This window comes from Maylandia zebra, linkage group LG16, assembly GCF_041146795.1.
Source record: "Maylandia zebra isolate NMK-2024a linkage group LG16, Mzebra_GT3a, whole genome shotgun sequence".
In the NCBI taxonomy this organism is placed as follows: Eukaryota; Metazoa; Chordata; class Actinopteri; order Cichliformes; family Cichlidae; genus Maylandia; species Maylandia zebra.
Window position 1 is genome coordinate 11,350,723 of NC_135182.1, and position 131,220 is coordinate 11,481,942.

The following is a 131,220-nucleotide window of genomic DNA, read 5'->3' on the forward strand; positions in this document are numbered from 1 at the left end:
ATTAAAATCCACCTGAAGCTGCCGGAGGACACCGTAAAGAACATCGACTTCGATAGAGTACATCGCTTGGGGGGCGCGCGGTCGCGGACCGGGAGACCACGGCCTATTGTGGCCAAATTCAGCCAATTCAAACAAAAGGAACAGGTGAAGAGTCGCGGCAGAGAGCTGAAAGGAACGGACTTCAGCGTGAACGACCAGTTCCCCAAAGAGATCCTGGAACGACGCAAGGTCCTGTTCCCAGTTCGACGTAGCTTTATCCAGAAAGGCTCCCGTGCTGTCATCGCTGTGGACCGGCTCTACGTGGACGGACAGCTGTACCGCGACCCCGGCACCACACCGTGGTTATACTGACTGCACTCCAGATAAGAACCCGCTACACTCTTTTCTTATTCATTCACACTTTCTCCTTTAACATGAGTTTAAGCTAGTAATATCAGTAGGATGTCATAGCAGATATAATACCGTCACCCTCCGTCATTGCTTTAATTGGAATGTTTCCGTTTCGTTTCCTTTTTTTTGTTGTCGCTCACAGTTCATGTGGTTTCTTTCTTTCTCTTGTCTTTCACTGCTGTGGTCACCTACTTCCCCACTCACCTACAAACAACACCCTCTATTTCTCCATATTTTCACAACACGATCACGCAAACACATCAGCTCAACGGCAGCACATTCACAACAGCCTCACAGCACGCACAGACTTGCAGGACACATAAGCAAGCCACGCTTGTTCATATTAGTGAATATTCACACACATAGTCAGACTTATGGAGTCTCTCACCACACTTCTTTTTCTCTTTCTATTTACAAACAAGGGATGTTTCCATATTCTCGCCACCTGTCTAAACGAAACACCCAGCATACATCATTAGACATACACGCACAATTAAGGGCATGCTGAGGTTTGTCACATGGAATGTAAATGGAGCTGGCACCAGAGGAAAGAGGTTAAAAATATTTAACCAGCTTAAAAAACTACAGGCAGATGTTGTTTTATTACAAGAAACTCACAAACCTGTCACAGGTTTAAACGAACTTAAAACACCTGAGTTTCCTAACGTGTTTGCAGCCGGTTATAATTCTAGACAACGGGGAGTAGCAATTTTAATACATAAAAATGTTAATTTTACAGTACTCGATACAGTTATAGATCCAGAGGGTAGATTTCTAATTATTAAACTATCAATATTGAACAAAAAACTATGTATTGTTAGTATATATGGTCCAAATGTTGATGAACCCTCATTCTTCCACGGTTTTTTTAGTGCACTCTCTGAACACCTTGATTGCACACTCATTCTTGGCGGTGACCTCAACCTTGGACTAAATGAAGAAATGGATAGGCTCAACACAACAGGAACTCAGCGTAATTGGCAGTCCACAAATATAATCAAACAGTATATGAACGACTTTGGTCTTTGCGATGCATGGCGCTCTCTTCACCCCACCAGTAAGGAATATACTTTTTTCTCGCATGTTCATCACTCTTACTCTCGTCTGGATTATTTTTTGGTCAGCAGCTCACTGCTGTGTGACATTTCAGACACTGAGATTCATCCTATAGCTGTCAGCGATCATGCTCCTGTATCTTTAACACTAATGCACAAGAATAATACTACGCCAAGTAAAAACTGGAGATTTAATATATCACTACTTAAAGATGAAGACTTTATTAAATACTTTAAAAAGGAATGGACCTCATATTTAGACTTTAATGACACTCCCGGAATATCTGCTTCTGTTCTATGGGAAGCAGGGAAAGCTGTGATGAGAGGTAAAATAATTTCTTTCTCATCACACAAAAAGAAAGAAGAAAACAAAAATATTCAGGAATTAGAAAAAAACATCAAATCACTAGAAGAAGCCTACGCGTGCGACCAAGATCAGGAAACATTGAACAAAATATGCAAAACAAAACTAGAATTAAATGAAATTATTAATAAAAAAACACAATTCCTTATACAAAGACTTCGCTTGCAGAATTTTGAACACAGTAACAAATCAGGTCGATTTCTAGCTAACCAGCTAAAAATAAATAAAGAAAAAACAACTATATGTGCTGCTAAAGATTTATCGGGGAACACAATATATGATCCTGGAAGAATAAACAACATTTTTAGGGATTTCTATGAAACTTTATACTCACCACAAATAAACCCATCTAAAAATGAAATTGATCTGTTTCTTGACAACGTAACTCTTCCAAAATTACTAGACAGTCAAGCAATGGAATTGGATTCGCCACTGACGCCAAGTGAACTCCAGGAAGCCCTGATAAGTATGCCCAATAATAAGGCTCCAGGTCCAGACGGCTTCCCTGCAGAATTCTACAAAGAATTCTGGACAATTTTGGCACCAGTATTCCACAGCATGTTGCAGGAAATCGAGGAAAAGGGCAGACTACCACCAAATATGAATTCTGCCAACATTAGTCTCCTGCTAAAACCAGGCAAAGACCCTTTATTTCCCTCAAGCTATCGTCCAATTTCTCTTTTAAATGTAGACCTTAAAATAATCTGCAAAGCTCTCTCAAAGAGATTAGAGAAAATGACCCCCCTCTTAATTCATCCTGACCAAACTGGTTTCATAAAAGGTCGGCACTCCTCAACAAACACTCGTAGATTACTTAATTTAATAGACTACTCATACGATAAAAACATCGAAGCCATAATATTATCTCTAGATGCAGAAAAAGCATTTGACAGAGTTAATTGGAAATTTTTATTCGCAACTTTACACAAATTTGGTTTTGGAAACTCTTTCATAAACTGGATAAGAATATTATACAATTCCCCAACGGCTCGTATCAGAACAAATGACCAGACATCCTCCAGCTTCTGTCTCCTGAGGGGCACCAGACAGGGATGCCCACTCTCCCCCTCACTTTTTGCAATTTTTATCGAACCTCTAGCAGCAGCATTTAGACAGGCTACAACAATTAAGGGCATAAAATGTAAGAACATAGAACATAAAATCAGTCTCTATGCGGATGATGTGTTGCTTTTTCTGCAAAACACACAAACCAACCTCTCTGAGGTAATTACTTTAATAAACTGGTTTTCAAGAGTTTCAGATTATTCAATTAACTGGCCAAAATCTACAGTTCTCCCCATTAACTGCTCCTTCCATAATTCTTCCTCTGCCCCACTGCAATCCGGAAATATTAAATATTTAGGTATTAATGTCTCTCCTAAGCTTTCAGACTTAACTAAACTAAACCACATCCCACTTCTAAAGAAAGTAGAAGGCGATCTGACTAGATGGAAATCTTTACCCATATCACTCATGGGAAGGGTCGCCACTATAAAAATGATGATCTTGCCAAAAATAAATTACTTATTTTTGATGATCCCTAACAAACCATCACAAGATTGGTTCAGATCTCTGGATTCATATATTTCCAAATTCCTTTGGAAAGATAAACCCCCGCGTATTAGCTTAAAAACGCTACAAAGAACCAAGGATAGAGGAGGATTAGATCTGCCTAATTTTCACCAATACTTCTTAGCCAACAGGCTTCAGTTCATCTCAGAATGGTTAAAACATACCTTCTTAGTTGAGCCCTGGCTAGATGTTGAACAGGCACTATGCAAGGATCTAGAGATTTCAGACCTACCATTTATTAGCTCAAACATCAAAAGACATGAATGCTTTAAAAGTATCAACATCAGCTTTTCTCTAACAGCATGGTGGGAGTTTCTAAAAATAACGGAGTCTTCATTAATCCCATGCAAACGTACACCTATCTGGAATAACCCTGACATATTACAAAACAATAATATGATTAATTTCCCAGAATGGAGTTGTAAAGGAATTAAATACTTAGAACATATATTAGAGGGAACAGAATTTATTCCATTTGACAGACTAGTTGAACAATATGGGATCAACAAGACAAGGTTTTTAGAATATCAACAAATTAAATCCATAGTAAAAAAGAAATTTAACCTCAGTCAAGTTGAATTACAAACACCACTAAGTGCGGCACATTTTCTTACTCTTAAATCCCCCAAATTATTATCTAAAATATACAGAACACTTTCTAAATTAGATGAATCAATATCCCTTCCTACTGCAAAGTGGGAAGCAGATTTATCAGTCAACCTAGACCAAAACTTCTGGTCTCAGATTTGCTTAAAAACTTTTAAATTAATTAAAAATCCCAGTCTGCAATTAATACAATACAAAATACTTCATAGAGTGCACTATACAGGTCATCGGATGTTTAAGATGGGCTTTACATCTTCCAACAACTGCTCACACTGTCAAGGCAATACACCAGACAATTACATCCACGCTCTTTGGTTCTGTCCACCAGTGCAAAAGTTTTGGCGCGAGATATGTGAAGACTTATCAAAATGTCTGAAATGTAACATTCCAACTTCCCCCTTAGTGTGTTTGTTGGGCAGCTTAGATAATGTCACTTCAGAAAAGAATATAGCCCATATGATCTTCACTGCCCTATGCATAGCCAAGAAAACAGTCCTCATGAACTGGAAAAATAAAAATAATCTTAATTCTAACCAATATAGAAATTATCTATTAGATTACATTAGTCTTGACACAGCCTCTGCCACCACATCAGATCAATTGCTCTGGGCCCCTTTTATCAGCTCCATCACCTAGTGGGGGTGGGGGGTCATAGTTTGGTCCCGCCTTCACTGTTGTGATTGGTGAGGGGGTAGGGACAGGCTTAGGGCGTCGGGGGGTTCCCCGGAGGCATCTTCCTTGGGGGGCTCAACCCGGGGTAGCGGTCACGTCCGGTTGAGGGCTCTGTTGGCTCTCAGGTGACTGTTTCCTCGCGGCTGCGTGCAGCGGGGCTAGGGGAGGGTCTGTGCTGACGGACGTGGGTTACTGACCTGGCAACCTGGCTGCCCCTGGGTGGGTCCGGGATGGGCGTGAGGTTCTGGGGGTGCTCCGTCTCTGGGCGGGGGCCCGGGCCGGGCCTCGGGGGCTCGGGTCCTGGTTGGTGTGTTGCCGGGGTTGTGGGCGGGTGGGTGCATGGGGGCCCGGCCCTGGAGCAGGGTGCCGCCGGTGCATCGAGCCGCCTGGGGGGCTCTTCAACTGGTGGGGGGGATGGTCACATCTGGCAGGAGCTTTCTTCTCTCAGGAACTCTCTGCAGGAGGGGGAAATACAGGAGAGGTGGAGGAAGATCTCAGCCTGGGCGTTTACCGTCTTATGTAGTCTGGAAGATGTGTGGTTGGTGGGGTGGGTGCAGTTTTCTCTGTGGTGGGGTTGGGTGGACTGTCCAGGGCTCTGTGGAGCCGGGGGGCGCTACTGCACTGGGCCCCGGTCTGATGGGCCTGGGCCCCCCTTCCCTGGCGGGTCGCGGAGGGTGGGAGTGCCTACTGGGGTCAGCGGGGGAGCTGGCCCCAGGGAGGGGTTACCTGCCCCTCCCTTCCTTCCCTCCCCATCTCCAGCTGCCTCCCTCTTCCCGCTCCTCCACAACCACCCACACATGCAGGGCCTTGGAGTGGGGGTATGTCACCAGGGTGCAGAGGAGGCTACCCCCCCCCCCTGTCCCCTTCTGGCTGCCTCTGCCTCAATTTTATCCCACAACTTAGACATTCACATTATTCACACTCTCATTACACATACATATAGGATCTTGGGGGTGGGCACAATCACGGAGTCCAAATCACCATCAGGGTGTATACCTCACCCCTGACGTCGTTGCCCACCTCTCAATTTTAAATACACTTAGTCATTGAGGGCTAGCAGGAGGGACCATGCGCTTACCTGCTGCTCCTTGGCAGGTAGCTCCATGCCCTCCTGGGTTTTAATTGCACCTTAGAACACATATGCATCAACACTACAATGAGCGGGTGGAGGGAGGTTTGGAGTCTTCTCCCACCCCCATTCTCTGCGGCCTGCTGGAGCGGGGGGGCTAGTAGGAGGAGTTGGCCGTCCGACTGCGGTCTGGGGTGTGGGGCCTCCCTGCTGCTGCGGAGTCGGGGTGGTCTGCCTCTCCCCACCGCAGGGAAAAGGGTAACACCACCTGGGTCTGGGTGCAATTCCCCCCTCCAGGGGCAAGGGTACCTAGACCCGGTTTGTAGAGTACGCTTGGGGAGTGTGATTGTGTGTACAGCGTCTCTTTATGTCTGTCTCCACGTTGGTTGAGTGTGGAGTGAGTGCATATGAGAGCATGAGGGTGGGAATGGATGTTTGTGTCTGTGTGTGCCTGTATGTCTGTGTCTATATGTCAGGTTGGGTATCAGACGTCACCTCTCTGGGGACACCTCAGGCCCTCCAAGGTTTGGAGGCCTATCTCCACCCACCACCACTTCCCCTGCCGGTGGCGGACTCCCTCAGGTGTCGGTGTGTTGGTGGTTCTTTGTGTCTGGGGGTGGGCGTCCGGGTACACACCGGCTCACTCCTTGGCGGCCGCTTGTTGGGGCCTGGGGCCTGGGGCTCGCTCGGGCCCCTTTGGAGGTGGGGTGCCCCCGGCCTCTCGGCCTAGGGCTCGGTCACTCAGGCGCAGCTGGGGGCCGGCGGAGCTCACGGGCGCGTCACTGCAACCCCCCCTGGCTTCTGCTCCGCGGCTGCTGAGTGAGCCCTCATCTGGGACTCTCCTCAGCTCTTACTGGAACAGTGGCGCGGCTGCCCCTCTGTTGGTCTTCCATGGTCTCTTGTGTTCTGGGGGCCTCTGGATGTCTGGAGTTTTGATCTCCTCCATACCCGCTTCACACCCTGGAGGACGGGGCTGTGGCCCCCCCACACTCCCTAGCAGATCATTACATGGAGAAACCTTTGGAATGCAAGCATGCTGATCCACACAGGTATGCACACATGGGTATTCACAGACGCGGACTAAAGCTTTCTTGGCTGCTGCCTCAAAGCACACTGTGCGCTGTCTATCTTGCGTGCTGCACAATATCGTTTATTACTTAGTAAATACTGATATCTATGACTAGCTAGTTTATTGTGATGGTGCTTTGTTTTCTCTATTATTATGTTGCTCTTTGTTGTTTGCTGTCTCCTCTGTTTGTTTGTTTGTTTGTTTGTTTGTTTTTTCTCCATACAGGTGACCCAGGAGTTTTTTTTTTTTTGTCTCTCTTCCCCCCCCTTCTCACCGTCTCTTCTCCCCTTGGGTTTTCTTTCTTTCTCTCCCCCTCTCTCTCTCATTCATTCCCCCTGTCCTATTTATTAAAAAAAAAAAAAAAAGAGAAAAAAAAAAAAAAAAAAAAAAAAAAAAAAAGGATTTATGTAAATAGTAAAATTAGCATTTGTTGACACTCCCTTATTTTGGTTGAATGTTCCACTATCCAGTATTGTTTGTATTGTTGTATTACACATTTAATTCACTCTGTTCACCTAATTATGGAAGACTTTTATGTTCTTTCCAACAGAAACCACACCATCACTCACCACACGGCATATAGCATTTTACAGTCTGTTAAATCCCCTCACTCACATTATGGATGTGTGCTTCGGATTCTTGCTAAATAAATGAGTGAACGACAGATACCTGAGTGGCAGTGGATTTTGTGGATATGCCATCTGTTCTTATCGGACAACCCTGTTGAGATTGTGGATTCTTAGAGTCAGCACCTTATCATCTACATCAGTCATAGTCAGGAGGTCAAGTCCATCCCACTTACAGTGACCTCCTCCATTACAGTTTATGTCATGTGTAAGTGTCATCTGACTGACACTAACTTGGTCATAAAAACATCTGATGATGCTAATCTATGTTAAATTTTTTAGCTTAAAATTTGGTTTTATGCATCATTAATAGTTTAAGTTTCTTTTATTCTTATTTTCTTATTTTTAATCACTAAATGAATTCTGAAACTATCTGTCCAGTATTTAGCTACAAGCTACAAGTGCTTAAAAATTGCTTGAGGATACGGTTGAAGTGACTCAGACCTACACCCTATAATGAAGTTGTAAATACTGTGACATGTTGTATATTTATTAATAAAAAATTTGTTGCCATCATATACATGTATTGGGGTTTGTTTGTTTTTTCGTTTTAAAGGTGATGTGTCTAATATAAACAATCCCAGAAATTATTCAGTTTTTAACAATGACTCTGTTTGCATCAGGAACAATACAGACAGTGAGTCATTATTTACTGTGTTTGGATAATTGGTCATTGTGGTTTTACTCCTGAAGTTAAAAACAAGACACTTTAAAAAAATCAGACATTTATTTAGATTGTTGTACTGTGAAAGTTAATTCTAACATGTTGCATATTAAGAAAATACTGATTGTGCCATCTGTTTCCACTTGTATTATTATTTTTATTTATTATTTGGTGCAAGAAAAGACAATGGTTGCCATAAGCTCAATTCATAAATAAAGAGCCAAAAGGTTCTAAAAGGCTAAATCTAAATACAGAGTATTTAGATTTAGCCTTTTTACAGAGTAAAATACAATTATCAATTTGAGAAATATTTATATTATTTAAGAAGGCAATCAAATCAGATACTACAAGAATCGAACACTGCAAAATTATGCAAACATAATGTTAAAAACAGACACATAAACCATGCTAAAACTGAATATATCTATAATCCTCCAAATAAATGATCATGATGATGACAATTAATAGTGCAAATTCTACAAAATGTTTTTCAGTTTCTGAGTTGCTGATTTTAACTTATGTCCAGAAAAAAATGTGCAATAAACATCTACATTCCATTAGCATGCACTGTGAGTTCTTTCTACTTTACAAAACCTTAATCAATTATTTTTATGTTACTCTGATTGAAGGTCTCTGGTTTAATGCATCTAAATGGGCACGACAACCTTAGAGCTGAGAATAGAGGCTTTGTGTTACTCGTCAAAAGGTTTTGATTGATTGATTGATTGAATCTTTATTTTGAACATGTTGAAAAAGTATAAAAAAATAGAATTAAAAGAGACAAATGAACAAAGCAAACAAAAGGAAAATGAGCAACCACAACTCCAAATAACGTCCATGTTCAAAAAGGAGCAGGAAGAAGCATAAGCTTATTTAATCTCACCCCTTTTCCACTATCTAGTATCAATAGACTACAGAAATACCTCCTTGTAATTACATTATATGTTATGTGTAATTTTTTTTTTTTTTTTTTTTTTAATATATACACATATATGTTTCTATCTATCCATACCTACGTATATACACACATACGCACATATACACATTTTCAATAACCCTATTAACACCTGAAGGATACACAACCTACAATTTTATATATATTTAATATATATATATATATATATATATATATACATATATACATATATATATATATATATACATATATATATACACACATACATACACACACATACACATATATATATATACATATATATACATATACATATATACATATACACATATATATATATATACACATGCATACATACATACATATACATACATATACACATACATATATACCCATACCAACAAACCCGTGCATGCGCACACACATGAAAATATTAGACAAGAACACCCTATCAAATCTCTACCTTTTCCCTGTACCCTGTAAAAACCATATCCTTAAACCGCTTTTTAAACTGCGCCATGCTTGGACATTGCTTCATATCTTTACTTAGTCTGTTCCACAGCTTCACTCCACACACAGAGATGCAAAAACTTTTTAATGTTGTACGGATACGAGGATGTTTTAAATTTAATTCCCCCCTCAAATTGTATCCCCGTTCCCTTTTAGAAAACATTTTTAGAATATTGTCAGGAAGCAGGTTATTTATTGCTTTATATATAATTTGTGCTGTGAGAAAATGAACCAGATCTGTGAATTTTAGAATTTTTGATTTTAAGAATAGTGGATTTGTATGATCTCTGTAACCAGTTTTATGGATTATCCTTATGGCCCTTTTTTGTAATATAAAGATTGATGATAGCGAACATTTGTAAGTATTGCCCCAAACCTCTGCACAGTAATTCAAATACGGTGCAATCAGGGAACAATAGAGAATGTGGAGTGATTTGTGGTCCAGAATGTGTTTTACTTTACTCAAGATTGAGACACTTCTTGAAATTTTGTTATGTATATGATTTATATGAGACTTCCAGTTTAATTTATCATCTATAATCACACCAAGAAACTTATGTTCAAGTACTCTTTCAATTTCCACACCATCTACATGAATCTGCACTTGTGCATTTCTAAGGGAATTCCCAAATAAGATAATTTTAGTTTTACTTAGATTTAGCGATAGTTTGTTCCTGTTAAACCATTTTTTAATTTTGCACATTTCTGAAGTAATTGTATCCAGCAGCTCCTTTAGATTCCCCCCAGAACAAAAAATATTTGTGTCATCTGCAAATAATACTAATTTTAATATATCAGATGCCTTACAAATATCATTTATATCAATAATAAATAATTTTGGACCCAGTACAGAGCCTTGTGGAACACCACAAGCAATGTCCAAGCATGATGAGGAATGGACACCCAGCTTCACAAATTGTTTCCGGTCACTTAAATAATTTTTCACCCATTGCAGTACAACCCCCCTAATCCCATACCGTTCCAGTTTATTAATTAATATGTCATGATTGATTGTGTCGAATGCTTTCTTGAGATCCAGAAATACTCCAGCTGCATACTGTTTCTGATCTATAGCATTCGTAATCTCCTCAATTGATTCGATTAATGCCAGAGATGTTGATCTTTTTGATCTGAATCCATATTGACTGTCAGAGAGTAATTTATATTTATCTAAGAATTTGTCTAATCGTTTATTAAACAGGTTTTCTAGGATTTTGGAGAATTGTGGTAGTAAAGAAACAGGCCTGTAATTTGTGAAGTGGCGTCTATCCCCAGTTTTATACAGCGGCACAACTTTAGCTATTTTCATTTTGTTTGGCACTTTTCCCGTCTGAAATGATAAGTTGCAAATATATGTTAGAGGTCCTACAATTCCTTCAATCACCTTCTTGACGATTTTCATGTCAATATCATTACAATCAGTGGATGTTTTATATTTACACATGTGTACAATGTCAATTATTTCTTTTTCCTCCACTGATGTGAGGAACATTGAGTTAGGGTTCCTATCAATCAGGTTTTCACTACATTCTACTGATGGCAGTGACTCAGGAATTTGTTCTGCCAGTTTTGGTCCAATATTTACAAAATAATGATTAAAGCTGTTGACCTTATCAGCAGTGTTTTCCATAAGATTGCCATTATCGATAAAGTATTGTGGATAACTTTGTTGTCCAGAATTATTTTTAATGATACCGTTTAAAACATCCCATATTCCTTTCATATTATGTTTATTGTTGTTCAATATTTTACTATAATACTCCTTTCTACATACACGTATAATATTGGTCAACTTATTTTTGTATTTTTTATATTTATTTTCAGCTTCTTTTGTTCTTTGTTTTAGGTAGTCCCTATAGAGTGTATTTTTCTTTTTACATGCATTTTGTAAACCCTTAGTGAGCCATGGTCTATCTGAATATTTGTGCTTTCTGTTGTATTTTATTGTTGGACAGTTTTTATCGTACAACTCCATGAATATTCTTAAAAATATGCCATATGCAATATCAATATCAGCTTCTTTGTACACCTTGTCCCAGTCCTGATTTAATAGATCGTTCTTAAATGCAGTCATCGTTTCTTCCGTCCTTACACGTCTGTATCTCAGTTGTTCTTCATGCTGATTTTTCTTATAATTAGTGTCATAAACTGCAAAAACTGGTAGGTGATCACTGATGTCATTAATTAATATTCCGCTCACAATGTTGTTTTCCATATTGTTAGTGAAAATATTGTCAAGTAAGGTAGCACAATGTGGTGTAATTCTGCTAGGCCTGGTTATTTTAGGATGTAAACTCAAACTGTACATAGTGTTTAGGAATTCGTCGGTCATTTTATGCTTTTTTGGATTCAACAGGTCAATATTAAAATCACCACAGATAAACATAACTTTTTGATTTGTTTTAGAGAATATTTCCTCTATGAAGTCATTAAATACTTGAATACTAGAGCCAGGTGTTCTATATATACAGCTAATTATTACATTTTTTTCTTTTTCCTTATAAATTTCAATTGTTATACATTCTAGTAAATTATCAATTACAGTTGTCTTACTTTCTACCACCTTGTAGTTTAGGTTTTTATCCACATACACAGCTACTCCCCCTCCACTCTTGTTCCTTCTATTTACAAAATTCACTTCATATCCCTCCAGTCCAAAGTCCATTCCTTTCTCCGCATTGATCCATGTTTCAGAAATGGCAATAATTCCAAATGGATTTGTCAACTCATTTAGATATTCCTTTATATTGTTGAAGTTGGCATACAGACTTCTGCTATTAAAATGGATTATTGATAATTTATTTTCCGTGTTGATGGTATGCTTAAACTGTTCATCAGTGAAGTAGCAGCAGTTACAGCTGATGTTGTAGAAGAAATTATTTTCCAGGTCTATATCCTTTTCTAAGTCTAGAACATTATGGTCTGTGTATCGAAATGTTCTCAGTTCCAGATTATCATAAAGAGAATTCCAATGAGTCATGTTGATATTGTTGCCGGATGCAGATGAAGTTCTTTTGGACTGTGCCATGTGTTGTGTTGTGTGTCACGTCACATGTGTATTCATACCTCCAGAGTAAGTTGACCTCAGTATTTGTCCAGCTCTTCCATATTTCTGATGACCAACACTTTGGCTTGTTCCGGTGTTCCATTGAGTTTAATGAATACTTTGCAGTTGGTGGTCCATGTATTTTGAATTTTTCCCTGTTTCTTCAAGTAACGTGCTTTCCTGGCAATGTCCGCATTTCTTTTTATCAGATGTTCGTTCATGAAGACATCGGATCCTTTCAGTTTCCTTCCTTGTTTTAACAGTGCTGTTTTCTGTTTTCTGATTGCAAATCTCACAATGATGGCTGGTTTGTTACTGTCATTTTTTCGGGGTAGAGGGTGGCAAGCCTCAATGTTGTTATAATCCACTTCCACACCTTTGGACCGTAGAAAGGTAACCACTTGATGCTCCGTGGAGTTGACATCTTCCTCTCCTGACATCTTCCTTATGTTACTCTGATTGAAGGTCTCTGGTTTAATGCATCTAAATGGGCACGACAACCTTAGAGCTGAGAATAGAGGCTTTGTGTTACTCGTCAAAAGATACTACAAGAATCGAACACTGCAAAATTATGCAAACATAATGTTAAAAACAGACACATAAACCATGCTAAAACTGAATATATCTATAATCCTCCAAATAAATGATCATGATGATGACAATTAATAGTGCAAATTCTACAAAATGTTTTTCAGTTTCTGAGTTGCTGATTTTAACTTATGTCCAGAAAAAAATGTGCAATAAACATCTACATTCCATTAGCATGCACTGTGAGTTCTTTCTACTTTACAAAACCTTAATCAATTATTTTTATGTTACTCTGATTGAAGGTCTCTGGTTTAATGCATCTAAATGGGCACGACAACCTTAGAGCTGAGAATAGAGGCTTTGTGTTACTCGTCAAAAGGTTTTGATTGATTGATTGATTGAATCTTTATTTTGAACATGTTGAAAAAGTATAAAAAAATAGAATTAAAAGAGACAAATGAACAAAGCAAACAAAAGGAAAACGAGCAACCACAACTCCAAATAACGTCCATGTTGTTATAAGTGAGGGATAAAACAGCTTCAGTTTTTACAGAATGAAGGCAAAATTGTACACGGCTTCTTTAGTTATGGTAAGGGTATAACAAACATTAAGCCATAGGTAAAAAAATCTCTCCTTTATTTTGGAGAAAGCCAAAACGGACTTTTTGGGGGTAAAGTTTGTGGTGTTTTCTTTGTGCCCTTGACTAAGACTGGGAGAATAATTTAATAAAAAGAAACATCACACATTGTACAGTTAGAGTTAGTGTTAAGGTGGGGTCATCACCTACCCAAAGGTCAAACGATCAAAAACATCAAACAAACACTCTGTAATTAACACTAATCTCACAGTTACATGATATCATACTTGCATTTGTCTAACACAGTCAATATTTTGTTGATGTATTCTTCCTCCTCTTTATCCGTTTGAGGATTTATAACCAAAATACAATATAAACAATTTCTGATGGAGTACGATGTAGTTGTATGTAAATGTATCAGCAACTAATTTAAAATGTCTTGTTGCTACAGTCAATTTATTTTTCATATTCTACAGTGGAAACAAGCATGTTCACCGTGAAAAACAATTCAAACACCCAGTTTTGACAGTTTATGTGTGACACGGGTCATAAACACAATTCTTAACAATTACATGGGCCAACCTATTCACATTTCACAAGCACGGTTGAAAATGCATTCTGTAAAAAGAGAAAAGGCCTTTCTAAAGACTGCTGGTGCCCAGTGTCTATAAAAAAAATGGACCTAACCTTTGCTTTCTGTGGGCCTCACTAGCAAGTTGCTGAGTAATGGGTTCTCTGGTGTAGGGGAGGGGTTTCTTTACGTTTGGTCAGGTATAAAAGAAAAGGGTTAAACCAGGTAGAGAACAGGACAGAACAGGAGTAACTACTCACTTGCAGGCAACATGAGCAACACTGGCATGAACATGAGGGGCAAGGTACAGATTTCTTTCTTTTTTAATCAACAGTGATTACTGCTTCCAAATAACTGCTGCTTTTTAAAGAAGGATTTTATTTTGCTGTTTTTCAGATCATCTTCTACGAGGACAGGAACTTCCAGGGTCGCTCCTATGAGTGCATGAGCGACTGCTCTGACATGACCTCCTACCTGAGCAGGTGTCACTCCTGCAGGGTGGAGAGCGGCTGCTTCATGGTCTATGACCGCCCCAACTACATGGGAAACCAGTATTTCATGAGGAGGGGCGAGTACGCTGACTACATGAGCATGATGGGCATGTCAGACTGCATCAGGTCTTGCCGTATGATCCACATGGTAGGAAAGCTGTGCTGTGGATATCATTTTCCTCCAGATAGGCTTGAATTATATATTCAAATTCTTTGTTGTGAACTGTTTCCCCTACAGTACAGAGGCCAGTTCAGGATGAGGATCTATGAGAGGGAGAACTTCGGTGGTCAGATGTACGAGCTGATGGACGACTGCGACAGCATCATGGATCGCTACCGCATGTCCGACTGCATGTCCTGCAACGTGATGGATGGCCACTGGCTGATGTACGAGCAGCCCCACTACAGAGGCAGGATGATGTACATGAGGCCCGGAGAGTACAGGAGCTTCAGGGAGATGGGAATGAGCGGGATGAGGTTCATGAGCATGAGGCGCATCATGGACTCCTGTTACTAAATGTTCACTGTCCAATGCCACTAAATAAAATAATTTTACAGTACTTTGACCTTTGTCGAGATTATTAATTAACTCATCATGAAAAAAATGATACATTGTTGTGATACATATATATACTGAAAATATTTGAAGTTTTATAATTTTATCTGCAACAAACACAATAGCAAGCAAATATTGATTCTAAATTGTATTCAGCTGATGATACCTGATAATATAAAGTGTGATCTTGAATAGAATACCAATTAGCATTTTCAAAAACTGAAAGATAAAATCAAAATAAGGGAATTTTCAAACAATTGTCAAAGTAACATGTTTTCTGTTTATGTCATGTGTAAGTGTCATCTGACTGACACTAACTTGGTCATAAAAACATCTGATGATGCTAATCTATGTTAAATTTTTTAGCTTAAAATTTGGTTTTATGCATCATTAATAGTTTAAGTTTCTTTTATTCTTATTTTCTTATTTTTAATCACTAAATGAATTCTGAAACTATCTGTCCAGTATTTAGCTACAAGCTACAAGTGCTTAAAAATTGCTTGAGGATATGGTTGAAGTGACTCAGACCTACACCCTATAATGAAGTTGTAAATACTGTGACATGTTGTATATTTATTAATAAAAAATTTGTTGCCATCATATACATGTATTGGGGTTTGTTTGTTTTTTCGTTTTAAAGGTGATGTGTCTAATATAAACAATCCCAGAAATTATTCAGTTTTTAACAATGACTCTGTTTGCATCAGGAACAATACAGACAGTGAGTCATTATTTACTGTGTTTGGATAATTGGTCATTGTGGTTTTACTCCTGAAGTTAAAAACAAGACACTTAAAAAAAATCAGACATTTATTTAGATTGTTGTACTGTGAAAGTTAATTCTAACATGTTGCATATTAAGAAAATACTGATTGTGCCATCTGTTTCCACTTGTATTATTATTTTTATTTATTATTTGGTGCAAGAAAAGACAATGGTTGCCATAAGCTCAATTCATAAATAAAGAGCCAAAAGGTTCTAAAAGGCTAAATCTAAATACAGAGTATTTAGATTTAGCCTTTTTACAGAGTAAAATACAATTATCAATTTGAGAAATATTTATATTATTTAAGAAGGCAATCAAATCAGATACTACAAGAATCGAACACTGCAAAATTATGCAAACATAATGTTAAAAACAGACACATAAACCATGCTAAAACTGAATATATCTATAATCCTCCAAATAAATGATCATGATGATGACAATTAATAGTGCAAATTCTACAAAATGTTTTTCAGTTTCTGAGTTGCTGATTTTAACTTATGTCCAGAAAAAAATGTGCAATAAACATCTACATTCCATTAGCATGCACTGTGAGTTCTTTCTACTTTACAAAACCTTAATCAATTATTTTTATGTTACTCTGGTTTAATGCATCTAAATGGGCACGACAACCTTAGAGCTGAGAATAGAGGCTTTGTGTTACTCGTCAAAAGGTCAAATTTCTAAAGTCTTCGCTTGCCCAATCATGTGATTATATGACACAGTACCGCATGCTGGTACAGCTCTCTATACCATGTTGCTGGGTCAGGGGTTTAAACAATGGGGGCCCACTGACTCTGTAGGGTTTGGTCAGGTATAAAAGCAAGGGTTAAACCAAAGAGGACAGCAGTGCAGCAGTAGCAGTAGCAACAGCAGCAGCTCATCATTAAGTATGTCCACCACTGACATGAGCATGGGCAAGGTGAGCTTATGAACGTCATGAACGTCATATGCACTGATGTTGTAGAGCATACAGAATATAGATCGTATTATTTCGGTGAACTCTAAATGAACTAATGCACTCCTTTTTTCCAGATCATCTTCTACGAGGACAGGAACTTCCAGGGTCGCTCCTATGAGTGCATGAGCGATTGCGCCGACATGTCCTCCTACCTGAGCAGGTGTCACTCCTGCAGGGTGGAGAGTGGCTGCTTCATGGTCTATGACCGCCCCAACTACATGGGAAACCAGTATTTCATGAGGAGGGGCGAGTACGCTGACTACATGAGCATGATGGGCATGAGCGGTGGTATCAGGTCTTGCCGTATGATCCCCATGGTAGGTAGAATGCAGCATGAAATCCTGTTTCTAGTACAAGTGCAAACTCCATAACACATTATTTTTCCATTCTCTCTAACAGTACAGAGGCCAGTTCAGGATGAGGATCTATGAGAGGGAGAACTTTGGTGGTCAGATGTACGAGCTGATGGACGACTGCGACAGCATCATGGACCGCTACCGCATGTCCGACTGCATGTCCTGCAACGTGATGGATGGCCACTGGCTGATGTACGAGCAAGCCCACTACAGAGGCAGGATGATGTACCTGAGGCCCGGAGAGTACAGGAGCTTCAGGGAGATGGGAATGAGCGGGATGAGGTTCATGAGCATGAGGCGCATCATGGACATGTGCTAAACAAATTCACAAAAAATAAAAGATAAAGACAAAATCTTACATCAGTGACTTTTTGTGTTGTTCTTTATTATCTCCTCTAATATAGTGAATAAACGATCATTAAAGGGGTTTGAAAGGGGAAAAACACAATGAAATGGTTACATTATTCTCTAGAGACACACACCATCACCATCAACTTAATAAAATAATAAATACACCACATGAACTTGGGGGAAAAATTTAATTCTCTATAAATAATCGAAAAGTGTGCCACAGTTTTATAAACTAATCCCAGTATTATACACAGCACACATTAAATATTGTTGTTCTATTAAACCACGTCAAAGTCTAGTTTTGATTAAAAACCTCTTTATTGCAGATCAGTAAGTTATTAAGCAGTGTTAACTTAAAACCCCAAACAAAGTAAATATAATATTTAATTTAATCGTTTTTTCCACTTAAACTTTCACTGAAATGTTATATTATAGTATGCCACATAATACCTTCAGATTACGCCTGAAATGAATGTTAAATACAAACCAAAGAAAAGCACCACCTTGTTATAAGTAAGCATGTGTGTATGTGTCTAACATCAACCAATTATTTGCTACAGTATAGATAAAAAAAAAAAAAAACATGAACCTTTATAAATTAGCTTAAGCACCATTGCATTACCATTTACATACATTCAGGGTGTAGTATCAGTTTAACAACAGCATTTGTGGTACTAGCACAAATAACTACATTTAAATACGGCTCTACTACTTTTTGAGTATATCACCACAAAATAAAAACACTAAATCATTTTCAAGGTAATCACAAAGAAACTCTTTTGATCTAGAATAATAGAGCCTGTCAGAGGATGCATAACAACCCTTTGCCATCAGCATTCACAGAGGGACTAACATTGGATGCTGCTGACTCATGGTTTCCATACAATGGTGACATCAACTGTCTGGATGTCACGTTAGCTATAAAAAAGGCTTAAATCTGGGATAGGATTGCTATAGCGTCATTCAGTCTATCAGCCACGATGCACGGCAAGGTACGTGTATTAGAGAAAATAGATCAAAATTTTTATCTTTCTGACCTAAAACAAAAGCTATGATTTTAAAATGTTTACTGAATTCTGCCTCGTCTGTTGGATCCAGATCATCTTCTACGAGGACAAGAACTTCCAGGGTCGCTCCTATGAGACCAGCAGCGACTGTGCTGATATGTCCTCTCACCTGAGCAGGTGTCACTCCTGCAGGGTGGAGAGCGGCTGCTTCATGGTCTACGACCGCCCAAACTTCATCGGAAACCAGTATTTCATGAGGAGGGGCGAGTACTCAGACTACCAACGTATGATAGGTTTCAGCGATTGCATCAGATCCTGTCGTATGATCCCCATGGTACAGTACCGAGATTGCTAAACTTTCATATATAAACTAATACGGCCTAATAATAATAATAACATATGTGTCATATGTGATATGGCTTTTGCAAAATGTCCATCAACATAGTTCACAGAATGAATAGTATATCAAAACCTTCGTCTCTTACATACGCTGGTCTGGGTTCCTTAAATTGGTAATAAGGCTTAGCTGGTTTGGGGCCTCTGTCATTAACTCTCTCACACTGTGGAACAGTTCGTCCATTGAAATCAAAATAGCAACTTAAATATTTTCTTGAAGCACTATTTTAAAACTTTTAGGAAATTTTTTTATGTCTCTCTTTTCAATTTCTTTCTTTGAAGCACTTTGTAACTTGGTTTAAAGAATACTCTATAAATAAGGTTTATTGCTAAGATTATTATATAAAATAATTCATCCTTACATTGTAATATTAACAGCACAAAGGGTCCTACAGAGTAAGGATATATGAGAGGGAGAACTTCGGAGGTCAGATGTATGAGCTCATGGACGACTGCGACAACTTCCAAGACCGCTACCGCATGTCCGACTGCCAGTCCTGCAACGTGATGGATGGCCACTGGCTGATGTACGAGCAGCCCCACTACAGAGGCAGGATGATGTACCTGAGGCCCGGAGAGTACAGGAGCTTCAGGGACATGGGATATGACGGAATGAGATTCAGCTCCATCAGACGCATCAATGAATCCTGTTAACAACAAATACATTTTAATCTCGTAAAGAAATAAAAGAATTTTCATGCACCAGATGGCATACACAATTTGTAATAGTGGTAATCAATTAATGTGATTTAACTATCCTTTTACATTGTGTTATGTGATTCCAAAATTGAAATAAACAGTAGAAAATAAGATTTGGTAAAGTCTTGCTCCCCATCATTATTTTCTCCTAGGCATTATTCAAATATACATACATCTTCCAGGTTTTCCAGGCGACCTCGTCTCTTCTGAAGATTATTGTAAATATGGTTGGAGTTATTGATGATTTTTAAAAAGTGATTAAGAATATTTTCAAGTATCTTTGAACATTTTCAGTTAGACTCATATAGTTATTTAATTATGCCTGATTTGTTTTGTAGCATATAATGTAGTGACTGATCAGTTCTTAAAGGCACAGTCCATGAAGCGTTCATTCTACCTTAACATAACGGACTCCATCAACATGTGCTAACACAGATTTGTGGCATGTGAAAAAAATGTCCTTCTCTTTCCTTGTACTGCACTTTTAATATAATGGCAATATTCAAGTCTGTACACATATTCATTTGATAGCATCAGTTGACTCAGAAGTTAGTTATTTGTTTTGACGTGACCATCAAAAAGGAAACTTGGTCTTTGTGACTCCGATTAAAAGCCAAAGGTTGTTGCACGAAAGTATTTTTCACATCAAAAAATGAAAGATGTTTTTCTTGCGACTTGCGACATCAGATTTCTTCCAATAAATATTCACAGTAAGAGCACTGTTTCGGTCATTCTTGTCACTTTCAGAAGAAAATACAATCTAGTTCTGATCCAGTTATATGGCCATGTATCAACATTGGCCTTATAACAAACCTTGTTTTTCACATCATATCCGAGAGCGAACACTTATATCTGACCCATCTGTATCAGACTGCCTGAAAAAGGCAAACAATGCTTGTTGTTGTCTAAAAATTATTATTATAAGTCAGAAATAATCTCATAAGAAAACAGCAGCTGGAAATGTGTTAAACTGTAAAGAAAACTAAAATATGTAGAATTTAAAGCTAGGAAACCTTAAAAGAAGAAAGCAATAGTTACTCTACCTCACCGAGGATCTTACTATCTTACTTTGATTTTTAGAGATTTTGATTTATTGTTTTAATGGCTTAAGTCAAAGAGTATAACTCCAGATCGTAACAACCTACATCTATACCCAGTGTATTGTTTTTATGTGAGAAATTACAGTAATATAGAAAAAGTCTTTTTTTTCTCATACAAACATATGAAGGAAAGTCATGGGAGGACTGCATGGACATCCACTGTTAATTTGTCAATGACAATTTCATTAACAAATAAAACATTTCATCAGCTATAAAACATTAACATTTCCACTTTGAGGTCACCCACTGGTTTTGGAACACATTTTAAGACGTTAGTGCTAATGTTTTGGCCAATGTTTGTTTGTTTGTTTGTTTGTTTGTTTGTTTGCTTGCTTGCTTGCTTGCTTGCTTGCTTGCTTGGGGAGCCAAAAGTGACCAGGTTTGGATGACAGAGTGGAATCCTAAGCCAGGTAGAAATGTGGAAAAGCCTGGTTAGCATGCTGTACAAATAATTCAATTTCAGTTCAGTTCAATTTTATTTATATAGCTCCAAGTCACAGCAGCAGTTATCTGCTACTCAGTGCTAACAGCCTAATAAAGCACTATAACTTCCCTCATCAAAATGCCCACATTTAATGGAAGTGAGACCATACTGTACATCACATGAAAACATTTGCCAAGTAATTCCATTAAAAAAGCTCCAGAAGACACCAACAAAACAAATGCAGTTGAGAGGTCCAGTTCAGACAACAGCCATTGTCTACAGCTAATAGTGTCAAGAGACATGTCAATCACACAGCCATGCATATAACTCCAGTATTCAAGTTAATGGGTTAAAAAAGAAGAAATCACCTGCAGTACACTTGTTATGAAAGGGCTTGAATATCATCTACAAATTATGTAAGGATTAGCTTCATGAATAAATCACCATGATATCCATGAAATTCATTGGCAACATCTCATTCATTACATTAAACTAAATGAGGGCCAAAAAATACTTTATGGAGACATATTTAGACTAACATATCAGTAGATTATCTGTCCCTTATAGGTTTTATAGGTTTACTCAGTTTTAATGAATTGATTCAATCCTCTATTGAGTCCAATTAAATTTTAACAGATTTTAAAGATTTGGTTTTTGGCTAATTTTGGCAAAAAGAACAAAAAAACAGAATGTTCTTTCACCTGTGAAACATTAGAGATGAAAACTTTAATGAGGCCTTCAAAGAATGCTATGTTTGTGGAAAACACGCTCTCTCTGTTATTCAGCTGCAAAGACAATACACAGCGGGGCCTCTTCTCACAAATGCAACCCCTGCAAATCACGATCCGTTGAAGGTCCCTTTGAATTGAAACGTACACGGGGGGCCTCTGCTCCATGTTGCTCTGTCAGGAATTTGAACAATGGGGTCATGTATCTTTCGGCGTGAGGTCAGGTATAAAAGCAACTCGTGGGATGTCGTGAAAACTGTGCAGTCCTTCTGAGCCTAAAGAGTCCTAACTGAAACCATGACCATGGGAAAGGTGTGTGCAGCTTTGGCTATTTCATTGTTCGGATTTTTTGCATTTGATTGGATGCTGAACAAATGTGGATGCGATGCAAAAAGTACGATATCAAATAGTCCTTGTTTTTTCTCTTTTTTTCAATTTCAGATCATCTTCTATGAGGACAGGAACTTCCAGGGTCGTTCCTATGAGACCAGCAGCGACTGTGCTGACATGTCCTCCTACCTGAGCAGGTGCCACTCCTGCAGGGTGGAGAGCGGCTGCTTCATGGTCTATGACCGTACCAACTACATGGGAAATCAGTTCTTTGTCAGGAGGGGAGAGTACTCTGACTACCAGCGTATGGGCATGAGTGATTGCATTAGGTCCTGCCGCATGATCCCCATGGTACTGTAAATTGAAAACTCCTTCTAATATTTGACATATGGTGTAAGATGCTGAACCTGGCGAAAGCATATTAACGAGATCTCTTTGATTCATTGTTATTCATTTCAATTTACAGCACAGAGGCCAGTTCAGGATGAGGATCTATGAGAGGGAGAACTTCGGAGGTCAGATGTACGAACTGATGGACGACTGCGAGAACATGATGGATCGCTACCGCATGTCCGACTGCCAGTCGTGCAACGTGATGGATGGCCACTGGCTGATGTACGAGCAGCCCCACTACAGAGGCAGGATGATGTACCTGAGGCCCGGAGAGTACAGGAGCTTCAGGGACATGGGAATGAGCGGGATGAGGTTCAATAGCATGAGGCGCATCATGGATTCCTGTTATTAGAGCACCAGTGTATAAAAGCATGATTTTAAATAAAAATCTAATAATTCTCTTTTAATTGAATTTGTCACTGAGTGATCGGAAACTTGCACAACAAACCAAAATAAGACACGCAAACATAGGCTACATTTTTGTATAAATTAGCAACAGCTAACTTTTAAGTGCTATGCTGTGTATTCAGTTTAACAGCAAACCTTTAGGGTCACTATGCTGCACACCACCAGATGACAGCATATCACCATTTTTATTTATATCTGTAAATGTAACCACAGTAAATGGTTACATTTAGGCAAATTATAAATACATTAAATACACCGCAATATTAGAAATGCAGAATATGTGAATGCAGTCCTTCTGTTCTGCAACATTTGCCTTTTTATTCATGCAACGACCTGTAAAAAGGCACAACAATTTAAATTACACATAATTTATTAATTGTGCCAATGTAATTTTGAATATGAGGAAATGTATGCATAAAAAGCGGCATACAGAATAAATGGCAACTAATTCTTTAATATTTTTCAATAGCATATGCTGTTTCCCTTCTAGTTAGAATAATTACAATTTAATTAAATTAAAGCTGGCAGGTTATAACACATAGTCACATATATAGGACATGCTATTCATAAAATGCATTTACGGGTTCAGCAGAGTTGAGTATATGAGTTTTTAATATGTCATCGTGATGTGCAGTATATCATCAAAAGGTTGTGTGTAGTTGTGCAACGTGTGACCTTCAGGCAGCTTCATGGAAATGCACTGTATGGGCTCAGGAACTCTTCCAGAAATCATTGTCTCTGAGCACAGTTTGCTGTGCCATCCGCAAATATAGGTTAATGAAACATATCATCAGGAAAAACACTGAAAGCTGATTAAAATGGACTGAAGCAAATTGAAAATTTCCTCTGTTAGAGGTCAGATAAATCAAAATTTGAAATTATTTTTGCATTACAAAAAGATCTTCGTTTGATGTTACTGTCATGTTCCCTTTGTCCTCTCCAGTTGGCTCACTACTTTCTATCTATCTCTCTCTTATAAGCACTCTACCTCTCCTCTGTCTATGTGTGTGTGTGTGTGTGCGTCTGTGTGTGTGTGTGTGTGTGTCTCACTCAGTCTCACAGTTGCTCCTGATGTCGTTGTTGTGACAACTTTTTAAGGCAGTGGTGGCTGACCTTCAGTCCTCGCTGGTTTGTTTTACGGCTTCTGTACATGTTGCTACTTTCCTCCAAGGAAGAATCTCACTCATTGTTTCCCTGTGAACTTGTGATCCTCCCAGAGAAACCTGTGTTGGTGATCTGTAGAGAGAATCTGTGGGAAAGTGTGGCTCTGTGGAAAACCTTGCCTGAGGGGACTGGGACCATCGCTACTGTTGATCTTCTGTGTTACGCATTATTCACTGTAAATAAATGCACTGAACTTGATATTGAGTCCTGTGTTTGAGTCGACCTAGATCTGTGATATTCCTTGTTTGTTTGTTTGTTTGTTTTCATTTTACCAAATTAAACAATTAAAGAAAAGCTATTGAATTTACTTTTTTATTAGATCATTTTTATTTTTTTATTTTAATAAAATAAAACGTAAATATTAATATAGTTTATTTTGCTAAATTAGGCTAATTAGGCAAATAATTATTTTGGTGTTTTTCAATAGGAAAAAAACGGGGGGGAAATCGAAAATCGAAAAAAATTTGTTTATTCTCAATAGACCTCTATATATTTCTATCTATATATTTCTTCTCCTCCTCCTCCTTTGTGTGTGTGTGTTCAATGAAAAATGGGTAAATTAGGTGTATTTTTCTTTGGTGCTACAAACAAGAGTGTAGATATTTTGATTAGTTGTTTAGTTGTTCAGTTTTTAATTAAATATAATATTTATAATCCAAAAAAGTACATTTTTGGAAAAATATTGACAATGCATGATGAAGTGAAATATTAAGTGACGTTCTGGCCTAATACATCAGTTTTAACAACATTACTGTATCTGAGCTTCGTAGGCCAGTTATTGCAGATTTGAATGCTTATGCTGTTGTTGTATTTACAGTCTTATTTGTCCTAGTTGTTATAGTCTTTAGTTCCAGAATAAAAGTTCGTATGCTAACTGAGGATGGCTAAACGCAAAAGCCTAGGGTTGTTCTATAGACTTAGCCTCATCATTTACTGAATGGAAGCTGTCTTGACTTTGCTATGAAACTGCTGATCGTTCTTATTATTTTTTGAGTTGAACCTGATAATTATGTATATATTTAGTTATTGAGTAACACGTAATTTGGGGTATAGTTAGGGAATGCTTTCTTGCAGTTAGGTACATAGATGTAGCTACATAAAAATGTAGCAAGATAAAGAAAGTGCATGTGACAAATGTGGTTATGAAGTACACATTGCTTTTATTTACTGAAGTCAAATACAGAAGTCTAGCACATATCAGTGATACGCCTCATGCTCATGAACCTCATCCCGCTCATGCCCATGTCCCTGAAGCTCCTGTACTCTCCGGGCCTCAGGTACATCATCCTGCCTCTGTAGTGGGGCTGCTCGTACATCAGCCAGTGGCCATCCATCACGTTGCAGGACATGCAGTCGGACATGCGGTAGCGGTCCATGATGCTGTCGCAGTCGTCCATCAGCTCGTACATCTGACCACCGAAGTTCTCCCTCTCATAGATCCTCATCCTGAACTGGCCTCTGTGCTGTAATTAAATGTAGAGAAAATGTAAGTATGATTACTAAGGCGCATTTTAAAAGTTAATAATGAATCAAAATTATAGTAGCAAAAGTGAAGCACGTCTTACAAAGGGGATCATTCTGCAGGATCTGATGGAATCAAACATCATTCCCATGCTCATCATGCGCTGCATGTCATGGTACTCGCCCCTCCTAAGGAAGAACTGCATGCCCATGTAGTTGGGACGCTCATAGACCATGAAGCAGCCGCTCTCCACCCTGCAGGACTGGCACCTGCTCAGGTAGGAGGACATGTCAGAGCAGTCGCTCGTGCACTCATAGGAGCGACCCTGGAAGTTCCTGTCCTCGTAGAAGACGATCTGAAAAAACAAAATGATAAATCAGTAAATCGATTAAAGAAGATTATTTTTGCTTCCTTTTACAGTAAAAATCATCCCATTACCTTGCCCATGATGGTGGTTAAGGTTGTTCCCAGTGGATGGTTCAACTTGCTCTGCCAACTCCATGATTCCAGGGCCTTTTTATACAAAATCCCAGGGGCCATGATGTGTTGTTATTCAAATGTGCAAAGCTGATGAATTAGCAGTATTACTTTTGCTGAACGGGGCCTATAAATGACTAACAATGGTTCTCCATCCATACATTTCTGGCAGCAGTCATCCGTATTGTCTATTATAAGCATATGCTTTGTGTGTGTTCCATTTTGAGTCAGAAGGCTCTTCACATACAGTTAGTAATCAGGGATGGAAAGAACATGACATCAGGCTACATCTGTGGTAAACTTCTGACAAACTGTGGAAAGATTCCGTTAATACAAAGAAATAAATATACTAACTGCCGGCTTTCAGGACTCTCGATAATAAGAAATATGTTCCGTAACTTAAAAGACTGAGCTTCATTTAAAGGACAATCTGCATGCTTTATTAAGTTCTTACGGATGTTATTATACTATAAGATTAAAGTGTGATAAATAATCATGAGATGAAAGGCCATACACAAGCTACAGTAAGATACACAGCCTTTAAACAAACACAGACACAGCTATCAACATTCTAATCTCATAAAATATAGTAACTAATTATTCAGTATTCTTACTTTTGATGAGTTACTAAAAAAGTTTAAAAAGTAGGTTAGCAGTAGATGGATTTATGCAATATTAAAAGTTCAGACAGTTTATGTACATATACCTATGGAGAATACTTTAATTTGCATTCACACAGCTTAATTCTAAAGAAATTAAAATTAAAAATGTGTCACTCCTCTAATTCCATCATGCAACATCTGGTTGTTCCTTTTTTGCAATACTTTAACAGCAGCTGGCTGGAGAAAAAACATTAGTAATATGGTGATATTGCACTAATTCATTTCAGTTGCATTAATTTACTTTTTCATTTGCAGGCATTTGTTTAAACGTTTTTGCAAATTTGGATCAGAAACACTCATTTCTATCACTGATCTGCCTCTTCTTCTTGCACTGTAACTAAAATTATATAAAGACACTCAGTTCCCTTATTTTGAAAAGTTGAGTTTATTAGGAAGTCCTGAAAAAAGACTCTGTTGTTATGATTGGGTTCTAGGCTATATAATAACTATACAGTTGTTCAAGTGAGACGTATATATTAGACGGTTCTTCCAAATTCAATTCAACTAGTTTGTCGTAAGTAGAAATACTGATGAGCCATCGTGAACATCGTGAGCTGGGATTTTGAAGAAGGATTGCTCCATGTGGTCTACAACTTTGATAAGAAAAATCTAAAAGAAAATCACATCTGGAAACATATATCTCCTGACTGACATTAGGGCTTTGTTTAACTTTGACCTAAAGAGTGGAATTTGGGCGATTTCAAAAGAAATTACAATATTAAGTTAATAATATTAATATAAAAATTCAAACATAAGAAAAGAAGTTATTTTATTAAGTTTATAAATACTTATGATTACCAACATAATAAGGGATTCAGCAATGTCGATAAGAAATAATGGTACAAATACCTAGTATTAGTATGTAGAATATGACAGATAGTCATGAAATTAATGTATCATTGTGTTATACACAGATTCTTTCTTTTATTCCAGAAAGTACAACAAGTGAGTCCAAACAATAATGCTGTAGATGATTTTGTTGTTGCCTACTTGATGTATAGTTTATTTGTTTAAGATCAGCTGGACTGGCCAGGGTGTTTTTTTTAATTACATCTAATTTAATAAACAAAAGTAGGTATTGTTCTTCACAGTACCTACAGAGTAAGTACAGGATCTGCAGACCAAACAGTCAACATGTTACCAGTCTTTTGATGGGTCCCGTTATGTACCCGCAACAAAGCAATCACAGTTTCAAAGCTGAACAACTCAATCAAAACAAATTCACAAGACGAGTTAAAAATTCAACATCTTTAATAAACAAAGTGCTTTATATTTACAGCAAGGTTTCAGTTGATGGCTAAAATTCGGTGACTCTCCTGAAGGAGCCGACAATGGCGCAGGTGGCGCACCAATCGCGGTACCTCCTGTACTCCCCGGGTCTTAGGAAGTACTGTCTGCCTCGGTAGTTGGGGTACTCGTAGAAGATCCAGTAGCCATTCATAACATTACTGGAGTAGACATGGCGGTGATGGAAACGGTCAGACACACAGGGACAGTCATCCATGAACTCCATCATGTGACCACTGAAGTCAGGCTTCTCATAGATACGCAATCTGTAGGAACCTCGATACTGTAGGGCCAGAAGAGAATCAGCAACATGTTCAAACCTTTGCCATATTTCAGTGAAACCATTATGTCTAGGTGTATTTTTCAGCGTTATGTCTGTCTTACCACTGGAATCATCCTACAGGAGCGGATACAGCTGCTGAAGCCCATCCACCTCTGGTAGTCAGGATACTCTCCCCTCCTCATGAAATACTGGTGGCCCATGAAGTTAGGGCGCTCATAGATCATAAAGCAGCCACTCTCTACCCTGATGGAGTTGCAGCGGCTGAAGTACAAGTGAAGGTCTGTGCAGTCATTACTGCACTCATAGGAGCGACCCTGGAAGTTCTTGTCCTCGTAAAAGATAATCTAATGAAAAATAAAAGAGTCGTAGCTTCAACTGCTCAGTTAAGACTTTCCAGCAAAAAAAAAAAGTGTAAAAGACCACCAACAAATTTAACTAACATTCAATGTGAGCAGAGAGAGACAAAACCAGTACTTACCTTGCCCATGGTCTCCGTTGGAGAGATTCCCCATGTTTTCAGGGCTTTTTATACTACCTTGCGACAAACAAATGCATTGTTATTCAAATTATCTCATAGTTATAATTGAAGGCTACTAGCACATGTTTACCTTTTTGTTAGAGCCCAACATTGGGTGAGAAATATGGATCTGTATTTGAAAAAAAGGATAAATTAACTGGTTTGGTTTTGACATGCATGGACAAAGGAAAAGACTAGTATGGTATCCACACATCCAGTGGACAATAGCTGCAGAACAATATGGAACAGGGCTTTGGCATTAAATATGTTGTGTAACAGAGCAGGAAGCCATTTACTCTCCCTCTACCTGAGCAACCCTACCATATGCAAATAAACAAGCATGTGTATACTGTGCTGCCAGTCTTCATGTGACATAGAAGATAACAGAAGTTTTGTATATACTTTTACAGTTTACTGTATGTTAAGCAATGTAAAATTCACTATTTTTAAATGATTTAGGACTTTCACGATTACTTACTCACAGTAATTTGACTTTCTGAAGACTCCCCCTACAGGAGAAATGGACCTGGACACATAACTCCTATTATTTTTATTTCTTGGTATTACCACCAGCCACTAGTCAAATATAATTAATTACTTATAACATTTTGTTATGCTGAAAACTGTGCAATAGTAAATTTCACCTTGATTTGAGCCTTTTTTTCCTCTCCCTCTCTCTTCAAATGTAAGACTTATGTGAAAATGTTACGGTTTCTGTATTTAATATCACTTAGCAGTGTAGTTTATCAATCACTAAAAAAGTTAAAGTTTATATTATACTTATTTTCCAGATAAATTTTGTTTAACTTTTACGTTTTTTGTTGTTTGTTTAAAATCTTTAAGACAATCTTTAGCATAATGAATGTTTTTGGTCCTTGTGAGCTGTTTCAAAGCAACTGTCAATCATAACAGTGTAATGTGTCTGACATTATATTTAAACTGTTTAAAAAACATGTGCTTATGTTACCATCTTTGCCAGATCAATCTCATTCTTACATTGTTTATTCCATATTTTGTCATTTGTTGTCAGAGGTGTCCAGGATCAGTTTCCTCTCCTACACCGTGCAGCGTAGTGTTTAACACTAATCGTATGGATAAATTCTCCCACCGCAGACCAGCTAATCCTATCGAGCCAACCAACTGGGAGAGGTATTGTTTGCCATGGTATGCCTAAGCATAGAGGAGATTAAACTATAGTGCCCAGTTACCCAGAAGCTGGTAGATAAATTGTTTCACCACTGGCCCCAAAGAGTACTTATTTTCCATTCTGTAACATTTGATTGCAAGAAAAAACTCATCTGCCATCTTAAGGGTCCTTTGCAAAATATTAATGAAGTTTTGTAGTGATACATGGAAATAAAAGATGCTTGTTTTATTAAGCAGTTAAAGTTTATTGGGAATACAGACAATTCAAGTCACTGAAAGATGCATTTAAATGAAGCTTGACTTCAGTTGAAGTCAGTGATTCTTCTGATGGAGCCGATCCTTGGGCTGATGCCTCCCCAGTCACTGTACCTCCGATACTCTCCAGGCCTCAGGTAGTACACTCTGCCCTTGTAGTTAGGTTGGTCGTACAGTAGCCAGTGGCCGTCCATCACATTGCAGGAGTTGAAATCAGACATGCTGAGTTGGTCTTGGACATTTGGACAGTCATCGACCAGCTCATGCATCTGCCCGGTCATGTCAGCACGCTCGTAAAGCCTCATCCTGTAGGAACCCTGGTGCTAGCAAAGAAATTAAAAAAAAACTCTTATAATCTCCCCAATCAGGTCCTTCTTTACATGCATTTAATTACTTAAAACATTTTTGAAAAGCAAGAGTTGACCGGGTAACCTATAAGGATTTAAAAACTAGTCCCTTAATATAATATTTTTGTCTATTAACATCTTGCAAAAGAGCTTTCAGTAAACTCTATCAATTTATAGTTTCTGAATATCTGCCCATTTAGCAGTAACCCAATATGGGTTTCTGGTAACCTGATGGATATTATGGGGTTATAACAGAGTCTTAAAGCAAGTCATTATGACCTACCTGTGGGATCATACGGCAAGATCTGACACAGTCATTAATGCCAATCATACGCTGGTTATCAGAGTACTCTCCTCTCCTCAGATAGTACTGATTGCCCATGTAGTTGGGCCTCTCATACACCATGAAGCAGCCACTCTCCACCCTGATGGAGTTGCATCTGTTGAAGTAGGTGTGAAGATCGGCACAGTCGCTGCTGCACTCATGAGAGCGCCCTTGGAAGTTTCTGTCTTCGTAAAAAATGATCTGCAAAAGCAACAGGCACACACAGACACTTTTTTACAGAGTGCTGTTAGAAGCCACAAAAACAGGAGTTTTGTAAAACCACAACATTTAGTTTCTTTACCTTTCCCATGGTTGTGTTGGCATCAGACTCTATTACCAGTGCTGTCCCTGAGCCAAGCTACTGTGCTTTATAAAAAAGAAAGAAAGAAAGGACTGCTGTGTGATTGCACAGCATAAAGTATTGTCATTTAAATATATCCCCACAGTGATGATGGATCACAAGTGGGGGTGGGCAGATAGGAAAATCTGTTTATGTATAGATGACTCTTGGTGTGTGTCGTTATTGTTCTTTCCTCCATGTTCATCACAATTTCTTCCTGAAAATGCTGTTGTACAATAGGATGATAGTCACATAGTCCTGCACAACATCAGCAGAATAATACTGATATTTAATAGAGCCAGCACATAATTTGCACAAGCTGCCAGCTGTTTGCTTGTTGGGGTTTTTTTTTTTATGTGAGTCAACATTTCTAAAGTATCAAACATGTTGGCTATGACTTCATATGAAGGACTTACAAAAATGTCTTACTCAGATCAGGTTACCACCATGGACTAATCTGTTTGTTTGAAACGTTACAGTACTAACAAATCATGCTTTGATAAATGAGGTCCTCCTCACAACTGAATGGACTATGACGACTCCATTTTGCAATTGCTTTATTACAATGGTGAGTCCAATGGTGAGCCCAAGCTTTACATAAGGGAATGTTCTGATGCAGGACAGTAGTATTTTGATTAAGTGACAAAAACTGTTTTCTGTTTCTTTCTTTAGTGTTGCAAGCATAATTATCTGAGTATGAAGGCTCTCTAAAATGTTCATGTAGCTCTGGCAACTACCAAAAGTGGTCAATAGTCCATGATGCGTTTGATGGATCCGACTCTGGCACTCCTGCCACCCCACTCACTGAACCTCTTATACTCTCCAGGCCTTATCAGGTACATCTTGCCCCGGTAGTTTGGGTGCTCGTAGAAGAGCCAGTTGCCATTTTTCACGTTGCAGGAGAAGATGTCATTAACGTGGAAGCGATCCATGACACTGGGACAGTCATCCACAAGGTCCATCACCTGACCCCCAAACTCGATCCGCTCATACAGGCGCATGTTGAACATCCCAGGCTCCTAGTTTTGAATCAAAGATGGTCATCATTTACTCAGCTGCACCTTCAGGAACTACCTCTACAAAAAAAAAGTTGTTATATTTGTAATGACTCTCGAATGTAATTATGGAATCTTCTATTTTGCTACAAGGAAATAATACTGAATGAGTTTGGGAAACTGATTTTTTGAACGACAATGAAATAATATGTTTTTAGCTTGCTAGCTAACCTAGCTAAACATGCTAATGTACCTACTTTGGTCAAAATGAAAGACACAGTTCCACTTCCTCAGATTGCACAAAAAGTGAAGGCAAAAAATACTTAAAGTGGACTTTAAAACATGTGTTAATGGCTCATTTACAACTAGAGTCTGCAAAACCTGTGAGTGGAAATCCAGTACCTGGGCCAGCCCATCTTCAAGACTCTAAAAACTGTGGTACAGATTGACTGGATGGATATTTTCATTATAAAGTGTTTTGATAGGCATTAGATTTGTGTCAGCATTTATTCACCTTTATAGAGCAGACTAATTCTGTAGTTATTTAAATAAAGTTATAATTAGCAAAACGTCATGTATTCATATCTGATTTGACCATTTTCATGGTAAAAGTTACCCTCTTTTTACATTTTCTTCAAAGAAAATCCAAAGTAAAATTAAATTCAAATACTTATTTAGCCTTTCTTTAAGGTGAAAGAACAGTGAAATCATGCTAACATTTAAAATATATTACACCAAAGGCAAAATTAGTCCTACAACAGTTGTTTTTGGAAGATCAATAGCAACAATTAAGATGCACCCTCTTGTATAAAGATCCATTTGATTTATATAACAGCTTGGAATAAGTAAATTAGACATAATATGCTATTACTTAGAAAATATTAAAAACAGAACGGCAGCTAAGATTATAAATGAGTCTATAATGGAGACTGTTTTTAAACCTGTAGGTTAAAAAGTGTTTGCAAAATCTTGAAATACATTTTAAAAACAAAGGTTTAAAAATTGTTTCAATAAAAGTTAGGTCTGGTTAGTTTACATTCTCACAATCTATCAAGAGGCAGTGTGAACTCTAGCGAATGTATAAGGCTGGGTTTGGCCAACTAACAGTAGCTCACCGTAGGGATGTGACGACAGGAGCTGACAGACTCGTTGACACCCATCCAGTGATGGAAGTCCGGATACTCTCCTCTCTTCAGGTAGTACTGGTTACCAGAGTAATTGGGTTTTTCATAGATCATGAAGCAACCACTCTCCACCTTGATTGAGTTGCAGCGGCTGAGTCGGCTTAACAAGTCCTCACAGTCATTACAGCACTCAAAATGGTGCCCAGAGAAGTTGTTGTCCTCATAGAAGATAATCTAAACATACAAATCATATATTTTTCAGTGTTTGCACTGCAAATATGTTCATTGGAAACAAATATTATCATATTTGCTTGAGTATTACAAGCATTTTCATGGTTTTAATGGACATCTCGGTACAAGTTGTGAACACTCAGGAAGCCTATTAGCATTTCGTACCCCACCTGCTTGTTTGCCCAAAACTGTCATTTTTACCTTCCCCATGTTGGCTGCTTCTCCTGCCCTGTGCCTAGTCTCTGTATGATCCATCCAGCTCTTTGAAGACTCAAACCTGTTACATATATAGTGAATGTGAAATGCAGACTCTGCACGTGTCATTCATATTGTAATGCCAGGAATCTTTGGCATTTGTGCCGTTGTGTTATCCTGAAGAGATGTTTGGGGATTATGTATGTACAGGTGAGCGCTGACTGGTCCAATGTCAACTCTGAATGGGTGCTGTTTGTTGTTGCACTGCTAAAATTTACCTCAGACTGAGGGTTTATGCTCCACCCACGTTCACCAAGATATCTTCTAAATGTTTACATTCATAAAAACCTCCAGTTGTTTTGTTTGGAGCTACTTGATTAGAATATTTTTTCCCATGGTAGAAATGAGTCTGTCTGTGTTTTTGTCAACAGAATGATAGTTTGTGTTTTATGTAATTTTTATTCTACCACTGCCATCTGGTGGTGAGCTTTATTTCTGACCAAAATAGAAACAATGTTTACATTTTTACTGACAACCTTTCAAAATGCTTGTGTTAATTTGTAGGATATTTGCTCATGTCTAAACAAACACAAAGGTCCAATAGATAACACTTGAGCCTGGGTGAGAAAAGTGTTAGTGCTTGAATGATTTTATTCAATCCTCTTATGAGAGTTAGGATGTCAGGCCACAAGCCCAGCACATTCTCCTGGGGAAAGATGCCCTCTAGATGCAGAGAGCAAAAACAAAACGGAGTACACTTGAGCACTGATGCCATTTTATTCAGTGTGTAAAACAAGGCAAAGAGTAGACATTTCACAAGAACTGTCCTTCCGTCTTTATAAATCCATGAGACGTCGGATGGACCCAACCCTGGAGCTAATGGCGTTCCAGTTGCTGAAGCTCCTATAATGGCCAGGTGAGAGGTAGTAGTGGCGCCCCCTGTAGTGGTGTTGCTCATACATCAGCCAGTGGCCATCTATCACATTGCAGGAGTTGAAGTTGGAGAGGCGGAAACGGTCCATGAGATTAGGACAGTCATCCGTCAGTTCCATCATTCCACCTTCCATGTCGAAATGCTCATACAGCCTCATCCTGAAGCTGCCACTGTGCTGCAGAGGTCAGGAAAGTCAAACGGTCACATTAGGTTTGTTTTTTGTGAAATCTGTTCATGTGCATAGCTGTGAGTTAGATGATGCACCACATACCTAATAAAATATCTGCAATAAGCTGCTTAGCCTAGCTTAGCATAGATACTGGCACTAAAAGAAGAGAGTAAACACTGATGCCTGTTTCTAGGCCATTTCTACTCTACACTACTGGTAGGCATGGTACGTGTTAATTAATGTTAACATACCAGTACCACCATACTTTTTAAAAATGAAATATTAATATCAAGTATTATGTATTACAAGTATCACAAGTATCTGATAATGTAAACCAGTGCAATTAACAGACTGATTTTCACTCTAATACATCTTAACAATTTACCCAGCTTGCCACTGTCCATAAAACGGGAGAAAAAAGACAGTAACAAGCTAGCGTGTGGCTACTATGGTTGTTGAAAAGGATATTACATCATGGTCCTCTACCCAGAAAACAAAAGTTCTCTGGTGGGATAGGATAGTTTATATTTTTTAAACCAAAAACACCTCTGAACACAGATTGCTGTAGCAAAATTAGCCCATTTATTGGCTGATGCTACATGCTAAAAGTCAAGTATACAGTCTGCTGCTTGGCAGTTATGTTGGAGGACAAGCAAGCAAAATTTAAAACATTAGAATTAACAGAAGAGCACAAAAGCAGCACTTTATCAGCTTTGGAGCAGTCAGCAGTGACCTCTTTAGTTTAAGAGTAATTTCAGAGTAGTTACTTTTTTAATCGAAAAAGAAAATCATTGAATAGTTTGTGTATGTTTTTCTGTGCGCTGAATCTATTATTGTAAGAGGTTAAGATGCAGTATGACACAGTGATGGTATTTTACTGAGGTTCTTACCGAGGGGATCATGCGACAAGATTTGACACAGTCATTCATGCCGGTCATGCCCATGTAGTCAGAGTACTCTCCCCTCCTCATGAAGTATTGGTTTCCCGCGTAGCCCGGACGGTCATAGATCATAAACATGCCACTTTCCACTCTAATGGAGCGGCAGTGGTCAAACATAGAGTGCAAGTTGGCACAGTCGCTCATGCACTCATAGTAACGGCCTCCAAAGTTCTTGTCCTCATAGAAGATGATCTGACCGAGGGACAGAAAAAGGCATGTAAGCTCATTTTTGATCTACAGATATCCGTCATGTAAAACGACATACAAACCTTTCCCATAATGCCTGCTGTTGTTGGTCAAACTTCTTCCTGCGTTTTTAAATCCTAAAATTAGCTTCCATCTTTATATACAATACCCTTTTAGGAGCAGTTGGTGTTATTTAAATGAGGCGTGGTGTCAGCAGAAATATTACAAGAGTCTTCCCACTCCTGTTTGTCATGTCCTGTGTTCAGGTTAACAGATGCCATACAGCTTCCAGCAAGAGCTACAACATGTGCAGGCGCTGGAACAGTCACAGGTCTTTCAATCTTCATGTGTTTGCTTTAAATGGGCTGGATTCAGAGTATGAAGGGTGAGTAAATGCCTATAAAACGTTTCTTTTTGCTGGTGTGTGTTGATATTGATTTATAATTTTCTGTAGGAGTGAGACTGACTACTAGAAAAACTAAAAACCGTACTTCCAACAAACATTACACCAAAAATTAGCCCTTTTTTTAATCAGGAGAATTCAGAAAGTAAATAATTACCTTATTACAAAGAGTTAGAGACACTCGTGCCAGTGAGTGTGTTCTAAAACTCTCTGCTGCAATTTCACTAAATTTTATGCAGTAAAAATTAAGCAGAACAATGCCATGTTCATTTTAATTATATTAATGCCACATGGCAACCTCCTTATTGAATGTGCAAGTATGTCAAAATGAGATAAAGGCTCATTCTGGCACAGGAAACTATTAAGGTTTCAAATAAATGTGTCAATGTGTGGAATGTCCATATAATAAATGATGATACTTAAATGCTGGAAATGTTTCCACAAAATTTATGTGTCATTTCATGTGATGTTAGTTAAATCAGTCAGTAACAAAGAAAGCACAGAAAGTAGTTTAACAACAGCTCCATTTATTTAGGAAGTTATATCTTAATAATGCCAAGTCAATCGCTGAGACACGTTACCATTTTTATTTCGTTTTGTTTTTCTATAGCGATTCAATCCAGATTAGAACTCTGTGATTCTGCGGAAGGAGCCAGTGGTGGCGCAGGTGGCCCCCCAGTCACTGAACTTGCGGTACTCCCCGGGCTTCATGAAGTACTGCCTGCCACGGTAGTTTGGGTGCTCGTAGAGGGTCCAGTAGCCGTCCATGACATTGCAGGAATAGATGTCACGGCTCCGAAAATGATCCTGCACCGACTCGCAGTCCTCACTGAACTCCATCATCTGACCCTGGAAGTTGGGTCGCTCGTAGATGCGCATGCGGTAGGGCCCCTCGCTGGTCTGGATGAACATAGCAGTAAGGTAAAACACAAAATTAGAGTAGCATCAGTACCTCTGCAGCTCTGTATGGGTGTGTGTGAGGGGAAGATTTATTGGAAATTGACATAGCTTACTCTTAAAAAATAAATGTGTCTAAAAAAAAAGAAAATGTCAAAACCATTGGGTTTTTTTTTATTTTAAATTTGTAGGACTGCATTAATATATCATCTAAATGTTGGCCTACATTGGCCTTGTTCAGTGATATCTGCATGTGAGCAAATAAAATTTCATTAAGTAATGTCAGAGGCTGGTATTTATTTGTCGTGCCACATCAAAAGAATAGTTAAACATAGACGTGCTTAAAATAAAAAATAATAATATACAGATAATACATGGAACCTGATTTAATACAGTTTTACAATGTGTCATAATTATGAGAAAACAGCAACAACAACTTATTTGACATTTATAATTGACTTTTATTTACTTATATCTCCTGGTCACATTTGCCAAACATTACCTTCTCCTACACCTGACCTTGAACTATTTCATGTAGATTCTTTACAGGGAAAGCACTTTTCAGCAACTAAATCTAAACTCTTATTAAAGTGCAACTTTAGTTGGAAGGAAAAAATATCTAATATTTTAATCATGTTATTTGGCTTGTGCACATAGAAAACAGTAAAAATCAGTGGTTTAATCATCTAAATAATGACATAAAACCACTTCTAAGTCAGAAAATGTAATTCTCAAATGACATTTTTCATAGTATTAACTGCACATAGTTTCCTGTTCACTCACATAGGAGAAGGTACGGCAGGAGCGGATGGTGTCGTTGTAGCCCATCCAGCGCTGGTAGTCTGGGTACTCGCCTCTGGTCAGAACATACTGGTAGCCAGTGTAGTTGGGCTTCTCATACAGCACCCAGCAACCACTTTCCACCTTGATAGAGTTGCAGCGGCTGAAGTGGGGGTGCATGTCAGGGCAGTCGGTGTCGCACTCATACGAGCGACCCTGGAAGTTTCTGTCCTCATAGAATATGATCTAAAGCCAGGGGAGGAGGAGGAGGGTGGACAGAGGCAGTCACAGCCAAGTCTGGTGATGCTGTACTACAGATTTCAGTCGAGCCTGTATGTGTGATTCTGCTAGTGTTGATCATGTCATGGGTTGTTAAAGTCAGTTAAAGGCACTGTCAGTTTGTCGGTGTGTCTGGCAGTTTAGTTTTTAGAACCTAATCATTATTTGAGAAGCTGCAACACAACTTGTCAGCTTGAAGAAGCCCACTTCTAAACAAAATGAATCTCTCTTACCTTACTACTCATCCTGCAGTGTGCTGGAGCCAGTCACCTACAGAAAAATGGTGGTCTCACAAAGCGGCACCAGAGCCCCGCTATATAAACCTCAATCAAAGGGTTAGTAGATCCCACTTTAGCTGTTTTTTCAATGAGTGGGGATTTAACGTACTGGCATCGTTGCCAAGAGTCTTGATCCTGCGCATACAGCGAAAATCCCTGAATCATCAATGCAAAAGTCCTACCAGGCAAATTACTGACCCACTGTGCCCTCTTTATTGATATGGACATTAGAGACACATTTTATCCACTCATCAAGGAGATTAATCTTTGCTCGCAGAATGTCAGAGGTAATCACAAAATGAATCAGCCTCTATAAACATTTGCAGAAATTCCAAAAAAGAAAAATGTGGATTTGTGTGTTTTATTTGTATGAGGAAAATGGGACCAGGCACCTTCAGTGTAAAGTCAATATCAGTACCAAAGTGATATTTAGGTGCTTTTACTTTGTGTCCCTTTGGAGTTTGTATTCAGGTACACTTATTTGACAGTTTTAGTAACTCTACAAACAATCTGATATGTAATTGTAAAGAGATACCAAATATCCAGTTTTTCTCTTACAATGGTAACGAATGCTTCTAAATATTACTGGGCATGGATTAGGACTGATTCTAAAAGTCAATCATTTGAGATTTTCTTACATTTCTATAACAATTCAATTGTATTTATATAGCCGCAACAACAGTTGCATCAGGGTAGTTTATACTGCAAGGTAACAAACCTACAATAATCATTTATCCACAAACTGATTCTCTAAATTAATAACATAACCCGAGGTAACAAAAATGATTTCATTGTTTTCATCAAAGACAAAACTGGAATGTTTAACAGGTAATAAGTGAATCTTGTCAAAAGCATAAACTTATATTGCTGTATGCTATGAGGAGTGCCTAGACTTGTACATGGGAGAAACCAAACAGCCACTCCACAAACGCATGCCACCTCGACGGGACAAGGCTCAGCTGTATATCTGCACCTAAAGGATAGAGTTGACTCTTTTAAAGGTTCCCGGCGTTCACATTTTGGACAGAGAAGAAAGATGGTTTGAAAAAGGACTGAAACAGGCCTCTATGTCTACTGTGAATGACCGTCATTGAACAGAGGCCTACGACACACTGTCTGCCACCTACAATCTAGTTTTGAGATCCCTTCCCAGGCGCCTCAACCCCAACTCATCAGGTGACTTCAATAGGTACATGAGAGGTTGAGGTTGTCACACAGGTGTCTCCCGAAACCTCTGTTGGTAATGACCCACGCCTTTTTTTCACACCCTGGACCTTTTGATGACATACATGATCAATAGTGTTTCAACGACCCTTCACAGAATCGATCCTGAGGGTGGCTGTAGCTCAGGTGGTAGAGCAGGTCACCTACTAACTAACTGGGAGGTTTGCAGTTTGATCGCAGTCTACATGCCAAATATCCTTGGGCAAGATACTAACCCCATGTTGCTCTCTGATGCATCCATCGGGGTATGTAGGAATGTTAGATAGTAAGTGCTTAGGGGGGAAAAGTACTGGTGTGACAAGTTGTGTAAAGCACTTTGAGTGCTCAGATAAAGTAGAAAATTGCTATATAAGGATCAGTCCATTTACCAATCCCTACTAGGGTTTAAATATCCGGGACTCTCCACCTTTTGGTTTTAGAACTGAAGAAACCTCTTGGATGAGAAATAAAAACGTCTTCAAACAACTTAAAGAAGTCCAGTCCAGATAGATACCAGTGACAGGTTGAGCCAATTTAATTTTGATGAAAATTAGGTCAAGGTCATATCAAATATGAAAATCAGTAAACCCTGACCTTGTGTATGAGCTGTGTCTTTCTTGGTGAGGACAAGCCATTTTTAACTCCAAGAGTTGTATTTTTCCTGGGTAAATAATATATTTTTAAAAATCTCTGACTCCGGTGAGACCATCAGTAGTTTGAGTCATTGCACATCTCCAGCATCACCAAAGGCTGTTTGACCAAGAAGCATGGAGTTGTGCTTCAGGTCATCAGACCTCCATAATCGCATAAACTCCACCAACACAGTCTGGTATGGCACTTTGCGAGGAGTACAGAGTGAAGGAAACACATTAAAGCATGACATTGAATGTAGTAACAACTTATTCATATAATGCATTATCAAATAACACAGAGCCCAGTTGACAGAAAATACTTCTCTGTTTATGTCTCTTTTATTTCTGAGTACTTCAAGTGCATTTTTGAGTTTAAGTGACATTTTTAGTTGAGTACGTTAACATTCAACTGAGCAGTTTTACCATTTCATGTTAGTATTATTGCTCCAGCTCAATGTCTCTACTTCTGGCAGCTGCTGGAGGTTGACGTCAGTTGTGCAGAGACTCTTGCGAGCTTTCATAGTGCTCAGTCCTTTCCTGGTGAACATCACTGCTTTCCTAAAAGTGAAGCAGAGCGTATGGGAGGTCTTTTTAGATCCACAGGGTGGCAGCAGAGGATTTTCAATGCAGACGTTGGAAAAAGAAATTACTGTTCAAATATTTCCTTCTTGGCTTTGGCCATTTCAAAGCCTAGTCTTTTCTCTGAAATATTTCTGGACTGATGTTGAACATTTCAAAATTACTTCCTATCGCTTTTCCTAATCACTTTTCCTTAACTTAGACTGAAAATGCCATGAGGTCAGGGAAATGTGGGAATACTAAGAAAAAAAGAACCGCATTACCCAAACTGTATTTACAGGAGACTAAGAGGGCCTACAACAGTGGCACTGAGGACCACCTGACATGTAACAACTCAAGAAAGGTCTGATGAAGACTACAACAACAAAGGGAACATCTGCAACATCTGAATGGCAACACGGAGGAACTAAATTGTTTCTTCTTCCAATTTGAGGCCAAAAGATTTCATAGATTCACTCTGCAGGAATAGGATGTGCGTTCAGGTCAGTCAGCTCTAGAAATGCATAAAGTCAGCTACATTTACCTAACTGATTAAGAGGTGATTTGAGACACTGGTCCTGCATCATATCAAAACCAGCCTCTCTTCCACATTTAGCTCACATCAGTTTGCACACAAAGCTAACAGACCCACCGAAGAGGCCATCACCATCCACACAGCACTAAACCACCTGGAACACAGAGCTGGACATCCTGTGGACATGCTAATCAGCATGCTACATGACTTGGCCTCTCGATCCCCATCGGCAACAGGACCAAAGACTTCCTCACCAGCCGTTCACAGACAGTCAAACTAGGTCCTCACCTCTACTACTCCATCACTGCGTACCTGTCCGCTCCTATAACACCATAATTAAATTAGACACAACCATCATTAAGCTTATCACAAGAAATGAGTCAGCATACAGAGAAGAGCTATGAAGACTATCTGAGTGATTCTTGGTGAATAACCAGAGACTCATCACCACAAAGACAACTGCATTATTAGTGGAGGAAATATGACACAGTTCTGCCCCTCTCTGTATAAATGGAGCACGCGTAGGAAGGGTGCAGACATCCTGGGGGTTTCATATACGAGGACCTCTCCTGGTCGGCCAACACCACTGCAACTTCCAAAAGAAAGTGCAGGAATGAGCGATAAGAACTGCACAGAAAAGAACTGACTGCTTGTTTCTGGAGGAGAGTGCCATATCACGCTACCTCAGCAGAAATACCAAAATTGTCCAGGACTTCACTCACCCGGGCCATCATCTATGGCAGGTGTTATAGGCCAAGACTCACACGTCCAGATTTAGCAAAAGGTTGTTTCAGCAGGCGGTGCGGATGTTAAATAAGAAAAAAACCTAAAAGGTGTGATTTTATTTATTCTACGTGCTACCGTCTCGTGTTTTAGTCAACATCTTGTCTTATACCATGGCACCATAGAGTATTATTTTAATTTGGCTCTATGTACAATAAAGGCAGTCTTTAATAATCTGCTTGATGTCAGATTATTAAATATCGAGGTGTGTCTGATGTGCTGAAGCTACTGTCTCTTGAAGATGCAACCTTCACTTTACTTTCATCATTGAAATAAAGCTGCTTGTCTTTATTTGTAATTGGGGGGGGGAGGTGGGGGTTGCACACAACGAGACTTAGTAAGCAGCAGGTGTTAATAAAACAGAGTATGCAGCTGAGTTTAGCAAGTGGTTAAAAGTTTAAAACATATCTGCATGTTGTATATGGTATATGATGGGAAACACAGGAGCCATTTACATGATTTGTACTGACTACTGAAGTATTTTTCCTTGGTATTTAGAGATCTTTTAGAGTTCTTATTTTGCCTACCACACATATGGTGATTGCTCAGATACGGTACTCACACTGATGAAGGACTGAGATGAAGTGGAAAACGAAGATGAAACTTGCTTCGGTGGAGCACTTGCCTTTGTCTGCCCGGACAGCCATCGTTTCAGCTTCTGATCTGCAAGAGTTTCGTTTTGGGGTTTTCAAAAAACAAAACAAAAAACAGTCCTTCAGAATATTAATGGCTCAGTCACACTAGATTGAAAAACCTCCCAGGATGATTGGAATGAATTTTCTTTCACATTTGGCATTTGAAGCAACCAACTGGTTTGAAACCATTTTTGCTCACTGGTCACCTGGTAGGAGCAAACCTGCCTCCCAGCAAATAACTGCTGTCAATTGCAGTCAGCCTGAGTCTGCAGAATAGCTTTACTCAGTCACTACTGAACTGAAGTACATGTTTGAGTGCTTCTGTTTTGTATTCCTTATATTTCTACTTGGCTCAAAAATCAAACATTCTGCAAACTGATAAATACTTTTAAAGAATAACGTTTGGCAAAAGAGCACTTTTTGCAAAAAATCAAAGAAAAAACAAAACAGAAGTCATAAAAGTTCATGTAGACAGAATAGTACATTGTTGATGATGTTGTCTATATTGTTTAAAGAAACAAAACACAGATCAAAGAAGATTAAAACTCAAAAGAAGGAAAAGTTCTTGCTTTTGTTTTTTTTTGTTTTGTTTTTTTACTTAAAGTTTCCCAGGAAACTCAAGATAAATACTGCTGAGTACACTACTAAGAGGTCAGAGAGGTTTTGCTATACTCATTTATCTGTTGAGGAGTGTGTCTCCAGAAAGAGTAAAAAAAAGAAAAGAAAATCTTATTTTAAGTTGCTTATATTTTATATGTACTCATAAAATCTAAATATTCTTGCCAAGCACCAGACGCACTCCGTTTTGAGACTTGTTTCAAGTATAGACTGTATTAAAGTTGCCAGCAACTCGCGCCCGCTTTGGTTGTACAAAGCAGTTTAATTGTATAGAAATCTATTTGATTCCCATTTGAGAAACAATTTGTATCTTTATTCTCTTGTCACTACCATAAAGGCTAAACCAGACAACACACACTTACTGTGTTTCTTGGAGTGGTACACGGCCTTGTAGGATCCAAGTATTGCAAACGGATGATAGGACAGAGTGATGGGATAGACAATTGAGCCCTTGGGTTAAGAAAAAGAAAAAGGAATGAAATGTTTTTAGGCAAAATTATGTTTCAAAAAGGATAAAACAGTTGCAGCCACTTTCCTAACTAGGACACTTTTGTACCTTGGACTTCTGGTTGGGGTAAGAAGCGGCTGGTTTACACCTGTACAGAGTCAAGATTTCCTCCACTGGCAGGCTACTCTAAACAGAAACACACAACAGCTAAAATAAGCAGTTTAGGCATTAAGTGCATCAAAGTACTTTCAGGAAGGTTTTTCGATAGTTTACCTTCAGCTTTTAGATTTATTAAAAGTTGCATTTACATGTAAAAATCCTTACCATAATAATCCCAGCAAAGGATGACAAGATCATAGCCTCCCGCTCTAAGCGATTAGGATACTGGGCACTTCCTAAACTGCATGTTGCTCCACTGTGGTGCAGGAGGAAGGTGATGAAAGGCAACCAATCCACCAACTGACTCTATTCATTTGCCTTTGTAAAAGCACTGTACGGCATCATGTGTTATTACAGCTGCTTTTACCAAAGTTTTGTTTATTTTTATACTTGTTATTTAATTTTTACTAAATTTTGTGAGCATAATAAACATAATTCAGGATTATCAACGATAGAACGTTTAACTTTAAAAAACAGAAAACGTACATGATCTCTCTGTCGAGCACATGTCGTCCTTCCTTCTTCTCCAGCCACCAAAGGGCAACACTGATTGCAAGATCATAGTGAGCCTACAACATGTCACACAGAAGTTGCCAGCTCTACTTAGTTATACATTAAAACATTATTTTAGCATTGGTTGCTTCTGCTGAGTTTTTACCAAGTCATCCAGCGCTGTGAAAGTTCCCTTGCCCTTCGGATCAAAGGCGTCTTCCCTAAGTTTCTGTCCAATGTAGTTGTCTCTGTTTGGGAACAGGAGAAAATGAACCAGTTGCCAGTTTACTTACCGACTGCACGGTATGCTTTGTAACATTTTAGCATCCACTCACATAAGGGCCTCAACATCTCTTTTGAGCTTGTTTGCCTCCATTTTCTGAATGAAATCCTTTCATCTAGGACTCCTGCAGAGAAATCAACACATGTAGAGTCCACAGTACATCTTCTACATCTTAACTAGTCACCTCAGAGTTTTGTGCAATTTGTTGTTTTATTCATTTTTGAATGATAAAAGTGTAATTTTCCTAACAACATGTAACCTAACTGAATGTGAAACCATGCTTTTAATGTTTCAGTTAACATACTCAGACCCTTTGATGTGCCTCCTGTTCATTTTTATTGAATTCTCCAGTCACTGGGAGACTTCATAGAGATGGGCATCTGGCCAGTTTGAGCAGAAATAGTGCACACCAGGGAAAGGACCAACTTACCAGGAACCAATCCTCGATAAACAGAAGACTGTGCAAGAAAGTTATAGAATTCGATGTTGCATGCATGATGGCTTCTCTATGTGTGCGGCTGCTGAGTTCTACACCTGCAGGTTATTGAATTTATACACAAAGAATGTAATTGATTGAGTGGCAATGAATATCTGCACCCATGAAATGAAATTATTTGCTCCTGGCTGCGTTTTTTCTCACCTGCAGTTTTTGACATGAATATAATTCCTTAACAGGGTACCGTATCAGCTTTTGTGTTTGTCAGAAAGCTCTGAAAGGCCTCTGTGAGCACATGGAAAAGGATTACAAAAAATATAAACTCTTTGCACTAATAAACTAGAGGCAGTGTGTGTGCTGATACCATCCTTAGAGTGAAGCAAGGTAGTGGTAGTATAACGCCAATGCTTTAAACCAGGGGTGTGTAACTCCAGGCCTCGAGGGCTGGTGTCTTGCAGCTTTTAGATAGCACCCTGGGTCAACACACCTTAATCAAATGATTAGTTCATTACCAGGCTTCTGGAGAACTTCATGACATGTTGAGGAGGTAGTTTAGCCATTTGAATCAGCTGTGTTGGATTGGATCAAGGACACATCGAAAACCTGCAGCACACTGGCCCTTTAACACCTGTGCTTTAAACCTACAGACCACGTTAGAGCAGGGGTCTCAAACTCCACTCCTCGAGGGCCGGTATCCTGAAACTTCATGTGTTCCTGTTGCAACACACCTGAATACAGTTAATAGGTCATTACCAGGACTCTATAGAAGTATAGAGCATGCTGAGGTGGCAGTTCAGTCAAGTTCTAGACTCTTGCTAATGACCTACTAATTGTATTCAGGTGTGTTGCAACAGGGACATGTGGAAAGGTTTCAGAACACCAGCCCTCGAGGACTGGAGTTTGAGACCCCTGCGTTAGAGAGACTTATGATGCCAGTTTACTGACACCACCCATCCTATGTGAAGGAGCTCAAGAAGTTTTGTCATGGGAAATAAGATATACTGTCCGCAACCAGGCGTGCAAATCCTCTAGACAACTTAAGGTCTTGGTCTATAGGCAGTCACCATTCTGCCGGCACTCAAAGCCATCATGGCTCAAGTTTGCACTGTCGTCTTCCTGCAGGACTGCTCACTGATGTGCCCAACCAGCCTCTGCATTGGTTAAGTTCCCAGAATGATCTATGCAAACAGGCAACACAAGACCAAAACGCAAAGTGGCTTCCAAAAATTTCTCAACTAAAGGTCTAAATACCTTTATAAATTAGATATTTTAGTTGTTGATTTTTAATACATTTGCAACATTTTGTTATTAACGATTAGTATGCAAAAACTGACGTGGGACAAATAGCCATTTCAATCCTTTAAAATTAATACCAAAACATACTTTAGTGGAACAAAGCAAGTAGATGTGAATTCTATCAGATGAGATTGGATAGTTTATCTCTTAATCCAGTGGTCCCCAAGGAAAGGCTTAATCTCAGACAGTATCTCCGCGGACCGGCCTTAAAGGTGTCGCAGACAAATACAACAAAATAAAATGTTACGACCAAGCAAAAACTGTGGTATTTTGTAAATATAATGATAAACGCGAGTTCACTGTGTCACTTTATTATCAGCTTCCCCCTGAGATGCGCCAACTCTCAATGTTGTTGGCGCATTTCAGGAGGAGCATTTCCTCTCTGCCCCATAATGGTCTCTAGTCGCTATGGTAACGTGTAAACATTTCTTTCAGAATAATACACACAACTACACGGGTAAAGAACCAGGGAAACCAAGCTAACGATTAAAAAAAACCACGAAAACCATAAATATCACAGCCTCAACTCTCGCGGCCCAGTACCAAACGACTCATGGACCGGTACCGGTCCGTGGCCCGGGTGGTGGAGACCGCTGTCTTAATCTATCAGGGTGGCAATGAGCTTGCATCAGGCAGTTCACTTAAAATACAGGATTGATTAACTGATGATCTCACAGACAACCTGACACCCTTACTGGGCTCACTTCCTCTCTAATCAATGATTTCCGAATCCTAACTAGAATTCCTTTTCCCCGTGTAGCACATTTTAGATAAAGACAAAGAACAAACAGCAACACATTAAACACATGCACGTGTTTTCAAGAAAGATACTCACTCAACTGGTCAAAAGGAGATTACAGTACTTCACCTGACACGATCATACAAAATCCTAAACATAGACGACTGCAGTCATGCGACACTGAATGCTTTAACCTTTCTAGGTGGGACACAAGCTTTTAACATCAACGTCCAGCAGACTTCTCAGATGAACAGCATAGCCTGAATAATTTACAGACCTGTCAGTCTGATCATTACCAAACCAGACATCCCAAGGAAACAAGTGAAGCAGGGTAGGTAGAAACACAGAGAGCAGTGACGTGCATAAATGTGCCTATTGCAATCAATATAGGAGCAAGGGGAGAAAAACAACATAATAGCATATTGTAACTTTGGTACAAGGCTAAATTAGTACTTACACAAATGTATGTATGTATAAGGAGGAAAATATCAGAATACTACAAACCAGTACTGAATGTCCTCATATGTGGATCTCATTTTTCTCAGAACCAAAAATCTGGTTTAAAAAAATCTGGTAATTATTTGTTTCTACATTCATCAGGTCCCAATCAGCCCAAATAGCAAAGAGAAATTAAAAATGCATGCTGTGGAAGAGTTCAGGTCTTAGGAGGTTAAGGAAACCTATATATTGTATATATATTTATTAGTTTCAGATGTAGCCATTCTTGTATTTTGCTTGTTTACATTATTGTATTTTGCACAACTCTGTTGCTTGTGAAGCTCGCACACAAGAACTTCACTCACATGTGCTGTACCAATGTACCTGCACATGTGATGTGACAATAAAAGTGATTTGATTTGATTTGAAACCGCAGCATTTTAGCAATGTAGTGACTGAGGTAAACCTTATTGTCTCTGCCAAGTAGGTTATGCGTGCATGTCATCATTCTGTCTGTAAACATGATAGATCAAGAAGTTTTGAATGAATTCTAATAAAACTTTATAGGAGTGTAGATCATGTTAACAATCCATTAAAATCTGTCAACTTAATGACTCAGCTGTTGTCATAAACAAAGCCTTGTAACTTTGTACTTGTGTTAAACATTCTCAACACAAGTACTGTAAAAGGATTCAAACTATTATTTCATATTTGATCCCCGACCTCTCCTTCAAGGTCACTCGACTGTTCTGAATGTCAACGATAGCGCAGAGCTATTTATCAAAACAATGTTTCTTACTGCTGTTGTTTGTATTACCAACATACAGCAATGATACATGGCGATTCTAAATATCAGATTACTTTATTATGACTTTGACTGTCGATTACAGTAACAGGTTCTAATTATTTGAACATTTAACAATATGACAATGTCCCTGAGGTATATATTTTTTCCTTTTTGATGCCAGTTTGACATTACTAAAAATTACACAAATTTTACTAAATGCTATACATGTGATATATGTGCATAAACAAAAAACCCAAATCCCTAAAAGTCCATCAACTGAGCTGTGCTAGCATTAAAGATAAGATATACATTTTAAACCAGATTTGGGAAATTCTCTTTACAGAAGTTAACAATAATGACTATAATAGTTTTTTAGTGACACTTTGTCTTGTTGAGTGTCAGCAGAACACAGCTTGAAGAAAAGACTCAAGAACAAATACTTCAAATTTCTACTTTAATGTGAAATGTAAAGCACTTAAAGACACACAATACTTTCTGGTCGAATCTGTAGAAAAATGATTTTAGCAAACAACTTTAATAAGAAAACAGCTTAAAATCACTTTTAAAAACAGTAAAATGGAAAAAAGACAAATTATCATTTGGCAGTCGTCGTCATCTTCTTCTTCTTCCGGCCATCCTTAAACACAGGAGAACTCAGGAATGTGGTGTCAGTGAATTTATCTCCACGCCTTATTTTGCTGATAGAAAACATAAATGAGGTTAATACTGTGCTGTTCTGGGTTTTCGCAGGGCCACAGATTTTAGACAGAAACATCCTCACCTGTTGAGAGGCGGCTCCTTGTAACTCACGGCACCCTTCCCAGGTCTCCGTCTCCTGCTTCTCTCTCCATTTTCACAGTCTGGTGTTGTCAAAGTGTTGGTTACTGTCGATAAGACTCTGCCTGCGGGGACAAACAGGTACTGCTAAGCACAGCATCATAGCATGCTGCATGCATATTACTCTGTGCTTTGCTTCTCAGCTACCCTCTACATTTACTCATACTGCATTAGGGCTGTTCGATATAACGATATATATCGGATGACGATATAAAAACGTCTATCGTTTCATTTTACACTATCGTTCGTTTTGTGGTGTCGCAAAATAAACTGTTTACGGCAATATTTTTTCATGGATTTGATGGTCACTGTAGTGGCTATATTAATTTGTTAAAGTTCTCTCTTTCTCTTATATTTTATATAACCACACTACGGACGGACAAGAGCCTGTTTTTATGCGTTGTCATTAGCAACAACGACGGTAAAACCATCGCGTGTCCGCTTGTTTATTTTCCACATAAACCTTTCACAATAAAGCTCAAGATCCTGTTGAGACTTTTCAAAATAAACTGGATCACGTGAAAGAGTATGCAGAGTGTTTACGGATGAGAAGCAAAAAAGAGCCGTCAGGTGCTAAAAAATAAACCTTAGACTCAAACGTTAGAACAGGCTTTTCCCCGCCGCACGCCGTGTAATAAATACTCACAAAGAAAATGGCGGCCGTTACAACTTATGTCTAAAAATGTATAGTTTCATACATTGGTTAAAACACTCGACTCCAGGTACGCGACGCCCAGCTGGAAACACTTCACGCAAGCCGAGCTGCCCGAAATTCACAGAATTTACAGAAAATGTTACATTTTTGTGATTTATATCGTTATTGGGACGATAGATGGATATGAGGATATGAGATTTTGATCATATCGCACAGCCCTATACTGCATTATGATAGCCAAATTCACAATCTGTCCTTATGTATATACTTTTCTGTTCAGATAAATGTTTTGGGGACATTTGCCACAAACATTAATGTCTTAAAGTGACAGGGTATTGAACCTTTGACCTTTGTCTGCTATGACCTCAGTGATAAACAAAGTACAATTATTACCCATCTGTCACAAATGAAAGCTAAAAATGTACAAACTCAGTAACATAAGAGCTGATGACAGAGCTGTGCTTGCATTAGACTGCACTGCTGTAAATAAAGACTGTTCCACACCTGGAGAGGCTTCAGCCGTTCCAATTGTCGCGAGCCTGCCTGGTGTTTCCCTGCTTGGAGTGGCGGGTAGAGAGTCCACATCGAAGTGAGCTGTGCTGTTATCCACGTCCAGCCACGGCGGCAGCTCATCCATCAGCAGGTCGCCCACATTCTGATGAACTGCCTGGTCGCTGGTGTCCACCGTGTGACTGCAGGTGTCCGATGCATTCGACATCCTGGTGATGTTTTCAGAACTACATCCACTTCTGTTCTTAGTTTTTCGTCTGTAGACAACAAAAGTCTTCCTGGGATATCTGGTTTCCGTGGCTGTGTTCAGCATGAATACATTTCTAGATGATGTGGGACTCGAATCCCTCCTGGACTGCGAATCATTCAGATGTTCAAAGATTTCATGCTTTTCGCTGATGACAGACTGTGAGTCGAGCATTTGTAAATCATGTAATTGATCTTTAGCAATTTCAGAATCAAGGCAGAGAGCGGAGGCGTCTCTAGGGTCAGGAAGATAACATGTTTCACTCTCAGATCTTAAGTCTTTGTTGTCTTTTTTCTTCGTCTTGTCATCTAACAAGTCATCACCCTCTTCTCGCTGCACCACTTTGTTCCTGCTGGGCTGCCCTGTTTTGTCTCTCCTGGATTTTTTAGGTTTTTGAAACTGTGATCCTAAAGCCGCCTGCCAGTCTAGTGGCAGTGCTTCACCACTGTCACCGCTACTTGAGTCTTCTTGACAGTTCCCAGAGTCCTGAGTGGCCACCCAGGATCGCTTCCCAGAGCGCCGAGTCTTTGAACGATTGCTTGATTCTAAACGTCCAACAACGCTTTTCCTCATGACTGCTTCTTCTGCCTGAAAACTGGATCCTGTAGGAGGCGCCACATCATGCTCTGGTGAGTCACTGTCGCCGGTTATTGAGATAACAAATGTCTCCCTGCATCTTGATTTGTGACCTCCCCTAGAATTAGTCACAGTATTAGTTTTGCTAAAGGACAGACGCTCCGCATGCTCTGACTCTGGTTGTGCACAAAGCAGAGCGTCCTCAGAGACTTGAGACTGTAAGCTTTCGTCTCCCGCTTTAGGTTTTTGGACTTTCTCCTGGTGGGATTGGCTGCCCTCACTTTCACCAGACGGCACAGTGAAAAAACTTTTCCTGGTTACTGAAGAGGCCCACTTTCCTTTAGCTCTGGACTTCCTGCATGTTATTTTGGAACTTGTTTCTTCAGCCACACTTCTGCTGGTGCTTGAAAACCTCATTTTAGGATCAGAGAAGTAATCTTCCACATCCATTTGGTCTACATTTGAGATGTTAGTGCGGTCAGAAGATTTGACTTTATCCTTTGATACTTTCTGATGCTTGCCCAGTTTAGGAATGCGAGTGACAGTGGCAGTACTTTGATCCTTCAGCGGCTTTTTATGTGCTTGTAACAAAGATGCAGACTTCTGCACTTCTATACTTGAGCTGCAGCTTTGCTCCTTGTCCTTTCTGCCAGAGCTGACTTTTTTTTTCGCTTTGGTTTCCACAGTGACTATCTCAGTGGCTTCACTTAAGGTCATCTCCATGGTTGCATTGAGCAAAACAGTTTTCTCTTGATTTTTGCCAAGCTGTGTTTCACTTTCCATGGTGGAGACACTGGGAAGATTCTGATCTCCAGAAAGGGATGGTGTGGATTTTTCACAAGTCTGACTGTTCTGAACAGAGACGACGGAATGAATATCAGCCTGGGACTGAGAGGGATTCTCCACATCTTCCCTCGGAGTATTGGCCATGCCAGACGCTTCTATGTGGGCAGCCTGTGCACACTGGGTGGACAGCCTTTTTTCAGCTTCTGTGTTATCTGCACAAAAAGCAGAGTACATCAGCATTTCACATCATCAACATTTTACAGTTAACACTAAAACTTTCAATGCTTAAATCACGCCTACCGTTGCAAACATCAGTCGACTTTTCACATGTATTCGGAAAAGTGGAGACGTCCTCGTTGATGGTTTTTTCAAGCAGGGCAGATGTTGTGATTTTCCTGGTACACCACAAATTCCTTGAAACATCTGTCTGCAGCGGTAACTGACTAAAATGGGACAAAAAGGCAAGATATTAAAAAATATATATAATTTTTTTTTCTTTCAACTCACTAGTGAATGCAGGTGCCACCCTTTCAGCCTCCTGGTAGACTCAAACTTGTCTGAGATTTTTAGGAGATGCATCTGTGGAATCAACTGTGAAATCCTACATTGCATTCACAAGCTTGGGTCCACCTGACAGGGCGATGACAACACTCCATCAGCTCTTTTGCAGCTGAGAGGTAAAAAAAAATTTCACACTCTGGTTTAGTGACAGCAGTCTGACACTGTTATTTTTATTATTATTATCATCATTTCTCACAGCTTCTCTCCACACTGTTAATGGAAGTAGTAGAGCAACTTTTCACAGTGCATCAGGTAACATATATTGAGATGTCTTGCAGCTATATTTTGGGGGACCCTATGCAACTATAAGAATGTCTCCCAAACTTGACAAATATTACCGTAACCTACAGTATACAGTAGGTTAGCATAAACAGAACGTGTGATAATCCACTTGTCACTTGTTGTTATAGAGCAAGATCTCGCTCTATGTCGAGGCTAAGGTATTTTAAGTAAATGCTAAATTGACCACTGTTAGGCCGTGTGCATGCGCAAACATTTCTGTCACTGAAAACAGAATTTTACAGTCAAGTCCTAAAGTATTTGGACAATGACACACTTTGCACAGGCTCAAAAGTAATTTGACAAGCTACCAATTATAAGATTGCTTTTAATACTCAAATTTGTTGAAAATCCTTTTTAGTTAATGACCGCCTAAAGTCTAGAACTGGCAGACATCACCAAATGCTGTGTTTCCTTTTTGGAGTTGAAAAGTTAAATGCTCCATATTCCTCAAGCAAAATGAAGGTAGCACATAGCTCACACGTTTGATCTAAACGCAAACTCAATGGCATGACGCTGCAGGATGCTGTGGTAGCCATGCTGTTTCAGTGTGGCTTCAGTTTTGAATGAATCCCTAACAGTGTCACCAGCAAAGCACCATCACACCTCCTCCTCTATGCTTCACAGTGGGAACCATGAATGTAAAGAACATCCATTCATCTTTTCTGCACAAAGACACAGGTGGAACCAAAGATCTCACATTTGGACTCATCAGACCAAAGCACAGATATCCACTGGTCTAATGTCCATTCCTTGTGTTTCTTGGCCCAAACAAATCTGTTCTGCTTGTTGCTTTTCCTTAGTTGTGGTTTCTTAGCAGCTGTTTGACCATAAAGACCTGATTCACACAGTCTCCTCTGAACAGCTGATGTAGAGATGTGTCTTCTACTGCAACTCTGTGTGGCATCTATCTGGGCTCTAATCCAAGGTTCAACACAACTTCTGCACAACACAACTGATGGTCCCAACCTCATTAAGAATCAACTCTGACAGGCACACCTGTGAGGTGAAACCATTTCAGGTGACTACATAATGAAGCGCACTGAGAGAAGGCCAAGGGTTTGCAGCGCTGTCAACAAAACAAAGAGTGTATACTTTGAGGAATCTAAAAAATAAGACATATTTAGATGTTTTTTTTAAGATTTTTTGCTAAATAATTCCACATATCTTGCTTGGTATATTTGATGTCTTCAGTTTTTATCTACAATATTATTTTTACTACAAAAAGTAGTAAAAATAAAGACAAACCATTAAATGAGGTAGTGTATAACACTAAAATGGGTCTTAAAGTGTGAAAAATAAAACCCTGGTTTTTCCCCTTAAGGCCATTCTCCCAACACTTAATCTCGATTTAACGGGTGGGTTGAGGCTGATACTTTTTCACATAAATCTGGGTGGGTTTGGATAGTTTCCCTGAATAAATCATCATTTAGAAACTGCATTTTTTATTTACTTTGCCCAACATTAAAATTTGTTTGATGACCTGAAAAATGTTTTTTTGGTTTTTTATTTTTGCAAATATGCAAAAAACAGGGAGGGGCAAATACGTTCTCACAGCACTGTGTAAGAAAAGCAACTGAAGCTGTCAGTAAGATATAAACATTGTATTCTTGTCCGTGTCTATTCAATAATGTGCTGTTTTTAAAAGTGATAAATGTTACTAAGTCTGTCACTGACTTTTATGGAAACATGACCAGGCTACACATTCTGACACACTTAGGTGGCGTCACTGAAGTGACCTTAATAAAAAAGGAGTGCAAGTCTGAAAAGTGTAAAAGAAATGTCAATGCCATTCAGAGATGCCTAAGCTAAATCAGTGGTTCTCATTGCAAAGAGCCGATCACTGTGAACTCAGTTCATTTCTGACCTTCCAGCTGCAAGATTTTCCATTCTGATGTCACCAGACGAGATCCGGGAATCTCCTGAAAGGCTCTGAGAATCCTGTGAGAAGCAAATGTTAGTATGGTTTGATATTGCAATGCATTTTCTTCTACTTTTGTTCAAACTTAAGTGGCTTTCCGTCTAAACTTTTCCTAGGATCCAAGAAATGTTCACACAGGAAGCGATTCACTTGTACCGCATCATTTCATAGCTGACAGTTGGTCACTCGTTGACATTCCAGGCTTAGTTGTCCAGATAATCCTCCAATGCAATTACCAATCAATCTTAAAGTCTCACTGTGAAATTAAGTATAGTTCAAGTTGGGACCCAAACACTGCACACCAGCAGCAGTTATTTCATGCTGTTTCTGAATGTCACTGACTGTCTATGGTCTCCAGTTGCCAAGTCACTGCTAATCTTTTCCTTGGTGCATCATTAACCCCTCAGAGGATGAATGTTTGACTGCCAGCGCTACATTACAGAGTGTGTGTGATGCTAAATTGCAGAAGTGCAGCCAATATTTCATTACAATCACTGCAAGCCAGCACACATCATGCGCAGCTTCTTACACATCTGAAGTAGCTATGGGAAACTTTTAGAGCCCGACCGATATATCAGCCAATATTAGCAATCTGTTGATAATCATTTTCATTTATCTGCTGATAAATTAAAATGTATAATAACCGTTCAACCAGTTATAGTAGTGACACTGAATAGTTTGTCCGTCAGCGGTCAGGCAGAACTCAAACAAGTAATCCACGACTTGTTGTGCATACTATCGTCATAAGGACTCATAATTAGCTACAAAGGATCAGTTTAGGGAAATTTGTTTTCTGTGCCTGAAATTAAAAAACAAATATGGATTTTTAAATAATCAAATATCAGTATCATTACATGTCTTTCAAATCCTGTATTGGTGAGGCTCTAAAAAAAAAATCATCTGTCAGCTGACAAGTTGTAAAGATTAAAGATAAGTTGTAGAGTTGTAGAAGTTAAGAGTTTGTCAGCCTTGAACAGTTCTGTGTTATGTGCATCAGTAGGAAACCCTGCATTGTGCCAGTTTTAAGTAAATTTTTCAGCAGCGCTCACCAAAATGTCACAAATATGTCAATATGCCGCAGAAACTGTAAATATGTATTGAATGAAATCCTTACGCTGTCAGAGAACAGGTCTGCCACCATGTCCAGGTGCTGCAAAGCATTACTACGGAAGTTGTTCAAGATAAGGAGCTGCAAGAGGAAAACAAGACGCTCTGCAGTCAATGCAATCAATCCAGCGGAGCATCGCTGCACTCTTCTTTGCATCATGACCAGTAACTGTCTACTCAGAATTTTAGTGCTGTAGAAGAACACAAGCAAACGACAAACGCACCAGTTTTCTGTGCTTGTATTTCTTGGTGGCTAATTCAAAGCAGAGAGCGTCCACTTGTTTCTGCAGGTACATGACCTCCATCTCCAGCTGGCTGCTTCTCCTCCTCTGAGCTTGCAAGGCCAGAGCTAAGGCTTTGTTGTTGGTCTTCAAAGAGACCTTGAAGAAGGACGAGGTATCTGGTGCGGAAACACGACAGTATTTGTGTTTGGCATTTACATGAACTCTTCTTTCAGCAAATTTCTGAGATCCAAAAAAAGCAAACAGACTCACTGAGAAGCTTATTTTTTATCTTGGATGCTGCAGTTGAAGTCTGCTTGGTAGCCTTCGAGGCCATCATAGTCTTCAAAGAAAACATTATCAGATGAACAGGAAGACTCGATCAAAAACCTGAAAAAGATACACACGTTAGTCATTGTACACAGTAATTAAGAACACCCAGCAGCATGCATGTGTTTGTCTTTCCTGTGATGCTGTCAAGTCACCAGAAACTGTATTTAAAAGATAGACATAGGCATGCTGGCATCATCCACTGCTTAGTCAAGTCCTGATGTGAAGCATCAGCCTGATCATCTTGGCATTTTCAAATCGGACATGACAGTGGATCTATGGAGGGAAATTAGGCTACGTTCACACTGCAGGTCTTAATGCTCAATTCCGATTTTTTGATCAAATCTGATTTTTTTGTCTGCTTGTTCACACTACAAATAAAATGTGACAGCAAACGCGCTCTAGTGTGAACGCTCAAAGCAGCCCGCATGCACAAAAGAAGACGTCACACACAACGCGCTCTGTTTAGACCCAGACCAAACAGGATTGTTTGACTGATGGACCTTAATATAAAGACGTGTTTCAGACTTTACGTTTCCCAATTTAGCTTTAAGTTGTAAAGTTATTTTGTTATTTACATAATAATGTAAATAACCTAATAATGATCCTTATTGCTGTTTTAGAGGAGCGGTGCTTCAAAGGATGCAGATTTCTGTCAGAATCTGCAGATTATACAGTATAAATAAAATGTTCACATTTCTCCAACGTTGTCTTCCCAACAGTTTCACTGGTTGGCCAGGAAGCGTTCGCGAGGGCGCTGATAATTGGCGTCTGTCTTGTGTCAGTGACGTAAAAGACGGATTTAATGCGACATGACCGTTCAAACAGCAGTCGCTTTCTAAAACATCAGATATGTATCGGACTCAGCACCACATACGAAAGTGACCCAGGTCGGATTTGAAAATATCGGATTTGTGCTGTTCACACTGTCAAACCATGATCGGATATGGGTCGCACAGGGTCAAAAAAGTCAGAATTGATGCGCTTTCGCCTGCAGTGTGAACATAGCCTTAGTCTCAAAAGTGTTACAGCCATGTAAGATATGATCCACAAGCATAAACACAGATTTGTGTGTAACTTTGAGTACCCACAAATCCCACACACAAATACAGAGCAATTTGAACGCACAAAACTATTGTACAAACGCATGTATCAAACCCTTAATAAACAGTGACCATTTATGCACACATTTTCAAGTTCAACTTATCAAAACTGATTTTGTTTACTACAAATATTTGCAATGTTCATTTCCTTTGCTTACAGATCGCTAAATACACGTGCAAGAAACACCTGATGTGTACAAGTCACGCTGCATGTGCATGTGGAGTTTTGAGACACATTTCACACTGCCAGCTTGCACATCCAAAAGTGAAAGCTGGATTCAAGTGCTATTGGAAAACTGGGACATCTGGGCTTCCAGCGGATTCTTGTTGTTTCAAATAAAACACATATTTATTTCTAAATAAGCAAAACAGTTCATTACCCCTCATCCACTTTACCAATTTACCAGTTAAATGTGCCATACGTTAGCATGTGTGGCATATGTCTTAACTAACCTATCGCCACTTAGTGGACGATCTTCTGCTGGGAAAAGGGTCAGAGCACAGCTGAAGATGGGAGAGCACCCTGGTTGAACATTCCTGTGGCTCATCCTCTGAAGTGAATATGTGCTAGCTAAGCTGTTGTATATTTTGAATATAGAAATGATCCCAGTGATGTGAGATAACACTTTCATATTCATCCAATCATTCCTCAATAACAGCAGATTAATGTTAACATTATCTGAATGCGTAATAAACAGTCGATCATTGTTATCAAATCAGCTGTATCAGCAATACAGTTTGAAGAGTATGTCTGCTGTTCCTAAACTATCACCATTTTGTCAGAATGATTTCCCATCGGAAGATTATTCACTAAGGTGTGACAGCTTATTATATACTACTGCATGGCATATTTAATTGATAAATGTATCATTTGTAGTAAAGAAGTGATGAACTCCTCTGTTTGTTTAGAAATAAACACCCATTTTATTTATTTATTTATTAAACACAGGGAACCCACAGGTCCCAGTTTTTCAGCAGCACTTAAATGCAGTTTATATTTGTGGATCTGTGGGAAGCTGGCAGTATGAAGATCCTCAGAATTTCACATGCAAAGTGATGTTCTATGTGTATCATGCAATATGTGCATTCATATTTTTGTGAGCAAAAATCCCAAAGCAAATAACTTTAGGCATTTTACATGCAGGGAGTTTTCCGAAAGAGAAAATGATTAGATTTGTGGAGCTAAACTTAAATATGTGTGCGTAAATATCACTCAGGTTTTGCATTTGTAAAATAGTTTTCTGTGTGTTCACACTGCCCTACATTTGTGTGTGGATTGGACCATTTTTTGTGAGTATTCAGAATTACAACCAAATCTTTACAGACATTTGTAACTTAATGCATGCTTGCTAATCATATCACATACATTTGTCAACCTTTTGAGACTAATTTCACACAATATTGCTCTGAGAAACTAACATTGGTTTTGATAGGTTATTGGCTAAAAGTTGCTTCACTCTGTTTTATCTTCTCTTCTGACTCAAATGGGACAAAAATAGTAGAAAATGAAAAACATACTGTATTTAATATGACGTAAAACTAGTGACTGAGACAATAAACTCAACAAAAAATGTTTATAGATGTCATAAATCAGTGAAATTCTAGAATCCGACCAATATATTAAATATTAGTCTAACTTAGCTCTTATAACAGCATTTATAACAGCTATGAAATTAAACTGTTAAGAGTGTTGACGTTGTACAATGTGTAGAACACCACAAAGACAACAACCAGCTGATCCAAGCAGAGTCGGACAGAATGCAGACGCATAATTCACAGCTAGTTGTGACAGTAAACAAAACTATTTTTAAAATGCACTGTTATATTATCTTAGTAAGGATTCATAAGGAATATTAGGGAAACTTGTTTATATTTTGTGTGTCTGAATGAAAGAAAGCTTTTTAAATCATCAAACATTAATATCAGTATTGATCTTTAAAAATCCTATATCAGTCAGGCTCTGCTGTCTTCAAGTCAATTTCTCTGAAACCAGACTTCTTCTTTTTTTTTTTACAAAAATAGTGGTCACCTTTTGATGGCTAATAGAAAAAACATGCAGGTTTCTGACTTGCTAACTGGATATCACCAGTTAAGTCATATCATAAGGGACATCCACACAGGAAAAGGTGATTCGAATTTTATTGAAATAATAATAATAATAATAATAATAAATAATAATAATAATAATAATAATGGATTGCATTTATATAGTGCTTTTCGGGGCCCTCAAAGCGCTTTACAATACCACTATTCATTCACTCTCACATTCACACACTGGTGGAGGCAAGCTACAGTTGTAGCCACAGCTGCTCTGGGGCAGACTATTTGTGGCCATCTAAATAGGTGTGGGCAATGAATTATCCAAAGGGGACACATGACAGACTGGGACTGTTTTGGAGGCCCACAGCAATAAGATTAACTCGGTTCTGCTCAAAATTGATTTTATCTCTTTATAGGCTTATTGCTGCAGTCTACCACAACAGTGCCAAATTTTTATGTGGCCCTTTGGGAAAACTAATTACCCACCGCTGCCGTATAAAGTATAGAGAAATGATGGTGACTTAATAATGGGGGCAAATCACGAGTTAAACTTTTCTCAGCTTTAAAACGACCCACTGAGGCAGGCAGCAATGAGGGTAAAAGGTACTGTTGACTGGTATGTGAGGGAGTGCATATGCCAGATGGTTACCTAGGCAACCAGAGAATGGTATAGCCACTAACAACCAAACGTTATCTTAAAAATCATGCATGACAATGTGGACGAGGTTTATTGGCACAATGACTATAAAATTTGAAAAGTGCTTGTCATTAACAGTTTGGGGTTTCTTTTCATAAGAATAACTTATTAATACTCTGTATCTACTACATTAACCATCACAAACAAACGGGTCACAATATAAAGGAAAAACGAGGCGAATCTTATAAAGATGTAGCCCACCGCATGCCACCACAGCAGCTTGTAGTGTCCCCTCCCTCTGCTTGAAGGATGAAACAATTCTTCCAAAATGTATTCTGTCATTAGATCTTTCATCCCATCACTGTCAAACTTCCCATAAGCGAAGTTATCATATAAGTTATAGTATATAACTTATTCAATATGTACCTCTCAATGGGTGAAGATTTGCAGTGACTCTTCTCTATTACAAGACACGTCGACCCAAATCATGCAGTAGCATAACTAAACCGACACATTCTTTCATTGTACGTTGTCAAGGATTCATGTTTTCCTTAAACTGTCTGGATATCTTTTTTCTTACATAACTCGTCTTGTACCTGCTTTCAACAATAAAAAAAATACCCATGTAACCCACTGTGATTAAGTAATAGTTTTTAAATAAAACAATCATAAGATATGTGATTACCTCAGCTCACAATCCGGAAGTTTTTTATAATTTGTCTGCACTGCGCTTCTGTTAACATTAGCTTAGCTTACTTAGGCTAAATCTGCTAGCACGTTCGTGTAACCGGCGTATTCTTGCAATTTGGTCAAAACTTACGGTAACTTCAGCCACTGGTAAGACTTGCCTCTGGAAAATCTTAGTAACTACCCTTCATAGCCACGTAAACTGACGTTCAAATCGATTCAAACAAGGCTAATCGTGACTTTACTGAATAAAAATGTTACGCTGCTGATTGCATTTTAAACATAAACAAAAAGTCAGCCGGGCTTCCACGCAAGCGTTACAGGGCGTGTCCAACAATCTGAAAACCAATCAGAAACGATGTATGCTGTTCCCCGAACTTGTTTTGTCAGGCAGCTCAAAGCTAAAAGTCACCAGGTTTTAGCGCAGATGTTTAACTTTACTGACAAACTTAAGTTAAGAGCAGAGGCGGAGCCAGACATTTGAAACACCCAGGGCTTAGCCCTAAAGGATAGTATGCATGTGGGATTTTTTTTTTTTTTTTTGGGGGGGGGGGGGGGGTAGAAATGACTGAAAGATTAATAGGCTCTGTTTTGAGTTTTGTTCAAAAAAGAATGACTTCATATAGGGAAAAAAATATATCACATATGCAGGACAACTTAAACTAGTTTTTTAATTAAGCAGCAAGGCAGAACAAGGCCAGGGCTGTATCAAGGCACGAGGACTAAACCCCAATTCAACCAGACCCAGAACTGATCCGGAATTAAAACAGGACTACAACAGTTCAAAATCAGGACTACTGAGGACTTAACCAAGACAGAACCACAATCAGAACTAGATGATAGTAGCACTAAAAATCATCATAGACCTGCACTACACTTATTTTTTAATTCTACCAAAGTCCACTATTTAGATTGAGAAAAGTTTATATAATTATTTAGCCTTGTTGTGCAAACAAGCCTGCATAACTTAATAAATGTATAACTTGAAAAATAACAAACCTAAAAAGAAACACGAGATACATGAGTACCTATGATACGGTGATACTTTTGGTAAACAACCATTTGACTAACATGTGTGTCTCATCTGCTCTTGTTCATCTCTGTTCTGTCCTCATTCTCCTCTCTCTCCCTCTCTGTTCCTCTCTCTCCATCTCTGTTCCTCTCTCTCCCTCTTTGTGCTGACAATCATCAAATATACAGTTGAAACCAGATATTTACAAACTCTTCAGATCAAAACACAAACACTTTTTTAATTGTAACATCAAATCAGACTAAATGTTTATTTTTTTAGATTGATAAATATAAAAAACGTATTTGTTAACTTTAAGAGTAAAGAGAGAAACTATCTGTATTTCTTAATGGCACCAAATTGTATTCAAAACTGAGCCACACTTATGGAGCTCCACAATTCTTTTCCTGTTGTTTTGGTTGATAGCTCTTGATTTTCCCATTTCAAAGAAACAGGTTCTGTGTTTTGCCTTATATGCATCCACAGCTGTGCCACCAATTTACTCACATGGACTCTACCAACCTATCAGAAGCTTCTTCAGCTCAGAATGGAACGTCTGGAGTTTCTAATTAATTAACAATAAACTTAGTGTATATGTACTCCTAAATTTGATATAAGTGATAAAAATAGAGAGCTCTGTCTCTCTTTATTCTGACATTTAACTAATTCAAAAGATATTTCAATATTTATTTATCCAAAACAAAACAAGTTTACTCTAAATTGATGTTGTACAGTAAAAAAATGTTCTTGTGTTTTCCATAAAGTGTATGTAAATATCTGGTTTAAACTGTGAATATACTGCTGTGTATTGAAATTCCTCTTGTTTTGCATATACATGAAATATACTGAACAACATACAAAGCATAATATATAAAATACTACCAGAGTTTTTTCTTTGAAAGAAGCTCCTTATGTCCATTCTTGTATATCAGTACATTACTGAAACCGATTTATTTAGCCGTGGAGGGTAACAACTGAAAATATGAAATAAACACACATGTAAGCTAAGACTCTCTAAAGAAACAGCATTGTTGTTTTTCAGCTTTTCATTTCACCATTTGTTGATTCACTTGAAGAGCAAGTAAGTAATATGGGTCAAGTGCAGTATAAATGATTTGCTTTGGAACCTGGTCAAACTTCAGTTCTTGTCTGTCTGCCTAGCTCCGTTTCTCCAACAGCGCACTGGCAGGCAGCAGCTGCCCCGCCCCGCTTAGTGTCTGAGCTCGGATCATACCAATATTAGGGGGGATTTACACACAGTCCTAAATTCCCACAGTGTGCACTATGTGCTTCGAATATTGTGTGTAGTTTTTTGTTTTATACAGTTGTCAGCCAGGCATCTAACTATGAAAAAATTACACTCCAAAAGACCCCGGGCTTCTGAAAAAACAACCCGGGCTTAAGCCCAGTAAGCCACCCCCCCCCCCCCCCCCCCCCCCGCTCCGCCACTGGTTAAGAGTGAACTAATATTAAAAATAAACCGATAACAACTTATTTCATATAAAAGACTAAATTCAGAGGTTTAGTCTTCGAACAGTTTGGCTACACAAAGTTTGTCTGACAAAGCTGAATGTAGGAAAAGACAAAAATGATAAAATTGAAAGTTTTAGCTCACAGAAGAGACACTTTTGTGACATTAAATAAATAAAAATAGAAATAATCCACAAAATGTTCCCCTTTTCACTCAAAAAATGCAATTTTACATTGTATGAGTTATCCATTTACAAAAGGAAAAACAAAAGAAGAAATTACATGAAGAACAATAAGAATAAGTACAGCGGCATTTTTTAACAACATAAATACCACAACATTTTTAGTAAAAGTTGGTCAGACTTTGTAGTTTTCTACAAAAACCTCTTATTTGGTTGTACTGACTTTAGCGAGAAGCGTTTTACCTTATCAGCTTGACTGCTGTTGTGGTTTAGACTGTTGTAGACTTTTTTCTTTCCCCTATTTGTATGTGTGTTTATATACATCTCTTAATTGTAATTATTTTGCTTACTGTCTTTCATATAGCTATGTGACTCAGTCTGCTACCCTGTGTATCTGTTACTGTTTATTTGTATGGAGAATCAAATAGCCATAAAAATGTAATAGAAGTAAGGTAATGGCTGAATGTGTTTAGCTGCACTTGAGACATCCCTGTTCAAACAACATTGCTTTTAGTCACCGCTAAAGTAGGAGACTGCCGCCTGGCTGCCATCCTCTAATGAACGCCTCCATCGCCGTCTCTATGTTCGGCTTTTGCGCCTGGCTGGTCACAACCAGTGGTGGGAGTCGATTGGATAGGTCTGTCTGGTGTTTCAAAGGAGTCGGGGTTTCCTCCAGGTGTTTTACAGCTGCCTTGAAAGCGGAGGTGCTCCATACAGTGATGTCAGTCTCCTATAGTGAACGGGTAATTCATAGTTTTTGCTGTCACGGCAGTTACCCAGATTTTACGACCAGTAGAGCCTACCGGCTAGTTAGCATACGAAGCTAGTACTAACTAGCTTGGCTAAAAACAGTTGTAGCTGCTTCTGTACTGTTCGTCAAGCTAGTTGATCAGCACGGCTTGAGTTGAGTCATAGTTTCCGCCTACAAAAAACAACTAATTCGTTAAAAGACATTTCAAGATACTTGTAATTATAAAGTCAATATGCTACAATTAAAATCTGGTGATATAAGATACGTAAAAGGTATTAGTTTAGGTAGTTAATAGCGAGCTAGTGGCTAACTTTGACGACTAGTGAAAAAAAATGTGGAAAATGGTGATGGATATCTGTGCAGTCTATGAGCGTATCCAAACGACAGCAATCTTTAGCTCTTTGATGGGGCTGAGGGCTTGGTCGTGTCAGGACACTGTAGTGACGCTTCGGCCTATTTTGATCACATGATAAGGTGGTGGATGTGGTACCTCTGCTTTCACTACTAGTATCTAAAATGGCTTGTATTGCAAACTCAAAGTCCGTGGCCTTCTTGAGTAGGTAAGTAAAAAAGAGATTGGTATCGGCTTTTAAGCTTTGATCACGGAGAATTTTAAGAAGCGGATGCGGACCAGCCGAGAGTCTTTCTTGTCACGAGGTCGAGTTCATGTGTGGGACCGTCAGCGATCAAATGTTAGATATGTCAGCTTTAGGTTGCAACAGCAGTGTGTGAAAGGAGATACAAAGATGTTGTTCCCGTTGATGGAAAAAAAAAATCAAAGTAAAAAACCTGATAATTTCTTCTTTATTAGCAGACTCTTTTCCAAATATACTATTTGAAAGAAATTAAACAGGTTGCCCTAAAATGTGGACTTCCTTGTTCACTGTGGTATACATTGAAATGGTTGCTGGAGTTGAGTGGTTACACCACAGAGTGAGGATTTGAGTTCTTGTTTTGAAGTTTGCAGTCACAAGGTTGTGTGTCATCAGTTTCAACATTGGTGGTGATGGTGTTGGGCATACAGACTTCCTGTCACCACTATTAAAATTGTTGGTCACGCTGAGCCTATTTCAACAGGTTTACTGGGTACAATCTGAGGGGACCCAGCATGGACAAATTATCCTATAACACAGACTCAGTTCAGACTCAGCTACCAGGTCATGCAAATTGTATACACTGCACATACCCTCCCTAAGCAAAGACTTTGGTTGCACAATAACACAAGGATTTAAAGTCACCACTAAGGATGGAAAAGTCAGAAAATGAATAGAAGGAGACACAAAAGCATAAAGCTCAACAGTTTTCATCTTGTTTTCAATGTCAGGCTGTAATTGTAGTTTTTAATGCCCTAAAGTTGGGCATTTTGACATTGGAGTCTTTGGATTTGACTTGCTTATGCTGAGTAGCTACGTGAGGAACTACCATTCTGGCAGGTCTGTCTTGGCTTCATTTTCAGCCTGGAGTTTGCCACTTGGCATATTCCTGCTATTTCTGGTCATTCAATAAATAAACATATATGTTATGCTTGAGGAAATGAAAAGCAAAAACAAATGGCTAAAATACTTTTATTACCATGGTCATCATTTTTTCCTTTTTCCTGGGTAGCTTATCCCTGTTAGCATCCACTAATATGTGGTTAAATATCTCATACCAAGTTTTAACTTTTGATAGCCATCAGCAAGCTTCTGGTATAATTCTGGCTGAATATTTAACCACTCTTCTTGACAGAATTCATTTAAATTTGTTGGCTTCCTGCCACAGAACTGGCTTTTAAGCATAGTTTTAAGTATAGGACTTTGAGAAGGCAATTCCAGCAGCTCAATATTAACCTCCTTTGTCCATGGTAAAATCAGCTTTGATGTATGTTTTGGATCATTTTCCTGTTGGAACACCCAGCTGTGTCTAAGTTTAAACTGTCAGAAGCCCTCGGACAGTTAGACCCTTTCAACCAGTCCGAAGATGTTAATTGTAAACTGAGAGGAGCTTAAACAGCTTGTTTCAGAAAGTGGACAAACTGTAAGATATATAAGGATTATTTTGAACTTTGAATCATGCAAAACTGCTCTCGTAGAAAAACAGTGTAGTCCTTGAAATGTGTAATGTGTATTAGATGACAGAGCGTGCAATTTGATTGTTTTTAGGCAGGGTAGGTGCAAGAATCTTGGAATTAAAATAGTCAGCAGTTACTGATATTTTTGCAGGTAAGTTTCTAGGAACTGACTAAAGACTGAATAAGCTAAATGTGTTCTTGCTTACATGTGCATTCTTCAGTGCATACCTTTTTCCCTCTATGGCAGGAGGAACAGTGACATGGCTACAGATGACAAGTCCTCGTCCTCATCCTCAACGGACTGGAGCGTGGAGCCAGCTGGCATCTCACCCACCAGCCCCTCCCACCTGACTCACTTCAAGCCACTGACTCCAGAGCAGGATGAACCTCCCCTCCGCTCTGCATACAGCTCCTTTGTCAACCTGTTTCGGTTTAACAACAAAGGTGAGGAAATGCACAATATAATCAAATAGAAGCCCAAGAATTTCACTTGAGTTAGTCCAAAAGCTACACTCTGTATTGATTTTTATTTCTTTAATGTTTGAAAGTTAGAGAAAAGTGAGACCGCTCACTGATTAACAGAGATTACATATAGATATTTTGCCTACCACTGTAAACACAGTGCGATAAATCTGTAGTGGAAATTACATCTTACAGTATTTTTGACTCGACACAATATTTTATAGAAGATGTTTATCTGAACCGGAGCCAGGACCCAGTTAGCTGCACAAGTCATGAATTAAAATTCTCCAATAAGTCTGGTCCCCTAATTTTAGTCATGTAATGCAGTCATGTGACCAGTTGTTTTGTTTGCTCTGAGTTTTGACAGCCCTATTAAAGATTAATATGAGTGTGTACATGCTCCAGATAGCTTTTCTTCAAATTCTTTAATTCTCACTCACTTTTGCAACTTTGTACTTTTTATTTTTTTTGTTACTCACAGCAACAACTCCACCTCATTGTTACGGTAGTCCATTTAAAAAACTCGGTGCTTTTCCTCGACATTTTGCCGCGACGTTTCAAAGAGCCGGAAAGTAAATAAACGGCAGTCGAATCGTCTTGCGTCTCACGCATGCGCAGTACTGGAACGTAAGTGTTTTCGGCTGTTTCAATGTGGACGCGCAACTCTGTGAAAACAACTGAAAACGATAGTGTGGACGTGGAGCGTTTTCAGATGAAAACGCTGTTTTCAAACGTATATTTGATCATTTTGAATTGGCTGCCAGCAACATATATAACAAAACAAGGGGCAACAAACTGGAGAAGTTGTGTAATATTGAACACATCAGTAATATTGCATTTCAGAAAAGCTGATGCGTTCACTACTCTTGTTAACCGGTACATAATTTGATTACAGATTCAGAAATTTCCACACAAAGAAGAGTTTTTATACATAAGGGACAGTGAAAGTCCCGTGACGGCTGTGATCTGTGTGACTGTTGTAGAAATCACAGCACAGACTCAGGGGTACTCCTCTAAACCGCTGTCAGTAAAAGAACTTCAGCACTGCATATGCAAATGTCTCATGTTAAGATTTTACCATGCAAAGAGTTTAGTTAAAAACTTTTTGCATGGTTTAGTTAAAATGGAGCTATTAAACTACCCTGTCATCTGACCAGTTGAAATCCGTTTTTTGTTGTTGTTGTTGTTGTTGTTGTTGTTGTTGTTGTTTTTTTGCATCATTCTGTTTGTTATCAGCACACAGTTAAAGAGTGAATCCGATAGAGTGCCTTATTGCACCCGGCCCATCTGTGAAGGCGCCTCTATTGCTCAACAAAATATGCAGATTTTGGAGTCACATGAGTCTGTAGTAAAAGAGGTTGGATTCACTCACATTAGAGAGAAACCTTTTTGTGGTTGCATTTAATGCATTTAATTTTCTAATATCCGGATCTTTAGACTGAACAACAGTCCTTTACTGTCAGATTTCCTATCTTGAAATTGATGACTTTTTACAATTGGCTTTGATTTAACTGCAAACTACTGGACTTAATTATTCAGCACATTCTCTGTGTGTTCAGATGAGGGACGCCCTCCTTCAACAGCCTCAGAGAAGCCAGACATTCCAGCCCCTTCTCCTCAATCAGAGAGGAGAAGCTGGTCCACCAGTCCCTCTCACTCGAGGACGCATCGAAAGCAACATCCCGACCACTACAGACGCACCTCAACAGCCTCAGGTAAAAGTCACACACTGGACACTTCCTGATATTCGAGACAGGTTTGGTTTTTTTATGCTTACAAATTAGTCAAACTCTTTGAAAGCTTTCAAATTCAGCTCCACACTCTGTTGAAAATGAACAGATAGCTGTGAGACGAGAAGAACAGGATCATTTCCAGTGCTGCAAACCTCTTAAACATTTTGATCTTGTGCAAAACCAATAAAACATGTTTTATTGTCACAAGATCATAAAATGCATTTCACAATATTGAATTGAACTGCATCCTGCATTTGGTTCCAGTTTTTGATGGGGAAGAATAATAAGAGTCGTCTCATCCAATAAAGCAACAGAAGCAACAACCATATTGCATATTATAACATAAGAATACAAACAAGTCATTTGCCTGTCACGGGCTATAGTGTCTGCACGTGTTGTGGTTGTGATGATCAGTACAACTGATAAGGTTTTTGTCTTCTCAACTAAAATGCTGAGTAAATATTATTGTGTGGTCTGTTCTGGTAAGACTGCTTGGCTGTCATCTGTGAAGAAACACTGCACACTCCTTAAACACTGTTAGTTTTGTACATGCCAACAATGACACTTAAATGACAACAAAACACTGATTCAAACAAAGGAAATTTATAAAGAATTCATAGAAGTGGTCAGGAAAGTGGAGCAAAAATAAAGCTCATGGCAGGAAAAAAGTGTCTGTCTTGTTGTTTTTTGTGATTAAGTTAAAATGTCTTCTGCCTGACGACACCACCAAACTCCCCTAATTACAGTTTCAGAGGCAAAAAACATGTTCTGTGTAAACCTTTATTAGTGTTAACTCAGTAGAGAAACAGGTGTCTGACTAGAAATGTCTTTGTTAATGAAGCACCAGCTTCTGTGTTTCTTTTTTTGAACGAAAACCTGCAGATTTGAATGTGAGTTGATCACAGAAACAATTCTGTGAGCGTTTGTGTAACTGTCTTGATGCATGCTCAATCATCCAGGTAAGTAAGTGCCAAAAAGTTGATTCTGTTCATCTGGACGTAGTGTTTTCAGACGAAGTGACTTCTTCATCCAAGGACTGAAGAAGTCACTTGGATGAGTGACCAAACGTTTCTCCCACTGAAAACGTTACATCCAGAAGAACAGAATCAACTTTTTGGTGTTTGTGTAACTGGTTGTGTTTGAAATCATTCCCTGCTGCTTGTGTCAGGGGTTCTGTGTAGCAGACGAGATATGAACTCATTGGCAAAATGACACAAACACTTTTGGAAACTTGTCGAGTCACTTTGAATCATGTCACTGTCATGCAGTGAAGTTGTGACAAATCAGCATCAACAAGTTCCTTCTTCCTCACAGTGCGTGATGGTATACAATCCCTGGATAGTGACCTGCTCAGAAGAGCTTTCAGAGCACCGTATTTACACTTACTGTACGATCAGACGGCAATACAAAATATCTAATGGAAGTGAGTGATTTGGGACACAGCCATTGTTATGTTGGAAAGAGAAAACAAAAAAATGATGCACATGAGTGCTGTAACATCCATTCTCGTGTCTTTTCTGATTGCAGTGGATTGGCCAGGTGAGGGCTCTTCTGCACTGTGTGGTTTTACTAAAGCTATTTTGTCTGGACTGTAGCTGCTCAGTCTGAAAAAATAGCCTGTGTGTGTGTGTGTGTGTGTGTGTGTGTGTGTGTGTGTGTGTGTGTGTGTGTGTGTGTGTGATTTGCCTTTTAAAACAGAGCGCTTCCTTTTAGTGTTTGGTTTGCCTCTCAGGTACTAATAATTGGAATGTAATTTGTTATGATTGATTTTTAAGCTAACATTTCTAGTCATCATGCTTTTTTGCCAAGTTATTTATTTTTTGTTTTTTTATTTTTTTATTAACTTGGATTGTGTCATGTCACATTTGCAACTTTAAAGGTAGTTGTTCATTGTCAAATGTTTCTCATTTAGCTGTGTAATTACATTACCTAAGAGAAGCCAATGTAGCATTTATTCAGATTAAATATATATATATATGTATTTTCTTTTTTAAAAGAGGAATATTTGACAATGCGGCAGGACTTATTTATAGACTTATTTATTGTGCTCACTTGTTCTGTTTGTTCATTTGTTTGCATGGATGATTTTTAGAGGGAAGCGGGAAATCTGTTGCATCTCTAAGTAATCATGACCCTCGTACTGCTGTGCAACTTCGCACTGCACTGAAGCGGCTGAAGGAGATCATGGAGGGAAAGAGCCAGGTAAAACAAACTCCTCTATATTTGGAAACATTTGTTTACCTTTGGTATTTCATTATAATATGCCTTTTCTAGGAAAAGTGTGAATGTTCAGTCCAGTTCAAAGGTTTTGAGCGCTAAAAGTGAACTGAGTTTGTCTGTTTTTAATCAACAATGTCATAAATATGGCCCAAGCCATGCAATACCTCTCTAGGGCTGTGCCATATCATCCTCGATAATACAGTAAGCATCTTTACCCGATGCAAAAACAGCATATTGCAAAGTTTTTGTTGTAGCGATGCCATGCATTTATCTTCCCCATTGTGCACAACAATAAGATAACCCTGGTGTACATAAAACAGAGCACACTACTACAAATGATGTCACTGAAGCACTTGGTAGTATGACCAAACACTGGATGGAAATGACTGCAGTTACATGGTGGGAAAGCAGGGCCCAAGATATGACATTATGTCACAATCTTGCACAACTCCTGAAGACAGGGTTAGCTTATTTTAGTTATTATTGAACTACAGTGTTCAGTAGTAATTTTGTACTTTTACTGCTGCATAATGCTGCTGCATTTTTACTTAAATACAAAGGTGGTAAAGCTTCTGGGCTGCTATCCCTCAAGACTTTCTCCTTTGAAGCAATGTACTATCTGGGATTGTAACATCTAGTTCTTTTATTGAATGAGAATGCTGCTGGGACCTTTTTTTTTTTTTTTTTTTTTTTTTTTAAGAGAATTAGGAAGTGAATTAGGAACTCAATTTTTCCCTATATTATCAAAAATGTGGTTCTTGCAAATTTCCTTGGACTATCGTGATGTCATCTTAAGGTCATATCACCCATACGTCTCTGTGGATGAAAGCAGCATGCTGTGATGTTGTCCCCCTTCAGGACAGCGATCTGAAGCAGTACTGGATGCCAGATAGCCAGTGTAAGGAGTGCTATGACTGCAACGAGAAGTTTACCACCTTTCGCCGCAGACATCACTGCAGGCTGTGTGGGCAGATCTTCTGTAGCCGCTGCTGCAACCAGGAAATTCCCGGAAAGTTCATGGGCTACACAGGTAGGGTCCAGATATTACTTGGTTACGAATGTATCAGAAAACTGTTTGTAATCCACCAGAATATCTTGCATTGTCATTTTACATCATCCTACATTAATGTTAACCTTGGTGGAAACGTTCCTCTATCTAAGCACTCGTGACACTTTTGTGAGAATAATTCCTCCCATTTCTATTATCTGTCACTCTTTCCTTCTTTACGCCTCTTCCTGTCTTGGTCGGCCTCTCTGTGTTGCCAGGAGACCTGCGGGCGTGTACATACTGCCGTAAATTAGCATTAAACTACGCTCACTCAGCTGACTCGGGCTCCATCGGCGAGGATCTGAGCGCCTTGTCTGACTCTCCCTCCTCTGTGTGTGTGCTGGAGCCCAGTGAACCACGGACGCCATTGGGTGGGCGCAAGTCCAGCAGGAACATCTTCCTTGAGGAGGACCTGACCTGGCAGAGGTGACACAAATGCACACTTGGTGGCAAGTTATATCTGAGAAATTTTAATTTACATACCCAGATGGAATTGAGCTTGTAATATACTGTATGTAAAACCTGATTTCTGGCACTTATGTTTGAATGATTTCCAGTTGAGTTTGAACAAACGCAGGTAGAATACAGGCTTTCTGCATGATTCCTTCACTATCAGCTCTGAACTGATGGTTACAGTCAAAGAGTCAAAAAAGTGTCCTCCTGTCTTTTCCTGACCACTCTTATAAAAATACTTCATGTTGTAAAGTTTGAGTACTCACAGGGACATAAAAGAAGAGACACGCACTGCTCAGAGAATCAGACTGGGCAGTCATGTGACACCTGTTTTTAATGCTGCTCTGATGAGGGCTACTGGAACAAGGCTTTACATAGACATGGGAACATGGAAGTGTTGGAATGCTACTATGCCAGACAACTCAGAGACTTGGCTGGCACATGTAGTAACTATGAATGAGAACAAGTCTGTAATGACTATGAAGTACCTGGTAGCTCATTAGAAGAAACCTGCTGTCAAAGCAGGAGATTCAGGGGAATAATAGTGGTCAGTATGGACATAATGACCCAACCCTGGTTAGAAGAGAGCAGTGTGGCTGAGATGATGCTTAACCACCTGCAGCAACAGATGTATCTATTGAGGGCGCAGCTCCCCCAGCTCACCGACAAGGCCCTGTCAGAGGAGATGCTTCAATCCAATTCAGTTTTATTTATATAGCACCAAATCACAACAACAGTCGCCTCAAGACACTTTATATTGTCAAGTAAAGACCCTACAATGGCAATCGGACACTGTTTGACTGTAGCCCAGTTCCTCCTGCCTCCACGCTGCACCTCCAGCCGTCATACTTCTTCCTGTTCACTAAAGTCTGTCATGAAGGGTCCGTCTCTTAGTGGAATCATGCTGTTTGATGTCTGCTCATCTTTTCCTTGCTGGATTTTCTGCTTCAATGTGAAGTTTGTAGATTCTGTACTATGTGCTTGGTTAAGACCCATCAAGCTGAATCATATTGCACATGCCTTTAACATGTGGTTCTAATTATTTAAGAATCTGCTTAAAGCATAACTAATCTCAACTTTCCTTTTGAAAAATGGTTGACGATCTTTTTTTTTTTTTTAAAAAGATATCTTTAGCGTGCACAGAACAGACCAGACAAATTGTTAAATGAGTCTTCAAAGACTTATCTGTTTCAAACTTTCTCCAAGCATATGTGCATTTTACAACTTGTGCTTGTTTGGTTGCAGTTTTAAGCCTGTGTGCTCCCCTGCTTTTTCTCTGTCAACTTCCTTCAAAGAAAATCTGTTTCCTCTCTCTCTCTCTTCTGGCATAGAAAAACTCCTATTGGGATGAGAAAGACGTGAGTCTTGCTGTTTGTTTCATTCTTTTTCTTTTCGTTTCTTCTTTTTTTCCACATGTGTCTCAGCTTTAGCGGTCAGTTAGCAGAGGCTAATGCTTTCTAGCTCTGTAAAGAAAATAGTCTTCTGCATTCTGAAATCTACTGATCATAAATGTGGGCGGAGAACAGAAAGGAAATGCAAGGACTGCAGGAAGAGTCTAAATCCAAGTTTGTGTGTTGTTAGTATGATTCACCAGGAGCCTCAGAACAGCGGCCTCACTTCAAGGCTGACCACACTGCAGGAAGACGTAGGAAAATCACCTGTGAGGAAGAGGTCAGTCGCTGCTTTTTGTTTGCTTGTACAAATTACATTATGCACAGTGTGTTCCAGCCTCGTTCCGCACAGGTAAAGAAGAATTTTGGTTTTCTCCGTGTTTTCTTCATGCCAGCAGGGTCTGAAGTTTTTTGTTTGTTTTTTTTTAGATCACCTCAATCTTTATCCAAAAACAACAAGCTATCCAGATCATTGCCACATCGAATAATTCTGTTTCCTACTTCATTCCTACATTTCTCTGTCTCCATTTGTTACTGTTATTTTTGTTATTATCGTTCAGTCTTCATTTAGTAAGGTCATCTAATGGAAATTGAGTTCTAGGACTGGATTTTCCAAAGCTGCAGTCACACTGGGGGAAACGGTTATTGTAGACTGTGGCACAAACAGAATTGCTGTGACTGAGTGCGAAGAGCTTGTGATCTTGTTGCATTTTAAATGGTTGCTTTGAAGCCAAGGGTCAGGGCTGCGACCACTCTGAGACAGTTGCTGTCTTCAAAGAAACTTTGGTGCATCAAGAGGACAATAAAATATCAATAAGTCTGAGTCAGACTGCTGTCAGTTTGAGATTGAATTGAGTTAATTTGGTAATTCCACGCATCTGTTTGTGGTAACAATTGTAATACACTGGTGAAAAGCATAGTAGTATTTCTGTCTATTGCAAATCTGTTGCCACGTACATGCACATAAATTCACACTAAACATAAATCCACACGAGTCCTGCCAGAACCTCCGAGATTTGAAATCAAATTTTCTCCACCAATAGTGACGTTGTTGCAGGACAGCAGCTGAACTGCAAAAACACACACATGCTCAGCAACCTATACGAGTATTACTAGAATGCAAGCAGTTGAACTGAGTCGTTTGTTGCGACTGAAGTTGGGCTCGTCGGTGCAGACTGACTCAGAGTGATTTCAGGGAGTCAGTGTTTCTAAATAAGACAGGAATTATTTTTGATAACTGTCACCAGTTTGTCTGAGAGTGTTTCCACTCACTGCAACATGAAATATTGAGATCATGACCAGAGAAGTAATTTTCCAGAGGCAACACAGTTAATTGTATCTTCTGTTCTTAGCAGTAGAAGTTTATAAAAAAAGATTATTGAGCTCAGTTTTTCAGCTTATTTGTGTCTCAGTCCAGAACAACCTTGGGTAAAAACATCTGTACAGTTTAAATAGCTAGAAGCCATGAATGTGAGTGGTTCCCGTTTCTCTCAGATCTGCCAGTGTGACCACCATGACGCTGGATCGCTCTGTATCCTCTATGGTGCCTTCCTACGACAGCTCAGTCAGCCCGCCAACCAGTCGATCCATGTCGGGGACCAAGAGCGGCACCAAGCTGGACCACAGTGAGGAGGAGCGAAAGATCCTGCTGGTAGCTGATTTTTCCTTTCTCTTCTTCTGATTTCATGGTTCACGGTTCCTCGTTGTTGTAACACCATCTGAGTGATGCCAACCAGTACAACATGTCTTGTAGGATTCCTCTCAGCTGAAGGATCTGTGGAAGAAAATCTGCCACAATAGCACAGGAATGGAGTTTCAGGACCACAGATACTGGCTCAGGACTTACCCAAACTGCATTGTGGGAAAGGAGCTTGTCAACTGGCTGCTGAGAAATGGAACCATCTCCACCAGGTACGATTGCATTGGAGCAGGGCTGAGGAACTCCAGGCCTCGAGGGCCAGTGTCCTGCAGGTTTTAGATCTCACCCTGGGTAGACACACCTTAATCAAATGATTAGTTCATTACCAGGCCTCTGGAGAACTTCAAGACATGTTGAGGAGGTCATTTAGCCATCTAAATCAGCTGTGTTGGATCAAGGACACATCTAAAACCTGCAGGACACCGGCCCTCGAGGCCTGGAGTTGGACACCCCTGCCCTGGAGAAACAACAATGCTTATTTTCTTCTAGTGCGTTAAAGGTGTGTGTTTCATAAACATCGTTGGACAGGTCTTTGGCATCTGCATGCACATGATTAGGAATTCTTCTAAAAGTTTCTAATAGTTTGGTAAATTACTTTTTATGTGTACATGCATGAACGGTTGACTGACTTCCCCTGCTCATTTTGATAAAAATATATTAACATGTTAAAAGCTGCTCTCTCTCATGTTTTACTCCGGTTTTTCCATGTTGCAGGGCACAGGCTATTGCAATAGGCCAGGCATTAGTAGACGGTCGCTGGATCGACTGCGTCACACACCACGACCAGCTGTTCAGGGACGAGTATGCACTCTACCGACCTCTTCAGGTGAGAGCTGCTTCCTGCTGATACGCAAAGCCTGCAGATAGTGAGGGAAAGCCGAATTACAGAAATATTTTAGGATACCGTCTAAGTTGTTTTAATTTGCTGTAATCCGCATTGACTCATTGCAGCAGTGATATTGATTCAATGGGGTGGGCTTGATTGCTCAAGGGGGTCATACCACTGATTATTTCAGTGAAGGTTAATGTGCAGACTTTGACGTCACGCTGTTTGATCTTTAGAGCACAGAGTTCTCAGAAACCCCATCTCCAGACAGCGATAGTGTCAACTCACTGGAGGGACATTCAGAGCCATCTTGGTTTAAAGACATCAAGTTTGATGACAGCGACACAGAGCAGCTTGCAGATGAGACTGAGTACGCCATGCCCAGTACGTATCTGTGTGACACTTTATTCAGTGTTTTATCTTTGCAACTGAAGCCTCTTTGCATGGGGTTTGGTTTTAATGAATGTAAATATGTTGCAAACTGTGGGAGATTTTTGTATTTCTACTAATTTTTTAATTGACACATGTCATCTACAAGCTCTCACATTTTACACCGTATTTACCTTCATATCGTTTCTCTGCATTCCAATCTGTGTGTGTGTGTGTGTATGCATGCATCTAGACTCTGCCAGCCCCAGCAAGAGGACGTCAGTTAGCAGTTCCCATTCTGTGGTGGATAGTGACTCCGCCGCCTCTATAAACCTTAACATGGAGCAAAACAATGTCAACTTTCATGTTAAGAAGCAGTCCAAATATCCACACGTGCCTCCTGCTGCTGAGCAGAAAGGTAAATATTCCCTGCTGCGATATGACCTGTACGTGAGGATCCTTGGCCACAGTGACATCGTCTGTCATTAGGAGTTTGTAAATTGGCCATAGGTGTGAATATGAGTGTGAATGGTTGTCTGTCTCTTTGTGTTAGCCCTGCGACAGTCTCTGCAATGAAATTGTTTTGTGAAGCAAAGTATTTATGCTGGGTCTGTGGTAGAAGCAGGGCCTATTTTCTTCCACAGAAGTGCAGATAACATGCAGGTAATTCCACGTGCTGTCTCAGTTTTTTGTGCTGATGGATTTCATTTCCTGTTTTTTAGATTTTTTTAACAAAAGGAAATGCCTGAGTGAAAATCTAATAGTTGTTTGGGAGTGTTTAAAAATAACACTTTCTTTTTGTTTTTTAAACAGAATTTCTTTTGTCCGAGGATGGAGTGCAGAACATTGTCATAACTGATGCATTCATCAAAGGTACGAACTCTGCAGATCCTCACTGATTTAATTAGTAACTCACTGGCATATCTGACTAGGCAAACTTATTATTCTTGCCACAGAGTCTCTGTTCAACCGTCGTGTGGAGGAAAAGGCTAAAGAGATGATGTTCACCCCACTGGGTTGGCACCACAGCTCTTTGGATCAGCTCAGAGAGGAAAACGGGGAGAAGAAGGCCATGGAGAGGCTGCTGTGAGTGGATATGGCACCACTGTGATTATAGAGCAATAGTGTCAAAACTAGGGCTGCAAACCACAAACTACCAGTTTGCATTCACTATTTACTTGCTATAGAATAGTCATTTGATATTGGCATGTAATAGATATAGACATATAACATTAACTCACAAGAAGAGGTACAAATAGATAAATAAATATAAACAAAAACACAAGTGTATCAAATTAAATCAGATGTAATTTAGGACACCATGTTCGAACCTAAGGGTGTCCATAAGTGGACATGGCACCAGGACACCCTAGGCTGCAGGTCGATGATCGATTTTGTCGATGACCAGACCTGCGGCCATATGTGCTGATAAAGAGAGGGGCTGAGCTGTCAACTGATCGCCACCTGGTGGTGAGTTGGATCAGGTGGATGCTAAACGTATAGTGAGAGTGCGCTGGGAATGCCTGGCAGAGGCCCCGGTCCGAGAGATCTTCGATACGCACTTTCGGCAGAGCTTCAACAGCTTTCCGAGGGAGACTGGGGACATTGAGCCCCAATAGGCCATGTTCTGCACCTCCATCGTCGAAGCCCCTGCACGGAGCTTGGGTCGTAAGGTGGTTGGTGCCTGTCGTGGTGGTATTCCCCGAACTAAATGGTGGACACCAGAGGTGAAGGGAGCCACCAAGCTGAAGAAGGAGTCCTATCGGGCTTAGTTAGCCTGCGGGACTGTAGACAGCCAAACAGAACGCAGCTCAGGCAGTGACTGAATCCAAAACTCGGGCGTGGGAGGAGTTCGGGGAGGCCATGGAAAAAGACTTTCGGACTGCCTTGATGAGATTCTGGCAAACCGTTAGGTGACTCACGAGGAGAACTGCTGCTGACTTAGACTGAGAACATTGTTGGGCGGTGGAAGGAAAGCTTCGAGGACCTCCACTGGCACGTCTTCCATAGTCTGGGGACAATGAGGAGAACTCGTCTATCTCTGGGGACGAGGTCACTGAGGCAGTTAAACAACTCCTTTTATGGCAGGGCCCCTGGCGTGGATGAGGTTCGCCCTGAGTTCCTGAAGGCTCTGGATATAGTAGGGCTGTCTTGGTTTATATGCCTCTACAATGTTGTGTGGACATCAGGGGCGGTACCTCTGGATTGGCAGAGACTGGGGTGGTGGTTCCCATGTTTAAGGAGGGGGAAGTGTTCCAACTGTTCGGGGATCACAGTAGTCGGCAATAAGTCAGACTTTCAGGTGGGTGATGGATTCCAGAGAAGAATTCGGTAAAAATAAGGTAAAAAGCTCCAAAAAATGGTTTGAAGATGACAGTAACTTAGAAGGTAAGCTGCTGGCATTTCTACATGGTAGAAGGTTTCTAACCACCTGCCTGTCTGTTTAGTTCAGCCAACCACAGCCACATGATGGCGCTGCTGCAGCAGCTGCTCTATAGTGAGTCGCTATCTCTGTCCTGGCGGGATATCATCGTACCCGTGGTCCGGCAGGTCGTGCAGACGGTGCGGCCCGACGTTCGCAACTGCGATGACGACATGGACATCCGGCAGCTGGTCCACATCAAGAAGGTTGAAGCCAAACTTTAGCCGCAACCACTGTATTCATATTTTGTCTAATTAACTAAATAAACAGTATAGTCAGCTCTATGAGTAGCTGAGTTACATACAGTTATAACTGAATCTTTATTTGTGGTTCAGATTCCTGGAGGCAAGAAGTTTGACTCAATGGTCGTAAATGGCTTTGTGTGCACAAAAAACATCGCCCACAAGAAGGTAGGGTCAACTATTGTGATCATATGAATCTGCAGTTATATCAAGAAATACAGTAAAGGAATGTAACAGTTGTTGAATGAAATATGTGAAGAATAGCTGATAGTAAACTAATCCGTCTGACCTGCAACCAGATGAACCCCTACATCAAGAACCCCAGGATCCTGATGCTCAAGTGTTCCATAGAGTACCTGTACAGAGAGGAGACCAAGTTTACCTCCATTGACCCCATCGTCCTACAAGTGAGTCACTCCAGCAGTGAAACAGCAGAGGAAACGAGCCTTTTCTGTGCTTTTCTGAAAGAAGCTTTCTTTGTCTCTACCTCAGGAGCGAGAGTTTTTGAAGAACTATGTGCAGCGCATCGTGGATGTCCGTCCAAACCTGGTGTTGGTGGAGAAGACGGTTTCTCGTATTGCTCAAGACATGCTGTTAGAGCATGGCATCACACTGGTCATCAACGTCAAACCGGTCAGTTTAACGTCAGTGTTCCACTCGAAATATATAGTTTACTTTCTCTAGTTTTACCTTTACCAACAACAGTTTCACCATTAATGCCACTGTGACAGTGGCATTAATGGTGAACTGAGAAAAAAGTATTCATATAACATGTTGTATGCACATTTAATACACCGAGAAATAAAATTCTTTCAGTTGGTAAGATTATAAAATTTCTGTCACCTGCTCATTTTTATCACAGTTTTGGGTTTTGAGTGCAGCCAAAATCACAGCAGATTGGTAGAGGCATCACATCCTGCCTTGATAAATGTTGTGGAAAGGTGCTGGACATGCAGGTCTGAAATAAATAAATCACTGTGATGCACTTAGGTGGGCACTAAGTTAAATTGATCAACTTTGAGATGTAATCTGCATGTAAAAAATGGATGTAGTCATGACGACTGACCAAATCACAACAACAGTCGCCTTGAGCTGCTTTATATTGTAAGGTAAAGACCCTACGATGATGCAAAACCCCATTAATCACATGACCTCTGTGATCCAGCACTTGGCGACACTGGATCTGAGAGGGAGATGCCTGTGACCATGTAAACGTTGGCAGTGTAACACATAACTTGTCGATCACAAGGTGGGACAGCCCCAAAGAATGCCATGTACTCTAAGCGGAAAGTGTTTACCGAGGTCATGGATCAAAGGAGCCGAAGGGTCATTTTCTCATAGACGTCGGTATAACCAGATTTCTCTTCGCAACCAGAGAAATTACCCTCTACTGTCTTTTTCTTAACTTTTGAGACTCATTTTTCTCCATCTTTAGTAAAAAGTCTGTGCTGTGAGATGAAACAATTGCTAGTGTATAATGTACGTGGTCACCTCATTGCTTCTTGACTTTTCTTGTGTGTATGCTCTTTTACTCTGATTCATACATTTTAAAGAAACAAAGCTTGGTCTGGAACATCATCATCATCTAATGGACCTGCTAGAAATGTCTTTGAGGAGATGTCTTTGCTCAAGTGTTCATTTTTTTCCCCTCCTTTTTAGCAAGTTTTGGACAGAGTGAGTCATATGACTCAGGGAGACCTGGTAATGTCCATGGACCAGCTCCTCACCAAACCTCGTCTGGGGACCTGCCACAAGTTCTACATGCAGCCCTTTATACTGGCAAACAGTAAGAAGCACACACTCCTCTCAGTGGACCCTGCTGCAATGATAGGTCATTGCTGTCATTCTCTCTCTTTGTCCTTCCAGGTGAGGTGAAGACATTGATGTTCTTTGAGGGCTGCCCTCCTCATCTTGGATGCTCCATAAAACTGCGTGGTGCTTCAGAGTACGAGCTGGCCAGGGTGAAGGAGATCATCATGCTGATGGTATGCGTGGCCTACCACTCCCAGCTGGAGATCTCGTTCCTCATGGATGAGTTCGCCATGCCGCCCAGCTTGGCACAAAGCACTTCGTTCCCCTGTCTGCTGGAAGGCGCCGCTGCTTCAGAGGAAGAGGAAGATGGAGAGAGTCCAGGGAGCGAGAACAATGAAGAGAGCCCAGGGAAAACTGCAGGAAGTGAAGATTCTGCATCTGCAGCACAGACTGAGGATGAAGGGCTTCTCTTAGACTCTTCATCTAAAAATGGAGACCTAGAAGCTCTCCAAGACAAATTGAACCCAAAATCACCTACCCCATCTGTCCGAAAGGATGAGGCTCCTGCAGAGACGAGGACCTCCTCTCCATTTTCCAACCCTCCTGCACCGCCCTTTTCTGTGTCCCCTCCATTCCTCATGGAAGAAGACCAAGAGATGACAGGCTCCGACACGCTGATCGCAGCATCTGATGGGGATATGGGGCGAGAGGCAACGCTGCTGAAGCAGGAGTCGTTAGGTTTAGAGGATGGTGATGGATCAGAGACACCAACTCCTAAGTTGTTCAGAGACCCCCTGCAGGATGACACGGGGATGTTTTTCGCAGAGCAGGTGGCTTCATCTGATGACCGCCTGAAGTCCATCTCTGCAGTGTTCAAGCAGGAGCTCAAGGACGTCATCCTGTGCATTTCCCCCTTCATCACATTTAAAGAACCATTCCTTCTCACACCAGCTGGCATGCACTGCCCCAGCAGGGACTACTTTCCTGAGCAGGTACCTTAGTTTACTTAGTTTCCTGCCTGCACTTTGGCGCTGTTTCCGAATTTTTCCCTGATTCACAGACCACTAATTTGAGTTTTTCCACGCCTTGTAGGTCTACCTTTCTCCTCTCCTCAACAAGGACCTGAAGGAACTGGACGTGCGCAGAAAACGGCAGCTCCTTAAAGACTCAGCCCCCTCCTCACTGGTTGGAGGACAGACCAACGGCGTTGTGCAACCGAGGCCCATTGAGTTCCTGCCTTGCCACAGTCTGACCAGCACCCGCATTGTAGAGCAGCTGAGCAATAGTCAGAATTTGGCCGAGATGTTGGCGGACTACAGAGCAAAGGGGGGTCGCATCCGGCAGAAAGAAACCCATGACCCCTTCAACTCTGCCGCAGCTGCTGCCAGTAGCCAGAGCCGGGGGGCTGATATACCAGGCAAACCATCAGTGAAGAGCGAAGGAGAAGAGGAGAGGCCGAGCAAACAGAGCGAGATGAACTGGGCCCCCAAGGTGAGCAACGTAAGGCCGATCATTCTTCACCAGAACAGAATTTCAAACCATCAAAATGTTTTAATCTGACACTGCCAAGCACAGTGAGACACTATTTGTTTAGCCTCCATATATTTGTAACTTCTGATAAATGATGTATGCTTGTGTGATGTGTATTTACTGCCTGAACATGAGTTCCAGCCTTGAGGTTTCAGTTTCTCAATCGTTATCTGGTGAATTCAGCTGAGGAACAGAATCTAAACAGATACTAAAAGTCTGATGTTGTTCCTTTGTGAAGTTGTCTATTGTTTGTTTATTTCATTGTCATTATTTCTCAGAGGTTTGTTGAGGTGAACTAGGTTTAAATCTTCAAAAAGAGTATTTACTTGTAGATATTTAAAAACAACAGTTTGAAGGACGCAGCCTACTAGGGTCTATTTAGGGCAAAAACATGTCCATATATGGAGCTATATTGATACAAATGCTCTTATCATTTAAAATATTTTCTCACCACACACCAAATTTCAATCAGAGGAAATGCAGAGGAAAAGGTGGGTTTAGTGCACAAGATTCTGTATTTGCCGTATTTGGGAATATCTTTCTTTGTGAAATTTTAGTGAATTGACTGTTGGAGGTTTAAATGAACTGCAGTAATGCAAACACACACTATGTGCTCAAAAGTCGGGCTGTGCGATATGACCAAATTCTCATATCCCGCTATAAGACATTTACCGTCTCGACAACGATATCTATTACAAAATTTTACATTTTGTGTAAATTCTGTGAATCTCAGGCAACTCGACTGTGTGAAGTGTTTTGAGCTGGGCTCGTGTACCTGGAGTCGAGTGTTACATAAGTTGAAACAGCCGCAGTTTTCTTTGTATTTATTACACAGCGTGCTGCGGGGAAAAGCCTGTTCTAAGGTTTATTTTTTAGCACCTGACGGCTCTTTTTAGCTTCTCTGTAAACACTGCATAGTATATCGCGTGATTCGGTTTATTTTGAAAAATCTCAACAGGATCTACAGCTTTATGTGGAAAATAAGCAAGCGGACGGCGGAGCCACTCAATGGTTTTACCGTCGTTGTTGTTAATGACAAGGCATGAAAACAGTCGCTTGTCTGTCCGTAGTGTGGTTATATTAAATATAAGAGAAAGAGAGAAACTTAAGAAATTCTACAGTGACCCATCAAAACCATGAAAACATATTACCGTAAACAAACGATAGCGTAATATGAAACGATAGATGTTTTCATATCGTCATCCGATATATATCTTTATGTGGAACAGCCCTACTCAAAAGTACTGGGCGAGACCTTTGAATTCAGGTTTTTGCAGTTCAATTTAGGTATTTAAAATCAAGCAGCTGGCAACAGTGTCTGTCATTACAAGCATTAATAAAGAATGGGTGATTCTAAAGAGTTCACTGAATTAGAGTGCGATACTGTAACAGGATGCTTCTGTTGCCACAGGTCAGTTTGTGAAATGCCTTTTTTTTCTAGATATTTTACAATCAATGCTTTGAGTGGTATTGCAGACTGGATGCATGTAGGAACCAAAGCAACGCTGCCATGAAGTGGCAGACTCTATAAAGATACAGATGTTGTCACTGAGCGCTGACATCATAGTAAAAGTAAAAGCTGTGTTTCAAACCACTTCCGACATTAACATCAGCACAAAACCGCTTCATGTCATGGGTTTTCATGGCTGAGCAGCATCTGTAGACGTCACGTGTAGGTGTCCCAGTACTTTTGACCGTATAGTATATTTGTAGTACAAATTGCTCAGCATTATGCTTGATGCTGTCACTGGTTCGTGTGTTTAGCTGCCTGTCTGTAGGGGTATTAAAAACGGCTGAACTAATGTGCAAAAGCACATTCAAGGGAACCTTTTAGTAGAAAGTGCCTTTGCATCCTAGTTGCACTGCTGAGCCAGGACTCCTCAGCTTTGATTTAAGAAGTGTATCGAGGTGTTTGAACTTATTCTTTACTTTTCTCATCCTCAGCTGGACTGCCTGAATCCCATCAACCATCAGAGGTTGTGTGTGCTTTTCAGTAGTTCATCTATTCAGTCCAACAATGCACCCAACCCCTGTGTCAGCCCATGGTAAACCGGTCATACAGAGATAACCTGTAAATATGATCCGAAATAAAAGAGAGAACCTGGAGTCACTGCCCTGTGTTTGTCAACAGGATTGTCACGATGGAGTTTTATGGCAAGAACGACCTCTCTCTGGGTGTTTTCCTGGAACGATATTGTTTCAGGTACGACAACAAAGACGTGCCTTAGATTAATGAGATGAGATTTAAAAAGTTGGATTCTTGGAACATGTTGTAATGTGTTTGTGTGGATGTTCACCTGCAGGCCATCCTACCAGTGCCCCAGCATGTTCTGTGAGACTCCCATGGTGCATCACGTCCGTCGGTTTGTGCACGGCAACGGCTGTGTGCAGATTGTGTTGAAGGAGTTGGACTCCCCTGTGCCTGGTTATCAGCACACAATTCTCAACTACTCCTGGTGCCGAATCTGCAAGCAGGTCAGTAACAGTTCAGATAGACCATCTGGGGCCTTACTGTATGGTGTGTGTGTTCGTTTTCTATGGTCGAGCAATTAATCAGTCAAAAGCAGCTTAAAGTGTCCTCTGCTGTGTTTGTATCTTAGGTGTACTCTGCCAAATGTGATGCCACTGAAAATTCCACTATTTGTATGAATGAATGAATGAAAGTGGTGACCCGGTCTTCTCACCATGCTTCTCTTCTCTCTGTCTGTAGGTGACACCGGTGGTTCCTCTCTCCAATGACTCGTGGTGTATGTCTTTTGCCAAATACCTGGAACTTCGCTTCTATGGTCACCAGTACTCCAGACGGGCTAATGCAGAGCCCTGCGGGCACTCCATCCACAAAGACTACCACCAGTACTTCTCATATAACCAGATGGTGGCTTCCTTCAGGTAGTCATTCACACTACTGCATTATAGCCATTATAGTGTCAAACAACAAATGGGTCAGAGAACAGAATGCAATGATCTCATGAATCTCATAAAACCTGTATTTTATTCACAGTTTACATGACGTTTACACCGGGAAAATGTTGCATTTTAAATTTGATGTCAGCAATAAGTCTGAAAAAAGTGGGGACAGGGCCATGTTTGACATCCACTCTTGTTTTAACAGTTCTTAAATGTTTGGTAACTGAGGCGAACAGTTGCTCAGCAGCCTTCTTTTGCCTATTTTTCATTTCATGATGAGCCAAATGTTTTCAGTATGTGAAGGTTCTGGACTGCAGGCAAGTTCAGCACCCGGACTCTTTACTACAAAACTATACTGTTGTAATACATGCAGTATGCAGTTCACTATTGTCTCGCTGCAATATGCCAGCAATTCCCTGCAGAAGACCTGCTCTCTAAAACTTGTATATACCCTTCCCAATGTGAAAGCTGCCAATTCCAGGTTACCTTTTGGATTTGTCTGACTCCAGAACAGTTTTCATTTTCTCCCGAGTCATTTTGAAACAAGCTTTGAGCTCTGGCTTCTGTTTAGCTTCTTCATTGCATGATAGAGTTGCGTTTGTGGATGGCATGGTGAGTTCACAGACGTGCAGTGACAGAATCATGCCTGTTTTTAACGCAGGGCCTCTGAGGACCTGAAGATCACAGGCATCCAGTATTGATTCTCTTAATAAAACAATGACGAAACACACACGTTTGACAATAATATACATTACACCACATCTCATGATAGACAGTACAGCTACTAAAGTACACAGACACACAAAAACACACATTTCAGTAATTTGTTGTTCACTCCCTTTTAAATCCAGTTTACAGGTTAATTGTGTTATCCACCTTCTATACTCCATGGCCCAATAAATGTTTGTTTGCATGATTTGATTACTTCTTTGTAGCAATAGTAATTCTGATAAACACATAATACATAAATAGCACCAGAAACTGTACATATCCTTACCTTATAATTACCAAATTCCATCATAACTATTTATTGATAATATCTATGATAATAACCAGGAGTTTGGCCTTAATGTAGTAATTATTTACACATGGCTATTCATTTAAGTTAAAGTGTATTTGTATAAATGGTTCACAACAATACTTGTCTTAAAGCACTTTTAATGACAACAGTTTCAAATATGGGACTCTGTTTTTTCCTGTTTCTTCAGCTACACGTCTATAAAGTTGTTGGAGATTTGTCTTCCTCGGCCCAAGATCTTCATCAGGAACCTGGGACCATCCAAAACCAACCTGCAGCAGGACCTGAAGGACTTCACTCAGAAGTAAATACCACTGACCTAGCTTCAGCTCAAGAAATTAGTGTATTTCTACCACTACATCCTATGTAACAGCTGTAATGTTAAGAGAATTGCAGATATGAGATCTGATATACCTCAACTTCAGATAATTGATATGACTATTATGGAGGGTACCCTTTAGATTGTTACGGTTTTTACTTACTTAAACACCGGAACAAGGTCTCAGTGCATGAGGTAGGGGTGTAGTAGCATGTTTACAGTAACCTGCAAATATCCCCCCCCCCCCTAGAGTCACACAGGTGTACTTGGCCATCGATGACCGCCTCACATCCCTGAAAACTGAAACCTTCAGTAAGACACGTGAAGAAAAGATGGAGGACATTTTCGCTCAGAAAGATGTAGGTTCTCCCCACATCAGCGTCTCTTGTTGCAGGGGGTGTCTTGGGCTCATGTTGGTATTTATGTGCAGATGGAAGAGGCAGAGCTGCGGAGCTGGATCGAAAAGCTTCAGGTTCGACTGCAGGTGTGCGGCTCAGATTCTCCTCAGCAGCTGCAGGCTGTTCTCGAGTCGCTGGTGGTGAAGAAACAGAGTCTGTGCGAGATGCTGCAGTCCTGGAACAGCAGGTGAGAGTCGGAGAATATCTGACACGTGCTTTATTACATCATCCATGCAATATAAATGTCATGTCACCATAGCAACACCAACACTTGGTTTTAATCCTGATTTCATACTTTCAGACTTCAGGATTTGTTCCAGCAGGAGAAAGGCAAGAAGCGCTTGTCTGTACCCCCCAGCCCAGGCAGACACAGGCCAAACACCACTGACGACAGCAAGGTCTGTAGCATCATTCAGTGAATGTTTGCATGCACTTCACTCAGTCACCCGTTTGCTTTACACGCTGTGTAGTCAGAGACCTGGGCTGTTTGTGTTTCTTAACCATGTAGTCTTGTCCTTACGACATAATGTTTTATAACTATGATGTAATATTATTGACTATAGTGACAGGAGTCAGCATCAGTATTGGGACACTGTGGATGGGTGGTGCATCCAAAACTCAACCTAAAAATCTGAGTTTACATCACTTTTCACAGAACAAAGGTTTTCAAGGTGTGAGGGACGCGTGAAAGGGACGTTCATGAAGGTTAATGTTAATGATCCGGTTTCTATTGAAGGCTCCTAAAGGGAATTCTTCTCCACATCTTCTTCCTCACTGTGTAACTTGACAACAAACCAATTAGAAAGAATTTGAGACGTTCTTTCTGTTTTGTTTGTGGGTTTGAACAAAGCTTAGATTGTAGCTTCATGGTCCCCGTACATGCGATATAACAATAATCTTTTTGTGTTTTAATAGAGTGCTGTGGAGTCCTCCCCTCGTAACCCATCACCGGTGGTACAAAATGGTGAGAAAGGTGAGTTACTGCTTTACTGAGTGTGCTTTTGTGACTTCTCATTTAAAGTATTAATGTGAAGTCTTCACTTTACAATGTAAATCACCTCGAGGTGACTGTTGTTGTGTTTTGGCGCTATAAAAATAAAACAGAATTGAATTCAATTGTTTGGATTTCAGATTTTTGTGTGTTTGTTTAGATTTGACAATTTTATTTAAAAAAAAGAACCAGTGGGATACTTGGTGCATATTGTCCCAGGAGTCCCAAGCATTTACGTTATAAGAAGGTAGTATCCCAAAAGGTTGATTCTGTTCCTCTGGACGCAGCGTTTTCATTGGGAGAAACGTTTCGTCACTCATCCGAGTGACTTTTTCTATCTCAGCTGAGCGTTTCTCCCACTGAAAGTGCTACGTCCAGATGAACTAACCCTTTACTTACCTGGATGATTGAGCCTGCATCAAGATGAAAAGGCAGTGTCCTCTTGAGGGGAGGTGTAGGCAATCCATTTCTTCCACTTTTGTAAAAAGTTATTTCCTTTCTCAGCGACAGAGTCATCTTCTCCATTAAAAAGAGGTCCCTCCCTCGCTAGACTTGGAAGGTTAGGTTTATACCAGAGCAGCCAATCAAAATAGATCTACTAGAAAGGGAGTGGAAAGTGACAAAGAAGCCAGGGCACAGTAGGAATGTTTTTAAATTGTCAGTCGTGAAAAGCTGCTCTTGTAAAGCTTTAAGATAAACATGAAGCTGGAAATAATAATAGGTCTCGTTTGAAGTAGAGTTGAGATAAAGAGTTAAAACAACAGTAAAGAAAAAAGCATGTAAATATAAAAGTCAGGGATCATCGTGGTAAAAGCTCTGTTTCATTTTAACTCTTCGCCCCATAAAGACGACATTTGACGATCTCGTTGTAATGACGGAGTTTGACACCACGGTACATATCAATAAAGATGTGCTTTGGCGACCATTAGAATATTTTTTGCGTTTTTTTTTCCCCCCCCAAGGGTAACTGCGTAGGCAGAGACCACCCTCACTAACTTCTGATGCAAAGCAGCGATCGCGTTATGTAGACGAGCCTAGAATATGAAAAACGCTCAGTTCCGAAAAGAACTTCAAGAGACAGCAACTGTTTTTATTCATGTCAGAAAGCGGGGAGCTTTGAGATTTCAGAAGATAAAAGCATAAATAATTTTTTCTACAATTTCCAGGTTAGGGTGAGATCTGCTCAATCAGTAATATCCCTCCATGTTAAACCTTACTCAATGAAGCTGTTTGCGACACTGTTTTTTCTTCCCCTCTCTTGTCTGGCAGAGGACCGTCACCTCAGTACGCTGTCCTCCTCCACTGTTTCCTCCTTGCTGCCATCACCAGGAGATCCTGGAGCCGAGCCGGTCACACCTGTCCCCTCCTTTATCGAGCAGGACTCTGTCAGCATGTCAGAAGGTTCGCACTCCTCCTCTAATCTTTATCGTATTTCGTGCACCGTTACCCCTGCTCTACATGCCGTGTGCGTGCTCACTTTCAGACGTCTTTGACGGACACCTGCTGGGCTCCACTGACAGCCAGGTGAAGGAAAAATCCACCATGAAAGCAATCCTCGCCAACTTCCTCCCAGGAAACAGCTACAATCCCATCCCTTTCCCATTGTAAGTACTGTGCTCTAGGTCTGCGGGCCGTTCACTTAGTCACTGATCACATATTGGCTGAAGTGGTAGATATATTTGATACTAAATAGAGAATTAGATACTTGTATAGTAAACAATACCATTAGGAAAAATAGTGTACTGTACTTAAAAGATGGACAAGGCCACTATGACATAAGCCATTTGTGTTTGGACTAGACTCAGCGTTAGCATTTTAGCTTCCACTATGTTGCTTTTTGATCCAGAAGTGATCCAGTTTAGATGAGAGGGTGGAGCGCTAGATTATCATCTAAGGCTAGGAAGCTATTGCTATAAAGGGTGGGGTGTTATTATAAATGAAGAAAATGTGATTGTTGAAGCCAGTTAAAATAATTCCCAACTTTGCTTTAGCCATCCAAAATAAAACCCCAAAGAGGCGTGGACCACCTCACGTTCAGCAGGCGTTGTTTCTGACTGCTGTGTCACATGTTTACAGTGATCCAGATAAGCACTACCTCATGTACGAACATGAGCGGGTTCCCATCGCAGTGTGCGAGAGAGAGCCAAGCTCCATCATCGCCTTCGCCCTCAGGTGACCACCTGCTTCCCTCCTCTCTGTTTTTAAATTGGCACTATTGATGTCACGTTTGGAAAAATATGCTAAAATATACGATTGTCACCATTCAGCTGCAAGGAGTACAAAACAGCACTGGATGATCTGTCTAAGGTGTCGAACGCAGGAGGAGAGGAGACTTCACAGCCCAGCAGGTACGCTGCATTCCCACCGGAGCTTCAACTCTGTGCCTCAAAATCCACTGTGCAGCTGTTATCTATTAATTATGTTTGCACTTAATTAATGAACACAATACATCAGAATATGGTGAAGAATTAAAGGTAACGTCCTTATTGTTAACAGTCATTTAAAATGCTAAGGTACTTTAATTTCATATATCCTCTTTAACCCCAGTTTAATTACGGAGCATCTCTCGCAGCTTTCCAATCCCATTATTTTCGTTTGTGACGAAGTGGCATCATCACACAAATCAAAAGAGAATAATCTGGCTGTTGGCTCTCTTCTTCCAGCCAACAGCCCAAGTGCCAATTTCTCACAATCTACATTTTTAAAATAGTTATTTTTATATATGTATTGATTGTGGTTAAATAGGAGCATTTAGCACCTTTAGACCCTCGGGAGATGGGGGAGACCAAAATTGATACTGGACTCTAAGTGAATGTTGGATAATAAAGTGATGACGATAAGCCAAGCATATCAACTGAAGTCATTAACATGACTCTTCAGGACTTGTTTCTGCTGCCCCCAAGTGGCCAAACCAGCCAGACCAGAGTTGTGTTGTGTTAGAGGATAGTAATGGTTTGAAAAGCCCAGCAGTGTAAGAGCAAAACGTACTCTAAAACTCAAATGGTTCAAATTTTAAACAAATGAATTCAAATGTGAGTCGAGTTTTCTACTGTCTGGTCCTCAGTGGTGGAGAGAGCCGGGTTAAGAGCAGCCCTGCCAGGCCCACTGAGACGACAGCATCACAGCAGAGTCGCAGCAGCACAGACACAGATTCTCTCAGTAAGTGTTCACATACAACACAAAGTCAGTGAAAGAGCAAAGGCTGTAGAGGCGTACCTGGAGGTGCAATGTTTCAATTCTGTCTCTGTTTTGTGCAGAAGAGGCCGACTCAGCAGATAAGCAGAAGAAACAGGCCCTAAATCCACACGTTGAGCTGCGTGAGTGTTTTATTATTACTGTTTTCTTAACTGCTTTTCCAGTCGGGGGCTGAGAGTGGTGCACACTGGACAGGTCACCTCACAGCTTCACGCTTACTGTGGCAGAACGTGCAGACGTCAAACCAAACCTTGTTGGTTAGGACACAATGCTAACCACTGCATTACTGTGTTGCACACTCTTTGGTTCAAGCTGAATGCTATCCCTCTGATAAATGTGTCTAAGCCTGCTGTTCCTGACTGCCTTCTTATTTTCAGAGTTCTCCGATGCCAACGCCAAGTTCTACTGTCGGGTCTACTACGCCAAGGAGTTTCACAAGATGCGAGAGGAGATCATGGAGAGCAGTGAGGAGGATTTCGTCCGCTCGCTGTCCCACTGCGTTAACTGGCAGGCTCGTGGGGGGAAATCTGGAGCTGTGTTCTACGCAACAGAAGGTTGGGGCTGATATCCTCACAGATACAACATAGATATAAAAGGGGCACATGAGCTTGCACAAGTATGTATGTGCACATGTGTAAAAGGAAGCGTGCTTGTGCTTTTCTAAATAAAATAGTAAGTACAAAATGGATGCAAAACATCGTGACACTTGTGAATATGGCAAATAATAATAAAACGCCAAACCTCTGCTAGCTTCAGACACTTCAGGATGCATGTTTTGTTCTTTCCTCTGATGTAAGTCCTGCTGTGTGTCTTGTCAGACGACCGCTTCATCCTGAAGCAGATGCCCAGACTGGAGGTCCAGTCCTTCCTGGACTTTGCACCCCACTACTTTACCTACATCACAGGAGCTGTGCAGCAGAAAGTATGCATCATAAACACTCGCACCGTTTCTAACCATCTTATTGCAAATGAGTAACGAGCGTGTTTGCACCACAGCGGCCGACGGCGTTGGCGAAGATCCTGGGTGTGTACAGGATTGGCTACAAGAACTCTCAGAACAACACGGAGAAGAAGCTGGACCTCCTTGTTATGGAAAACCTGTTTTATGGACGCAAGATGGCTCAGGTCAGAGATGTGGTGTCACTCTGCCTCTCAGTGCAGATAGGACAGGACACACTGTTTATTCTTGATGTAGAACATGGAAAGGACAATACTTGTAACATGTTTGTCCATAATTCATCAAAGTGTGAACAAACGTGTTTACAGGTCTAACACAAATCTTAGATCCATCACAGTTTCCTCAGTAGTGGCTGTTCGGATCATGAGGACCTTTTGACCTCTGTTGATGCTGTGCTGTCCCTGCAGGTATTCGACCTCAAAGGCTCGCTGAGAAACCGCAATGTGAAGACAGAATCGGGCAAGGAAAGCTGCGAGGTGGTCCTACTGGACGAGAACTTGCTGAAGCTGATCCACGACAACCCGCTCTACATCCGCTCCCACTGCAAGTCCATCTTACGAGCTGCCATTCACAGCGACGCCTACTTCCTGTCTAGCCACCTCATCATCGACTACTCCCTGCTGGTTGGGCGGGACGACGCCACCGAGCAGCTGGTCGTTGGGATTATAGGTGAGAGGAGGAGGAGAAGTGTTTTTTGGAGACTTTTGTTGGGGTTTTGTTTTAATTTGTTCCCCTCTCTCGTTTCTGCAGATTACATCAGGACGTTCACCTGGGACAAGAGACTGGAAATGGTTGTTAAATCCACTGGAATCCTCGGAGGCCAAGGTAAATGTCATAAAGCCCACAGAAAGTATGGCTGCATATGGAGGGATGGATTACTTAGGCTACGTTCACACTGCAGGCGAAAGCACATCAAATCTGACTTTTCTGACCCTGTGCGACCCATATCCCATCATGGTATGACAGTGTGAACGGCACAAATCCGATATTTTCAAATCCGATCTGGGTCACTTTCATATGTGGTACTGAATGCGATACATATCTGATGTTTTAGAAAGCGACTGCTGTTTGAACGGTCAAGTCGCATTAAATCCGTCTTTTACGTCACTGACACAAGACAGACGCCAATTATCAGCGCCCGAGAAGACATCGTGAACGCTTCCTGGCCATCCACTGTAGATGTCAGTGAAACTGTTGGGAAGACAACGTTGGAGAAACGTGAACATTTTATTTGTACTGTATAATCTGCAGATTCTGACAGAAATCTGCAACTATCCTTTGAAGCACCGCTCCTCTAAAACAGCAATAAGGATCATTATTAGGCCATTTGTAAATAACAAAATAACTTTACAACTTGAAGCTAAATTGGGAAACGGTAAATGGTAAATGGCCTGTATTTGTGTAGCGCTTTGCTAGTCCCTAAGGATCCCAAAGCGCTTTACACAACCAGTCATCCACCCATGCACACACACATTCACACACTGGTGATGGCAAGCTACATTGTAGCCACAGCCACCCTGGGTCGCACTGACAGGGGCGAGGCTGCCGGACACTGGCGCCACCGGGCCCTCTGACCACCACCAGTAGGCAACGGATGAAGTGTCTCACCCAAGGACACAACGACCGAGACTGTCCAAGCCGGGGCTCGAACCGGCAACCTTCCAATTTTAAGGCAAATACTGTTTGCTCTGGGTCTAAACAGAGCGCGTTGTGTGTGACGTCTTCTTTTGCACATGCGGGCCGCTTTGAGGGTTCACACTAGAGCGCGTCTGCTGTCACATTTTAATTGTAGTGTGAACACACAGACAAAAAAAATCGGATTTGATCAAAAAATCGGAATTGAGCATTAAGACCTGCAGTGTGAACGTAGCCTTAGATATTTGTGTCCAGCTCGTGTAGGGGCTGTGAAACGTCAAGTCACCCTTAGTGTTAAAGCTCGGTGTCAAATCTGAGCACATAGACGTGAAACCTAAGATAAATAAACTTTAACACAAAGCCAATGAGAACAACAGAGAGAAAGTGGCAATAGTGGAGTTACTCTCCAACATATGAAGCCTGAGCTTTTAGCTCACAGGAGGTTCATGTGTTGGCTTCAATAATTTAAACTTCAGCCAGTTTTATAAAACACTTTGAGTGCTTAGGTAGAGTTGAATATAAATGTATATGTGTATATATGACAGAATGCTTTTGTTTTTCTTCTTCATCGGTGTACTTCCAGCTGAATTACAATCCTCCTTCTCCTCTGACGTGTTGCTATGCTTTGTTTCCAGGGAAGATGCCCACTGTGGTTTCTCCGGAGCTGTACAGAGCTCGCTTCTGCGAAGCCATGGACAAATACTTCCTGATGGTCCCTGACCACTGGACTGGTCTGGGAACTAACTGCTGAGACTGAGTACTGATCAACAGAAACACAGCCGCTGTGCACAAAGCAGACTTTCCTGTAAACGCCTGGCTGAGAGCTAGAAGCACACTGGACCTTGTAAATCTTTAAGAATGGTGCAGGCTAAATCCTGACAGACAGCAGTGTCATTCCAGCAGAGCCAGCACTCTGCATCCGTGGCATTATGAAAACAGTCTAGAACATTCAGTTTTATCCCAGTATAATCAGGTTCTAATGACTAACCCTCTGGATTCCTCTTATTTTATAATTAGTGCCATGAGTGGAGCCACTGACGGTAGTCGCTGTGGCAGTTTTAGTTTGTTAAAAAGACTCATTCATGTAATTTAAAATTTGTAAATGTAAAGAGATTATGTAACTATTAAAAGGTTCTTATCAATATCTTCTGTTTCCACTGGTGTTAATGAAGATAGATGCACGAATATAGAATAGAATAAACCTTTATTATCCCCCAGATGAGAAATGTCGGAGTTACAGAGCTCTTACAGCAAGGGAAAAATGAAAAATAAAAGGAAGACACAAGGTGGTCCTATAAACATAAGCAAGTTTGTATATACATGTTGTCACCTCAGCCCTCAACATACATCTATGTTGCAATGGCTCGTCTTAACTGCACTCTTTATCAGACAGAGAACTGAAAGACAATCAAAAATACTTCCGGCTTCTTGCTGGGGATCATTTTCTGTTTTTAATATTATTTCATTCATTTCACAGGATCGAAAACAGGGTTTAACCAATCATGAGAGTTTCAGTTACACTGGATGCTGTTAAAGGATGAGTGATGAATGAATGGGACCGTTAAAGTACTTTACTTGAGAGTCCTCACCCAGTTCTTCTCAGCACTGTGGAACTTTTTCGTGTCTTTCAGCTTGTTTTGGGGTTTTCAGGCTTTCCCAAACCACTTCATCACATTAATTGACCTGTTTCTAATAATTAAATCTGACAATAAGCACACTGTCAGACATTTCTGTTTTCTTCTGTGGGAAATGAGAAACAAGTGTTTTTGTGTTGTTTTTAAATAGTCCATACATTAATCCTCTTAATGCCCCTTTACTTGTGATTGGCTAACATCTGGGAGCCTAGTGAGAGGTAGCAAGCATTGCAACCTGTCTGTACTTCATGGGTGTGCTGTGCCTGTAGCATTGACCATATAAAGCATATGCTCTGAGAAACATGAACACGGACAGTGTAACGCAGGTGTCAAACCTAAAGCCCAGGGACCAGAATCAGCCCAACAATCAGACCAATGAGGAGCACGACGTCCGAGCAGCATTGAGGAGAATTGAGGCAGACGGCATCACCGGCTGTCTGCTGCGCTGACCAGCTAGCAGGTGTGTTCTCTTCCATCGTCAATGAGTCCCTGGCGAAGTCTGTGGTCCCCACATGCTTCAAAAGATCCACCATCATCCCTGTGCCCAAGAACAGCAAACCCTCATCCCTGAACGATTACTGGCCAGTTGCACTGACCTCTGTAGTAATGAAGGTGTTCGAGAGGCTGCTGAAGAACATCATCTCCTCCTCCATCCCAGACACCACAGATCTGCTCCAGTTCGCCTACCGACCCAACAGATCCACAGAGGACGCCATCGCCCACGACCTGCACACCACCCTCAGCCACGTGGACAAGAAACAGGGTAACTATGTGCGAATGCTGTTTGTTGATTACAGTTCAGCGTTTAACACAATAGTGCCCTGCAGACTGTTCACAAAGCTGAGGGATCTGGGACTCAACAGCCGTCTGTGTGCATGGGTGTTGGACTTCCCCACTGGCAGAACTCAGGTGGTGAGGGTGGGTAGATGTGTCTCCGACAGCATCACCATGAACACAGGAGCACCACAGTGGGGTGTGTCCTCTCGCCACTGCTCTACTCCCTCTACACTTCAGACTGTGTGGCCACCCACGGCTACAACACCATTGTGAAGTTTGGTGACGACACAGTGGTGTTGGGCACCATCTCCAACAATGATGAGGCGGCCTACATGGATGAAGTGAAGAATCTGGCATCATGGTGCCAGGACAACCACCTCCAGCTGAACGTCAGCAAGACCACGGAGCTGGTGGTGGACTTCAGAAGGAGTCAGCACAGAGACTACAAGCCCATTATCATCAATGGAGCTCCAGTGGAGAGGGTGCAGTCCTTCAAGTATCTCGGTGTCCACATCTCCTCAGACCTGACATGGTCTGCCCACATTCAGGTCCAGACCAAAAAGGCCAGGCAGCGCCTGTATCACCTACGACAACTGAGGAAGGTCAGGGTGTCTCCAGAGATCCTCAGGACTTTCTATGCAGGTGCTGTGGAGAGCATCCTCACACAGAACATCACATCCTGGTCAAGGAGTGTGTCAGGTTACATTTCACTCTGTGTTATACTTGTATAACTATGCATGTGACGAATAAAGAACCATTAACCTCCAATCAGGCCCGCTAGGGAGCTCTGGAAAATGTGAAGGACAGAAATGTCGGACTTTTAACTGTATTTTCAGCTTTTCCTACTGATAAAGACCCCACGGTCACTTACAGTATACTGAAGTAATTCAGTTACACACATCTGTAATTTTACACATTTAAAATCTGTAAGCACAACTTGTGCTTTCTTTCATTTACTACAGCAGCATTTCTTTATCATGTAGAGACATATTGTTGAAATTACTCTTCTCTGTCTTAAACTAATCATTGATTACATGAGTAGTTAGGTTTCTTTACACTGACAGAAACTGGGTTTTCACTGGTCTGGCCAGATCAAAACAGGTTGTATGTGACCCACAATGTAAGATGAGTCTGACATCTCTGGTGTAATGAGTCTCCTCACAGATTGATGGAAAAAGAAAAGAATTGGCATGTTTTTAACTCCAAACAGATTTTTATTGTTGTACAGTTAATATAAAACAAAGTGGAGGTGACAAACAGCCCTCAGCATGCCGTACTGCATCAGGAACTGCTATGAAAATCACACGACGATTGTCAGGCCTGCTGAAGCTCATTTTCTGGTTGAATACTGGCGGACAGGCTCTGTCTCTCAGGGACAGCGGAGGCAGTAAAGACTGTGCTTGCTAACAATATGTGTGCTTATCTGGCAGCTAACAGGATTCACAACTCATTACATTTTAAATCCAAAGTCAAACAAAACCATCTGGGATGGAGATTTCTTCATACAAAGCTTTCCCTTACAGTACATAATGTAAAAAGCAGGTGGATTTCATATCAGTACCTAAGCTAGTGCGCACACACACACACGCACACACACACGGCTGGAGATATTGTCTTTTTTTCTTATTGTCAACAAATGACTGATAACTAAGTCCTTGCTCTGAGCCGCAGGCCTCGACTGTTGTTGCAAAGTTGAAATCGATCTTGCTGTAGTAAGACTCACTCGTGTAACAATAACAGAAGACTAAAAGGCTTTCCACTCGGAATACGTTGGAAATCAAAGGCTTCCAAATACTCACTCAACTGGGTGAGTATTACGAGTTAATCATCTAGCAGGAAGAGTATGAGGTCTGACGGTAAAACCTCCTTAATTTATTGCATGAGGAACAAAAGGATTTATGGAGCAGTGGATTTGTTGACAATAAAATTAGGGGGATTAAATCTCCAGCCTTTAACTCTCTCGGGTCTAAGTTGTCACAGGTGGTGACCCCGACCCTACCCTAGGCAAGCAAACATCATTTTTTCCTTTTTATTACTTTGTTCTCCAAAATCTTGGCAATCAGGGGCCAAAGAAAAAATCAGTTCAACTGACAACACGAAAAACAATTCACATTTTTTGCAAAAACTCAAAAGCAAAATGATGACTTAGACCTCAGAGGTTTAAGGTGACAAAACAACCAAAACTGTGTCAAACACTGTCATTCAATACAACATAACCACTCATATTTAGCTCAACGCATTAAAGAATAATTTCACACAATTTCAAAAAAACTGGTGGTACCTGGTGGTGCTCAGCCACGCCTAGTTTTCGTTTGTCCAGGTTTTAAGATTTGCACCTCCACAGAGAGGAGAAAGAGCTCGCTGTTTTCACGGTTTCAGTCATTTCCCAACTTAAACGATGAATCAAGTATTCCTTCTTTCTTCTTGCAGTGAGATTTATATTTATAGGTCCATTCAGTAACTGTGCTTTCAGTCACATCATATGACCACAGCAGCACATCAAGTCTGGTTTTACAAGTTTGACCTTCAAATCCATTTAGCAGCTCCTCATAACTGACGGCTGGTTTGGAACTTTCTTCTCACTTTTAAAAGTGTCTGGTGTGTACAAAAGGCGAAAAACCTACACAAACAATAAAACGGTAGAGGTCTGAGGTAAATCTCTCAAAGCATGGCTAAAATCTGCACCACTGTACCACCAACACTTTTCCTATTTTGCAATAATAGTGAACTCATCCTTTCCAACTACTAGCACAGGATATGTCATAAAAGAAAAAAAGACTCATCAAGGCACTGGACACATTCGAAACAATGGCACATAGCTGGCAGAGCGACAAACAGTGGGGAGGAATGTGAGGAAAGTGGTCAAAGCCCTGTGTTAATTTACATTTAAGTGCTGGCATTGTTTGTACCATCGTGTAATGGATCTTATATAGCACAACAGAGCTAAACAGAGCTTTTCATTGCCTCAGAAATTTGGTCTTTGTTGAGAATCTGGGCATTTACGATTAAACATTAAAGTACAAAAAAAGAAGCTTTGCCTGGAAGTGTGCAAGCATGCACAACACAACAGGTAGGGATGCAAATGGAGTGAAAACAGTGCAGATGGCCATTCAAGGCCAGAGGACAAAATGCATAAATCTTAGTCATAATCTCATCTTTCAATCTGATCTCCACAGACCTTATATTCATCACTAGGTACATCCCCATTACCTTATCACATCACTCCATTAAAAGTACAGATGGTGCTTCAAAGAATCAAGAGAACAGCCTTTGTTTCATGGCCACAGGAAGTCATTCAAGTGGTGGACACAAGCGTCTTTATCTCTTCAGTCTGGTTTTAAACTGGAAGAACCCCCAGGCTGGTTTTAGCATAGCAGCAATGCTAACCCCCATGGTTGATATCTACAACTCCACCTGTGATACATTAGTTCTTGACTTTACACCACATACTGACAATACTGAATGTTTTCAAAAATGTCCCGAACAACAACATTAGATACCACTAGCTTTGATCTAATATAGTAAAAACACTTTGTGCTAATGTAGCAGCTATTTTCTTTAGGCTAACAGCACTGCTAATGCAATCCTTTTTTTAATTGAACTAGGATTTTGACTTATCTGTGTAGCTACTATACTACCATAAAATGTACCACGCTTTGATTAATATAAAATTAAATCAGATATAAATGCATCCTTCAACATGAAACATGAAATGGCTAACATAGCAAAAGATTTGTCAGGATTATGCTAACGTAGCATGTATCTATGTCCTCTTGAGGCTAACGTTAACTTATTTAACATTAACAGACTATCATTATTACTGTTCAGCTCTTCTGAACACAGCTTTGTGCCTCAGTGTTTGCATTAGCATTTTAATTTATGCTGAAACACACGTGACTGTGGAACTGAAACGAACTTGGGATATTTATTTATTAATTGACGTGAGGGAATGTGGAAAGAAGTGGAAAAACTTCAGGGACAAATATGTTTACCCAGGATGTTGCCATCAGCTGGAAACATCAGTGGACATACCCACTTGGTAATTAACATGTAATGAACCAGCACAAGCATAAATGCTGACGGCCACTTACATGGGTTACACATGGTAAGCTCTACCATGATTTACCACAGAACTCTAAATCAGGCTTGAGGAATCTTTCGTCAGGGCTGTGTCATCTGGATTTCTCGATGTAAAGGTCATTGAGATGTACCTAGTGTTTCGTATCCTCTATTCTGGTCCACAGTTGAACTAGGAACGTCTTTCGGAGAGGCCACACAATTCCCATTCTATCCAAACGTCATCCAAACCAAACAAAAACCTACAAATTTGTGCTTCAGCTGTTAAACAGTTAAAAACAAGCTCTATGTACCTGTTTATGTGACCTTTTGTCACATGTTCATTATTTACTCGTGGAAGTCAAATATTTGGTACAACAAGCCTAAAATCATAAAAAGTTTAAAATTACACTCTGGTTTCTTAATAGTCTCCTTCGTTTTGTACAAACAGTTAAAAATGGCTTTTTTTAAAAAGACAACACGAGTCTCCGCAGCGAGCTGCTGTGCCGTGCAGAGACTAAGTACCGAGGTCGTTTGGATTTAAGCACCCGTGAGTAGAAAGAATGAACCGTGGTGTAAATTAACACAAGCATGCAGACCCAAACTGGTCCAGATCGAGTTCTTGTTCACGGAGCGACTCGTTGGGCTCCAGTCAGTCAGTCCTGGGCAGTGCAGCTGCTCCCATCTTGGTTTTTCTTTTAAAAAAAGAGCATTACAAAAAAAGAAGCTGCAGGGTCTCCAGCCTGGCGTCAAAGCAGAGCGATTCAGTTCGTGTTCATGTTCCCAACATGGGGAACAGAAGATATAGACACTGCATGTGGAGCACCAAAGGTTCAATATTAAACAAACAGAAGACATGAGAAATATGAATATTATTTAACCATCTATTAGAAAATATTCCAACTCATCTTACGATTAATTATTGTCCACAAGTTATTTATTTAATATTGAACTTTTATGGGCTCTATGAATGACCAAGTCTCTATCCTTCTCCCTCAGTTGTGCACTCAAACACTGCATCATTCCTCGCCGAGGAGAGAGGTAAGACGTTCACGTGCACTCTTGGAGGTAGGAAGCTAGAGAGTCGGTTTAGAGGGGTCAGAAAGTTTCGGAATCCTCTGAGTCGTTCTCTGTGGTTCCCTCGCTGGATGGTCCCGAGGGGTTCCTGGGGCTGCGTGTCGCCCGAGGGCCAGTGGATAGGCCTTTACCCCCCTGGTGGGGTATATGCCTCAACAAGGACCCTGGGGAAGGAGCTCCAGAGCTGCAAGGTGAGCAGAAAGGCATCATGGTAGCCAGAATGAGAGCCAAACAGTCAGCCACCTCTCTACTAGGAGCACAAGCCAGAGCAGGCGTCAGACCTGAGGTAGAGCGACAGAGAGAAAGAACGGAGACAGAGGGAGGGAGGACGACAAAAACGGACAAAAAGGAGGAACAGAGCGAGACGTGGACAAGGAGGAAGCGGAGGAAGGCAAAGCAGCATCGGAGCAGCATCCCGTTAGAGTTCAGCCAGTTGACAGTGTGAGCAGACAGAAGGGGACAGCGACAACAACAGCAGCCCGACACCAAAGTGGACAATAAATAAACAAAGCGCAGTATAGAACAAAATAAAATAAAAACTGGAGACCTCATCTCATCTAGCTGCAAAACAGACTCCCATATTAAAAATATGACTTTATATCAAAAAATGATGTGTTTACTTGCAGGAAAAGATGTTGGTTTTTCATTTCCATTGTTTTATACAGCACCAAATCACAACAGTCACCTCAAGGCATTTTATATTGTGAGGTAAAGACTCCACCATGACAGAAAGAAAACCCCGATAATTAGACAAAACCTTATGAACAAGCACTTGGCAACAGTGGAGAGGAAAAACTCCCTTTTAACAGGAAGTAACCTCTGGCAGAGAGCGCATCCACCTGCTGTGATTGGTTGGGGATGAGCAGAAGGAACTGTACAGGAGGTTTGTATTCTGTGTTTTTATATTTTAAAGTTTAAGTTTCATTACAACTTTACCAATCTCATCCGAGCCTTGTTTTCCCACAGGTTTCTTCCTGTTAAAAGAGTGTTCTTCCTTCCCACTGTCGCAAAGTGCTTGTTTATAGGGGGTCAGCTGATTGTCGGGGTTTCTCTCTGATATTAAAGAGTTTTTAAACATTTTAAACATATGATTTGGTGTCATATAAATTAGGGCTGTTCGATATAACGATATATATCGGATGACGATATAAAAACATCTGTCATTTCATTTTACACTATCGTTCGTTTTGTGGTGTCGCAAAATAAACTGTCTACGGCAATGTTTTTCATGGTTTTGATGGTCACTGTAGTGGCTATATTAATTTGTTAAAGTTCTCTCTTTCTCTTATATTTTATATAACCACACTACGGACGGACAAGCGCCTGTTTTTATGCGTTGTCATTAGCAACAACGATGGTAAAACCATTGTTTATTTTCCACATAAACCTTTCACAATAAAGCTCAAGATCCTGTTGAGACTTTTCAAAATAAACTGAATCACGTGAAAGAGTATGCAGAGTATTTACGGATGAGAAGCAAAAAAGAGCCGCCAGGTGCTAAAAAATAAACCTTAGACTCAAACGTTAGAACAGGCTTTTCCCCGCCGCACGCCGTGTAATAAATACAAAGAAAATGGCGGCCATTTCAACTTATGTCTAAAAATGTATCGTTTCATGCATCGGTTAAAACACTCGACTCCAGGTACGCGACGCCCAGCTGGAAACACTTCACGCAAGTCGAGCTGCCCGAGATTCACAGAATTTACAGAAAATGTTCAATTTTGTGATTTATATCGTTATCGGGACGATAGATGTCTCATATTGGGATATGAGATTTTAGTCATATCGCACAGCCCTAATATAAATACAATTTTATTCATTCAGGGTATGGAGACACTATTTTTTCAGTGACATTAGCAAAAAGCTGTCCACGTGTAGCTCTACGAACAGCGTGTATTATTATATTCAGTGAAAATGAATCTTTTGTTTTTATAGCTTAACTATTTTTGTTCTTACAATTACCCTTAATAAAACAAATCCTTAGGCCATAGTAGTGAAAAGAAATGGGGTTACAACTTAATCTAAAACTCCAGTAACTGAATATATACAAAAGTACTTCATCCAGTATTGCTGATCTAAGCTAATCAATTATGGACTTTCAGGTTTAAATTGATCTATAGCCAACAAAACAAAGAACAAAGAACAAAGAAAGCTCACAAAAAACACATGAACAGCTTTAATCCGGGTTTCCACAGCTTCATATAAAAACTACTGGCCCCCAGTCGCCTGGTATCAAACACCTGTGGTATCACAGTCCTATGTATCGCATTCACATGATTTTCCTGGCCTCTGACCTTCCCGTAGAGCTCAGATTTGAACTTGTGATTTTTAGTAGATACACCTGAAGTATCAATTTCTAAATCTTATGTCAATTCATGCTCTTCTTTCATTTCCTGCCATCAAATAAAAGCCAAAAAATATCACTCCATCAAAGATTTACTTTGATCATTACGTTTTCCTAGATATGGGTGGACTAGTTATTGTGCCGACCTCGAACAGTAACAGGCCTGCTTTCTATACCCATCCTGTCTGTCTGTTGCTATGTAACAAACCCCAAATTCACTTGAAAACCCTTCCTGCACTCTATAAAACTCACCTAACTCTACAACGAGTGGTAACCCTTTTAAAAACTGTTTTGTCTGCAGCAAACGTGGAAAACAGCATTAAAGCTTTTCAGTAGACAAGCTGAGTCCATGCTGAGAGAAGGAAGACATTCATGCAGGTGTGCAGTCAGGCCCTGATAAGTACTGAGTTTACCGTACCGTTCTCATCCACCGTCTGAACGTTGGCTCCTCTGGACAGCAGCTCCTGGACCACCTGCTTAAGACCGCTACGAGCCGCCAGGTGCAGAGGACTGACAGAAAGTTACACATAATGTCACTCATGGTTACACAAGTACTCTTGTTTAACTGAACTACATCACCTCTAGTGAAACAGGTTTTCAAATTCGTTTAATAAAATGTTCACAGTATCTGAAAAACTAATTTTATTTATTTTACTTGGACTGATCCTGGACCAAATCTTTACATACATCATTTCAAAAGCTCTTGTTTACAGTGACACATGTGTTTCCTATATGTACAGACATGAGGGCCAAAGTATTTTCACACTCACGTTTGCAGCGCTGCATTCGTGGCATTAATGAGCGCAGTGTCAGACAGCTTCTCGAGGATCAGCAACACACAGTCTTCCTTCCCCTGGAAGAAGAAGGACTCAAGTTAAAAAGTCCTCCAGAGTTCTGCATAAGTAAACAGCACTGAGGTCTCATCTGTGAGCCTTCCTTTCAGTAAAACAGGTAAACAAAGGTCCCACAAAACTGGGCCAAACACTAATGCTGGAGCGTGGTGCCCCCTTGTAGACGTACATTACTGCAAGCCAGGTGCAGGGCGGTGTTGCCGTCCTTGTCAGTCAGACTGAGGTTGGCACTGGCGCTGGTCAACAGCACCTCTGTACGAGACAGAATACAGAGCACGTATAAAAAACAAAATCACTGCTCATTTTCTGAACATAAGCACATGTAAAACAACCCCGTACCAAGAGCCCCGACCCTGCCCCTCTGAGCCGCCATCATCAGCGCAGTGCGACCCGACTGTTCTGCGACGTCCACAGGTGCATCGTGGGAAAGGAGCAACTGGACACAATCGACATGACCGGCAAATGCTGCAGCATGAAGAGGAGTCCTGAAAGAGAGAGGATGGAATGAGAACATATGGTGCTCGGCAGCGTGGGAGGAGCTGCGCTGGCGACATGTCCTCACTCGCTTCTTACCTGCTCTTAGCATCGCAGCAGCCAGCAATGTCTGAACCCATCGCCTCCAGCAACAGCGATGCACATGGCTCGTGATCATTGGTTCTGAAAGACAAAACACAAACAGGAGTTCAGCGACTGAAATCGGCCTCTGAAAAGCAGGAAAAACACTATTCCAGTAGCAAAAAAGACGACTCCGGGATATCAGTGTGACTTACACAGCGCAGTGCAGAGGGGTGAAGGGGTTCCCATCAATACAGCGGCAGCCTTTCTGTTCTAGCAGGACCTCCACACACCCTTCATGACCTACACACAAACACACACTTTAGGGAAAAGTTTCCTAACTGGAGGTCTCGTCCTGTTAAATGGGAGTTCTTCCTCCCCACTATCACCAAGTGCTGCTCACAAAGGATTGTCTGTTTTGAACTGAATTTACTTTTTTTTTTTTAAATTTAAAAACGTGTCTGCAGGTGCCACTAACCATAATAACAGGCCCAGTGCAGCGGTGTGTACCCGCTGTGGTCTCTCAGCGGGGGCAAGGATGGCGCCTCAGAGCAGGCGATGCTCAACAGCTCACTCAGCCAGGAAGCGTGGCCTCGGGCAGCGGCCAAGTGGATGGCTGTACGACCGCGCGAGTCGCCGAGCAAAACCGAAGCCTCCTGCTCCAGCAGACACTGGATGCACTCCTCCTGACCACACAGCAGCTGAGACAACAGAGCAGAAGCTATATAAGAATCTATAATACAAATCTGAAAGAACATTTCCTGTTTGTCTCTTTTTACAAGTCTTCTAATGAATAAAGCACATTTCCAAGAAGGTCCCTCCTAAAAATGTTAATGGGAGTCTAATAGGCCCTAATATAAAACTTATTGCTTCTTTCTTGTCACAAATGAAAGAAATTATAAATAGAGACTGCACTAAATCCACACAAACACAAGTTCCGCGCTCACCCCAAGGTGCAGCGCTGTGAGGCCGTGGTTATCGGCCACATTGACATTGGCTTCCCTTTCCAGCAGCAGTGACACGGCGTCGACGTGACCTCCGGCCACCGCGAGCATTAGAGGAGTCCTGCAGACGAGGACAACATATTTAAGAGGGAAAACGGAAAGGGACAAATCGCACGAAGCAAACAGGATGTGTGGGGGCGGGAGCGAGGGTCACTCACTGTCCCTGAGAGTCAGCAACATCCACGAGGTCTGAATTATCCGATTCATCCAGCAGGAGGCGCACACACGTAGTATGACCATTCATCACTGCAAAGAGAACAAAACACAAGGTGTCACAAACGTACAAATCAGCTCTGTGACACAAAGGTTGTGATGACTTCTGTCGCCACAGTAGAAAAAAAAGTATTTAACCACCTGTTTTTTCAGCCACATGGGGAACAAACTCTAAATTTAGTTCATCTGAACTGTAGTTATAGGCAACCCAGGCTCGTGAGCGGCACATACATGTGCTTCAAATGAACAATAAGGACTCTTCCATTCTAAGACTGCAGATATCTGAAGCTACAGAGAGCTACATTCAGTCCAAAGGTTAGGCATCTCAAGTATGTTCAAATGATGCTCACATTGCTGGAATAAGAGGACACAATAACTAAGATGACCTTTGATACACTAAAGAATCCTGCCCAGAGGTGCACGAAAAACAAGTGTTTCCTATGATTCTGAAGTAATGAGTTAAGGCTGGAGGAAGAGGCCAAAGCAATTTCAGACATAAGAGACCCAATAAAGCTTTTCCACATAAATAACACATCTTATACTTGGATTTCCATCTAAATAAACAACCATCCCAGGGTTTGGTAATCAGCTGTTTGTAGTTTCACAGTCCACATGTGTTTAAAAAAGCTTTGGCAGAGGGATTAAAGTGTTATATACACCGACCATATGCTGATTTCACTACAAATTTTCACATATAGAAATTATATTTTTGATTAATTTTTTTATCTTTTGGAACAAAATAACAACATCCTTGCTCTTGTTTTGAAAATTCAGTCTCCCAGACCAGCTATCTTATTTCTATTCCTGTTTTTCTACAAATTGCCAAATTGCATGCTTCCATGTTTCTAAGCTCACCTGCAAGGTGCACCGGGGTGCGTCCATACTGCTTATCAGTAGTGCGTGGCGATGCTCCCTGGCTGAGGAGGGTGTGAACGCAGTCAGAGTGACCACGGAGAGCAGCCAGCGCCAGAGCTGTCCTCCCCATCTCGTCCCCTTGGTCTACCTCTCTCTCCCCCTGCAGCAGCACCTCCAGGGCCTGAGCATGGCCATGGTACGCCTGAAGAGAGAAATTACTGTTTAAAAATGTAAATTAAAAAAATAAAATAGGATAACCTACTACAAATCCTTTTATCCGTTTAATACTGACAGCGAGGTGCAGCGGGCTCCTGGCATGTGGAGATTCAGAGTCATCTTGGTGACCGCCATCTCTGTCCAGCAGCTGGAGGTCAAAACAAAAACAACGTGAACACAGTCACAGTCTGTTCATGTGCTTTATCAAATTTAAGTAGCTCTGTTTTTCAGGGATTTACTCAGAGCTCTTTTTTGTTTGTTTGTTACATAAAAGACTTGATGCTCTAACTTAAAACACCCAGATTTCTGGCATGTGGTGAAAAAGTGATAGGCCATGATAGGCCAGCAGAGAAAGAAACTCCCTCCAGACACTCCCCAACAGTACAAGCATTTCCTCAGTAAGGCTTCAACCATATTCAACAACATGTGACAGGAGTGTGAGCATCTGTGTGAGGACTTTAGTCTGGAGACATCCTGTTTGTGCAGAGTGAAGGCAGTTTGATTCAGTCAGGGTTCAGAAATAGGGTCCAATCGAAATGACTTCATTACTGACCATTACCTTTTTATACTTTTGCTACCCATTTAAACCATTGTTTTTAGTCAGCTGTTTTTAGCAAATTATATTAACTAATCAGTAAATTTGTTGTTTTTAGCCTGCTACTTTTTCAAAGACAATTAGTTTGTTGGCAAATTGTAACAAGCTAACTTACATTTAGCTAGCTGTTAGCTTACCTGTTACTGTCAGCTAGCTAATACTATGTCAGATTTGTTTCGGGGCTCTTTGGTTTTTATTAGATTTGACTGACTGAGAGAGCTAGGAAAGGGGGGCAGAGAGCGGGGACAATATAAAGCAAATTTTCAGTGACTCTCAGAGGCTACGGTGACCACCGGTCTATCCCTAGCTGATGCTACTCTTTCCCCATTAATAGCCCTGGTTGGGGCACACTGGGGTAAGGGGCTAAGGTGTGCTATGTGTCACACGTTTGTGTAAACTGACCAGTTCTAGACAGTGCCTGTGTCCATAGGCTGCGGCGTAGTGGACAGGGTTGTAACCCTGTTTGTCTTTCAGTGAGGCCGTAGCACCGCTCTGAAGCAGGAACTCCAAACATCTGCAACACAAACATGTCATTTCAGAAGGCAGCTCGAACCACAGAGAACATGCTTAAAGCACACAAGCTTATGACATCAAGATAACACCGTTTTAAATGTTTTATGTGTTTTAAATGTATAGTGGTGAGTCTTGACTGGAGCTAAATGTCAGTTACACATCACACATGTATGCTATAGACTTTGTGTTTAATGATAGTCTTTTATCGCCATTTGTTCTTTTTATTTATCCAATTTTGTTTTCTTTTTTTTACTTTTTTGTTTCTTTTTTTCATTAATAAACTTTGAGAAAACTGTGAAAATCACCTGTTATATTTCCTGTTCCATTTTTTAACATTACTATTTACTTTGATATATTTTGATAGATTTATTTCTTTAAGCTAATCACATTTGGCTACATAGTAATAGAATTTATTAATTTTCTATACTACTATATGCTAATCATTTATTCATTACCTTCAGTGAATCAGTTTTTTTTTTAATCTAAGTATTCAGTCTATTTCATCTCTTTTTGGAGATGTCTCAAAAATGTCGTTTTTGTTGTTTACAATTTCATTTAAACAGATGCGGTTCTACCTTTCAGTTTTTGGCATGTATTGTAGATTTGTGCATAGCTTTGGTCAAATTTCAGTAGATTTTGTTCCCACTCACAGTGCTGCCTCCTTCTCCCTTTCTGCCTGAACGCCTTCACTCTCTGGCTCCAGAGCAACACGACGTCTATGAGGGAGGAGACAAACAGAGGATCAGGGTAAAAATCAGATGGGCGCAGAGATAGGATGACATTAAGTATCAATATACTACATACATACAACACGCATTAACAAAACAAAAACAAAACAGCCTAACTATGTGCTAACACGCTAACTGAACTAATACTGAACGTAAACCTGCAGACCATGCATGACTCAGTGACAGCATCACCTCTGGTTACCATGGAAACAGTAGGTATGGCTCAGCAGGTTTCTTTATGTGGTAACATAGGACAGCTAGCCAGATTTGTGATGCACCATGGAGGGGGTGTGAAGAGCTCAGCTCAGCTCCCAGCCAGGCGCTGGATAACCTGTTAACGTCTGTCTCCACTCATTTTTGTGACTGAGGTAAACGTGGAGGACTCTGCTCAACACATCTACTGAGATGCACTGATAACTTCTTCCACCTTGTGGAAACCCAACAGTGAAATGCTGCTTATACACTGATCAGCATTAGTATTTATCATTGTAATATAGTAACCAGACGTATACTGTTTCTACACAAATGCATGCAGCGTCTTTGAATGCTTGTATTGGTGCATTTATTTCTTCAGCGTTACCGTGACAGTATTAGCCAATGTGCTCATTTTAAACTAGTTGGCCTTCTCCTTTAAATGTTAAATTAACTTTTAAACCAGATGTAGTGAAGATGGTTTAATGTCAATGCAATACTTTAAAGAAATGTGTGAATACAATGTGAAAAAAGGATCATTGCCTGAAGCTTTATTTTAGCAGTACATCCAGCTGCAAACTCAGGCTCTCAAAGGAGCATTCTGCTGTTTTAAAAGCCACAGTGTGCTCAGTACAAAGATCAGAGCAGCTAATAAACAGAGTGAAGCAACAAGAGAGTCACATAGTCCCCCAAGGAACTGTCTACAACACAGCATTTTAGACTTAAACTCAAAATCAAACCGAAATAAAAAAATAATATGAATATAAATATAATTAGATAACTTTGGATTGAAAATGCCAACAACTTGACCAAGTTCAGCATATAAGAAGAAAAAAAGAAAGAAGTGACTGCAGCTTTATGTAAAGTTTTTGAATGCTTGCTCACCTTCTATCCAGATCTGAGGCAGCAGCATAGTGCAGGGCGGAGCGCCCCCACTGGTCTGTGGCATTTATGGCAGTGCCACATGCCAACAGAGTCTCCAGACACTGATAGTGACGGCTGGCAGCCGCATAGTGAAGAGGAGTCCTGGAAGTGAGAGAAATTCAAATGAAGACAACAAAAGTAACTTCATTCAAAATGCAATCAAAGGGAAACAGATAAGATAAGATAAGATAAGATAAGATAAGATAACCTTTATTAGTCCCACACGTGGGAAATTTGTTTTGTCACAGCAGGAAGTGGACAGTGCAAAAGTTATGTATCAAAAATTAGAATATAATCAGAATAAATAAAGTACACAACTGTACAGAATAGAATAAAATACTATATACAGTAGAATAAAATAGAACAAAATATACCATACACAAGAATTTGAAGACCTGCTTTTTTTCTTTCCTTTTTATTTTGACGTTTCTTAAAAAGTTTAGAAAGCTGTTCTCCACACAGCAACATGAAGTACCTGCCACACTTATCTCTCCTGTTGTGGTCTCCTCCACTGCTCAGGAGCAACTTGACACAATCCACATTACTGCACAAAAACACAGAGACGGCAGTTATTACTCAAAATGACGCTTACAGGTGAAGGATTTATGATCCTTAGGCAAAAGGAAAATGTTTGGTTACTGAAAAACATGCAGCATAACACTGAACTGCTGAGCCAGGTTCTGGCAGAGGCTCCTGCCCATAGGGGGCCATGTGATTGTTGTAAGGTCTTAACATAATCAATAAATAAAACATAATCAAATTAATGCCATTAACACCATGACTTGTTCTCATATTTAGACCATCATGCCGAGGCTAACACAGGCACTGGTTTTATTCCGTTACCACAGCAGCTAATGTTATCATGTCCTGGCTGATGTCAGAACACAAATGATTTTCCATTTCTGGAAGATTTTATCATATTTGTTCCACCTGGCAATTTCTCCTCAGACCTTTGCTGCACTGACTATATTCTCATATCTGGAAAGTAATGGACTCACCCTCCGGCAGCAGCAGCGTGGAGGCAGGTCCTCCCCAGCGTATCTGGAGTGTCTATCTGAAAGCCTGCAGACAGGACCGAGTCGTTACACATTATGCTAAACCTCCGACCTGATGGGAGCAGCGCAGGGAAACGAAGGAGGGCCAGACAAGACAGCAGCAGCAATCACAGAGAGAGAGGAAGAGAAGGAGGCGGAGAGGGAGACAGGGGTTAGTGTGACAGGTGGGGAAACGAGGGTTACACAGACGATCATGCACATAGAGGAAAATACAAGGACAGGTTACACACAGAGAGAGCCACACATCTTATCTTCAGGTCAGAGACACATTCAGACAGCCTCACAGGATAAAGTGCAACAAGACAAACGGCGCAACGCAACACAGCTTGAATTAAATGGACGTTTGACACTGTAGGGTGATTAGGATTTTTACAGATACGCAGATAAATAAAGTCATCATCAAATTAATCCATTATTATGGTTCTGCAATGTTTACATGGGACGTTTTAATCAGAGGAAACGTACATTTATTTAGAGGTAAAGCTCGTTTGCATTTATAGGGTTCACCTTTTGTCTGCTAATAATCCAGCAGATTACTCTGATTGTTCATCTATAGACATATTCTGCCTTTGCATTAAATATAATGGAATGAAGTAAGCACCACAAAAACTGAACAAAACTCAACAGTCATTTCTTTTTTGAAACATTGTGATTACTTAGTAGTTTCATGTAGGAACTGGGATTTCTTTTGGCACACCACCCCGTGCTAAAGTCACCACGGCACCATGAAAACACCAAAGTCACCCAGTAAAGATGGCGTCCACCATGAAACTGCTCACAACTACGTTTTTTGGAGTAACCTAGTTATTATTCCTGGAGGAGAAATTACTAGTAAATTTTTGGATGCATTTCCGAGAAGGCATTTTCTCTAAAACTGGTGGACTCGTGCTAAAGTCGTGCACATTTCTTTCCATCCTGAAACATTTACTCAGTTTAGCTTCTTAAATATGATCATTTTCAGTTTCTCCTCCGAACTGCTCATTTTAATGTTATTCTTTAGACAAAACAAGCCATGCAAAGTCATAATTTGAAAGAAATTGTGGAAATGAACAAAAAGGCCTTTAAAGAATATTTGAAACTTGTAACGGGCTGTTTCTATAGCACTGAATTATAAGTCTTACCGAGTCCAGGCTCAGATTGGCACAGGCTGCACGTACACGTGTACGCTTTCTTTCACATCCACATGATTATCAGAGTTAGACCTACAATTGCATAGCTGACAGGAAATCACTCTTGAGATCCACGTTATGAAGGATTTTGAAATCCAAGATTTAGCTGTGGGTGCAGCAAACACAGCATTCCTGACCAAACCCAGTACTGCAGCTGCACAACACACAAACACATGTAAATGACTTCTTTGTTGTTCGCTGCAGCAGCTCAGCAGAGCCATGTGAGGAGCCCAGTTTCATCCACACACAAGCGCTGGCGCCTTGTTAAATCATCAAGTTAACTGGAAGCACGAAGAAGTCGGGTCTTTTCTCAACTTTTGTTTAATGCAAAGTTTCTTCGTCTGTTTTCAGAAATAAAAGTTTAGCAGATGATATGAGAAGAAAATTATTTTACAGCACAACCAGCAGATTACTCTGATTGTTCATCTATAGACATATAGATATAAAGCAACACGGAAACTTTCTGATGTAAACAAGATAACTGCTGATAGAGGAGAATTCACAGGGATGCACTGTGTCTGGAGGGAAAATGAGTAATGAGACTGAGGCCTTGTCTTTTCAGGAGCATTGTGACCTGAATTTGGCTGGAGCTGAACGTGCCTGTGCAGAACAACAGCTGGACTCAACGCTCACTGAAGTTACACTCCAAGATGAAATTAAGACAACAGAAGTCCTCAGTCAGCACACTGAGGGCAACGTGCACATACGTAGAAATGCTGACTCGGCGTTCTTGGAACAACAAACAATAGCAAATAATTTCACTTTAGACAAAAGCACATAAAACACTGTTTGTGTTTGATTGACTCAAAATGCTGTTAATGAAAATAGCATCCGTTCATGCATTTTTCATCAGCTGTTGCTAGCTAGTTATTATTTTTTTTCAGAAACAACCAGTTCACCCTCCTCTGCTCTGTAGGCGCTTGTTGAGCAGCTACACTCTGTGCTCGTGAACTCGACTTCCTGTTCTCTGTGGACACGCTGTGATGTAGCTGACGAGTACATATAAAGAATGCTTCCTGTGACACCAGGAAAAAAAGGACCATGTAGTGCAGGCTAAAGACCAACCAATGTATCAGCTGATGTTATCTATATGCCAGTCTATCAATGTCTGCATTTATTTTTTTTAATAAATAAGAGATGGGAGAAACCTTCTTCAGGGAACTTATGAGTGTTGAAGTTGGATAGTTTGTCCACCAGAGGATGTGCCACATGTTGCCCACACCTGTTTGAAGTCCCACAAACACAACAGCCAGCTGATCGTATCAGGTCAGGCAGACAAATATTAGAGAGATCTTTTTATGTTTTGTACGTCTCAATAAGACGGGAAACATCATAGGACAATATATCTGAATTTTGAATTTTAAATCAGCTAATTTTGTTACTAATGTTAGAAAATACTGGCAATCACCAAGGTCACCACTCAGGTATCAATTTCAGAATACTAGCTGACTTCCTTCTTGTGTTATTGCATTCAGAAAATGTTCAGAAAACATGACCTCTGACATTGAGGTCAAACTCGTCCGAGATTATTATTAGACACACTTATGGTATCAATTTGAGCTTCTACATTGCCTCATTCTCAACTTTTCGCATTTACAAACATTTACTTTATTTCAAGCTTTGACTAACTTTGAAACTGTAGCACCACAGGGCAGAAAATAAGGCAAAGCTAAGTTTAACTAAATCCATCATGCACCATTTCCCAGTTAGCTACCTGACGACAGCAGCTTCCGGCAGCAGTCAGAGTGCGCATTCAAGGCAGCCAGGTGAAGAGGAAACATCCCGTGGACTCCTCGCCTTTGGAGAAAGACATGGGTATCTCTTTATCTGCATAACACGTCATTGTAACCAATAAAATTCTCAACAAGTCAACAAATAAACAAACAAACCTGGTGCAGTCGGCTCCGCTGGTGATAAGCGTGTTGATGAGGAGCTCGTGGCCATAGCGAGCAGCAATGTGAAGGGGAGTGTTGCCATCCTTGTCCACACTGTCGATCTCTCCGCCTGAAACAAAACGCGAAAAAAATAATGACCCAGTGGAGTTAAGGCAGCTTTAAGACACCGCGAGACAAACACAAGCATAAAGAAGTCTCACCGTTCTGGATGAGGGTCTGGGAGCGAGTGAACCGTCCGTGAACCGCAGTCATGTGGAGAGGACTCTTTCCATCCCGACTCTAACGTGGACAGAGAAGAAAAAAAGCTTTCGAATGAAACACGGACTTCAGACTTCAGTGTTTTTAATGAGCACCCTTAGCAGAAGAACACCCCCAAAGCGTAATGTTGCCACTTCTGTGCTCGACTCTGGGGACGGTGTTCTTTGGGTCACATTCAGTATTTTCTAGAATATTTTTACATTTCGTAATCCTCTCATTCAACATTCTAGAATCCTGGTAATATTTATCATTTAACATTCTGCAACTTCCCTGTTGCCTTTGGTGGACAAATTATGCAACATCAGCACTCATAAGATAACTGAAGGGTATTTCTCCTGTCTCTGCTTTACTTTGCAAAATTTAATTAATCAGCAAATAGCCACAGTTCATTTATTTAAACACTTTAAAATCATTTTCAAGAAAGCCCAAAATATTGACTAAAAAAGTTTTTAGCTTTAGCATTTAGCATGTTGTACCAACTAGCATGTCCACAGCATGTCTTTATCCTGTCTTCCTTCTCTCACCCCAACCGGTTGCAGCAGATGGCCCCGCCCCTCCCTGAGCCTGGTTCTGCCGGAGGTTTCTTCCTGTTAAAAGGGAGTTTTTCCTTCCCACTTTCGCCAAAGTGCTTGCTCACAGGGGGTCATATGATTGTTGGGTTTTTCTCTGTACGTATTATTGTAGGGTCTACCTTACAATATAAAGCGCCTTGAGGCGACTGTCGCTGTGATTTGGCGCTGTATAGATAAAATGAAATTGAACTGAGCTGAACTACTCGAACTGTCGACACAGACACTTCAGGTTCAATTGCAGCAGCACTCGTTTACCACAGAATACTAAAACACCTCTTAATGTGTCTAAACTTAAGTCTGTATTTTTTTGTTCCATAAAAATAAAAATAAACATCACCATTACCCTCGATATACAATAATAGCTGGGCTCCAGTCTTGCCAGTAACTATATTTCTCTGTACCTGTACATTGACTTCGGCCCCATTGTTGACCAGGAACTCCAGGCAGAGCGCTCCGTGTGTGGAGGCAGCAGCAAAGTGCAGCGGGGTGAAGCCTTTGTTGTTGGCCTGGCTGACATTGGCCCCATAATCAATCAGCTCACTGACAACAGCGTCCTGACCATTGAAACAGGCCACGTGGAGAGGCGTGTTTCCAAATGCATTGGGCTCATCTATCTGTGGTCAGAGAAAACAGAAACATATAAAGACTAGGTAAACTCTTTCAAGGTGCAAAGGGAAAACGGCACAATCAGCTCAACGTGACTAGTACTTGTCAAATCAGTTATAACTCCATTAAAAAGCAATAAAGCTAGTAAAAATATTTAGGGCATATTTGGGTTAGATAATAGTTTGTTTAGATAAAAGTAATAGACTGTATGCTTATGCTATATGCTAGCTAAAAGAAGTGAACGAAATGGTTCACTTACTGAGGTCAGCAGCATATTTCTGAGGTATATAAGAATGAGCTGGCTCTAACTTGTGAACGATGCAATGAATGCTGGTCATGTTAGGATTGGTCTGTTCACTCAAGAAGGGACTGTCTGTCTATCTCTGTAGGGCATTCTGAAGTAAACAAGCAGGCGTATGAGTGACACGCAGAAGGAATGTTTTGAGGATTTCTTTTTAGATTCAAGGAAAATCTGACTCTATGTATCCTTTTTTTCCCTCTTTTATTTAGTTAGTGGTAGTTTTCACATTGAAACAGCAGAGCTACAGTGATGGCATTTTGAAAAGCTGGAGTGGGATCTAACTACTCTCCACAACATCCTCTCTACTGTGAGGGATCACTCGAAGCACTCGGAGTGAAAGTAAACTTCTGAATGTATTTTTGTTTGCAATGTGGACTGTTTGAAAATTAGGGACAAAAGCGTGTGTTTACGTGGGTGTATGTGTCCTGACCTCAACAGACAGGTTGAGCAGGTGTTTGACGACGGCAATCTGTCCACTGGAGGCTGCCGTGTGAAGCGGAGTGTATCCTCGTTTGTCTTTGCAGCTGATCTCTGCGCCTTTGTTTACCAGCAGGCACACCACATCCAAGTGACCTGAAGGGGGATTATAAGAAACACTGACACTCAGCTGATTGGTCGTCCTTTTCACCGAAGCACTGCTCCGATGAACCGCTGATGTCTTTGTAGACCTTAGAGGTTGTTGTTATGTTTTTGTTGGTAGGTTTTTGTTATGTTTGGACTGGTTTTCCATTTCCTTTATCTCTGTGACATGTGCTTAACAACCTTCACTTCTGTCTCTTACCCATGAAAGCTGCCCAGTGCAGAGCTCGGCCATCCTTTTTATCAAAGGCATTGATGTTGGCTCCTTTAGTGAGGAGAAGGTTTACCATCTAACAAATAAACAGAAAGGACATGAGAAGGAAATATTAGAGGGAGGTGTGCGCAACAGGATGTGTGAGCGGGCGGGTCTTTTTATAACAGCATTGTAAATCCATCTCATCTCTCAGCCCAGTCGCCGCATAAACACACCGGAGGGCCTATCGAGCAGAAATGAAGGCACCGTCCATTCAGCTCCGCTCCACAAATCTGCCGCCTCTCATTGTTAATTTTAGATCTGGCACGCTGGTGAATGATTCTGTCTAAGATGAGGAGTGCTTCAAAATGCACAGCCCACTTAATAATCCCAGTGACACAGCTGCACTCGCCCACCTGTTTCCTTCAACCAAGCTATTCAACCAGAACAGCACAAAGGACGGTTACGTCACAGCCTGTTTATTTGTGAACTGCAGTGTGAAGTGCAACCGAATGCGGCCCCACTCTGCAGCTTACGTGCTGATCATTTACTTCCAGTGCTTAAAAAGACGGCTCCAGGCTGCTTTACCTCAGTGTGGCCGTTGAGGGCAGCGTGGTGGAGAGCAGTGCGTCCACCACGATCTGACACGTTGACGCTGCTCAGCAGTGGGATGATGATCTCAGCGCATCGCAGCGCGTTATTCGCTGCTGCGACATGCAGCGGCGTCTGCCAGTTCTTGTCCCGCGCGTTCACGTCAGCAGAGTGGCGGATCAAGACTCGAACAGCCTCCTGAGGAAGAATTTGGAATTTTGCACATACCTGAATCATGTGACACCTGAATAAATGCAGTCCAAGCCTGCAGATAAACTGATCAGTCAACTGATATCTCAGAACATTATTTAACTAATGAAAGTAATGCCATTAAAACAGGGTAAGCTTCCTCTTTGTAAATCCCCTCCTGACTAACGTACTGAGACAGTTTTTACTTCAGCTCTTTTCTTTAGCTAGCGCTATCTAAGTGGTGCTAATCTTTGAAATGGGAGGAATTTTTTTAAAGTGGCTTTGAAACAAATAAATAAAGAGTTTTCTCGTAATGATGTGAGTTTATAGGTTTTTTAACGGAAGACACTCCCACTGAGATGTCACATGAAGCTCCGCATAGGCATCAATGATTTTACAATTAGCCTTAATGTTCTAATTAATATTAAAATTATCAGATATTATTTATTCTAATCTTTTTAGTATATTCACCTCATTTAGGGATTTCCTCATACTTCATGCTGTTGTTCCTATAACAGTATTTATTCTCAGTAATCAGCACATCAGTGAGAACACAGTTAAACCTGTAACACGTCCTAGGACTGTTTAACATTAACTGAGCAACATATTTTCTGTATATACAGCTGTGCAAAAGTCTTGAACCACAACTTATTTCCTTATATTTTGCTTTCAGGGAACCAGACTTGGACTACTTAATCGAATTAGAAGAAAGTACATGATAAATGGACCGATTCTTACATAGCGCTTTTCTACTCTACTGGTCTGCAGTACGGGGGCCCCACAGGGAACTGTGCTGGCACCGTTCCTCTTCACCCTGTACACTGCAGACTTCTCCATCAACTCCCCACGCTGCCACCTACAGAAGTTCTCTGATGACTCTGCCATCACAGGTGAGGACGACTCAGAGTACAGACAGTGGACTCTGGACTTTGTGGACTGGTGTCAGCAGAACCACCTGCTGATCAACGCTGGGAAAACCAAGGAGTTGGTGGTGGACTACCGGAGACGCAGACCCACCACACTGACACCGGTGAACATCCAGGGAGTGGACATTGAGATAGTGGACTCTTATAGGTACCTGGGTGTTCACCTGAATAATAAACTGGACTGGAGCCACAACACTGATGCTCTTTACAGGAAGGGTCAGAGCAGACTCTACCTGCTGAGGCGGCTGAGGTCATTTGGAGTCCAGGGAGCGCTTTTAAAGACCTTCTATGACTCTGTGGTGGCATCTGTCATTTTTTTACAGTGTGGTATGTTGGAGCAGCAGTTTATCGGCAGCTGAGAGGAAGAGGTTGGATAAACTCATCAGGAAGGCCAGCTCTGTTCTGGGATGCACCTGGATCCAGTGCAGGTGGTGGGAGACAGAAGGACTCTGGCCAAAATAACATCTCTGATGGACAGAGTCTCCCACCCCATGCATGTTGCTGAACTGCAGAGCTCCTTCAGTGACAGACCGCTGCATCCTCGATGCATGAAGGAGCGTTTCCGCAGGTCCTTCCTCCCTGCAGCCGTCAGACTGTACAATCAGAACTGCTCCCAACAAACAGATGTTTACATCTGCGCTGTAACTGCAATAATTTAATCAACCAATTCGCACTACAACCTGCTTTGCCTCTTATCTGTAGTTATTTTTATTTCACTTAATAATAGTACAGTACTCTGTTTATAGTAACCATTATCCTTAATCTAAATATGTAAGAAAAATTGCGTATGTTTCTGTTCTGTGTCCTGTGTACTGTTTGTTTGTATATGTGTCTTTCTGGCTGCTGTTACAACCAAATTTCCCCTTGTGGGACAATTAAAGGATTATTCTGTTCTACTCTGAGTACTCAAAGCACTTTACACAACTTGTACATTCACTTGAGTACTTTTGGTGTCGAACTCCTCGAGGGCCGGCGTCCTGTAACTTTTCCATGTGTCCCTGCTGCAACACAGCTAAATAATATTAGTTGGTCATTAGAAAGACTGTATAGAACTGGACTGCAGGTGGCAATTCAGCCATTTGATTCATGTCACAGCAGCTCCTGAGTGAATGAATAAGGTGCAATAAAAGTACTTTTAGAAATACATTTTTTCTTTAAAACTTGCACTTTTATTTAAATATACTTGAGTAGGGTTAGGTGTCAGGTGTGTTGCAGCAGGGACACATGGAAACACTTCAGGATACCGGCCCTCGTCATTGTCATTCCTGTGCTTACTATCTAACATTCATATGCATTCATACTCCGATGGATGCATCGGCGTTAGCATCTTGCTCAGGGATATTTGGCATGCAGACTGGAGCAGACTGAGATCGAACCCCTGACCTGCTCTACCACCTGAGCTACAGCCAACCCCAGAAGCTTGCCAAAGAGAGCTCAGGCTATGTTGGTGAATTAGGATGTTCATTCCAGACATTGACTTTCAGCCTTGTAAGAATTGTACAAACTCTGCTTTATCCTTACAAACTATATTTCCCTGGTTGTTTGGTCATGTTTCAACTTCCCATTTCCCTGGCAAAGAAATGAGGGGTGGATCAAGACTTCTGAACAGTTGGAATATCTTGCACTTAAATGTAAAGACAGTGATCAGAATTTGAAAATAAAGTTAATCTGTCACATAAATACATACAGTCTAATAAGCAAGAGCTTGCTAAAACTCTAACCACTCTTAACGTGTACATATAAACCCATGATACTTGGTATCTATAAATGGGCACACAGCCAGTGGATCCTTCAGCTAGTCCTGCTATAATGAATTACCAGTATGGATACTGGGAGTTATGCAGCCAATGAACTGCTGTAACCCAGATTCCTTAAGATGGAGAACAGCGTGAGTTCTGGTTGAGACCTGAAAAGAAAAGTCATCTGTCTGCTTTCATGTAAAACACACCGAGGTTCCCTGACTGCACTGCCTGTGTGTGTGTGTGTGTTTTCACCTCACTCCGAGATGCAACAGCGCGATGGAGAGGGGTCAGCCACATGTTATCTTTGGCGTTGACACGTGCCCCTGCAGAGCAGAAACACAGCATGGCAAACACGGAAAAGATGTAACTTCACGTTTACAAAGCACTCTGGAAATTTCCTCACAGCTCCAGGAAACACCAGCCTTCCACTTCCATCAACTAACATGAGCCTTAGATGCATCCATACGGTGATTACTTTCACCAGAAAATGATGAAGCATATTGAGGGCGACAGTCAGGACGCTAGTGGCCGGGCTACGTAAAGTTTTAGCCAATTTAATATTATCAAAACAATGTAGGGGTTTGTTTGTGTGTTTGTTTTTAAATTGGACACGAGCTAACTGTATTTTATCTGGGATGCTTTAAATGTCATAAAGCTCCACATCTACATTCATTCAATAAAAAACAACAACAAAAACAGCTGAAATCTGCAAGAAAGACGTGGCGTGTTTTACCCGAGAGGATGAGGAGTTCGGTGATCTCGCCATCGCCCAGGAAGGCTGCTGCATGCAGCGGAGTGCGCTTCTCTGCATCCTGATGGAGGAACAGTGGTGCGTTATGAGACAAGTGACCCTCCCACATATGAGCACATGTCACACAGTTACAGTCCTAATTGTCTTCTGGCAATTTTCCCTCTGTGATGGTTTCTGTTATCTGCTTGTATGACTTTACGGCTGTTTGATCGAGTCTCTGTGGTTGTTGTCGTGGGGGGGGTTGCCCCTTTGTGGTCGTTTCTGTGTCTCTGTGTGGCAGTTATATGTGTCTTTATGTTTCTTTGGGGGTGTTTTTTGTCTATGTGTGGCTCTTTTGTACATGCTTCCAGTTGTTCTGCATTTTTCTCGAAGGCAAAGCCAGTCTGCACAGCAACATTTAGAGCGCTCTGTGGAGTTTTCCTGTAAACACAAAAGCCTCGGTTTACATTTACCAAACATACAGCGTACCATCAACAGATGGATCTGATAACGAAATCTATAAGTATTTAAATCCAGTGCTATTTCCATTCATGCAGCTGGTATGAGGTCACAGATGAGTAGAGGATCAGTGACCTCGTGCTCAGAGCGTCTCATTGAATAAATGCCCATCACACTGGCTGAGTGGGCTGACATAAGCAGAGAGGACAGCCCCGACATGTGTTGTGTATTTATACCCATATGAGCAGATGTGTAAATAAACACTCACCCTGAACTCTGGTTTTACTGATTCTTAACTCGGAGCCCTAATTCCCTCATTCTAAAACAGGAAGTGGGGGTTGGAACGAAGAAAAAGGTGGTTGCCACCGAGTCCAGTTTTATTTCCCTAAAAGCTGACTTTGGGCAAAGGAAACTTTTTCTGCACTAAAACATGCACGCTTACAGACGATGGCGAGAACACAAGTGCTTTGTGTGAATATTTGTGTCCTGGATGAACAGAGTTATGGTGAAACCACTTAAATTAGATTGATATTCTTTATAAATTCAGCACATGCAGGGTGAACTTTTTATCATGTGTCACTTATACACATCTGTCATGTTTATAAATGTAGAAACCAAGAGCTAAAAAAAAAAAAGAGCTCACTCTTCCTCCACTTCACAGCAGCAGCCAGTGAGGTAAATACCTGCATACAGTTTATTTGTGAATACAAACCATCTGCTCTGTGGAAAATATGAATAGGTGAGTGTTTCACATGCACAGAGACAGAATGCCTGTTTGGTGTACATGTGACCATACCAGAGCGTTGATGTCTTCAGACTTGTATATGAGCATACGGATCTCTTCAGAATCTCCACTGAAGATTGCCTGGATGAGAGGAGGCTGTGGGGACGAGAAAGAACAGTCACGTGACCACTACGGCCGTTACAAAAGGCTATGATCCTTCCCACGGTATGAAGTGCTGCCTATGTGTGCAGTACTTAAAGCTGCAGCGTGTACAAAAACTGCAGACTGTACACAAAAGAAATGCAAGCCTTCCCTTACTTCTTATATCTCCCGTTTCTCTGTGAGACAAACTACTGTGGAAAATTTTTGGTAGATACACATCACAAAAATAAAAAAGGGCTCAGTGTCTCCGATGCCCCTATTATTCTTTTCAGGATGAGAGAGGTGAGGTAAATACAGGCCCAAACAGCAGATATCAGAGGCTTTTGAGGAATGTTTGTATTAAATAAATAAATAAATTTAACAATCAAAATTGTCACGAGTGAAACAGCAGCCAATGTCCAAAGGCAAACCCTGAAAAGGAAGATTCTGACAAATTAGAACAAGTTCTGGTTCTTTGGAAGCAAAGTATGAGAATATCATTTTTCCTGATTACATTTCTGTTAACGATTAACCTGTTTTGAAACAAGCATGGATTAAATTCTGAAACACAATCATGATCTATGCACTGACATTATATAAACTCATGACTTTTTAAAACTGTACCTCTATTTTCTACTTTAGCCTATGAGGATTGCAGGTAATGTACCCAGTTTAGGTTCAGTTTATCTCATTCTGCTTAATCTATTAAATTATCAGCTAGCTTTATTTTGTTTAGGTTATTGTATCTAATGTACAATAACCTAAACAAAATAAAGTCATTATCACTGGTGTTATACTATTTGGGCTAAAATAGCAGGTGATGTTAGCTTGTTCAGGCTAGCAAAGGAGCTAACTATTCTTTTTTTTAGGCTAGTATGTTATGTTGCTATGATATCATTGTCACAGCAACATCAGTAGCAGGTTAATATCATTACAAAAAATTTTAAGCATTAATATCTAAATATGTTTCTTTATTGTTATTTTTATAAATTATTAATATTCTGAAGGCGGCAAATTTGTATTGGAGAACAAGAGTAACAGGATGCTAAGGACTACCAGTTTTTAGAAAATGATTTTTTTTAAAGACAACAGCAAATGCTCCCATTTGAAAACGTGAAAAACAAACAGATATAGCTCCTTTACTTAAAAAAATACTAAAAACACAATTACAAATATAGTCAAAATGTCTCAATTTAAAATTTTGCAAGATTGAAACCGAAATGTAGATGATGTGTAGATTGTGCTCATTGTGTTATTTATGAACCAGGCTGAGCAGAGGGAGGCCTCACTTCACTTCCTGTGCGTTTCTGCTACTCCTGCCTCACTTCCTGTTACACAGTCTCTCCTTCTCAGAAACCTGAGAGAGGAACCAACCACAGAGAAGTTTTTCACTTCTGCTTTAAAAAATACAGCACGCCACAACACTTCTTCCTCATCTGACTGTTTCATTCCCCTGAATGTAATTTTGCTGCAGCATCCATCATCTCACTCACTGCTGAGAGTGAAGGCAGACACGTGTGCACAGCATGTCGCAGGACTGTAGCTGTTACTTTTACTTGCAGTACACAGGAGTTGCTTTTCTACCACACTAATGTTTAAAGCTGCTAGTTCAGATCAGATCTAATGTGTAACACTGACAGAGTCACACAATAATGCAAATGAGCTCATCTATGCTCGTTCCCACACTCACAAAGTTGCAGTGATGGAGTCAGGATTATAGGCATATTTAGCTCGATGCTTAGTGGCTGTAACAAAAACACTCAGCTGGCATCTCTCAGGAGTTGGCTGGTACTGCCACAAGAAGGCAACGATTCATAGGATGTGTCAGGGGAATACCTTAGTAGAAAAGCTAGTGTCCTCTGTTGGGAACTCTAGTAAATAAATCCAATAACTCAGAGAAATGCTAAGTGAGAAATGCAGTGAAGCTTGAGGAAGACAGGTTTAGACAGGAAATGACATCAGGACTTGGCTTTCTGCACTAGTCTTCCTGGTATATCATCCCCACAGGCTATTTCAAACACAGGAGCTCATTATTGCAGCTTGCACACATACACGCACGCAAACACAAACACACACACACACACACTTCCCATTAGCCTTAAGGCAGAACCAATGTGACCAACATCCCGTTAGTAACCAATAACAATGAGAAAATGCTCTTCAACGTGCAGTGTCAGCCTGCCGGTAACAGCCAAACATATTTGGCCATAACATATGCCTTTTTGTGTTAAGGATCTAATAATTATATATTTTAAATAAAAAGTCACACTTCTTCTATTCTCAAGTTCAAGTATGTCAACTGTTTAAAAGGCCCAAACTCTATAAATCAGAGAAATCGAACACGTGCTCACACAAGAGCTACTAGAAGAAAATTTTTGCAGTAACTCTGAAAGCTGATGAATATTTTTACTACTTTTTTGGTGGTGACTACAGACCAAAGAAAGTCAGTGACGTTCAGCAGTTTCAAGTGACTACTGGCAAAAAAACAAAACCACTAGTGCCTTGAAGTAGGCATGTCCCACCTATCTCAACTTTGAGGTGTGCAACCAATGAGACTGCAGAACACATATGACTCTGTAATAAATACTTTAAAGGTTCTCCATTCACTAAAATTAAAAACAAAAGACAATGTTGATCTCTTTAAATGTTACTGTTTTATGACATCTACACCTGGTGTAATCCTCTACAAAGCCTGGATTTAACAACAGGTTATAGGGATGCGGGAGATGTTTTTAACACTAGTTACTAGTCAGGAGCCATTGTTGTTTGTGGAGTAGCAATGCTTCCAAAGGCTAATGTTAGCTTAACATTTATGAAAGCACCTGACCTTATTTTTCTTTGGTCTAAATCAGTAATTAATAGAACCCTGTTTGGGCCACAAACAGCAGAAGACGTGGAAATTCACTGAGCTTTATTTGTTGGTGCAAAAATGAAGCCAAGATGAAAGTTCCTTAAACCTAAATTCCACGTGAAGGCCAAAGACGTGGTTGCAAGACGACTAATGTTGTCCAGTTTAGATTCATCAATCAGCTACCATTAACATGTTTTGGCTTGTGCTATCCTGTTTAAGCTAATGGAGTGCTGCTTCTAAAAGCAAGCTGGGTCATTAGCATTCAGTACATGTGTTTTTTGGGGGAATTTCTGAACACTGATTTTACTAATCGTGAACAAGAACCGAGTGGAACCAGCTATTAGAACCTGAGGTTCTGGGCCGGTGCAGGACAATCCTCTCTCCACCTTATACTGCACAAACATCCTGCATCTGATTACCAATGTTTTCATTCCACTGGCATCCTCCAAACACACTAGCAGGCTAATCTGAAATATATGTGCTCTGCAACAATGCCTTAATTTCCGCTGATGCCTGAGGTAACAGGCCTCATACTGGCTCAGTCTCTTCTCCTCAGGCTCAGTGGCACACTTCAGACTTCCTCAAACAGTGAAAGCGTAACAAGTTTCGTTTTGTCCTTGTAATTACCTGGAAACGTTCCTTGTAATTTCCTGAACACGATCCACTATTCAGCTTTGTAAAGACAATCCTATGGTTTGGGGCTAATTATAAAGAAAGTTGAGAACGTTTTGAAAGTTGAGTTTAACACGAACAATTACGTATTTGAAAAGGACAAAATCGTTCCCATTTACTTCTGTTTGCAGTCATTTTTAAAGAGGTCTCAATGTTTCACCTGCTTCAAATCGTGTGCACATCTACAACAGACACATAACTGTGCTTTGGCACAAAGTCAGAAGTCAACGACTTCCTGTACTTCCTTTGTGTTCTGCGATGAGGTTTTTTTTTACCCCACAGAGTCTTTCATTTCCACGCACGCACAAAAAACGAGAGAGAAAAAAAAAGTTGATGTTTATTCACAAACACATCCGAGGAATTTTAGACATGACGTCAACCTCGGAATCAATTCAGCAGATGACAAGTTAAAAGAGACGTTACAGCAGTGGGATTGTTATGGTACCCGCTGTTGATAAGCCCGGGATGAAAAGAAAAAAGTTTGAGGCATCCAGTTATCAGGCATCATCAGCATATCTGAAAATAACAGGAAGTGCTACACTTCTAGGTCATACACACAGACACACACACACACACACACACACACTCTGACAGCAGCTCTTGCTTCCCTCAAGACATATCTCACATGGCCACATGAGAGCTCTGCAGAGAGATGCTGAGTCAGTTAACGTTGAAAAAAAATCTTAATGTGAGATTATGAAGGACCTCTGAGGGTCGTGATTCTCAAAGTCCTGTTTTAATAGGTGGTGTTGCTTTTGAATTTTTATTTACAAAATCACGTACTTTTACACTTCCATGCTCACATCTGCTCAGAGAGGTGTGTATCTGTGCTGCTGCCCACAGAGAGATCTTTGTAGTCACTGTGTATCTCTTCATTTTCTGCCCATATGTAGCTGGTTGTCTATGTGCAGCCATCATTTGTCTATTTGTAGCTGTTGTGTGTCTTTGTTATCAACAACTATCTCTTTGTAGCCAGTAAGTGTCTCTTTGTAGCAATATTGTGTCCTGTAGCTGTTACAAGTTTCTTTGTAGCCTTTAAATGTTTCTTTGTCACGTTTGTGATTCTTTTTGTAGCAGTTTGTCTAATTGTACTTTTTAACCAGTGTGTGACTGTAAAGTAACATAACAGTCGCAGACTGTGCCCGAGTTTTAAATGTAAATGTTCAAATTTATATTTCTCTGAACACCTTTAGGGCTGCTTGTTTATGACTTGTTTAAATAAAAATTCTTATTTTTCAACCTCTGCTGAAGAGTACTGTACACATCATGTCAAGTATGTCTCCTTGGGACAATTTAAATTTTTGGAGTTGGAGGTCATTTTGGAGGTCCTTCACAAGGAATCTGAAACATTACAGCACTGCTGACATACAGCCAGTAAGCATTTCTAACATTTTCATTGTGGGGCACAGGTACAGGGACCATACAAATGCACTCTTTGTCAAAATGCAAGCTATTAAATTCCAAGGCTTGGTGCAGCTTAAAACAGTGCAAATAATGTATAAAGTAAGAAATAAATTGCTTCCAAAAGAAATCTGTAAATTGTTCATAGAAAGAGAAAGTGGGTATAACTTAAGAGGGAAATGGAATTTAAAAATACAAAGTGCTAGAACAACTTTAAAAACTACGTCTATCTCAATTGCAGGAGTTAAATTATGGAACAGTCTAACAGAAAAGAAAGTAAAAACATAAACCAGTTTAAATTAAAATATAAAAACCTAATTTTAAATAAGTATAAGAATGAAGAAAACAGGGTTAACCCAGGACGGTAACGTTGCTGGTAATGCTGTTTCAGTTCTTTTTGGGGGGGTTTTTGTTTGTTTGTTTGTTTTTCCATAACTTGTGAATCTGCAAAGTTACACATTCTGTATTTTTCATATGAAAGAAACTATACTGTGGTGGGGTTTGCTTATTTCTTGTTTTTGATTTATGTATGTTTGTTTTGTTTTGCTTTATTTTTGTTTCATATGTTGTTTGTTTAATTTAAGACTAAAAGAATTTGCTCGATTTGTTGATATCTTGAAATTAACAAGAGCCAAACTGATAGCTGTGAATGACTTCAACTAATAATTCAAACCTCAAATTTAGTCTGTGTACTTTAAATTCAAAGAAAAAGGAAAAAAAAGAAACACTGTGGTTGAAAAATTGAGTTTCAAAAAAATGGACAGGTTAAAATCATTTTAATATTATACTGAATAATTCATCAAGTAAATATTTCAGCCAGAATTCTACATAAAAATTGTCTGATTAAATCGCCTTCAAAGTAAAATATTCTCTAAGCTCCTCTTCGACATGTTCAAGGTGAAACAATCAGTCAATAAACAGAAAAAGAATTTCTTTAAGAAAAATTTTAAAACAATACCCACTGAACGAAGATTTTAGCTTTTTCAAAGACAACTTTAAATTTTGCGGTTTAATTACAGAGCACAATAGCTTCTGATTATCAGCTAGTTCATTAATTCACAGTTTACCACTGAACAGATTAGAAAAGCACTATATAAGAAGAAAAGCAGGATCTATAAGAACAAAAGACATACTTGGCTTTTGTTCATTTTTACCAAGAAGCAAGTTTAATAAGTCAGTTACAGATTAATTACACTATACTGTGTGCACCAAAATGCACATTTTATATGAGTGTTTTTAAAAGATTTTAAATGAAATGATGATAAATCATCTCATGGGCAAAAGATGGCCCAGAAGTAGAAGCAATACAATTTACATGGGCTGAGTGTTACTACTCTGCAGGCTTTCAGAAACTGGCCAATGGGTTTGAAGGCGGACTTTTAGGGAGGGGACCTTAAAGAGGAAGCAGCCTGATTCAGACAGGTTGCACTGAGAGGATGCATAAAGAGTCAGTGATCCATACTTACAACTGTGAACTGTGCGAGTCTATTTTAGCAAAGTCCAAGAATACAAAGCTTGAAAGTATTGTTTTCAAACTTAGGGGCCTTCCCCGGGACATACTCGGGTACTTTGACTTCAACACAGTAGTTACTGAAGACATTAACAGCTTACAGGAGGAAACAGAACAGGAAATGTGAGACAGATGAGCTGTCACCATTTTAACGACATTTACAACAAATAATAAGGCCATTTTCTTTTTTTAGTGTTATGCTAATTTATTGATAGAGTCCTGTGCCCAATCTGTAGGGAAGGAATCTATTTTATTATTTTCTAGGCTGTATAAAACTAAATAGCACAACATGTGCTACTGAAACACTTTCCTACCACACAGGAGGAGAAATACTGTGCTTCTGCAGGTCTGGAAGCTAAGCTAACTGGCTAGCTGGTCCTACCTGGTCGGCCAGTTTGAGAACAGCCATCTCTGGGTCAGCTCTGGCTGCACATCCACTCCCTCCGACACCGCAGCACCATGCACGGTGCGATGCTGAGCCCCGCTCCGCCTCTCCTTTCTCCGCTCTTCCCACGGGACTTGAGGCGACTAGGTGTAGCGGTGTGGCTTTGTAGCTCTCTAGGAGTCTCACGGGCAGACGCTGAGGGTGATGGAGGCCGGGCCGAGCACCAGGGCCATCAGCCCCGTTTCACTGACGCTATCTGCGGCTACGCTGCTGAGCACAGTCGGCCGCTCGGAGTCGCTGGGAGGCGGGGAAGCAGGAACGGCTCGACCGACCGGTGTAAACAATCCACATTTATGGCTGCTGCTGCTGATCTTCTGTTGATGCTTCTGCAAGAATATTCCAAGCGTCTCTGCGAGCTGTACACCGCCCACAGAAGGCTCTCTATCCCCCAGACTGCACAGCCTGTAAGCCTCCCAGAGAGGCAGCCAGGGTGAAGTCAGCTGAACGGAGATCACACAGGAAGTTCGTGCTTGTCTCTTTAGATGCAGAAGTGGAGGAGAAGCTTCCTCAGCATCAACAACAAGCAGAATACCCCTCGCTGCTGCCATCCACTGGATACAGAGAGAGGCCGAAACGCAGTTACACGATCCAAAAATAAGTAACACAAAGCATGAAAAATGAATGCGTGTAAAGAGAGATGGCTGTGATGACTGCAGTGATGTAGGTTATATAAAGACGTAGTGTAATTTTCATTCCAGATATTTGTTCATGAATTAGTCCCACTTCAAGTGACAAATGTAATTTCTGGTAAGATGGGCAGACATCAAGCACCATGTAGACAGAGCAGATTGTTCTTTGTGGACTAAAACCAGTTTAATCCATCCATCCTGCCTGGGAGCTCCATATTCCACATCTGCTATCCATCCTCTGCACATGTTCATACCATCTCAGGCTTGCCTCTAACGCTGTCTCCAAAATGCTCAATCTAAACTGTCCCTCCGATGTACTAATTTCTAATCCTGGTCATACTGAGATGAAAACTTTAACGTCTTCAGCTCTGCCACGTCCAGCTTGACTTCCCATCTTTTTGTTAGTGCTACAGTCTCCAAAACACACTACATGGCAGCAGGTCTCACTACCATCTTGTAAACCTTCCCTTTCACATTCATCTTCACCCACTCCACTTTGTTTGCACTCTCTTCTATACACTTCATTTCACTTTTATTTGTAGAGCACCAAAATCGCAACAGAAGCCACCTCAAAAAGCTGTGGTCTTTAAGGCAAAGACC

At 40.5% G+C, this 131,220-nt stretch overlaps 14 protein-coding genes across 23 annotated transcripts; 5 read left to right on the forward strand and 9 right to left on the reverse strand.

Moving 5' to 3' along the window:
• Window positions 1-14,390: 14,390 nt before the first annotated feature.
• On the forward strand, window positions 14,391-15,287 carry LOC112436167 (gamma-crystallin M3-like). The gene is made up of 3 exons (XM_024805447.2): window positions 14,391-14,540; window positions 14,633-14,875; window positions 14,966-15,287. Exons 1-3 carry the CDS (start codon window positions 14,508-14,510, stop codon window positions 15,242-15,244), a joined length of 555 nt encoding a protein of 184 aa, XP_024661215.2. The 5' UTR covers window positions 14,391-14,507; the 3' UTR covers window positions 15,245-15,287.
• Window positions 15,288-16,890: 1,603 nt separating this feature from the next.
• LOC101466508 (gamma-crystallin M3) lies at window positions 16,891-17,724 on the forward strand. Its single transcript, XM_004569814.3, has 3 exons — window positions 16,891-16,971; window positions 17,085-17,327; window positions 17,410-17,724. Exons 1-3 carry the CDS (start codon window positions 16,942-16,944, stop codon window positions 17,683-17,685), a joined length of 549 nt encoding a protein of 182 aa, XP_004569871.1. The 5' UTR covers window positions 16,891-16,941; the 3' UTR covers window positions 17,686-17,724.
• Window positions 17,725-18,611: 887 nt separating this feature from the next.
• On the forward strand, window positions 18,612-19,932 carry LOC101466214 (gamma-crystallin M3-like). Its single transcript, XM_004569813.2, has 3 exons — window positions 18,612-18,709; window positions 18,816-19,058; window positions 19,499-19,932. Exons 1-3 carry the CDS (start codon window positions 18,698-18,700, stop codon window positions 19,772-19,774), a joined length of 531 nt encoding a protein of 176 aa, XP_004569870.1. The 5' UTR covers window positions 18,612-18,697; the 3' UTR covers window positions 19,775-19,932.
• A 2,368-nt stretch (window positions 19,933-22,300) lies between these two features.
• On the forward strand, window positions 22,301-23,201 carry LOC143412278 (gamma-crystallin M3-like). Its single transcript, XM_004569815.3, has 3 exons — window positions 22,301-22,383; window positions 22,513-22,752; window positions 22,868-23,201. The coding sequence occupies exons 1-3, from the start codon at window positions 22,369-22,371 to the stop codon at window positions 23,144-23,146; spliced, it is 534 nt and encodes a 177-aa protein (XP_004569872.2). The 5' UTR covers window positions 22,301-22,368; the 3' UTR covers window positions 23,147-23,201.
• A 2,305-nt stretch (window positions 23,202-25,506) lies between these two features.
• zgc:153846 (gamma-crystallin M1) lies at window positions 25,507-26,362 on the reverse strand. Its single transcript, XM_004569816.2, has 3 exons — window positions 26,267-26,362; window positions 25,932-26,183; window positions 25,507-25,829 (listed from the first exon to the last, which is right to left on the reverse strand). The coding sequence occupies exons 1-3, from the start codon at window positions 26,273-26,275 to the stop codon at window positions 25,554-25,556; spliced, it is 537 nt and encodes a 178-aa protein (XP_004569873.2). The 5' UTR covers window positions 26,276-26,362; the 3' UTR covers window positions 25,507-25,553.
• A 1,838-nt stretch (window positions 26,363-28,200) lies between these two features.
• LOC101467353 (gamma-crystallin M2) lies at window positions 28,201-29,055 on the reverse strand. Its single transcript, XM_076874946.1, has 3 exons — window positions 29,016-29,055; window positions 28,639-28,881; window positions 28,201-28,537 (listed from the first exon to the last, which is right to left on the reverse strand). Exons 1-3 carry the CDS (start codon window positions 29,022-29,024, stop codon window positions 28,265-28,267), a joined length of 525 nt encoding a protein of 174 aa, XP_076731061.1. The 5' UTR covers window positions 29,025-29,055; the 3' UTR covers window positions 28,201-28,264.
• Window positions 29,056-30,405: 1,350 nt separating this feature from the next.
• On the reverse strand, window positions 30,406-31,562 carry LOC101467669 (gamma-crystallin M2-like). Its single transcript, XM_004569818.4, has 3 exons — window positions 31,429-31,562; window positions 31,086-31,328; window positions 30,406-30,778 (listed from the first exon to the last, which is right to left on the reverse strand). The coding sequence occupies exons 1-3, from the start codon at window positions 31,435-31,437 to the stop codon at window positions 30,503-30,505; spliced, it is 528 nt and encodes a 175-aa protein (XP_004569875.1). The 5' UTR covers window positions 31,438-31,562; the 3' UTR covers window positions 30,406-30,502.
• Window positions 31,563-32,007: 445 nt separating this feature from the next.
• On the reverse strand, window positions 32,008-34,110 carry LOC101467975 (gamma-crystallin S-1-like). The gene is made up of 3 exons (XM_004569819.3): window positions 34,019-34,110; window positions 33,578-33,820; window positions 32,008-32,486 (listed from the first exon to the last, which is right to left on the reverse strand). Exons 1-3 carry the CDS (start codon window positions 34,070-34,072, stop codon window positions 32,214-32,216), a joined length of 570 nt encoding a protein of 189 aa, XP_004569876.2. The 5' UTR covers window positions 34,073-34,110; the 3' UTR covers window positions 32,008-32,213.
• A 665-nt stretch (window positions 34,111-34,775) lies between these two features.
• LOC101468281 (gamma-crystallin M2-like) lies at window positions 34,776-36,432 on the reverse strand. Its single transcript, XM_004569820.4, has 3 exons — window positions 36,326-36,432; window positions 36,006-36,248; window positions 34,776-35,121 (listed from the first exon to the last, which is right to left on the reverse strand). The coding sequence occupies exons 1-3, from the start codon at window positions 36,332-36,334 to the stop codon at window positions 34,849-34,851; spliced, it is 525 nt and encodes a 174-aa protein (XP_004569877.2). The 5' UTR covers window positions 36,335-36,432; the 3' UTR covers window positions 34,776-34,848.
• A 720-nt stretch (window positions 36,433-37,152) lies between these two features.
• LOC101468858 (gamma-crystallin M2-like) lies at window positions 37,153-38,940 on the reverse strand. The gene is made up of 3 exons (XM_004569822.2): window positions 38,835-38,940; window positions 38,326-38,568; window positions 37,153-37,545 (listed from the first exon to the last, which is right to left on the reverse strand). The coding sequence occupies exons 1-3, from the start codon at window positions 38,844-38,846 to the stop codon at window positions 37,270-37,272; spliced, it is 531 nt and encodes a 176-aa protein (XP_004569879.1). The 5' UTR covers window positions 38,847-38,940; the 3' UTR covers window positions 37,153-37,269.
• A 2,022-nt stretch (window positions 38,941-40,962) lies between these two features.
• c9h2orf80 (chromosome 9 C2orf80 homolog) lies at window positions 40,963-48,388 on the reverse strand. 2 transcript variants are annotated; one of them, XM_004569821.2, is made up of 9 exons: window positions 47,793-48,388; window positions 45,278-45,349; window positions 45,109-45,190; window positions 44,937-45,019; window positions 44,616-44,706; window positions 44,400-44,477; window positions 44,206-44,293; window positions 43,153-43,253; window positions 40,963-41,272 (listed from the first exon to the last, which is right to left on the reverse strand). In XM_004569821.2, the coding sequence occupies exons 2-9, from the start codon at window positions 45,316-45,318 to the stop codon at window positions 41,204-41,206; spliced, it is 633 nt and encodes a 210-aa protein (XP_004569878.1). In that variant the 5' UTR covers window positions 45,319-45,349; window positions 47,793-48,388; the 3' UTR covers window positions 40,963-41,203. The 2 variants fall into 2 exon arrangements, with proteins under 2 accessions (XP_004569878.1, XP_076730940.1); XM_076874825.1 differs by lacking the exon at window positions 47,793-48,388 and having other exon boundaries at window positions 45,278-45,488.
• A 970-nt stretch (window positions 48,389-49,358) lies between these two features.
• Window positions 49,359-61,755, reverse strand: sgo2 (shugoshin 2). 2 transcript variants are annotated; one of them, XM_004569823.4, is made up of 9 exons: window positions 61,552-61,755; window positions 56,895-57,011; window positions 56,625-56,800; window positions 56,408-56,482; window positions 55,240-55,313; window positions 52,833-52,975; window positions 50,918-52,744; window positions 49,703-49,823; window positions 49,359-49,619 (listed from the first exon to the last, which is right to left on the reverse strand). In XM_004569823.4, the coding sequence occupies exons 2-9, from the start codon at window positions 56,977-56,979 to the stop codon at window positions 49,517-49,519; spliced, it is 2,604 nt and encodes an 867-aa protein (XP_004569880.4). In that variant the 5' UTR covers window positions 56,980-57,011; window positions 61,552-61,755; the 3' UTR covers window positions 49,359-49,516. The 2 variants fall into 2 exon arrangements, with proteins under 2 accessions (XP_004569880.4, XP_012779746.3); XM_012924292.4 differs by having other exon boundaries at window positions 61,417-61,553.
• Window positions 61,756-64,652: 2,897 nt separating this feature from the next.
• Window positions 64,653-95,592, forward strand: pikfyve (phosphoinositide kinase, FYVE finger containing). 6 transcript variants are annotated; one of them, XM_076874670.1, is made up of 43 exons: window positions 64,653-64,822; window positions 67,128-67,324; window positions 68,902-69,057; window positions 71,168-71,277; window positions 72,154-72,325; window positions 72,562-72,769; window positions 74,128-74,154; window positions 74,378-74,467; window positions 75,682-75,838; window positions 75,941-76,098; window positions 76,601-76,712; window positions 76,949-77,096; window positions 77,335-77,499; window positions 77,895-77,954; window positions 78,038-78,167; window positions 79,529-79,709; window positions 79,839-79,913; window positions 80,045-80,152; window positions 80,238-80,378; window positions 81,405-81,531; window positions 81,612-82,489; window positions 82,590-82,997; window positions 84,972-85,072; window positions 85,159-85,230; window positions 85,331-85,502; window positions 85,738-85,916; window positions 87,143-87,256; window positions 87,522-87,630; window positions 87,702-87,856; window positions 87,971-88,067; window positions 88,585-88,642; window positions 89,930-90,061; window positions 90,144-90,264; window positions 90,737-90,832; window positions 90,928-91,008; window positions 91,725-91,819; window positions 91,918-91,977; window positions 92,233-92,409; window positions 92,674-92,777; window positions 92,852-92,980; window positions 93,221-93,482; window positions 93,564-93,638; window positions 95,084-95,592. In XM_076874670.1, exons 2-43 carry the CDS (start codon window positions 67,141-67,143, stop codon window positions 95,197-95,199), a joined length of 6,300 nt encoding a protein of 2,099 aa, XP_076730785.1. In that variant the 5' UTR covers window positions 64,653-64,822; window positions 67,128-67,140; the 3' UTR covers window positions 95,200-95,592. The 6 variants fall into 6 exon arrangements, with proteins under 6 accessions (XP_076730785.1, XP_004569883.3, XP_004569884.3 ...); XM_004569826.4 differs by lacking the exon at window positions 64,653-64,822 and adding an exon at window positions 65,292-65,390; XM_004569827.4 differs by lacking the exon at window positions 64,653-64,822 and adding an exon at window positions 65,292-65,390 and having other exon boundaries at window positions 82,590-82,988.
• A 2,458-nt stretch (window positions 95,593-98,050) lies between these two features.
• Window positions 98,051-130,518, reverse strand: ankrd44 (ankyrin repeat domain 44). Of its 3 annotated transcripts, none has more exons than XM_076874672.1 (28): window positions 129,929-130,518; window positions 123,044-123,127; window positions 121,792-121,870; window positions 121,311-121,381; window positions 118,199-118,399; window positions 117,620-117,707; window positions 117,269-117,411; window positions 116,333-116,545; window positions 115,302-115,380; window positions 115,096-115,210; window positions 114,921-115,003; window positions 111,981-112,044; window positions 111,458-111,526; window positions 110,944-111,084; window positions 109,789-109,854; window positions 109,028-109,139; window positions 108,107-108,178; window positions 107,815-108,016; window positions 106,905-106,992; window positions 106,690-106,807; window positions 106,221-106,443; window positions 105,958-106,045; window positions 105,761-105,844; window positions 105,527-105,672; window positions 105,357-105,439; window positions 105,107-105,189; window positions 104,755-104,846; window positions 98,051-102,273 (listed from the first exon to the last, which is right to left on the reverse strand). In XM_076874672.1, the coding sequence occupies exons 1-28, from the start codon at window positions 129,953-129,955 to the stop codon at window positions 102,014-102,016; spliced, it is 3,174 nt and encodes a 1,057-aa protein (XP_076730787.1). In that variant the 5' UTR covers window positions 129,956-130,518; the 3' UTR covers window positions 98,051-102,013. The 3 variants fall into 3 exon arrangements, with proteins under 3 accessions (XP_076730787.1, XP_012779757.2, XP_076730788.1); XM_012924303.5 differs by having other exon boundaries at window positions 98,051-102,176; window positions 129,929-130,517; XM_076874673.1 differs by lacking the exon at window positions 129,929-130,518 and adding an exon at window positions 123,737-123,973.
• Window positions 130,519-131,220: the final 702 nt, after the last annotated feature.

Excerpts from the sequence above, each read along its gene's own strand:
- ankrd44 (XM_076874672.1), bottom strand. The coding sequence starts at position 129,955 with ATGGCTGTTCTCAAACTGGCCGACCAG. Across the intron at positions 105,845-105,957 it reads ACCCCTCTGCACTGCGCTGT|AACCAATGATCACGAGCCAT; the intron begins GTAAGTCACACT and ends TTTGTCTTTCAG. Across the intron at positions 104,847-105,106 it reads ACGAATGCAGCGCTGCAAAC|TCCTCTGCACCTGGCGGCTC; the intron begins GTGAGTGTGAAA and ends ACTTTCTGTCAG.
- sgo2 (XM_004569823.4), bottom strand. The coding sequence starts at position 56,979 with ATGTTTTCTTTGAAGACTATGATGGCCTCGAAGGCTACCAAGCAGACT. Across the intron at positions 56,483-56,624 it reads AATACAAGCACAGAAAACTG|CTCCTTATCTTGAACAACTT; the intron begins GTGCGTTTGTCG and ends TTCCTCTTGCAG. Across the intron at positions 55,314-56,407 it reads CAGACCTGTTCTCTGACAGC|GATTCTCAGAGCCTTTCAGG; the intron begins GTAAGGATTTCA and ends TGCTTCTCACAG.
- LOC143412278 (XM_004569815.3), top strand. Across the intron at positions 22,753-22,867 it reads CCTGCCGCATGATCCCCATG|CACAGAGGCCAGTTCAGGAT; the intron begins GTACTGTAAATT and ends TTCAATTTACAG.
- LOC101467353 (XM_076874946.1), bottom strand. Across the intron at positions 28,538-28,638 it reads CCTGTAGGATGATTCCAGTG|TATCGAGGTTCCTACAGATT; the intron begins GTAAGACAGACA and ends CTGGCCCTACAG.
- LOC101468281 (XM_004569820.4), bottom strand. Across the intron at positions 35,122-36,005 it reads CTTGTCGCATGATCCCCTCG|CACAGTGGCAGCTTCAGGAT; the intron begins GTAAGAACCTCA and ends TGACCTCTGCAG.
- LOC112436167 (XM_024805447.2), top strand. The coding sequence starts at position 14,508 with ATGAGCAACACTGGCATGAACATGAGGGGCAAG. Across the intron at positions 14,541-14,632 it reads GCATGAACATGAGGGGCAAG|ATCATCTTCTACGAGGACAG; the intron begins GTACAGATTTCT and ends GCTGTTTTTCAG. Across the intron at positions 14,876-14,965 it reads CTTGCCGTATGATCCACATG|TACAGAGGCCAGTTCAGGAT; the intron begins GTAGGAAAGCTG and ends TTTCCCCTACAG.
- LOC101467975 (XM_004569819.3), bottom strand. The coding sequence starts at position 34,072 with ATGGATCATACAGAGACTAGGCACAGGGCAGGAGAAGCAGCCAACATG. Across the intron at positions 33,821-34,018 it reads AAGCAGCCAACATGGGGAAG|ATTATCTTCTATGAGGACAA; the intron begins GTAAAAATGACA and ends TTGTATGTTTAG. Across the intron at positions 32,487-33,577 it reads CCTGTCGTCACATCCCTACG|GAGCCTGGGATGTTCAACAT; the intron begins GTGAGCTACTGT and ends ATTCAAAACTAG.
- zgc:153846 (XM_004569816.2), bottom strand. Across the intron at positions 25,830-25,931 it reads CCTGCAGAATGATCCCCTTT|CACAGAGGCCAGTTCAGGAT; the intron begins GTAAGACGTGCT and ends ATTTAATTACAG.
- LOC101468858 (XM_004569822.2), bottom strand. Across the intron at positions 37,546-38,325 it reads CCTGCCGTACCTTCTCCTAT|ACCAGCGAGGGGCCCTACCG; the intron begins GTGAGTGAACAG and ends ATGTTCATCCAG.
- LOC101466214 (XM_004569813.2), top strand. Across the intron at positions 19,059-19,498 it reads CCTGTCGTATGATCCCCATG|CACAAAGGGTCCTACAGAGT; the intron begins GTACAGTACCGA and ends TAATATTAACAG.
- c9h2orf80 (XM_004569821.2), bottom strand. The coding sequence starts at position 45,318 with ATGGAGGCAAACAAGCTCAAAAGAGATGTTGAGGCCCTTAT. Across the intron at positions 44,707-44,936 it reads GTGCTCGACAGAGAGATCAT|TGGAGCAACATGCAGTTTAG; the intron begins GTACGTTTTCTG and ends CCTGCACCACAG. Across the intron at positions 44,478-44,615 it reads CCTTTGCTGGGATTATTATG|AGTAGCCTGCCAGTGGAGGA; the intron begins GTAAGGATTTTT and ends GTTTCTGTTTAG.
- LOC101466508 (XM_004569814.3), top strand. The coding sequence starts at position 16,942 with ATGTCCACCACTGACATGAGCATGGGCAAG. Across the intron at positions 16,972-17,084 it reads CTGACATGAGCATGGGCAAG|ATCATCTTCTACGAGGACAG; the intron begins GTGAGCTTATGA and ends CCTTTTTTCCAG. Across the intron at positions 17,328-17,409 it reads CTTGCCGTATGATCCCCATG|TACAGAGGCCAGTTCAGGAT; the intron begins GTAGGTAGAATG and ends TCTCTCTAACAG.
- LOC101467669 (XM_004569818.4), bottom strand. Across the intron at positions 30,779-31,085 it reads CTTGCCGTATGATCCCACAG|CACCAGGGTTCCTACAGGAT; the intron begins GTAGGTCATAAT and ends TTTCTTTGCTAG.
- pikfyve (XM_004569826.4), top strand. The coding sequence starts at position 65,347 with ATGGCTTGTATTGCAAACTCAAAGTCCGTGGCCTTCTTGAGTAG. Across the intron at positions 72,770-74,127 it reads GAGGACCTGACCTGGCAGAG|AAAAACTCCTATTGGGATGA; the intron begins GTGACACAAATG and ends CTTCTGGCATAG. Across the intron at positions 77,500-77,894 it reads TCCTGCTGCTGAGCAGAAAG|AATTTCTTTTGTCCGAGGAT; the intron begins GTAAATATTCCC and ends TTTTTTAAACAG.